Source organism: Plectropomus leopardus, chromosome 13 (genome assembly GCF_008729295.1).
Source record: "Plectropomus leopardus isolate mb chromosome 13, YSFRI_Pleo_2.0, whole genome shotgun sequence".
Lineage (NCBI taxonomy): Eukaryota > Metazoa > Chordata > Actinopteri > Perciformes > Serranidae > Plectropomus > Plectropomus leopardus.
The window spans coordinates 27,042,679-27,186,857 of record NC_056475.1 but is presented as its reverse complement, the minus strand read 5'-3'; the positions used below and the strand labels follow the sequence as shown (position 1 = coordinate 27,186,857).

The window sequence follows — 144,179 nt, the reverse complement described above, 5'->3', positions numbered from 1 at the left end:
TGAAAGATCCAGCTCCAGAAATATTAAATCAGTATGTGTAGGCAGATGTTTTAATTATGGAGGACAGCCACAAATAAATAAATGTGTAGGTCACTCTTAATAATCATTTTTAACCCCTAAATTAATTTAGTATTGATTTTGTTTCACATAGTTTAGTATGTCATTCCATCAATTATGTAGGGCTGTGCGTGACTTATAATTATACCAGTTAAGTCAGATTCGGCCGTTCAGAAGTTGACGATTCGTTTTGTTTTTTCATATAAAGTTTTACAATTTCAGCGGGGCTCAGCAGGGCATCCAGCGTGCCAGCGGTGCTAGCTCACAGTGCTAACAACAGATTACAAATGCGTAACAACTTTTTTAACTGACACTAAATATCAAACAAAAGCCAAAAAATGTGTTGTATCAAATTGCTGTGAGATGTAAAGTCACCACTTCTTAACAGGGAAGGATATGATAACGCTATCACTGGGCCTTACGGTGCAGAGTCTCTCTTCCTCTGTGCCGCTGCATCGCTTCCGCTGCAGCCTCTACCACAGGGTTGGGTCACAGTCAAAAGCGCTCACTTTGCAGCAAAGTCTGGGAACAAAACGTCCCCAGAAGCACACAGCACAGTACACTGACTACCAGAAAAAGGAAAAAAAACTGCTCGACTTGAAGCTATTTCAGTTTACTGAGGGTTCTCTGTCTGACAATTTAAATCTCCGACTTTCGGGGGGCAGCCCTTCAATCACATTTCATAGAAATAAAGAAAACTGTCACTTCTTTATAATATATTTTTTGCATCTGCATCATCCCAAAGCAATTCTGCACCTTTTTGAGCCCCAGCACACACCTGGAGTTAAATAACACATCACTGAAATGACACTATTAACCTCCTTTTGCCCAAGAACCCCTGGCACGAGTCATCCAGGACCCCTGATCGGCCTCTTATCTTTTCTTGGGACGCAAGTTTGACCAGCAATCCTGTCATGTCCAGTCCAACCTAGACAATAATCACTCTTCAGGGGATCAGTGGCATCTTGGCTGTGATATGAGGGCTAGCCACGATAGGACACAGGTGGATTGAAGAATGAGACCAGCATGCACACATACACACACTCGCACACAAACTCAATTGACCACAGATGGAGGAATTTTGATGTGGCCGGTTGCCCAGCGTGAGGTCTCCCTGTGTCTTCCTCTGTGCGGACTCTATGCCATATGGGCTATTGAGAAGGGTGAGATAAAATGGAATAAATGGCATTAGCATGATAATGAGGTTCTTTAGTAATGCTGTCTGATTTCTCCCGCCTTAGATCTCTCTGATGATGCACGTAGTGTCGTATATTTGTTCTTTTTGAACTCCTGTCAGGGATTTTCCTCTGCTTTCAGCGCTTGCCATATCAGTATCATACAGGGGACCACAGTTTTAGCCATTACTGCTTTAAGATCCTGAGTTCCCTTTGAAAATCTGGCTTGTGCGCAAAGCTTGAGGAACATTTTGGACAAAGAAAGATGTGGAGGAATACGTTGAGGCAGATCGTTGGCCCGATGGGGCTTGTTTGTCCCATGAATGCAAGCTTGGGCTCCTGCCCGGGTGCCAGGATTGCATGCTGATGCAGGGGTGTGGGTTTCCTCAGACAGATGTCATTGTGCCTTGTCAGAGTCGCTGCCTGTTAGAGCTATTGAGCAGGGTAGACCCTGCCAGGCTGCACCGGCACTGTGGCCGGACGCTGCTGGAACCACCACCACCCAAGCAGGGACAGGTCATGGGACTGGCAGTTTTGTGGAAGCTTCACTGGGGAATAAAAGTCCTTACAAGTGGTCCCCTGAGGCAAGTTGTCATGAGTAATAAGCTTATAATCCCGAACTCGTTCTTGCACACGCATTATGCTCTTGCTCACATCAGCTGCTGCTGTTTGTTACCCCCCCGATTGTTTGTAATTTTGTTTTGGAGCAAATAGGTCACTGGAAGAGCCTAACTGGAGCAGAATTAAACTCAGTAACCTGGATTAGGCTTTGACACCATGGACAATGGTTAACTATAGCCCTTTTACAAATGACTTTATGGGAGAATGCAGCAGAATCCAAAATGGAACTGATGATGTGTCAACACGTCACACTTTTGAATGTGTCTGGATTTCCTTTCGCCCAATTTGAATCCGCAAAAATGTGCTCTCGCTTGTGTGATTGCTAACAATGAGACTTCGTCCCAAACTTTGCCCGCACACATTGCTGCGTTTGTCAAATGACTGCAGACAGGCGGGACCTTTGAACAAGGGCCATGTGAGAGAAAGGACAGCTCAGACCATTAGCTGTAGCAAAGTATGTCATTGGTATCCTTCAGAGTGAAGTGAAATATTATAGTATAGAAGGGATTGCAGCCACATGTGAAATCTAGAACCAGAACAGAAGCTCCATTATTCCAATAAATCCACACCCCTTACATTCAATTTCATATTACCTTCTTTTACACATAAAAGCGATTTCTCTGTAGTTTCATCATTGTGTTCAGCTGACTGGAGGACTTTGTGATAATAGCATGTTTTTGTCAGAACCTGAAAATTATTTGGGCTGTAGTTCTTACACTTGGAATGTGTGTCATCAGTGGGTTTTGTATTTCGGTATTGGCTATGTTGTTGGAAAAATAGGAGACAGCACCAAAAATGTGAGAAATTGTTGTTTAACCCTTTGAAAGCTGAGCAAATTGGCTCGATTCCTTTCAAAAACATGGAAAGGAGACGATGAGATTAAGAAATGACCCCCAAATTTGCAAGAAATCAGTAAAAAAAAGATGAATAACCCAGAAGAAATGCTAAAAGAATTATCAGAATGCTGTAACATAATTTAAATAATTAATATAGTTTATGTTTCCCTTGTATTAAAAAAAAATAAATCTAAATCTACTAATTTCTTACAATTTGTGCAACATTTCTTACCAAGACGCTCATTGCCTTTTTCCCATGTTTTAGAAACTATACCAATTTGCTTGGGGCTCAAATGTTTTAACACTCGTGAAAAGCATCTGAAAGCAGCATAATAAAAGTGGTGTTGCCCTAGGTTTCAATTAAATAATTTTTAAAAAAAATTGTATTTAAATGCTGTTTAAATAATAACATTTAAAAAAGAAAGGAAAAAGTGTGATTTAGTAGGAGATTGCTGGTACATTTTCTACAGACACATTCCCAGTTCTCATTTTAATTGAGATCTTCACAAGCTACTCAGCTCTTATCCACATGTACATACAGTAATATGGATGAAACCCCAGATGAGTGTTCTGAATTATGCGCAGAAAGAAAAGTACACACATATAAGCACACATTAGGTTCCATAAATAGTGCTTTTAACACCATGCTGCCACAGAAAATGTCCGGTTTTAGCACTAAGCTTGTAAAATGAATGAGTTAGCCAGTATGCCTAAGCCAGTATCCCTAAGCTTTAGATGTGCTCATGTATTACTCTAACAAAAGTGGATGGCTCTCTGTACTTAGGCAAAAATTGGATAGCACGCTGCCTGCTCTTGCCACGCCAGTGAGTCTGGGCAGCAGCATGCTGAAGCAGCAGGTTTGGAGGTGGTAATGTGTGTGCAAACGCCGGCTTGAAAGTACAAGTTTATAAAGACACATGGAGAAAAATTTCTTAATTAGACTGGTATAGCTCGTAGCTATACGAGACGCCGCTTTTAGCTGAGTGTCCACTGGCAGGTCCATGGGACCCCGAGTTGGAACTTTAAGGATAATTATAGAGGCAGAAATAGAAAGCGGTGGTGTGTTGCTCTCAGTGGGGCTTACCCAGCCTCACCCCAGATGTGATTCGTAGAGCAGGTAGAGCGCTGCGCATTGAGGAGGGGACGCTGGCTGGGGGCCAGATCCACTTCAACCTTAGTTGGTCGGGCAGCTCAAGCCGGCATCAGAGAAAGGCCCCGGGGGTCATCTCTCCATCATAGTGTGATGGGGACCGAGAGCTGCTGAACCTCCCTCTAACTAGTGTTCTGCCCTTCAATGATGGATGGCACTTGAGGGACTGGAATTGTACTGTATGGGTCTGACATGCATTTCCTTATTTCCAGTGAGTTACAGAGGAACGGAGCCGCTCTCGCTTTAAGGCTTCTCTCACAGTCAGTTGAGGATATCTCACAATTCACTGCAGTTCAAGGCCCTCACAAACTCAATGAAGACGACAACCAGTGAAAACTGAAAATGCCCTCACTTCACTAAATGGAAAACAGCAGTAGGCTCTTTATTTTTTTTCTCCACAAATGGAAATCTCCTCCTGCCGAAAGGATCAATTCTTAATTTGCGGTTTTGTGTTAACACGGTATATCATGGAGTCAATATTCTACATGCCTCAAGCTAAATAGAAATTACTTGAATTTGTCTTGCTCACACTCATAGTCAGGCATGTTACAGTGTTATACATTTATTGTGACAGAGCTAACATTTCACTGCCATATTACCAGTGTTGTGCAAATGAAAATTAGTAATTAATAGCAGTTACTAGTTACTTTTTTGAAAGTTATTAAATTACCAACAAATTATTATTATTGCATATAAAAATTCTTACTTACTGGTAGCCCCCAATACAATGTTATCACATTATTTAGGTCTCAATACTATATTTTTTCAATTTTACATATTTTGCAATATGCTGAGTATTGTGATAACATATGTTGCAACATATTGTGATTTATTAAGCAAGAACTAAAGAAAAAAAGCTTTGTCAACATCTGTTTTTATCTAATAAGATTAGTCTGTTCATCTCAATTCCATTATATTTATTGCAGCAGCATTTATCCAGGGGACTGGAAAAGCAAATTATTTTATATTCCAGTACATTACCAAAAGTTTAATTCTTGTGCAAACATTAATAATTTATATAACACAATATCAGTACTTGGTGTCTGCATCAATACAATATTGCCATACAAAATATCACAGCACTGTGCTCTATTGATTTTTCCCCCCACCTCAACTTACTTATGTGTTTCTTTTACATATCTGTGTCAACTCTCTTATTAATGCACACATAGCTACTATATCATTTTAGAGTCACTATAACACAGTGCTGGACAAGACAACAGTTACATTTTTAGGGCATGAAAGTAAAAATAATCTTCCCAAATTTACCAGTTTTCGGATATTAGTCCATTTCTTAAATAGGAATGTGGTTTTCAATTTTGAGATTCACATATTTTATGTATTAGGGATGCACGATAACATCGGCACGTCATCGGTATCATCAGATATGGGATATGATATATAGCAACTGGCCAACATGCTGATTTCTGCGGATATTACAAACTGATTTTTTTAAATTTAAATTGACAAAGTGAACATGTTCCAAACATCAACCATAAGTTGGAGTATTTTCTTTACTTTGCACAATGAATGAATATTACATACAGTGAACAGCATTATACTTCTTCTCTATCTGCGGGTGCGCCATCATGATTAGAGTATGTATAATATGAAATTCATTGTACTACAAAAGAGACTTGATAATCAACAAAATTTGGTGGGGATAAAAATAGATATATCAATGCCGGTATCGGTTTTTGACCAATGAGTTGCTTCAGCATATTGGATATTGGCCCCAAAAAAATTTTTGCATCCCTATTATTTATTTATTTTCTTTGGAGAAATGACAAAATGGAAGTTGTAGATAAATATCAGTGTTTTTTATACAATGTAAATTATTTTAGAGCCCCCCCAGAGACGGCTGTCTAACCTGTTTAACACATGCATGTAATTTTTGTGTCATGTTCGCCGCCCCTTCTATGACTGTACGCATTATCACTATGTGTCACGCTTCTACGGTTTGTTTCCTGTTTTATTTTGTCACTCACTCCTTCCACTGTTGTCTTCCTGTCTTTGGCATCATCTGCCCCACCCTGATTTGTTTCACCTGTCCTACATTAGCCTTGCTGCTATCACCTGTCCGTCGTTAACTCCCTCCTTCCTGTGTGTATATAAAGTCTGTGTGTTATACCTGTTTCAGCGTCACATCATCTGTTTTGTTGCCTGCGTCCAGCATTCAGCCCTGTGTTCCCTACCCTTTTGTGTTCACTGATTTTTGGGGGGATTTACTTCTGCTTCCTGCCTGTTCATTGACTCCCTGTTGTACTCCCTGTTAAATTTTTGAACTCACCCTGCTGCCCCTCATCTGTTTTATCTGTGTTTGGGCCCTTCCCTTGCTACCTGCTCTCAAAACATGACACTGATGAAAATGAGTTCGGATTTGCTTTGTAGAAGCATGTTGTTTTGCCAGGTATTTCATAGGATTAAAATGACTGCTCTTTGATGTGCTTAAAGTTTTCCTGCACCACCACATAGACTAAAACGAACCACTATATATATATTTTTAGCTTGATTTTGAAGAGGGAAAAACAATGTCCATAGTTCCAGGACAGCAACCTCAGACTGCCTGAACTGCTGGCTGTTGTGTGCAGTGACAGTGTGATTCTGATTGATTGCTTGATTGATTGATTGATTGATTGATTCATCTCATGCAATGCACTGCTGTAAGGTCGGGTGAAGTTAGTGCATAACCCAGAAAAAAATCTAGGGCTGTGTTTGTCTGCTATGATCAAGACAAAAGTAACAAGAACTGAACTCATTTCACTCATAATTGCATTATTTCATCAGAAATGGTCTACCTAATGCCAAAGTAGCGGAGTTACAGTTACTTGATTACTTATAACACTGCCTGTTACACAAAACCATCACAATATTTTTTCCAACAGATGTTCTGGCTTTTAAATTTCCTTTTAAAACTCACTTTCTTGCCAGTGCTATCTCCAAAGAGCCCTTGTTCTCCAGCCAAAAGTAGTGTGGTTCTTACCAATTTTTTACATGATGATGTAGCTTCTGTCCTTTATTTTCAGCAGTGCGCTTGACTTCTTCGTAAAAGTGTGACAGATTTGTGCACGTTTGTGCACAGACGTGTAGATCCTCATTCACATCCTCCGGTCACCTCCAAAGGGCCGTTTTATTTTAAGTAATTATACAATTTTGTTCACTTTCCCTTTGGCTAACCTCTCAGATGACCATGTTGCAAGGTCTCAACACTTGTCACTCATCTTGATGAGCTGTCTACTTTGAAACAGTATCTAGCCCGGAGACGAGGTACCCATCAAACACGCAGCCACCACAGGCAGTGAAAAAACAGATGGCGAGTGCAGCCACTTTAATAAAAAAAAGCGACAGCGATGTTTACTCTTGTTGTGCATTTGCTGTATGTCTTTTTTCCCTTCTTCTTCTCTTCCTTCTTCCCTGCTTTATTGTTGTTATTGCTATGGCTCTGTGGCACTTGATAGCCCCAATATGGCTCACCACTAGTCACATTCACATGACATAAAGGCATAGTGGATGTGTCCAACATTATTAAAAAAAATCTTTGAAAAGCCTCCACATTTTAGCAAAACATGGAGATACAGCCTCGAATGCAGGGTCACAGACACACCCAGACTACTGCACTGTGTACATGACCCAATTTACCCATCAGTTCATTAAATTTTCATTTTATTATCCCATAATGTAGTGGATGTCCTGTCCATTTATGTTATTTTAATGTTGTAAAACATTTATATTGCTTTTTAATGTCCCTTTAATACACAAGACAGCACTAAAGTGCAGGTGTGGTCTTCATTCAATTAACCAAAAATTCAGCCTCGCAGATTTGCCCAAGTGTTCCTGCCTCTCTGCCACATTCACTCCCGTATCTGAGCGAATATTAGGTCAACTGTGTTCTTGCGTTGGATCATTGTTTTTGTTGGAGGGGTTCAGCAACATCAAAGGACATGATCATTGACCCATCTTCACCACGCTGAAGCTTGTAAAAGTCAATCAAACACAAGCCGCTGAAGGCAATGGATCAGTGAGGAACAACACTGGCGGGGGAGTCATGCTGGCCTTAAAAGCCGATATGATGACCCCCTGCTGCCTTCTGTGTTTTGGGTTTCTCTTTAAGTCCATATTTAAAGACAGACATTTCTAGCTTCCTTTAATAATTATATTTTCAGTGATGTTTCCATGTGATTTTTCTCCTCCCTTGCCTAAATCAAAGCCTTGTCAGCAAAGCTATTGTCGGCAGAGCAGCATTAGGAGACTGCTGCTTGTCTTCTCCTTTTTCCCTCTGCAGCACAAAAGGCAATTTTCATATTTCATCATGTTATAAATTTGAATTGTCCTGCTCCAAACACACAGCTGTATTGTTCATTGCAGGGCTTTCCGTCTGACTGCGTTAGTATTTTGACTTTCCCAGAGAATTGTCAGTCATGCAGCAACTCTCCATCTACAGTAAATGGTCAAATCAAGCTTTGCCTCTCCAGGGTTGTTATTTAGCTGCTGCATGGACTGCTTACATGATTCTAAAGATCGGATTTTGTGAGATTATGTCTGTGGTTTTCCATACTTGGCATTAAAATGTAACTGCGGTAATAATAAACACAGATTTAAATAATACAGTTATCCCTATATATCACATGTGCTTAAACATGCATTTTGCCTGGAATGCATCCACACTACATATTGCTCTGGTAGCAACCTGAGCCTGACCACTTGGTGTCTAGTTTAAGAATATGAACCAGGTATGATCGAATGATAAAAGTTGTCCTCAACAACCATGGCCATAGGCAAGGCCATGTAGCCCACAAGGCATGAAAAATGTTGAGAATGTCTCTCAAGCCCTATGCCAATTCCCCCCCTTGGCTGTACATGTAGTTTTGGAGTGCCCTTGACTGAGTAGTGACCCTTTAGAATGGTTTGAAATATCTTAACCGAGGGAATGCGACCCCTTTTGTTATATCAACAGGAGCAGTTGAAGTAGAATTAGTTAGCTAAACGTGATGAATAAATCCGTGAAACAGAAAGCCTAAAGTAACTACAACTGTTGACATAGCATTAGTTAGCTAAAAGTAATGGAAAACTAAAAAAAAACTAAAATAACTTTATTAGCTAGCAGTGATGAAAAAAACATGATTGGAACAGTTAACTGAATTGATAAGCTGTTGTTATAGCATTAGTTATCCAAAAGTAGTGGAAAATGATTGAAATAGTTAGCTAAATGTGATCAACAGTTGAAATAGCATTACTTGGTGAAAAAAAAACTAATAAGCACTGAAAATAGCATTAGTTTTTTATAAGTGATGAATAAACAGTTAAAATAGTTTGCTAAAAGTAGTTAATAAAGAGTTGAATTAGCATTAGTTAGCTACAGGTAATGGATAACTTTTTAAAATGTAGTCAAAAGTAAGTCACAAATGGCTGAAAGAGTTAGATAGCGAAAAGTAATGAATAAACATTGAAATAGAAAAATTAATTATTGAAAAATTATACAGTAACGATTTTTCTGAATGATCAAATTACATATTCTTCTGCTTCAGCAATAAACTAAAATATCACAAGAGATTTTAATATGCATGCATAATTATTTACAAAGATATACTTAATTTTATGGGCTTGTTTCCTCGTACTACATTTAGGCTGCTGGAGTTCACAAAGCATTTTGGAATTTCCTTCTACCACTCTGTCCAGTGTGCATTTGAAATCACTCCATTTGCGGGGGTCACCTGGAGGGCTGGATGACTGCTACCCCTTGTTCTCCCAAAAGAAATGGGACACCCTACCCCAAAAACAGAGTGGTATAGCCAAGGGGGAGAATTGGGATTGGGCCTGAAACTCAGTTCTTTTCACTTAATTTCTTCTTTCTTTTCTGAGTTCATGGTAACTTTCCCTTGTAGCCAAGTTTCACATTGCAGACCGTGGAAATCAAAGGCAGAATTAGAAGAGAGATAACATCTTGATCGAAAGGGGAAGGAAAACAACAAATGGATCATGGAAGACATCCGTTTTACATGTCAATAAGATCAATGAGTGAAAGATAGTGAGCATGAAAGTGGTGCACAGGATTAACTCCAGGGGAAAATCCTGTGAGGATAATAATTCCCTCTTTGATTATTAGAGCCGTAGATCACATATAAGAAAGACTTTGATTATCTTATTGGTTAAGGAAACGTCTCGATGAGTTGCACCCACGTTATTTGGTGTGATTTGAACACAGAATCCAGTCAACATATTGGGTGTACTGTATACTGGGGCGTTTTTCAACTCTCTGCTGGTCTAAATACAAAAGAAAAAAAAACATTTTCTACTTAAATCAAGAAAGTGAATTTGTAATGGGTTAAATAGAAATAGAGGCTCTTAGAGACAGGTTAGTGTGTGGGCGGCAAACAAAGCTAAAAGCACAACAGTACCATATTGCGACCCGTGTTGAAAAAGCCCATTACAGTTAAGTGTTTCTAGGAAATTTCGGTTCAAGGAAATAAACAGCTTGAAATGCAACAGACGATTTTACCAGCAAGAGCAAATGTTCCCTTCTCTGTCGTTGCAAAATGAAACATCTCCTACCTGCTAGTACGAGGCCATGGAGCACTGCCACCGTGGTAGAAAGGGCCACAGAGTGCAAATGTGAAAGCCTAAAGCAGGAAGAAAGCTTCAAAGGCAGGGACCAAGAAAGAGACATTCAGACATGAAGAAGAAAGAACGTTTGCGTGTGAGACAGGAATAGACAAGTGACTCTCCAAGTAAATGTCACACACTAATCAGAGAAGGGTTGGGGCGATAAAACACGCTGTCTAATTATCCTGACAATGGTTTTCATTAAATCATTAAATCAGTCATAAACTTCACAAAAACATATTTTTGGTATTTCTTTAATTTCTCAGTCTTCACTTCCAACCTCAGCACTGTCACCAATTATTAAGCCAAATAAAGTCTCGCATCGTTTTTTTTTTTTCATCAGCTGGTCTGCGCCAGCCTCCTGCTGCTCACCGACGCACACTCACATCAGAACTAAGCAAAGCAGAGTCAATCAAGTTGTTGGGCTGGAAATGTGTTCTTAACATTTTCTAACAAAGTTTGGCTAAGCTTCCTTGACCTGTGCAGAATTCGTAATGGAGTTACACTTTGTGGCACACAAAAAGTACAAAAACGGGGAGAAAAATCATCAGCCTATTGAGCGTCCAGTCACAACCCCACTCTGCAGGGATTTAGTCTACATTTCTTTGAGCTTCTAATTAAATTGCACAGAAAACTGAATGGGAAATGTGAGGTTTCCTGTTTCAGAACTAAGAGAAAAAAGGAGTAGAGTGGGCCTGAATGTAATTATCTATGCAGGTTATCACATAAATAAATCAACAAATCATTTATTTGACACATGAAATTATACAACGTATAAGTACAGTGAAATGTGATCCCATCAGCTCCTTTAACTGTTGTAATTTAGTTCTTTTGTGCGTCTTCTTAAATTGTTAGCTGCTGCTTTATAATTATACATGTGTCTAGATGGTTCTGGTAATCAACGGTCTCTGGTTGTGGAATAATAATCCACATATCCGACGATCGCTCCTTCCGAACACAAACAGAACCGCTTTTTACAGCCTCCTTTAAACACAGTATAACAGTGATTTGCAGCAGGAACAGGACAGCACCTCACATTCACACCAACACACCAGTACTTATTCACCCCAAAGCATATGCCCCCTATTCTTTTCTTCCTCTGCTCTGCCAGACTGGCAAATAGAAAAAGAATTACCTGATTGAATTACGCTGTCAAGGATTTAGCCAAATTTCTGTGAATCAAAGGATATCAAATATTCTGATATTCCAGTAGAAACTGATGCAGCACTATGGCTGTTCAATTTATTTTCTAACACAGGTAAAAAATTGCTAGCAAGTCGCTAGTTCAGCTGGTGCTCATTCTTTTTCATCTTTTCTTGATATTTACTGATATTTACATTTAAAAACGTCAACCAGGCTAGCGTGCAGAAGTAGCAGGAGTATAACAAACTGATGAGCTGATGTCCTGATCCTGATGAGTAGGTCGCAACTATATGCCACCACCATCCAAAGCCATCCACAAAAAGTCCCACCAAAACTTGAAACAAAAAAAAAAATCAACAAAAGACCATTAGCTGAGCCCAAATTTGGCCCAAATTTGGCAGAGATTACAGAATAGTAACTGGAAATGTCTGCATACACATCAAATAGGAAATATAGCATACACATTTATACTGTCTATGATTATAACATTTCATAGCCCTTTACAAAATCAATTTCCCAACAATATGTTACTGCTAAACTGTCTTTTCTCCTTTTTTTGATGTTACATGATGTTAGGATGTAACCTTACAAATGATAATTCAGTTTTCATAAGCAACACCAAATTATTAATACTGTCCACATATGTTATGTTCAATGTTAATTACATCATACTGAACACATGTCTTAAGTATGTCTCTATTTTACTAACTAACTAGCATCCCGACATGTGCTATGGCTCAGATTTAAATGAGCAGCATTAATAAAATACCTGTATTGGCCTAAAGAACAAATGCAAATTTCTAAATTTAGGCACTGATGTCGAACTAATGCCTTTCAAACTCGACACGCACATTCTCCTCTCCCTGAAGCCCTCTCTGCATGAATATGAGATTGAATACAGCGTATAGAGCACTGCTGTTTATTATCCAAGCTGACTGCACTAATAAAAGATTTAGGCAAAGCGATGTAGCCATCTCTCAAGGCAACGCTAACTCGAGTAACAGTAGGTCTACAGTCAAGATGTACTGTACTTGAGGTTTTGTAATGTCTTAATGCAAATAACCGGGGGAAATATCTCGGGATTTTCTCTGCGTTATTGGTTATAACCTTTCAGTCCCACTCGCTGACAGATTAAACAATATCAGTTTTGTTTTTTTCAAGGCCAATTGAAGAGTAGTCATGAAACTAGGAACTAGACTTATATGATAATCATGAACCTGAATCTCTTACAGTGGTGATAAATAATTTGTTGTGGGCCTTTTTTTGCATTGGCAGCTGCCGCAGATCAATATTGTGTTGTCAAGGTTCAGAATGCAATTTCCAGTCAGTAATTGGCCGGCAAGCCAAACATAGTGTTGTGGGCAGAGGCATGAAGCTGTTCTTCACACAAGCATTTTCACAAACACCTCTGTGCAACCAACAGAGAAACCATTATATTACTTAGAAAAACAACGACATCATCATTTAGAAGTGTTTCCTTCCCCCACGTCCCCCACCAATGTTTTGAATCTATTTTATCTGAAGATGCCTTGTGTGTGTCACAGTTTGACAAAGCCTTAGTATTGGTTGACATATCACACCGCATATCAACTTCTCAATTGGAGGAGCCGGTGCATAGCGTGATCTGTCAGCAGGTGCTAAGGCTTTGTCAAATGCAGTGATATAAAAGGCAGTCTTCAAATAAAGGAACTGTAAGACAAAATGGTGGATGGTGAGAGAGCTGACAGGAGGTGTACCATCACCCACTGAACCATCTACAGCGGCTTTTTCCTGACGTGCCTCTGGCCGACATGTCCACTCATCAGCCTTTGTCAGCGAGAGGCCCGCCTGCTCAGGAAGCCGAGAATTCACAGGAATGCGTAGAGGAGACATGTGCCTCAAACTTCAGTGCAAATGCTCACCCTGGCATTACTTCCTGTGGACTCGAGAATTAATTATCTAGATAAATCAAAACACGTACTAGTTCTTTTTTAGAGACCAAACAGAGACGGAATTATCATGTAAGTAACTTAATCATGTAAGAACAAAAAAGTGCAAATTTCAAAAAGCATATATGATATCTGTTAATTTAACATTGCCATTACTTTTATTGAAGAATGCATTATGACTCTTTTAGGACTCAAAAATCAAAGTTATGGACTTCTCCTGGGACTTGCCAGTCTTGACTTAAGACTTGAATTGAGTGCAAAGACTTGAGACTTACTCTGGGTTTCGCACACATTCATTTGTTTGTGGCGGCCCACCATGATCAAAACATCTGTTGCCATGAGTTGATTTTATTTTTTTAAAGCACAACTTATACAGTCAGTCTATTCCACCGTACTCTCGGACCCCATAGCATACTCTAGGCACAGACGGAGCAGCGTAAGTCAGGCACAGTGAAAGTGAATTTAATCATTAATTGTGCTCAGTCTAAAAGTTTGCATTCACTCGCTGCTCCTCTCATCCATCTCTCTGATCTGATCAAGTCAGCTCTGACTTTGACAGATCAATTATCCACCTTGCAACTCAAACTCCTCAAACTGCTGCTGAGGAAAAAAGAACTCATGACAAGTTCCACCTGCGATGCGATCATGGACCTGCAAAAACGTCCAAATTTAGAGAGGGGACACAGAATGATTAAACAGGGACACACACAAAATACAAAATTTAAAAATAAAATAATTAAAAAAAAAAAAAAAACAGGAAAATTGCCTCCATCCCACCAACCTCAGTTACCACTACTCATAGATTGTAGGATTCTAATTCTGGGGGAGACACTATTAATTATGATTTAAAAAACAATGACTCAGTCACACATCTGGTGTAAGGTGATGCACTAATGTGTTTTTATAGTAGTGTCAAAATAAACTTTTCCAACAATTCTGTCTACTAAAGAAGGTGATGTGTATGTGAGCTGTTGTACACCAAGCATGCTGTATTCATGAATTCACACCCATTATAACACCACAGTATTGTCACTAAACAGTTAACCACAGCCTTATCTCACATGTCACTTTCTGTATAGGTAAGGTGCCAAAGCCTTCAAGCCTACACATTCTAATTTTGCTCATGAGATGTGAAAGTGCATGTCTGGGGTTACAAGCTCTGCCGTTGTTCTTTTGTATTCCATTACAATGAGCAAGGAAAAATGTGCACGTCAACACTATGTTTGCGTGCTTGTAGCAAGTTTCCCTCTCTTAAAAATGCTCCCCTCTGGAGAGAGAGAGAGAGAAAAAAAGAGACTGTTTTCGGTAGCTTCTGCTTACTGTGAGAAACTGTTCTGAACACTTGAATAACAAGACTTGACATGTCGTAGCTAAAGAAATACAAAACCCCCGGTTTCTTGTTGTTTTTCCTCACGGAGTATGACAACCACAGAATGCATGCACACCCAGTTATTACACTGATAACCAGCACCAGACACTAATATCTGCTCAGATGTGGATATTTCTTCTTTTCTGCTTTTTGTTTCCCAGAACTTTTTAGTCATTTACCACATAAACTGTTTTGCAGGGACCACAAATACACCATTAATATCACTCACGCACTCCCAAATGATAGTAGCTGTTTCCCCCCCTCCCCGTTATCCCTCTATGAGCTGTGGGTCTCTCATATTTGTTCGCCATCGATCATAGCGGTGTGGCGCGCACGCTGGAAAGCAGCCGGTGGGGAGAGGCAGCATTTGCAATCAAACAGAGAGGAGCAGTGTGAAATCTCAGGAAGAGGCAGCTTCCCCCATGCCCGTGGGCAGGGGATCAGACGATGAGGAAGCCTGCCTCAGACACTCAACACCTCCCACTGGCACCCTGATGCAAGCAGCATGCAAACCCACCCCTCACATGTATCTGTCAGCCGGGGGGTTAAGCTCTGTGTGTACCCCCACTCTGTAACTGCACTGTGGAGTGCATGTTATGCTACTGCAGTGGAGGTGCTTTTAGAAGCTTTGCTAGGGTTCACTGTGAGTCGTCGGCGTGGTACTGAAGGTGTGAGAAGGTGGAAATTACTGTTTTTCTTTTTCGTTTTTTTTTTTTCTCCATCATATTGCTTTAAGCAAGCAGATGGGGACTGACCCAATATTAAAGCAGGGAGCTACAGGTGCAATCTATCTCCAAGTCTAGAGGAAAAGAATTCTGCTGTGCAGAGGGTAAGAAATGTCATTGAGTCATTGCTCTTCAAAACCAAATCACAAGCTCTCTAAATCCAGTCAGCCTGTTCCAGCCACTGGCATAATAGTGCTGTGCTTTGCCCATCTGTCCTCCATTGTCCACCTTGGCTGCCCATCCATGACATACAAGACTATAAACTGTAAAAGGTTTGTTCCAGACTGTGGGCAGATTTATTTCAGGTATAGGTACAGGAGAAAACAGGCATGAGTGGGTGAGAAAATACCAATTTTTTGCCACCGCGCACCCTTCACCCCCATGGTTGACTCATCACATCCACCAAATATTCAAACAATGATCGTTTCAGCCGAGCGCGGGGGTGTGTTTTGATTTGCGGAGCAGACGGTATTCTGCCGCACTGTAAGTGGGTACTACAGCTACAGATGGCTAATAGCCACAGCAAAAGGCGGACACAGAAGTATAATTATCGGTACTGAGTTTTTGTAGATAGATTTGGAGTGTGATGGAGAGGTCAGAGCAAGCAAATGTAAAAACTTGTTCTTTCACAAATGATACACCCTATCATAACACGCTGTGATGACCAATTTGTTATTTCATGGTGGGATTTTTTGTGTGAGCTGACATGTGTGACTGAGAATTATGTTCACTATAGAATGCTAATGACGGCACGCAACAACACGACAGGTTGCAGTTGAATATAGACCCCTCATTTGTTATTAACAACAGACAATATGTCAGAGGTACTTTATAAATAAAAGCATGTAAAATTTTGATGAAACACCAACAGACAAGGTAATGGCCCACTAAAATAGCTGGCATTAGAGCGTCTATGTTCTCTGTCGATGACGTGCGATATGTGCTTTGGCGCTGTTGGATGAAAATGGCAGATTTTGGCAAGCCATACGTCGTATTTAGCTGTCATCGCTGATTTTCTGGCCCTTGATGATGATGAGCAGGGCTCGGAATGTGCTTTAATTCCTGTCAGCGGTGCATGGCATCATTTTGCATTGCATGTTTTCTTTTAGCTGGCATTTCATTACATTAAGTCCAAATTATGTTTTCTAAAAACACAGTCGACCTAAAGTCAATTACCAACCTGACAGTCAGTGGCAGCCTGTGTTAACCTTCATGTCTTTTATGCGGTCTTTTGTGAGACTAAATGAGAAATTATACATTAAGCGGGCAAAAACGGGACATTTCGGCATTTGTCTCTGTGAGTTCTCTGTTCATGCTTTCATACTAAGCCCCTTCATGCACACATATGCCCACAATGTCTAATTCATAGAGGGAGAAACATGCCCGATTGTGGCGTGTGAAGTGTTTTAGAAAAACCTGTGTAAATGTACCTTTTTTCCCCTTTCTGCACACCGATTTCCAGAGCTACACAGAATTTTTACACAAGGGCGCTTGGTGTGGCATAAACCTCCTGGAAGCTGTGGAGAGGTTTTAATCAAGTGTGAAATCCTTTTGGAGTAGATGCCTACACGACTGTGCTTGTGCTCAGAAGCGTACTCCTTCAAAAACCCTTCTCCCCCAACTCTCTTCCCATGAACATCTTTTGTATCAAGAGTCCATTTCGCTGCAGTGATGCATACAGACAACGCTCTTAGCGGAGCCGAGAAAATGAAACTCCAATCATCATGCATGAGACAGCACACACAGGCGCTACTCTTTGCCGCCGTCGCCTCGTCTTTTTCTTAGAGCTCCGAATTCGGATTCTTCTTCCTTAATCAGGCATAAAAGCGTCGTTCATTGGTTTGAAAAGAATCATTGACACTGGCCTTGTAAACAGAGAGAAGAATTTGCCACTTAAGCATAATGATATAATTAAGCATGAATACTGCAGAATGTTGCTCAATTGTAAAGCGAATGTATTAAATAGCCTAAACATCTAGTAATTTAGGATTATTGAGACAATGAGATTAACAGCAACAAAAGACGGAGCTATGCATTCTTTAATAAACAATGAGACAATTGTATGTGGATTACCCATGAAGAACAGCTGTTCTAGACATAAATAATGAAATAAAATGAGAAACTAAACCTTCCAGTACTTTTTATGAAGAAGTTAAAATCTTTGAAACCTGAGCAAATTGGCTTGATTTCTTTTAAAAACATGGGAAGAGGGCAACAAACAATTTAACAAGAAATTACACAAAAATTAACAAGAAATTAGTAAAAAGGTAGAAGATGACGGCGGATAGCAATTTAAGAAGAAATGACACAAATTGGCAAAAGAAAGTATATGAAAATTACCTGAAAAAGAGTAAAAAATAAAATAAAAACAATACAATAAGAACAAAGGGGGAAAAAATAAGAATAAAAACAAACAAAAAAAGAAATGACTTTGAAAAAAGCTGCTTAAAAAATAATTACAATTCTTTAAAATATTTGTAAATATATAATTGATCATATTAAGTAATTATAAATGTATGTTTTTGGACATTTTTCATTTTTCTTAGCTTTTTCATTTCTTGCAATATGTGGAACACTTCTTGCCAAATGCTAATTTCCTTGTTTTTTCTTTCTTTTTTTTAATGTTTTAATACTTGTGAAGGCATCTGAATGCAGCATTAGGAAAGTGATGTCGATCCAGGTTTCAAGTGGTTAAAATTTAAAGTCATGCCTCGCCATCTCACATCTCTCTCTGGCTTTTGATTGATTGAAGCCTTGGTGGGCCAGATGCAGTTTTTCCAGCCTCAGAGGTCTGACATTTTGCGGGATAATTATCTCGCCACTGGTCATGAGTACAATGCTGATGGTACGTCTCATAGGCATACTGTCAAGGTGGCATTTGCTCTATTAGCTGTGAACTCTCACCGCTGCCTCTTATACGTCATCTCTTGTGGTTGCATCATTCGCATGCAGCAACATCTTCCTCCTGCTTGTGTGTGAAGCGGCGGAGCTCCCTCCGCTTTCTCCACGAATACATTTACTCTCTTTCACACAAACTGTCCTGTAGGCTGCCTAAACAAGACAGTGCATTCCAGTGATGGACGTGTTCTTTCAAGGCGTGGACAGCACTAAGGCATTACAGTAAATGCATTTATCACGGCAATCAAAAGTTTACACAAGGGTGACGTCGTGGACTCACTGATCTCAGTCGTCTGCTCCTCTCTTCGCAGACATTGATCCGGCTGTCCCAGTCTGAGTCTGAAGGGATAACAAAGATAAATTGAGTGGTATTTCCATTAAATCTGGGCTGTGTGTTTAGCTTGTCAACAGGTGGGCTGCTTAACAAGTCTATTAGCTGCCAGCTGCACATTTCGGGGTAAACAAATAACACAGATTCTTCTGCAGTGCAGTTTTTCACTTTCAGAAAGCGTGTCGCACTCTTGAGTGACGGCTGAACTTATTTTGGAGCTTTTTCACAGCTTGTACATTTAAATGAGGTCACTGGGTCATAGACCCATTTATTTAATTAGGAACAGTTGAATAAAAAATGGATGATAATCAAGGGCAGGAAACTCATTTCAGCACTGTCAATCAATAACTCATTCAACAATGGTTTACCCCTAAAGGGATCCAGCCTTTGTAACCAAACACTGTATGTCTGCAGAGTGTGTGTCGACTGTTTTGTCCATTCTTGCTGCCTCTTTTCTTTACGTTGACACATATGTGAAGCAGCATTCACAGCACATGGTAGAAATCAATAAATTGATGTATTAAACACGTTAACAGTACATTGATACATCACAAACACTGCTGACAGACTGCTGTTGGATACTTCTAAATGACATAGACGCAGCACGCCATCTCCTGAATGTATCACATCAGCTAGTGGACTACACACAGTAGCGCTCATTACACAGTGCATAGCAACAGCTACATAGCAACTGCTGCTGACTGCTTAGCAACAGCTGCAAAGACATCAAGGGGAGGGGGGTGGGTTTCATGGGGTATTTCAGATGACACCATTTCTGCTCACAAATGCCTCTTTACAACTTTTTTTTTTTTTGATGTTGTGATGTGTATCAGCATGAGGCCATTTCTGACAGAGCTGTTCTCCCCTCACAGATATCCGCTCCATCCCTGACGTGGCAATGACCGGAAACTGCACAACTGAGTGTAGCGAGCTGGGCCACTCAGATGCCTGCTGGATGCCCGGGCATCCCTCCCCCGTACGCAAGACCAGGAACCCCCCGAAACTCTCCACCTTCGTGCCTTACCAGGAGAGAGGGAGCCTGGGACGCCTTGCCAACGGGAGCGCCAGGCTGGGTGGTGAGGAGCACCGGCCGCGCCTTCCACCCTCCCGCAGTGCCTATTCCAACAGCGGTCACGACGCCAGTCAGGACTGCCCCTCGGAGGAGATGCCCCTGAGCGTTGCCTCCGAGTTCCCGCCCACCTCCCCATCTGCCCACACTCCAAAAAGAGAAATTTACCTGTGAGGAATATCATCTGATTGGTGCACAACGGAAGAAAAGTTACACCCACTTCAGAAGAAGAAACAGGCTGTCCACATGCTGAAGCCAATGCCCGTTTTGTAGGTAACAATAGGCTGTGACTCATCCGATCACTGGCATGAACACTTGTTTTCTGTCATATCCTCCTTAAATTATTAATTTATTAGCATATTTATTAAGAATTCCACAGAGTTAATTGACGCACTCACTCATTTATTTATACAAAATCCTGAAGGAGACAGTGATGAAAAGGAAAAACGCAGATGGCAATTGCTACTTTAGTAGTAACTAATTATTGTTGTAGTTAGCCAAGTCCCATTCTGTGAAGTGATCTCTTGAATTTGAAAGTTGTGATCAGTGCTCTTGTGCCATTATTAGATATAATTTCATAGAAAGCCAGTCCGGCCCTATCAGAAGGCATAACACTTTTGACTAACAATCAATCTTAATGTACAGTGATGTATATACATTTGAATGGCGTGTTCTACATATATTTTTGTCTGGCATAAGCTGAAAAAAAAGAAGAAGAAATTGCCTCAGAATTTTAGCATATTTAAGCTTTTCTTTGCTGCTGCTGTTTAAACTTGATTGAAACCATCTCCAGAAGTGGAGCTTGATATCGTGAAAGGCATTTATCCGCTCCACACAATCACATACACACACACACACACACACACACATATATACACACACCTTGGACCCCAAATCATAGTAGAATGGCCTTTACCTCTGCTCCCTGTAGAGCTGTGCCACTGGTGGAGAAAGCTGTGTGGCAACATTTAAACTGACATTATGTTCCACTGACTCTCAGCACTGTGACCTATCGTTCATCATGAAAACGGTTGACTTGGCCACAGCACCCCGCAGTCACAATGACCAGAGCACTCACCAGACACTTTCTGATTGGCTTTTTTTTTTCATTTGAGACCTCGTGACACACACTCCGCTGATGAAATCATAGCAGTGTATCAGTAAAGCTCCTCTCTGTCGTGACAATCAGATGGGCTCTCACAATCCTCTCCCCCTCATCATCCATAAGAACTTGTGCAGATCTAATGAATTCAGAGTTATTTACACGAAAGGGCACTCGAGCGCGGCTAACCACTGAAGAACTTGAGCACTCATGGAAGTTAATTTAAAGCTGACGTGCTACATGAGTGCTCTGTGTGGAGAGTACCATCTTTGCTTTATAAAGTTCTCACTAAGTACTTCTTCAGAGGTGAACTCAACACAGTGCATACATTTGCAGACAATGTAAAGTCTAATAACAGATAAGTTTTAGGAGTTATAGTCCATACTATGAGGAATGTCTGAATAAAAACTGGATTTAAAGGTGTACAATGCAGGATTGTTGGGTAGCGATTGTTTGTTACCTGCCAGTAAAAACAAAAGCCAAACCCAAATTCACTCTTGTTCGGCATTGTCCCATGCCATATCAGCACTTTTTAGCACTGCTAAGTTCCCCAGTTAGGTTCAGGGGATATGGAAAGTCAAAATAAACTAACCGGGAGAAAACAGGAAAAAGGAGCAGGAAGTATGTGTACAACTAAAAGTGAAAGCTTATTCACAAAAAGCAAAGAAATAGAGGCGTACAAAAAGTCTTAACTCACCCATTTACATTTTATTGAGGCCCAAAGTTACGCATATTTATGGGTGGGGCCGCTTTCAGTAAAAAGCTGTCTGATAGTCTCCACCTCACTCTGTGAGCCAGATCCACTACCTGCTCCTCTACGACTCCAACATTTTGTCCAAATATGGTCACTTCTGGCTCCAAAAAAATCCTCAAAAGTCCACAAACCAATGGGTGACATCTTTTCAGCTTCGTCATACAATCTAGTTTATTTACAAAAACAAAAAAATTGTCATACGAAAAGTACGCTAAAAAACTTAAAACTACTTTCTTTTAAGTTGTTTTCTTTTGTTTTTTAAAGAAGTAATTAATGTTATGTCAATTAATAACTAAAAAAAAAAAAGATTCAACAGCTTCCCTCCAGACGGGAGATAACAGACTCCAGTCGTAAATATCGTCAAACTGCAACCAACACACAGCACTTAAGCTGCCAAACAGGCCCACTGGCCCCGACTGTTCCTTTCTCCTGGCTTTTTAACCACCATGTCCTTGATGAGTGATTAGATGCTGGTGTACCCAAACAGCTCGTCATGGCGAGTAGGGGGGAGGGCGCAACCTATGGTGAGACACAAAGGAGAACTGTTGGAAACTGAAAAGAAGGGCACACCCACCCTTCACCTTTCTTCAACACAGAAAATAAGAAGGAAAAAGCATTGTCAGAGTGTCGAGTCTCTGCAGAAAAATACACCAACAAACAGCGAGAGAGGGTCAAAAGTGATGATTGAGAGGGATTACATGTGTTTCAGTGTATACATTGTTTTCTAGGAAAATCCTGCATAGTATATCTTTAATGACGGTGATTAATCCCTACAAACGCAGAATGCTGTCGAGCTTTGACATAGGATTAGATAGTAGGAGTCCGGCTTGATTTACCGCAACTCCTGTTAATTATGATTTTCCTTGTATTGAGGACAACATGCTTAATAAATTATAAGGCATTTTTTCCTCCTCTGGCTATTGAACAGAGACTAAAAAATAGGGCATGCCCGTGGGCTTCATTTATCTTTACAAAGATTTTTCGAGTGAATCTGAAGGATATGTCTGAAGGACACTGTGTATTAGTCAGTAATTGGACGTTAATGATGACAACACTAGGCTGCCTTACAACATCGTGGAGCTGGCTGCCGTCTTTGATTTAAGCATTGATTTGATTAGATTTGTAGATACCTTTCACCTCTGCGGAGTATTTCCATAGTGAGATTGTGGCTCTGAGTAAGGGTGGAAGAGCCTTGAATGGACATTTCCTAATTAGGGTGAGTAATGAGTCCTGAGCTAGGGCATGTGTGAGCACACCCCCAGGACAAGGCACCCACCAGATAATGCAAATCCACCCCGCGGAGCCACAATCAGTTAAAAGGGGTATTTTTATCAGCACTTACCTCATCAGGCTGCCATTGAAAGCCGCGTTTAGAATAATTAAACTGAAAACATATGGAAATTACTGGACATGGCCATGATTAAATAAGGTGGGCGATTATCCTGCCTTGGGGGGGAGAAAGCACATTATGCCGTTTTCAAAGCCATTTAGTGACTGAAATAAAAATTCAAACAACAGCCATGATACACTGTGATTAAACCCCCACAGCTCCCCCAAGCACCCCTCTCAGAGCCGTTGGATAGCCGCTCCGCGAACTCAAAGCAGCGATCGCTGACCTGGAATTAATGATAAGTGCGAAAGATAGCAACGAGTGATAAAACCCAATGTCACATAGCCTCAATCACAACTTTATCTGTTTAAACAGCTCGATTCAGATTCACAACATCCAGATTTATCTCCTAGGTTAAATCTTAACCCCGATTCCAGCCTAAGTACGCTTTATCGCTTTCGTGAATCTTCAGATTTGTCTCTTTGATTGCCGTGAAACAAACGGGGGGTAATTGTTGGCAGATAGCTCGGTTGTTTGCTCCAAACAGCATGGCAGGAGTTTGATTTAAGTCCTGTTGAAAAATAAAAAAAACAAGCCTGGGCCTATTTCTCCCTCCTTTCTTAATGAGTTGGGCTCTTTCACTCCAGCCGATAATGACCTCCTGCTACTCACCCCTGGAACAATATATCACCAGGTTTGACCTTTCTTTTGAACTCATGCTGAATGAACTGTGTTTACGTCTCTCTCGAACACAGACCCGTTTCCCCCCTTGATCAAAGCGAGAGGACGCTATGACACACCCAAAATACACTCAAAAGTATGTTGAATACTGTTTAATTTGTACTTAACATTGATTTAATGTTCACTTGAGTATCTTTTGCCTCTCTGTAGTGTGTATTGTATGGTGATCATTTCTGTGGACAGATGGACAAATTGCTGTACTGAAATTGGCAAGAGATTATTATTATTTTTTTCTTTATTTACTGATCAAAGACTCTTAGAAAAGTGGTTGTGTGGAAAAAAATAAAGAAATCTTTTGGTTGGTGTAGTGTACATAGATCTCCACAACCCCTGTGTCTGCCGTCAAAGCAGGCAAAGATTTTTAGCATGAATTCCAAAGATAATTGGTAGAAACTGTTTACTCTTTATTTCTTTCTTTCTTTCTTTTTTGACTTTCTGAAATGTCAGTGCTGGTTCATATTCAAAAGGCCCCCTTCTTCTCCCCCCCTGCAAAAACGAACTGAAATTAACTGAACATTTCATCTTTTTTTCCCACAGTTCATTTAGAGCAAAGACAATTGCCTTGAAAAAATGTCTTTGCAAGAGAGAATCTAGTTGTTATCCTAATTGTTGGTATATTTATATAGGATAAAATGCTTGTGATGCCATGTTTTTGTACAGTTTTATGTACATACAAGTGAAGCTTTCTAAAAGTTCTGAGAAAAGCCGATGGCATATAAAAATTGTAACATGTTTTTTTCTTGAGATGTGCACATCTTGCCTTGGTTGGATTGACCTTTGCTGAGTCAGTGTGAATGTGGCCGTTCTATGCCTGCACTGTAGTCATTCACCGGCTCCCACCTCCTGAGGACTTAATCAGTTTTTATGTTTATCGTGAACAGTGGATCGTCTTATCTTACCAGTTTGTTAAACTCCTGTGTTCTGCTTTGTTCCGTTTTTCGCATGTTGACAAATTCTCTTGTAATACTGTAAGTCCTCATGAACTTTGTAATAAAATCACTTCAGGGAAAAAATGAATGCTGTCAGTGTTGTCTTTGTTTTCTATTAGTATTCATCGCTTCTGAGTGTTAAACAAGGATTTGGCTGTTACATTTTTATAAGAGCTTTTCGCAGCCTTGGAGCTACATTGTGTTAAATGTGTCTCACTCTAGGACCCGGGCTCATTAAGAAAAACTAGTATTCTTGTCATGTGGGGACCAGCGCCTCATTTCGAAGTCAGGAAGCCCCAGAATGTTGAGAGGGAGGCATTCCAGTGGCTTGAAGTAGGAGAGTCCCAGGACCTGTGTTCACTACTTCAAATCAAAAACAATGTGCAAGAAGTACACAGACCCCCCCGTCATGCACTTAGCTTAATTCGGAACTTTTCTTTAAAGCATTGATGGGCTGCTACACATTTAGTGCAAGAGTGCTGTCTTGTGATGTTAATGTTGATACATCTATGTGCCTTTTCTCGAAGCGAGCAGAGTTTTTCTGCGGACAATGAGCTCCGCTTGAAAGCATTCACTGAAAGACGAACTCTTTCCATGTCTGATGTTCACGCTCTGTGCATTTCTACTGTGCTTGATCATTAGCATATAAGCTGTGAACTTAATTGACTTAATCATCGTTGCACGGATACCATATTATTTAATAATGTGTGAGCAGCAGTAATGTAACATGAGCGATTAAGCAATTTTAAGGCCTCGTTCACAAACAGCGCCCGAGACTTGAGTCACTCTTTGGTTATGCAGTCCTGCAGTATGGTTCCCTCTCACATGATCAGAGAGACTATAGCGCTGTATGCCACTTTTCCTTTTACTCCTCACTGCTCGCAGCATCCGCGCTCAAGGAATTTTAAGACAACATTCATTTTTTATTCACTCGGGGTATAAAAATGGCAAGAAAAACCTTGTCTTCTATAATAATTAAAATGGAATACAATGTTTCCCTAATATGTATCAGTCAAGGTCAACGCAGAGAGGTGGACAGTACTCTGAGGGACGACATCCCATGGTTACTTCCAAACTCCAGGGTGATAATGACAAGAGGTTGTGTTGAATGAGAGTGACAACAGCAAAAAGCTGAAAATGGTCTAAAGCAGGGATATTTAACTTGCTTTGCTTGGGGGCCACTTTTGCAAAATGACAAGAGGCCAGGGGCCAGTCACAGCTGTCCCATATATGTTTATAGGATTTTATGATGTGTCAAAGATTTTCTGACATTTCTCAGATTTTAGGATGTTTCTAGGTTTTTAGGATGTGTCTAGGACCTTAGGACATGTCTAGCATTTTGGACATTTCTAGGATTTGAGGATATTTCTAAGATTTTAGGATGTTTCAAGAATTCTGGGATGTTTCTCAGATTTTTGGACATTTTTTCTGATTTTTGGACATTTCTTAAAATTTTTTTGGGACATTTTTAGGACTTTAGGACATTTCTATGATTTTAGGACTTTAGGGGCTTAGCTAGGACCTCCGTCAGGGGCCATGGGGGATACTCCTGTGGTGCTTTTATTGATAAAAAAAAAGCTTTTGATGCTGTTTTATGCACTCTGGCACGCTATGCATATCAAGTACAAAATCAATTCAAAATGTGCAACTCTTTATTTTTATTAGTTTAATAGTTGGAGGGGCCACCCAGCACTCTATCCTCTTGGCCCGCAGGCCATGAGTTGAGTATCACTGGTCTTGAGCCATGCATGTGGCTATGTGAGGCTATAATTTCACTGTGAAGAACCAGTTCTATTTGAGATGAAAAACACATTTTTGATCTCAACTATTGGATCTGACACAGTAAAAGTAGTAATTGGCCTATAGTGGCATTCCCAAGGGGGGGGCATGGCCACCCTGATACAATTGCTGGCCCCCCACTGGCTTCCCCTGGCGAAAATAATTACAGGCCGACTTTACTGTCTGACAAGGCAAAGAACATGCAGCTTATCTGAAGAACAATTATTCGCCTAACACATCGATACACAAATACATAGCACATTGTAACAGAATTGTTGTGAAATGCAAAATGTTAACTGTACCAGTGTTACTCTATGCACATCAGACAATTAATAACATTAACTGTAAAATAAGAAACCAAAGTATATCAGTATGCAGCTTTCATCAAGAGCCTTCTGTTTGTTTTTTTTTTTCATTTATCTGCTAGTTTCACAGCCTCACACTGAGAGACAGAAACAGTCTGAACAGCATTGTTAAAATCTGCTTTAAGATCACAGTGACACAAAGAGACTTTACCACTTTTTGCAATCAATAATATCCTCCAGAAATAGACAATTATTTTAACTTCCACTGGAAACGTTCTTGCCAGTAAATTTTCTCTCTGCTGCCGTCAGGGAGTTGTTAAAATGTATCTGCTTGTAAGACTAACCGCCATTTGAAATCCTTAATTTCTAATACAATTTGTCTTTTAAATTCTCTGAAAATGTTTTTTTTTTTTTTTATTGGTTTTATTGTTATTTATTTTATTGGTAATCACACTTAACTTTATTCTATTTCTAGAGTCCTTTATTCCACTGAATTTCTTTGCATATTTTAAATTTCAATTATTCCTAATCTATTTATGTGTCTACATGTTATTATATGTGTACACAGCAAGCTATTCAAACAAACTGCCTCTGTTGGGATCAATAAAGTTGTCTGAATCTAAATCTGATTTCTTAACTCCCAAGTTGACACAGTTTTCAAACAACTTTCATACTTAAAACATTCAATTCCTGAAATTCTGTTGGCTTTTGGTTTTTGTGTGCTACCCCAAAATTTTCAGTGGCCCCATGTGGCCACCCCAATGAAAAATGAGTTTGGGCACCACTGCTGGGGATATTGTCATAATACAATTTGTCTGCATACAACAATTTGCATGAATAGAGCCCCACAAATGACGTTACATCCTTAAAAATTGTTAAGTAATTAAGTTAAAGTTACTGTGGTAAGGTTTAGGAAAAGAAGCATGGTAAGAACGTTTCTTAAAATGACTCAAAGTTCACTCAAAGTTCGCTCTGTTCTGAACACACGTCTCCTGGGGGAAGTCCTTGAAAAAGGTCCTGTGTTTTGTGACCCACTCACCACTCTAACCTGCCTCCTAACTGGACAGCTCTGGACCGCTTCCTTCTTTACTCCCATAGTAGGAGTAAAGAAGGAAGCGGTAACATCAGTAAGGTGATCACAGCCTTCAATGTTATGCACAATTTACTGGCTCATGATTAAATGGTAATTGGTGCATTAATTTTCCTGGGAAATATACAAATAGCGCATAAGGACAGAGGAATTTATCATGTTGTGGGCAGCAAAGTGTTAAAAGAAGCACATGGCAGTATGCGTTTATTTGTTTGATGAAAGCAGAAAAGTCATCATGTTAAGCAACTTGTGAGATTTAATGATATAATATCTAGTGTATGGTGGACAAAGATGTAAGGGAAAAATGAGTGAGTGGTGGAAAATAAATGCAATCTTTCTCTTTACTATTTTTCACATGCTGGCTGTAATTTCTGTAACAGTTTAAACATCATCCATTGGTCATAGATCAAAGTATTGGACACAGATACATTTTGACCTTATTGTGATGCTACATCAAAATTCAGGGGATTAACAAGGTCTACAGAGACTGTAAAAACCTTGTATGATAATCTATCCAATATTTGTTAAGACATTTTTCTATGAAAACACAAATGCCAACGTGCTGATGGTGCCAGAGAGGATGTCATGGGAAGGTCAAAGACTGGAGGATTTATCCTCTGGACACCATGAATACATGTAAGAAAATGTCATGCAACAGTTGTAAAGATATTTCAGTTATTTCCCACTAGCCAGACAAAATGTTGGCATTGTATATTTTTGCAAACATATGTTATGTTTGTATAATGCGTTAAAACTTCACATTTCAACAACCCTGTGCTTAACACGTCTTTAAGTTTGTGCACAAAACCTTGGTTGTGGTTAAGAAAAGATCACGTTTTTGTTTTAAATACCTACTTTTCATGGCACTATCACATCTGGAAAAACACTGACGGGACGCTAAAACATGACAGATTTTGTTGTGTGTTGGCTGGAAGTGCAATGATGTCTTGGTAAAATACAAATGCTTTTTGTGGCACTATTCCCTCTGGAAAGCAGTGATGCGTTGCTTAAGGCAGCGTGGGTATTCTGTTATAGTGTGGACTTTATTTTGGGGTTTTCTCTTTGTGTTTTCCTTGTTTCATGTTCTGTTTCCTGATTTATTTTGTAGTATCACTCCTCATGTGTCATGTCTGGTTTTACTTTCTGCTTGTGCATGTATTCCAGCCTTAGTGTTTCCCTGATTAATTTCACCTAGCCCTCACTAGTTGTACAGTCCTCACCAGTTTTCGCTTTCCTTTTTTTGATGCTGTCTTTACCCGAGTTCTTCCTTGTGATCCAGGTTGGTGTCAGTTTAAGTTTTGATTTGTGTTTCAATTGTACTTTGTGTTTTGGTGACCTGCTTGGTTTTGGACATTTTCATTGGATTTAATGCTTACTTTTGGTCCTTTTTGGCCCTTTTTGGTCTGCATTTGGGTCCTCATCTGAACTCATACTTGACACAAGCACATGGTGGGATGATGCTGCACATGGGTATGTTTTGGCAACAAAAGTACATGGCAACCGATGTCAACAAATACACATGCTAACATGGATGGTTAAAATTAGAGGCACCTAGTAAGGTGTAGAAAAAATCACATTCATACAGGAAGCAAACACCAAGCTCCTGCGTGCAAGTCCAGGGTTTGTGGGACCTGCCGGGCTTACAGGGACCCTTGCACTCCTTTATTATTATGTTGTTACTGGCAGTGTTTTAACCTGAGGCCGAGCTGCAGCGTGTCATTCACAACGGGTTCCATCTGGCCTCATTCTTAACTGACACTGCCAGTTGTGCAAAAGTGCTATCCAGATGTCCGGCAGTGTATAATAACTCCCTGACCAGTTCTGTCTGGCCATGTTCTCAGCTGAAAACGTCATGTGGACATGAAAGCTGGCTTTTTGCGTGGGGATCTTACGCCAAAAACAATGGTATTTGACAGCTTCGGAATGAGAAATGAAACTGCCAATCCTACAGCCAAACAGCTAGCGAGGCTTGAAAAAAAAAAAAAGAAAATCAACTGTGTTTGATATTCAGCACTAAGACCCCTGAAATCGCTTTGTCCTGCCCTGTTAAAGTGGACCAATATTATATTTACTTCAAAAATCAAACACATCTTATATGCACATCAAACCGCTGCACTAAAGCGCTGGCCAACAGAGCTGTTAACTGAGTTAACAATTTTAATCTCCAAGAAAAGATAAAGGCAACAAACCTGTCTTGTATAAGCCTGTTAATCTACACTCATTAAGCACATCGTCCTCCGTCATAGCTGCCAGTGGGCATTATGGCCAAGACTCCAGTCAATGTATGGCTTTGTTACATAAAGACTTCTGTGAAGTCAAAAATTGTATGCTTGCTTTTCACATATTATCTCAGCTAACAGCGGCAAAAAGTGACATTTGCTATAAAATGGTTACACAAAAATGTCTCATCAAATTTAATTGGATGTTGCAGGTGTTAAGGATCACTGTTTTTCCACATAAAATGAATATATCCCAAATACAATATGACATTCAGTTCAACATTAGATCCAGTCATGTATAAATGTGAGGATATAGGCCAGGAAAGCATAAACAACATATTCATTATATAGCAACGGAAACACTAATGGTGAACAGCTCAGAGGTCGCTCGGTCCAGAGTTTAAAATAGACCTTGACACACCCAGCGTACACACGAGAGGCAGGGTGCCGGCCACGATCTCCTCCACACAGGCCTGTGAAATGCCCTCGCCTCCAGCCCATCTGACAGCACGACAGACAATAGTGCTGCTGTGCATCGTAGTGCACCTGTTCGTTTCACATAACACGCTTGGCAAGCGCAGGGCATAATTGTGATGCATGTTTTTCTCCCTGTGAGATGGAGGATGAAAAGGATGGGTTCTGCCTCAGCATGGCATCGCTCCAGTCCAGTCTGATGAGTTTGTAACTTGGGCAAACCAAGAGAGCAAAGGTCTCTCACCCTCAGAATTGATGTCAAGGCAAACAGGAGACATGTAGTACACATGGCACCTCTAAAAACCAACACATATATCAGACATAATATAGCTAATGCATATTATATAACAGAATGACATGACGGATTTGCTGTGGAGTAGTCACTAAGCAGTTTTAGTGTAATGCCTTTGATTACAGCCAAAAAAATTGTGAAAGCAAAACCTCTCTGACAAAGTATATAGGTGCACCAACAAGTGCAAATGTAATAACAAAAATACAACACAAATATGTTATAACCTAAGTCTCACAATGCTCCATATACTGCCTCATGCTTTATCCAGCCCGTTATCAAGCTCATTCTGAACTTGATATGCACTCAGGTGGTTTCCATTGAGAACATGGCTGGACGGAACCAGGCGGGCTCGCCGCGAATGAAGGATGGCGTCAGGTAGAGAAGCTGGCGGTGACGACAGTTTTTAAATGAGTGCAAGTGTGTTTATAGGGCAGGTCGCTCAGTTCCATAAACAACTGACTTTCATGAAGGAGTCGGGTGTTCGCTTCTTGTGTGGATTTTTTTTTCAACACTAGTGCCAAAACCTAACTATCTGTGACTTTGTTGCCTAATCCCAACCATCATGACGGTCCACAAAGTGGCAAGATGTGACAAGTTGGAATTTATGTTGGATTTATCTGGTGAGCTGAACCTAACACATGGGAGCAAGATGCATCCTGGGGCACCCTCTGATTGAAAATAACCAGCTAATTTTAGACTATTTAGAAAAAAGAAATTCTGCTTGTTAAGCATTTCAGTTTAAGGGTCAGGGGTAAGGATGATATGCCATCAGCACTTTTTAAACACACAACTGGAAGCTTATGACAAATGCTGGCAATCTGCAGAACACTGAAATGAAAATGAAAATTTGGCATTATACATTTCTTCAAATCACAGATATGTTACACGTTAATATGTAGTGAATATATTGAATCTTCACATTTCAACAACACTGTGGATAGAATTTGCACACATCTACATTGGAAAGTTAGAGCAGTTGAACGAATCATTCTGAACCACTGTGATGTATCCAGGGTAGCCCTGACTCCTGAAGTTCCCGCATGCAGGTCACTTTCCACTGAGTGACACCCTGACCTATCACTGCCAAACTCAAACAAACAGTCTGGATATAAGAACTGATTAAAAACAAAGGAAAGGAACAGAGAGAAACTAAATACTGACTTAATTCCCAAATTAAATAAGAAAACAATGCAAAGTTGGGTGCTCCATCATGAAAAAAGCCCACAAATAATAACCAAAACCATGCAAATTTGATTGTGGACAAATTATGCAATGAGTGACAGCTTTACCGTGACCTCAATACCACAGCCTGGCTCTAACACATTACATTACGCCTACCCATCAGTGACTGTGGTAACATGATTTGAACTACCCTCCTGCCCCCTCCCTCCTCAAACACATGCAAATGACAGATTCTTTCCAGTGGTCTCCTGTGTGAACAGCCACCCATTCAAATTCATCTTATCGCTGCTCTGTCTCTTGCTGTCAATTGCTTATATGATAACTCGTGATGGCAAGACCTTTTAAACCTCACACACACACACACACACACACACACACACATACATGCACATGCACACACACACACACACTTAGACAACCTCGACACACACAAGCTTGCATAATCAGACACAAACACACATTACTCATGGCAAATACTCACCAGAACGCGTCATCCCAAAAACCCTCAATCAGTGCCCCACTTAAATTCCGAAGATGGAAATATGCAGGATTGGCTCCCATGCTTAAAGGAATAAAATATGTATATTTATTTTTTTCAAATATTGCTCTGATATATATATATATATATATATATATATATATATTTATATATATATATACCAAAACACAAAGTACAATATATATATATATATATATATATATATATATATATATTATATATATATATATATATATATATATATAATGCCTACTCCAAGAGACTTACACTTAAAGCCCTAAGGACCATAGATTATCACCATCAGGAGTCACTCTGGCAAATAAGTGTCCATAAGTTAACCATTAATGACCCAAATGGCAGATTTATTATCATAAACACATCAATCAACAACACAGATCTTGCCATTGAAAATAGATATGGTCCTAATATAGATGATCCTATTTTATTCACAACTTTAAATGATTTCACAAATTCTAAAATTGTCATTAGAGGTGATTTTAACCCAGTTTTTCTAACCCAACAATAGACCGATCAACAACAACTTGGATGAAACGGCAATCCACCGAGGCAAAAAAGCAGTAAATGGAGGAGTAAGGACTTGGTGACAGTTGGCGTATAAAAAATCCAGCAGTAAATGAATATTCATATTTTTTTCACGGCCACATCACTCATTCTCCAGCATTGACTCAGTTATACAGAACATAACTGAAACATCAATCCCTTCAATTGTAATAAGTGACCATGCCCCTATCTCCTTAGTTCTCCACAGTAAGCAATTTTACAAACAGCCTTCCAGATGGCGCTTTAATGTTTCACTCCTCAGAGATCCAGACTTTGACAGGTTCTCCAGGAGAGTGGGCATCCTTCATGGACACAAATGACTTTCTCCAACAGCTCACCAACATTACTTTGGAAACTGTGAAAAAGTAATAAAAGGGGGGAAAAAAACATCTCATACTCATCTTACAGATAGAAAAAAAGAACATAAAGAATATGAAAACCTGGAACTTGAAATCAGCCATTCAGAAAGTGCTTGTGCAAAAACTCCCACAGAGGAAAATAATAATAAACCGAGGAGATTTAAAAAAAAAAAAAAAATCAAAATTGACTGATATAACAAAAGAAATAAATTGAAAAAAAGAATTTTTACTTCAGCAAACTGACGCATACTTTGAAAAGAAAAATAACTCAGGGAAACATCTTGCAAGCAACTTCACAAAAGAAAGAAAACTATACCAACTACAAAAACTCATTGTAGATTCTGAGTTTTTGGCAAACCATATCATCACTATTGTTTGGCTGACCACAGAAATTAAGCAATCTGACTGAAACAATAGTGGCTTCCTTTGATGCAGAAAAAGCTTTTGAGCAATTTTTTGGGTAATTCCTTTTTGTAAATTTGCAAAATTGGGCTTTTTGAGCTATTAATCAGTTGGGAGAAAAAAACCCCAACTTATCCAAAGCCACAGTTACAACTAAGGATGCCTACTTTCTCATTTTGTCCCCATCTAACCCCTTTGCAGCAGCTGTCCATCAGAGCCAAAGCATAAAAAGGTATATAATCTATGGACGTAAACCTAAAACAAGTCTATACACAGATGACATCTTCACTCACACAACCCAACATTCTCACAAGGAGAATACATTTAACAAAAGGGGCAGCCTATTGCATGCAGAGGTTCAGCAGTTAGGTGTAAGATATTTTTTGCCTTTTTCAGATAGCGTGAAAAAGAGAGGGAGACTGAGCCAACAAACCCCTGAATTGTCACTTTTTATACTATGTCTGATCATATAACTATAATGTGGATGGATTTAAAAGGGCCTGTATGATGCTGCCTTCGTGTGCCCCTTAGAAATATTGTACTTCCCAGATGTGCGATCATAATTACGACATACACACATTTAAGAGCCCTAGTCAGAAAAACATAAACAACAAACATGGATGCTAGAAGTAAAAAGGTTTTTTTTTTTTTTTTTTGATGTTTTAGCAAGAACAAGTACCACAGAGCTCCTTTGTGCTTTTGTGGCAGAGCCAAGTACACAGGCTGCACATCAGACATGTGGTTGAGGTTCTAATTTGTTTATAAACTTAAATAATGGTGCCTTCATGTGCTACTCAAAAATATTGTATTGATGAGTAAGTAGAACATAAACAGCACTCCAAAGTTGTCATTATGAGTGGGAAATTGGGAAATTTCGATGATAGTCGAGTTGCCGAGTTGTGACGTTTGCATGACATTTCAGGGCAACAGAAATGGCAGAACGTACGGAAACTTTCAAAAACTGATCGTAAAAAATTAAAGATTTTGCTATTTTGTTCCTTGTAGCTATCATTTAAACAGTTACACATTTTAGTATATGCATATATTTGTTGTTGCAAGCAAGCAAACCTTTTAGTATAAAGCATTCCAGGCAAATATTGTCCCGAAAATAACACCTTGTTTTTTTTTAGCATTCATGTGCTCATAACTTGCAAATGCGGTATGTACAATATTTTCGGGGAGCACGTGAAGACAGCATGAGAAAGGGGGCGGGCCGAAGTAATTAAGAGAGGTGATTCAAACCAGGTGAGCCTCTGTGTTGAGGGCGTGATTTCTGCGTGTTTCGAGGAAGACCGACTACTCATATCTCCGTTTTGTTTCACGTTATTGTCCGCGTGTTTTAATGGCTACAAGCGAACTATCCATGGAGTGCTGAAGGGAAGGAGCGTCGGTTTACGGAGAGGGAACTGACCGAAGGACGACCGTCGGCTCCGTGCAGAGACAGCGAGTCAACCGGTAAGATAACGTCCCTAAACTAATTTAGCCTAGCAGCCAAACGGGCATTCAAGCCCTGGAAGCTCCAATAAGTGTTTATAGAGAGCAATAGTGTTACGTGTCCTTGGTTGTGTTTGCCATGACGTAATTTTTTCTACACTTTTTTTTCTTCATTCATTTACCCTGCCCCACACACCTTAAAAAAAAAATGACATGAGAAGTAGGCTAACTTCTATTTTGAGTAATTTATTAACCAGACACTTAACCTATGACATTAAGTTTCAAATCATACAGAATAATATCACAGTAAAACAGCAACAATGACAACAACAATAAAAAGAAAGGGAAGGTGATTATAATTTCTCTTAAGCTTACCTTAAAGAAAACTTTATGCTCGTGCAACCTTGAAGAGTGTGTTTTATTCTGTGGAGTAAAATTGTTGAATGAGTTGGATGAGGAGAACTCAAGCGGTGCAAGTATTATTCGTTTTAAGAAAATGCACAAAAGCATCATTTTACAGAGGTTTATTAATGAGGAAAGACTTTGAATACAGTCTGTCTGTGACACAGTATAGCATCCGCATTGTTGGTACAGCTTGAATTACGGTTCGTTAGCTGTACATTGTGAGTTTGAGTTTGTGCAGGCGCATACACGTATGTGCACATTATGTTTAATATATATGAATTTGCCTGCATGTGCATTTGTGTAAACTCTGGGAAATACCTATATATATGTACATGCATGTATATATGTGTATGTAGGCCTATATATGTATAATTGAGGTGTGTGTGTGTGTAAGAGAGTGTATGTTTGCATGTATGTATGTCTGTGTGTGTAAATATGTAAGTGTATGTATATATGTTAGAGATAAAGTTCACAAATGAATTAACTGAGTGGCTGAGAAAGGGTAGGAAATAATAACTTTGTTCTTCTTCCTTCTCCCTTTCAAATATGTAATTTGCAGTTTCTTGTTGCAAATTTGAAGCTATTCATTGAGTGTTTCTAAGGTTATTAACCAATTTGTTATTGCCATTATGTTTAATTTGAATCTTTTTCTGTTTGTTTTACATTTGCAAAGTATCTATCTATCTATCTATCTATCTATCTATCTGGGTTAATTTACCACATCTTTTGGTTATTTTGTATTGTGTGGTTGTTACGTATATATGTATATAGTTTCATTGTATGGGATGGGGATTCTGAAGATGAATTGAAGGTCTGAATTTAGAAAATATAACTTGAGAATATTGAATGAAACTTGAGAAAATGTGTAATCCCACATACTGTATATTAGGAAATTTGGGTCCTCTTAAATTTCTCAAATTAGACTTTCTGTCTCATCATCCACTCTAGTGATAGAAATTAGATTTTTAATTTTGATTTTTAATTTAATTTATTAGCACACAAGATTTGATAAAAAACAAAACAAAACAAAAAACAAGTCGATAATAACAAGCATAACAAGAATTGTGCAGGAGAGGTTAAGAGGTATGAAAGGGCTTATAGTTAAAACCTCCCCTCTAAAATTTATAATATATTCAAAATATAACAAGTAATTCTCACCTTACATGACAATATTACAAACAGGTAGTTATAATAATAATAAATGAAGCAGACACATACACATAACACATCAGCACAGCTAATAAATGTACTACAGCACAAGGATTTTTTTCATGTTAGACTTAAATGAGAATAATGATGGACAAGTATTAATGAAGACAGGGATGGTGTTCCAAAACAGAAAACAAAACAATTAAAAACCCATGAAGTTTCTGACACTGCATGCTGAACTGCAGCACAGTGACCAGTAGACTGGAGATGCTGTTCTATAATTTCTACTAACCCAGTGTACACAGTGTTGAACTAACAAAGGGTAAAGCCAAAAGTACTAGAGTATGCTGGTATATGCTGGACTGCTTACCCAAATTCTCAGCTGTTACAGTGCCCACGTTTTAGAGGCTTTTGGCAGCAGGGAGCTTTTTTGTTATAATTCCCAGATATTTTGTGATCTCTGTAACTCCGGTTAAATTGTTACTGAGGTATTACAGCATTTCTACTCTCCTGTGAATTTTAACTCGGGGTAAGGGGCTCTATTTTCTAATTTATTAGTCTATTAGACTTGCTCGGCATTTCACTTCACTGTTGTAGTGAAAGATGACATAACTGGCACCTTCAAGACCTATTTGCTGCTGGAAATTTCTCCTGTGGCAGGCACTGGGCTTCTCCGAATGGTCGTGTAGGCTGGCTTTCTATGTATCAATTATTAATGTGTCTATGTTCTGTTGGAGACCCTCTTACTTGAGGGATGTGCTGTCTCAGTATTATGGTTATTATCTGCTTTTTGACTCATGGAAGTGTTTTGCTATTCAGGGGAGTCACCTAGAATTGGGCGAGAGAGATCCGAGACCATGTGGTAATTGACAACGCAATAAAGATGAGGCCAGGAGAATGATAAATTGAAGATGTTAAATTGAATCAATAACTCCATACATATCTCATGAGCAGCCTGACTTATAATTCAGTTTTACAGATCAGATTTCTTTTACAGTGTAGTAGGTTGGCATCAGCTGGGGTAACATAAGAGCTTGTTTTAAACCTTCTAAAAAGTGTGAATTTCAAACTGCATTTCAGTACATCTCCTTATCTACTACCACATCAACCCTGTCTCCAGAAAAAAATGTTGGCAATGTACTTTTCTGCAAACCATGCATACATTAAATTTGTATGTTACTATGCTGTGGGTTTGTTGAAACTTTGTGTCTTTGTGCAACAACAAAAAAACCAAAAACACGTAGTAATGCTTAGGTAAAGATGTTTCGGCTTAAAATACCTTGTTTTGGTGCCACAATCCAAGCAGGAAAGTAAGCAATGTCTTGGTAATAAAATGCATATTGTGGCAGTAATCTTGGTGGATAATCAACAAGGGGTTGCTAAAAATACACTCACATTTAGAGGCTTAACACTGCTAGAAACACAGCAATGGGTTAGCTAAAACACCAACAGGCATTATTGTTTGTTAGTTTCTCACAGTGGTCTGCAGCATGACAAACCATCCACCATCCCTCTCCTTCACCTAAAGACAAAGTCAGGTCATGTACTATGTCAATTATAAAAAGGTTGTTATGATGTGTATGCAATGCATTTAAAGTATCCTTGGTTTGCAGAAATGAACAATTAGGGACAGGGATATACTATCCATTTTATCTTGCTAGGAAAACAAGTTTCTTAGCCATACATCCGTATGAATCAAGTTTCCTGCCAAAACTAAATTTTCTTTTTCTTGATGTTACATTTGAACACATCTTGAAGGTGTTTTAATGGACCTTTGCCCTAAAAGTAATTTTACTGAGCCGACCTTGAACACATCACAATGAAGCCTTATGCAGCCTAAAACATAACATCACATAACATCACATAAAAATTACTACAATATACAGTAAATTAAAAGGCATCCTATATAAACTAAGTATCAAGTTACATGTATAGCAGGTTAACACAAATTGCAGTCTCACCTCTTAGGTCCTTTCTGGATAATAAAAATAAGCAGCCAGTTCTTATGTTGAGTGGCAAAGCAGAATGAAGCTTTGCGTGTAGCACAGTGCAAAATGATGGTGTGGATGTCATGGTGGTTGATGAGTGAACAAAGAGTGCCATTCATCATTCTCTAAACTTCATCAAATGATATAGTTGCCTAACAATAACAATTATGAGCCATGAAGAAACTCCCAAGACACCTAACCTTAGCTGCAATGTTACTGTCAACAGAAACTGTGCTGAAACAGTAGTAATTGATGACTTTTATTTGGCTTAAAAATTACTCCAAAACTTAAAAAAAAAAAAGTTTCATTTAAAAACTATGGGGAAATATATTTTTCATCAATGACTACAAACTAAATGATAATGTGAAAGATTGACAAATGCACACGTCTTATTCAACGATCTGTATCAACTTTTGAATCTTTTATTTAGAGTTGACAGCCACTTGACCTATTCTAATGTCAATGAGGAGCATTTTGCAATCAATACCTGTAACTGCATCATATTGTCATATTGTCATTTTAGTTTTCAGCTGTACTTAACATTTTTTGGCTTCCTACCTGTAAAAGTGGCAGAACTAATCACTGCCGGTCCTTTGTTCCTCATGTCATGATTAAATTGTTACCCCTTGCATGCGAAGCACCAAAGACTTAAGTTTAGCTTTCAGGCTTAAAACCTTTTTTTTTTTTTTTCATAAAAATTAGCCAATGTATGTTTTTCCAAAGGTGATAAAGCCTGTTAAACCTAGGTAATAGACTGCTTCCCCATTGCTAGTAGACCAGAGCACGCACCTCTGCAGCAGATGAGTATACCTTTATGCTTATTTATTTATTTATTTATTTATTTTATATGTCATGTTTGACCTCATGGACAGGGCGTGTCCACTAGGGTGTCTTGTTTCCATGACGGCTGACTGGAGCCGGAGACCATAATTATCCATTACTACCGCAGCATTGTTTGACCCAGGAATAAATGTCAATTATAACCTTTATAACCTTTCCCATTTAATATAAAAAAACGGATGTTAGTGGTCGTTAGTGGGTTTTTTGTCCACTGGGAACGAGACTTTATGTAAGTTGTCCAACCCTTTGAAACCTGGAGTGACATCACTTCCCTGTGCTGCAGTAAAGTGTTCACACAAATATTTAACCATTTTAGCTAGTTGGTTCAATTTCTATCAAAAACATCGGAAAAAGGCGAAGACCAAACTGCAAGAAATTTACAGATTTGGAAAATTATTTTTTAAAAAGCTATGGAAAAATGTCCAAAAAGCTGTATTTATAATCATCATAATTACATGTTTTGAAATTATTTTTCAGAATGATGTTTTTTTAAGCATCTCTTACAGGTCATTTCCTTTTTTTCCCCAAATTTTTTGGTCATGTTTTTGAAGCAATTTCTTTAGATGTCAAAGGGTTATTGCCATAAACTAGGAGAGCAAAGACAAGGATAGGGACCTCAAGGGCATTTTTATATGGTTCCTGGCCTAGTCACGAGTGACATAGGATGTGCACCATTGTGCAGTAAGTAAGAAGAGTAATTAGAGTATAATAGCAAAGCTATGTTTCTATGATATGTTGCTTTATAAGTGCAAAATTTACATACTGTATGTTATGTGAGTCTATTGAGTGTATAGGTTGCTTGTTATGCTGTGACATATGTGTTCTCTTTGGTGATGCACTGAACGCTATAAATGTGTTGGCCTTGATATGCTGCCCATTGTACAGCTTATGTGGCATGGACTGTGAATACATACATACATGCATTTCATTTATTGCTTACTTTTGTTTCTCTTGTAACCCAGTTCTCTTAAGTTGGTCTGACTCATAGATTAACCCCTCGCAACCTGAGCAAATTGCCTTGATTTCTGTTATGAACATAAAATGATGGATGAGGAAACCAACCCTGAAAAAATAGCAAGAGATGAGTATAAGTGTCAATTGATTTTCCTGAAAATCTGCAAAAAAGGAAAGTATAAAAAAAATAACTTGATTGCTAAAATATCTAAATATATTTCTGTAATGTTTCAAATATGTAATCATGATAAATATATATGCAGTTCTATTTAAATTTTTCAATATTTTTAAAATGTTTTTAATTTTCTAGAATTTTCTCTCTCTCTCTCTCTTTCAGATCTTGTAGCATTTTCTAATTTCGTGCTATTTTTTGGGTTCTTTTCTTTCCAACACTTAATGCCTTTTTTTCAGTTTCAGAAAGAAATAAAACCAGTTTTCTCAGGTTTCAAAGGTATAAATGCTTGTAAAAGGTGTCTGAATGCTGGACAAGAAAACTGATGTCAATGCAAGTTTCGAAGGGTTAAAATCCTGTTCTTTTACCATGACCTTGTACCTTGTGTCTACTACCGAAAGGGAGTTTATATAATGTTCTGTCTACAGATTTATGGAATAAATTCATCAGCGATCAACTGAGAATAAGAGAGAAGTTGGCAACAAAATTAGACTAAAAGGTCATGTAACCCTATGAAACCTGAGCAATTTAGCATAATTTCTGTCAAAAGCATGGGAAAAGGGAGAGGAGAAACTTAACAAAATTTAGCAAGAAATTAGTTAAAAAAATAAGAGGATGACCTGAATAGAAGCAAAAAAACAAACAAAAAAAAAAACTATGTAAAAAGTGAAAAAAACCAACAAAAAAGGAAAAGTTCTCAAGAAAATGCCTAAAAATAAATACATTTTGTAACACATTTATGTAACATAATTAAAAAAAATATATAACCAAGAGAATTATAAATATAGTTTTCTCGATATTTTCCCCCAGTTTAAAAATAACATATCTATCCAAAAATTGCCCCCAGCTAATTTTTAGATCATTTCCTAATGTTTTTTTTTTTTTTTTGCAGTTTTCACAGCATCTCAAGCTAAGTTACTCATTATATGCTTTACATGTTTTTTCAATTAATTAATTAATTAGTTATTATTATTTTTTTTAATTTCTACGAATTTGCTCAGTTTTCAGAGGTTTGAGTGCTTGTGAAAGTTGTCACAATGCAGCACACATAAAGTGACGTTGATCGCGGTGTTAAAGGCTTAATCTATTGAAAACTAATATACAGTGCATGTTTTTAAATGACTAAAACTAAATAAAATCTGGTGTCAAATTTTAACACTGCATAAGTGTACCTTTTAAACACACTTGAGCTGTAGCAGAATTCTCACATAGCTTTATTTTGGAAAGCACTGGTGGACTGCTACATTCAGGTTAAAGAACTTGTTCAACCATGTCAAGATCAATATTTCCTTTTCCCAATACTGGCTATAGATCCCGGCTTGTCTAAACTTTTAGTGCCTCTCCCAGCTGATCGTGACAGTTCTGTGCGCACGCATAATCTCGGATCATGCAAGGTCATAATGTTCCCACAGTGAAGAAGCCTTCCCCGGAATCACTGGGGATTTGGAGACGCTCCCTTTAGCAAGTTTTTGCTTTATTTCATCCATTTCTGACCGTTAGGCTAATGCAACACATCGGCTACGCTCTGCCTCTCCTTCCCTTCTCCTGCTGGGCATAGCGTGTCCTACTTGGAACACATGACACACAGAGATGCAGACCATTGGCGAAAAAGAAAAAAGAGAGCAATTTCTTTTTAAATGATATTTGAAAAGAACCAAACCTGAACGAGACCTGAGGCTGGAGAGCACCAAAAAAAAAAAAACAAAAAACAGGAAAAAACCACCAAACTTGATACTCGCCATTGGGTCAGTTTGCAGAACTATGCTGTGGGGGTAATGATGATCCATTTTAAGCATCTGTGGGTTGAAATAGTGCAAATTGACACCCTCTGGATTCCAAACTAGTTGCATTAATGCTGATATATATCTGTAAGACAAGTAAAGAAATGACTAGCCTTTTTTTTCTCTCAAATCTTGAGATGGAAAGCTTTCCAAGCTGTCTCCCTGCAGAGCTACTTTTAAGAGAGTACAGCACTGTGTACTACACAAATCTTATCCCGGGAAAGTGCTCCTCTGGTGGATTGTAGATGCCTCACTCTACAGGTTTGCGTACATTTTTCAGCCCCTGCAACATTTTCACCAATATATCTATTACCGTATAGATGTTCATTATAGAGCTGCAAGAAGCACTGCAAGGAAACACTGCTCTCCTGTAGCCTTTTCCTCAAGATGAAACACTACTCGGCTACTGCTGCTGTTGCCGTGGAAACCTGGTCACTCTCACTCTTTTACCCACACTCTTCACCACTCGCTTCATTAAGTGCGTTGCTGCTGGCAATTAGAATAAAACCAGCGGCAGGGATGGCTGTCTGGAAATGCAGTCTCCAATTAAATACTTTCAAATCGCAATGTTTCTTCTAACTACATCTGCTCTCTATATAATAAACCATGCACCTGGGAGCTATGCTTCTAAAAGGCTGCACTATGGTTTGCTATACCGATGAGTGACTTCAAAAATCCATGTCTTTTAGGAGCGTGAATACAAATGTAACATGGATCAGACGCTGCCTTGTTACTCTGATGCGTTTTCAAGCTCGCTCTGCACTATAAAAACGGCAAAACAATGTTCCAGACAGTGTCATGGATATTTCACAGGAGGCGAAAAATGCCTCAGTGATCAATTTGAATCTGCATCCTTGTGTGTCTGCACGACTATTTCAAGAGCTCGAGAGAAAGAAACACAGCAGTATTTTTTTACTCAAGGCCATTTCTAGATAAATGATTGACATGAGAAATAGAAGCGGAACCAGTGATGGCTACAAGTCTTTAAGTCTGATCACACTCCGCAGTTTATATTGCTGCCCGGCATTTTTACTTTGATTAACTGACGATGTTATTACGGCATTAAAATTGATGAAGTAAATTTAAGTGAATCATCGGGACGTTTGCTTTAAGTGAATAAGTACTCTTGAGGAGTGCACTTGCTATGTTTCATGTGCAACATCATCATTAATTTAATCTTGCCCGTCAGTTGCTCTCACACATACTAAAAAGTGAGAAAAAAAAGGGAACACAGTATACGCGAGTCAGCCGGCGCTGAAGGCAGCTAGTGCAACCTCTCCCCACTCAGCTGAATCTGTGGAGCTTTGCATCACTCATTTAACACTCTATTACCTCCCACCTGAGCACACTCTCAGTCATTACTGAATTACCTACAAGCCATCCATTTGCATTGACAGACCTTTTGTAATCGAGCGACAAGCCCTCAGACAGAGGTGGGTCAAACGTGAATGCTGCTTTCAGACAGTTGTCACGCTGGAGTTTATACAGTCCCACAGCATTGGAACATCTGTCTTCAAGAAAATTAACCCTTTGAAACTTGATCAAATGGCTTGATTTCTTTGAAAAATGTAAGAAAGGCAATGAGCAACTTAACAAGAAGTAATCCAAAAATAAGCAACAAATTACTAAAAAGTTACAAGATAATTACCTGACAATTACCTCAAAAAAGTAAGAAAACAAAAGAAAAAGTTTTTTTTTTTTAAATAATACATTTTCTGTAACATGTTTTTAATATAGAATTTTATAATCATAAGCATTGGGCATTTTTCATTTTTTAAAAAAATATTTTTTTGATCTCTTTCTCCCGTTGTCTCTCTCATTTTTAACACAAATTTTCAGGGTGTTTTCTTGTCACCAATGTCTTTCAACTTGCCCATTTCCTTTTTGCTTGTTGGAGGACACTGCATGGCTTTAATTCTCACTTACTTTAATGCTCACGTTTTGAGCAACATATTTCTTCATCAGATTAGATTGACATTGTGAGTTGGCATCTTAAATACATTTCTGAACAGTCATCTGATCAAACACGTGAACAATATGTTATGATATCCATCCAGGTGTCAAAGGGTTAATTTACCACATCTTTTGGTTATTTTTTATTGTGTGACTGTGGCAAAAGATTATCTACATGAGTCCATCATTCAGAATACAGATTTCCTTCCCGCCAAATCTACCCTACAAATGTAAACCTTTTAACTGTCTGCAGAGTCCTCAATCATAGCTGTCATTCCCAGTTCCTCTATGACAATATCAGAAAATAAATTTCAGACTTAACATCTTCACTTGAGTAAATCTTTGTCTAAATAGAGCCAGTGGCTGAGAGTGCTTCAAAATTAATTCAAACAATGAGGCACACTGCCACGGAGATCGAGGGCTTGTTATGATGCGACAGCACCGAGCGAGATTGAATTTTAGTTTGTTGTAGTGATTAGTTTACAAGGAAAAAGACAGAGTGACTGTGAGGTGAAAGGACAGGAGGTTTGCTTTAATCAAGGATATCAATATAAAAACACATCTCCTCAGTACACAGTGGCTGTATTTAATTATGTCTACAGTAATTGTTCAGATAACCAGTCAAAAAATCTTCTTGTGCAGTTAGTCAGCTGTGAAACCCAGAGTGTGTTGCTTTTCAAAGAGTTCTGATGGGAATTAATCTTTGACTTTTGCTCTATGTTCCTTGATGGTGGTATGTAATATGTGGCTGCTCATCTGGAAGGAGTTCGTTCTTACAGAAAAATCTTATCACCACTAAAGACTATAAGAGAAAAGGGAAGCGCACAAGTACTTGATTAAGTTGCCCGCGGCACAGCCCATTTGCCCTCTTTGGCTGAGCAGCCCCTCTGGGGGGAAAAAAATAAGTTTTAATTAGCTGTGGTGAAAAAGAAGTTTCAGCAGTCCATAATTGTTAGAGTTGGACCAAATTGTAAAAACAAACAAACTAACAAACAATAAAGATAATTTTTGAAAGTGACACAAAGCAATGTCCTATAACACCAACGCAAACAATGCACAGTACAATAGTTAAAGATATAGTTTATTTGATATGGATATTAAATTAGCATTAGAAATGTACATTTATGCATAAGAACCTGGTGCCCTCTGTTTTAGTGTTTGTAGCAAAATGGTTATTTGCAACACTTGTACACAGGAGGCTTTTTTTAATTAAAATGAAGAAATAGTGTATTTCAAACTAAAGAATATGCATCCTTAGCACAAACACAGAAAAAACAACAACAACAACAAAAACAATAAATCCAAACACAAAGATACATCCACAAATAAACACATAAAATACATCCCCAAATCCATACACAGAAATACCGATGCATAATATTGCCTTAAATTATGCTATCACCTGAACCAAACTTAGCTAGTTAACTGGCTGACATATACACAGAAGGCCAGTGGTGTATGGAGGTATGCGCAGGTATGTGGGGTATACCCAACTCTTTTCTGGCCTTTTTTTAACTAACATTTCAGCCAAAAGGCCATAGGGGAGTATAACTACTTGCCCTCTGTAACCTACACAGCTACCTAGTAGTACACCCACCTCATCAACTACCACTCCACCACCTTCTTGATTATAAGTGGTATAAGAAATGTCTTTTGAAAATTATACAATATGCCTTTATCTTGGCACTTCATGCACTTCTGTGAAGAAAACTAAATTAAATTGGTCATTTTAAGGTTTATATAGAGCCAACAGAACAGTAGCCAAGTACCAGGGAGAAGACAACACTCATTTTTTTCAAAAAAAGAAGCCTATTATGTATGTATGGTTGTTCAAAATAAAATAAAGAATACAAAATGCAGACAGAGAATGGTATAAAATGTTCCAAAAACCTTAAGAAAAACATTATGGTGCAATATTAACAGGAAACAATCAACAAACAATTCGTCCAACTCATTTGTTTTTCACAAACTTCCTGCAGTTATTGTACTCAATATTTGGCTTAATTGTACAGTTCATCCATTTTAATCTGCACTGTTACTGTAATGCATTGAATAAATATCTAAAAAATGTCACTTAGTCAGGGGTCATTGGTATACCCAATGACAGAAAATGGGTTCCTTAAAGGAAAAGGTAGGAATCTACGACTGTAGGGGGCTATCCCCAAAAGCTCTGGTTCAGAGAGCTAGGACAAACTGATGATAAAATAAAATAATTCTAAGAGTGAAATATGAAATGTTAAGTTTTGTAAGTATTTTCCATGAAATCCTCTATGACACTTTTGCAATTATTCTATACTCTAGTATATATTTTTACATACAAAACTAGATACAGCTTCAGTCTAAGTCATGGGCTTCTCTAGCAATTATTGAGTTGCTCTTGGGTATGAAAGCACAATATTTACATAATTTGGCCGTTCTCTGAAGAATTTATTCAGGTGTGAATATTTGGCAGAGCTCTCTCCAAAATAAGTCCTGTATTTGCAAAACGCTTAATGCAGACAGATGGCATAAATGCAGAAATCAAGGCTATTTCCAATTAAACCAGTATACTTTGGACATAGAGACTTCATGCTAACTTACACTAACAGTGTGCAACTTTTTAAAAATCTGTTAAATCTTAAAAACGGGGTAATGTTGGGTGGGGGGTTGAGTTTAAGGTCAGAGAAACAGCCCCTGAAAATGTCTGCGCACATCCCTGTGAATGAAATTACCATGATGCTTATGCTCACTGATAACATGAAATCATCAGTTTCTTAGATGAAAACAAAAAGTGCAAATACACTCAGTGGTCACTTTATTAAAAACACCAGCAAAATCTAAAGCTCAGCCATAAATTCTGCTTTCATAAAAAAAAGAGGCATTAATTTAACGATACATTCATCATTGACATTGTAGGGTGCAGTGGTGTTGAACTGGGCATCATTTAATTGTGTTTCCAATGTTTTGCACGCTACATTTAAAAACATGAGGGGGGAGCGTATTGGAAGCACATTCAATATGGTGAAACACCACCACAAACTACAACCTCAGACGTAAACATATAGTTGAATGAAGTTTGAACAAAAAACTAACAATTACAACCTTTGTAGAGGTAGAATATGTGGTGCAGCTGTTGTGCTAGATTTTGATTGTATAGGCATACCTACTAAAGAGGCCAAGGAGTGTAAATATTAAGATTTATTTTTTATTTTTATAGAATTTAAGGTTTTGACATAAAAATGGCAACCTTTTCTAATAATTACTTTCACTTTACATTGCCTTTTTTTAATTTCAATATTTTTGTTTGTTCTAAATGTTTTTAAATATCTGTCCATCTATCCATCTATCAATCTAATAAAATGCAATCATGTGGTATTTGTGACAAGATGACAGCTGTCAATTTAATGGTGAAATCTGTAACATTAACGGAAACTATATCATGCTAGGATTATTATTACACCACAAGCTACAAATTCCAGTGACATGAAGTGGAAAGGGAAATTGAAACATCAACACTTTCAACACTGCATTCAGTGCATAATCAGCTGGATTGCTAACCAATGCTCCATTTTTTTCTATTAGCAGGTACCTGTAGTTCCATTATTCCCTCCAACCCTGCAATTTCCACATAAAGGAGAAAAAAGCGACACAGTAATAAATAAATAAAACAACTTTTATTTCCTTTGACATGAGCCAAGCCGTGTCCACAGGTACCAGCGAGCCCCCTGCACCTCTCCCTCATGCACCTGCTGGCTCTCAGGGTCAGGGCTGACGAGTTAATGCGGCTCAGGTGTTGTAATTGAAGATTGCCACCAGCTGGTTGTGGTGTAGCTTGGCAGGGCAGAGCAGAGCCGAGTTGGCTGTCGGGCTGAACAGGTGAGCGGCGCTTCAGTGCTGCTGGCCTCTGTTCACAACGAGCCCCTTGTTCGTGGAGAGGCACTTGTATCTCCAGGCACCGCGCGCGCATAATGGCTCTAACAGTGAAACAAAAAAGAAGGGAACGAGCGCTTCATTGAATATTAATTTGAGTCTGAAGATACTCTAAAATTAAAACCAACTAACCTCATTAGCATCATCTCGTTGAACATTTTGAAGTAGAAAGAGAATGGAGGCGCAATATCAAACACTGTTTCATTGTCCAAATACTTGCGAGGCTGACTGTAGCGCCAAATATTCACTTACTTTAATGTAAACCACCCACACACTCAAAGGCATGTGGGCCAGTACTGATCCGTATTAGATTAAATCAGCCACAAATTCTGCTCCAAACTCTGCTAGCCAGGGAGAGCTCGCTCAGTTCCTCTTTGTGCCTTAAAGGATACATTTAATACTTCCCATTTACATCTTTAAACCTGACAAACATGACATTTAAGCAGTAATCTAATAAGCCACTACTACAGGTCCAAATGGAATTAACACAGTTTGCGTTCGCCTAAGATGTATTCAGCATATACATAGATGTCTTCAGATGTCTTAGCAGTTTCTTCCTTCTCTCATTCTCATTTCCATTCACAGCTTAAGCCTTGCATTTGCAATATCTACCACTCTCTGCAATAACCAATAAAGGCTCTTGACTTTGGAGGTCATGACGGGATTTTCCTTTTTTTCATCAAGTGCCCACTTGAATTTCTGTTATACTGTTAGAACTCCATCCAAATCTGCCACAAACACACTTATAATGTTAGGAAATTCATAGTGTTTCATTAAGATCAGAGTCTTTCTCTTGAAGAAGCATTTCTCTGCTGGAAAGATGGTCTTTTCTATAAAATGAGGCTGTCTATGCAGTAGAAAGATGCAAACACCTTTTATAACGTAAAACGAGCATTTGAAGTGAGAAATAGTTAATAAAGTAACATAATCTTGGTTTATGTTTGATCAGTGCTGCTTAGTTGCTTTAGTTTGGGTATTTTTCAGTCTTAGCTTTCACTCTGAGGGAACTGATATAGATCACTTCCTTTTCGCAGACTCTCACTATTACAGCTAAACAGAACACTAAAATATGTTTCTTAAAACATTTTAGGTGAGAGATAGGCAAGACAGTAACAGAATCTTGGTTTAGATTTTGATCATTGCTGCTTAGTTTTACTGTTTATCTCATTTTTTTTCAGCTTCTGCTTTAACTATGCACCAAACTGTATGGTGCCCACTTCCTTTTCACAAACTCCCAGCCTTACAGCCAAACAGGGCACCAAAATATGTTTCTGAAAACATTTACGAGAGAAATAGTCAATATAGTAAGATTATCTTGGTGCACATTTGATGGGCACTGCTTGGTGTGACTGTGTGTTCTTAGTTGTTTCAGCCTCTGCTTTCACTGTGCAGGAAACAGTATGGCACCAGCCTCATGTTTACAGACTCTTGCTATTACAGCTGCTTTTACTATGCTCAGAACTGTATGTCGCCCACTTCCTGTTCACAAACTATTGCTTTTACTGCTAAATTCGGCACTAAAATGTATTTCTGAAATCATTTTTGCAGAGTAACAGTCTATATAGTAAAATTACCTTGGTATATATTTGATTGGCACTGCTTAGTTTTACTGTTTGATCTCAGTTTTTTCAGCCTCTGTTTTCACTATGCTGGAAACAGTATGGTGTCCACTTTTTGTTAAAAAAAACTTATTATTACAGCTAAACAGGGCACTAAAATATAATTTTGAAAACATTTTTTGTTAGAGAAATAGGCAGTGCACTGACAGAATCTCGATTTATATTAGATCAGCACTGCCTAGTCTGATTGGATTTTAGGCCAAGTTTGAGAATGAAAAAGAGGGGGAGAGCGTTGGCTTGTGTCTGCAGTGACGGGAAATACAAAAATGCCGAAAGGCAGTCTGTGGTTTGAACAATAACTTGAGAGCCAGCGGGCTGAGGGATATCTAGGCACTGGTTAGATGAGGGACAGTTTACCACAGTTCATTTACACATAGTATCCAAATTATTTTGTTACAAAGCTGGTTGAAAATCACCACAGTATCCCTTTAAGGTGTGCACTCACAATATCTACCACTCTCTGCATAACCAATTAAGGCTCTTGACTTTGGAGGTCATGACTGGATTTTGTTTTTCACTTGAATTTACGTTATACTGTTAGAATTCCAGCCAAATCTATTACAAACATATATAAAATGTTAGGAAATCAATTGTGTTTCATTATCAATGTTTCAATATCATTCCTGTAATGTGAATGAGTGAAAACTATCCAAAGAACAATATTAAGCACATCAGTATGCAACTGTACTAATCTGGACTAGGCAGGCACACAAAAGCACATACTGTACATGTTTTCACACAGATTTTCCCATTTTCTACATCTTTTTATTATTTTTAGCTGCTGGTGCCAGAGGGAAGCAGAACATGTGAGTAAAGTATCTCGCCCGTTTAAAAGCTGCGGGGAAAGAAGCTCAGATTCTGTGGGACAGTTAGTGTAACCGCCGGCGTTCCCTGCAGCTCTCGACAAATTTGAAATCGATCATTACATTTACACACTGTGGCACCTGGGTGGGGATGGGTGCAAGCCAACACCTTATGCCTCTCAAACGACTACAGTGGCACTGCACCATGAGGCGCAGCAGCACTCTGTAGCGAGACAAGTCAATAAACAGTTACTTGGGCCAGCGGGTTGTTTGTCAAGTGCAATTACAGGGAAAAAAAAAAACATTTTTGAGACTGATGTTACCCAGTTCGGGCCAGGTAGAGATTGGAATGAAAAGCAAACTTAAATGATTGGAGGATGGATTGGAAGAGGTGTGTGTGGCACTAAATACTCACAGTAGTACAAGCTGCTGTAAATAACCACAAAAAGGGCCAGAATAAGAGTCTCACAAAAGCACAGGGTAAACGAAGGCAGGGGCAGACAGGGGCCATGAAATATGCATGTTTGTCCTGAGGAAGAGGTTTAAAAAAAGATACAAACACAACAGCAGTAAAGATGGACAAAAGGGAAATAATTTCTAATTAACTATATAATATGGTATAGATTTGAAAGCATGATTGCTCATAGCTCAGGAGAAAAAACAGGACATAAATAGGTCACAGTATCGGAGCATGTTCATTCATTAGGATTCAAGAGTTACCGAGTAAAATAGCATGACACATCCAAAGTCATCTGTAAGAACAGAAGAAATCTCACAGCAAATGAAATGTTAAACAAGAGCTATGTGTAGAACACTGTAATGCCTGAGGGCATTACAGTCTGTTGTTGGAAGATAGTCTTGGCTTGTTATAATTTACAGGCCGTGAATTGTAATTAAATATTAAGTCTAATTAGCAGAATCTGTCTTGGTTAGTAACTCACAGCATCAGAGTAACCTTCAGTAACTTCAAATGTTTTAGTGTTGATCTAATGTAAGGATCTCTAAGTTAATGTTAAAATAAAAGTACAGTAGTTCTCTCAAGTTATAGCCTGTATCCTCATGCCTGGTGCATCGACTGCAACGTAATAGGGCTTCTAGGTATTTGACAGAGAAAGCTGTTTCAACATTTGGAGTGTTTCATTATATTTAACTAAAAAAAAGTAAGAAAGCTTGTTAGGGAGTTTTTCCGAGGAATATTAGCTTTCCTCCCATTAGTCCTTGTAATAGTTATTTAAGTGCAGAGTTCACAGCCCAATCATCTGACACTCAAAACTAATCACCTGTCTCATACAATCCCTCAACCTTTTATAGAGGGCCTCTAGGTGATAGAATAATTGGTTGTGGTTCACTTTCTTCCAGGAGGGAGATGTTGTACTATTTCTTCCTGTTTTATGTGTCTTCTCCTCTCTGAGGGTATTTAGTTTTAGGTGGCAATGGAGTCTTGTGCAAAATAGAAACACCCGGGGACATTTCTCAGGCAGCGAGTTGACTTTGCTGAATGGTGAGAGAGCCAACTGTCACTTCAGCAGATCCAAATAATTGATTGGCTCATTATCCTAACGTCGCATTATCTCTGTGTGAGACTTTACGTTGCTCAGTTGCGGCAACCCTTTATTGGGTTTTATTGCCAAATTAATTTGCGAGTGCAATCACATAACTAACACACTGCACTGTTTAAACACTCCTGATTTTGTTCATGATTCAATGATGAGTTTGAAAGTGCCAAATTTTAACATTATGTATAAATACGGGTTATTTTAGGCTGGATCAGTGGAAATTTCTCTAGGCAACATAAGCAGCCTCCAAGGGCAGACCCACCACCCACACACAATTCAAAAAGAAGCTAAAGTCTCAAACAGTAGTACACGATCTTTTATTGTTTGTAATTTATCATAGTTTGTTTGTTGGCTAAGTTGTTTACTTGTATTGATTTCTCATTAGCTCTTGTTCTTGTGAGATATAAATACAATAAATATAAAAGATTCTGGTCCAGGAGGCACACAGTCATCACATTTAGAATAGCCTTAAGACTAACATCTCTGATAAAGTATAAAGTTAGGGCAGGCTCAGGCTGGCCTTGGACCAGCCCCTACTAGGCTGATATAGGCCTAGTCTGCCAAGGGGCTTCATATGATGCACTGAGCTCCTCTCTCCTCCTCTCTCTCTCTCTATTTGCAACCATTCATGTCTCATTAATGCATGTTATTTTTTTGGCTTATTCTCTAAAGCACTTATGCTCCCTAATCTGGCAGGTACCCACAGATTGAGGTTGCAACTGGGTCAGAGTTGAAGTTGCATTTCTGCTGTTATCATGCCTGATACCTTCTATTACTGCTACTGTTATTAGTCATTCTACTATTATTTTTCACATATTATAATTAAGTTCTTTAATTTTACTAACACTTTGTAGTATATGTAACATATTGTATACTGTCGTCTACTCCTTTCATGACATATACTTTGTTTTTTCTGTTATTATTGTCATAGTTTTTTCATTATTGTTGTGGTTTTGCGTCTATCTATCTATCTATCTATCTATCTATCTATCTATCTATCTATCTGTGTCCCTGTCATCTATCTATATATATCTCTATATATATATATATGTTTATATATTTATTTATTTATTTTTCCGAGTTCTGGATAAGGGCTGGATAAAATATCCAGGATTCTCTGCATTTAACAAATTTGACCATTTTACCAAACACAGTCCAACAGTTATCGACAAGCACTATCTGTGCTGAGATGTGCTTTCACTGGGGATCAATATTAGATAGTAGCAAAGTGTACATCATCAATTTATTCAGAACATTTTAGATGCTATTTGCTTACTTACTGCAGTACATTTCTACCCTAAAGAGCAGTCCGTACTGAAACATATCGACTTTATTTCCAAATCATTATGCGCATCACTCTGATACATGTATTGTAAATATTCCCACTGTGCCCCACATCAAAACCTTTTATTGGGCTGTCACTTTCCCACACACACACATACCTCCTCTACAGAGAAATCACTAGTGGATTGTAATCCTCACAAACGGCTGACCCTCTCCCCTGAAGTGACAGAATGTAACCTTTAGGAGGAACTGGTCCATCTCCTTGGGGACAGTCAGTGTAGACACCATATTCACAGCCACCTAGTCTTTTAAGAGGCAGCCGAAAGGGCACCGGCTTGTCGAGGGGGGGATGGGCTGTGCACACAGCTCACGGATGTCAAACCCTTGGAGCTTTGCCTGTTCACCACTTGATAATTGGTCATCTATCTACTCTCCTGTGATCACTAGTTTAGTTCCAGCTCCGTGGGCCAGTCGTTTATTTCTGGACTCATTGCTGCTTGTTTGTTTCCAGTTGTGTAGTCAGCTGTTTACTTCTGGTCCTATGATCAGAAATTTATTTCTGGTGCTGCAGTCAGTGGTTTACGACTGGTTTCAAGGACATTGCAGTAGATGCGTGGTGGTGCAGCCATTTTCTGCCTGATTTTATTAATTGGTTTTAGACTACTTATTTAATGTGGTGGAAACATTGTGTTTTGGTCATATATCCTAAACACTGAGAGAGGGAGAGGAACAAAGAGAGAGACTGGAGAATGCAATATCTGAGGAAATTGCGGTGGGGCTGCATGGTTTGGCAAGCTGGAAGCTGGACGGTATTGCTTCATGTATAGCTGGGAGCCGGACAGCATTTCTTGATAAATGTCTGGGAGCCAAACTGCATTGCTGGCTTAACTTTTTATGAAGGAGCAGCTGAAGGAGTATAAAGAGTTGGAATAATGGGATGGGGACAAAGGGGGCAAATATAGTGTAGGATATGAAAGGTGCTGAAATGAGACTTATAGAAAGTGTAGGAGCACATATGAGCTTTGTTAAGAGAAGGAGGTGCGGGGACATTTAAGTACAATGGTCTCTAGAAATAAGTGAGATAACCACGACCTCTTAACACTGCATTAGGTGGTGGTGGTGGCACATGCTGTGTTGAAATAACATGTCGGGCAGTGGAATGGCAAGTAGAATCCTTTGTCATGGTGGACACACAAATTCCCTGGCCTGTGAAGACCATCCTGATGATGTCTGTATCAATAAATCCAATGTTAGCATTACCCTCTAACACACAAATACGTTGTTATGTTAGACATTAATAGTAGAAGTAAAAAATGCAATTTAATTACATTTATCATTTGTAGTATGTTATGTGTACCTTGACCTCTACACTGCAGAATACCAACTGGTAGTGTCCTTGTTGTTTGTCAGAAGTATTGTAAACACAAATCTGCATGGCCATGATCCCGAGCTTTGAAGCATCTTGTATCATCTCCTCTGTTAGCGCAATCAGTGTCAAAATAAGAATGACCTTTGGATTTGTGCTGGGAAACATCTTTAACAGAGGGAGTTGTTAAATAAAGCTTTCCCAAATTCAGGAAAAAGAAAACATCTTTCACTCTGAGAAACTCCAACACGTTCTTATCCCAAGTCATCACATATCCGCGCATTGTCAGTGGACTTTTGTGTCCATGTATTAAGCTCTGTGTATCCGCCTTCATCTGCTGTTGATGTTCCACGATGCTGCAACCTTCATCAGGATGTCAACAAAAGCACATGGTTAGGATTTGGCAACAAAAGCATGTGGTTATGTTAGGCAACAAAAGCATATAGCAACCAGTGTTTAGAAATCAACAAAATCACATGGTTACAATTAGGCTACAAAGGCATGGGTGGTGAGGTTTAGGGAGCAGAGGCACGTGATGAGATCGGGAAAAAAACAGACAAATAAAAAAACATGGTTTGGCTCTTCATTTATTTGAGAAGGGAACAGCTGGTTTCCTGGTGAAAGACTGGGTATTGTAGGACCAATGTACTGTCCCTCGCACCCACCCTGTTGGGACCTTAGGTGACCGGCAGCGTATCATAACACTGTGGAAAGTTCCCTCTGGCTGCGTTACAAAATCTTACATTGAAATCACTGGAAATGATTATTAAGAAATTATGCCTTTTGAATGAGCATGGGCTTGGAACTCTGTGATTGCCTATTCGTGTTATGTTCAATTGCTGTTGTTGACTTTATCTCTGCAATTACTTCACTTATTACTGTGTCTACACTACTAACACTTAACACTTTTTGTTTCAGGAGCCTGTACTACTGTTCTTCAAGTGGTGGCCTACTGTCCCTGAGTGGTGGCTTACATTGTCAACTATGATGTGGATCCCTGATTGGCCAAGATTGGATTTTGATTTCTGAATACAAGGCAGCATCAAGCACTGACAGCACTGAGTCCAGGCTGATACAGAGAGCAGGACAGAATGGTGAGTAGCCTAACCAGATTACAAATTTTCCTGGTTCAACAATGTCACACAGTGGATGGTGGTTAATGTTATGACCATGAAGATAGTATTACAACTCAGATAGTCTGCTGAGGGAGTAGGTTGGGATAGTGGATGGTAGGAATGAGCAAGTACATCATTACCTCTATCAGTACTTCCACCTGTCCAACCAAATTATCTGTCTGTATCTGGTTTAAACCAGTAGTAAGTGTGGCTTGAACCAGAAATGGATGGGACCTAACCAGAAGTTATCATTTCAAGCCTAAGTTGATCAGAAATTGTTACAATATGTTATTTATAAGAAAACTAATTACAGCCCAATCTTCTATAAAAACTGCCAAAAACACTGCCATGTTCTTTGTTTGGTGTGCTTGCTTGGCCTCCATGTACTGTCTCTTGACACAAAAAGTCAAAGCACCTGTCACTAAACATTATGATGTATGTGTGTGAATTCCTAGAATTAGGTCATTGTTCAAAGGTCTGTGACTTCCTTTGTCTGTCTGTTTATCATGACAGTTATGAATCCACCTACTGCAGTCACATAAAGATTAACATGAGACACAGGACTCAAACTCCAGCGAATCACTCAAAGGAAAAAGCAACAACACACTTTTTTTGCAATGAAGTTTATATAATTGTTACAGTTAAAGTGTTCAAAGGTAACCACTGTGTTATAAGGTAGCTGGTAAATGCCAAAGAGATCAGAGAAACTGTCTAATTAGCAAATCTCAATCAGCTGTGGGTCCCCACCTGCAATTAAAGGTTACCATGGTGATGGTAACAGCTGAGTGACTCCTGGGTTAGATAGTTGATTTAATGGAGATTAAGCTGAGAGGCAACACTCAAATTCTGGCTAATTAATCAAAGACCTTCATTCTTATCACCCGTTTTTATATTGTGAGTGGAGTTTGCTAAACATGTTGCTGTTCAATATCTGTTTTTGGTTTCAAACATGTGGGATATGGAGCAGGCAAAAAACCTGAAAATACTGGTCTCTATTAATGTTGGAATTCATGTGACAGTTGGATGGCAATCTTGTCACTTTGAGGCTTACCCTGCAAAATGTGTAAGTGTGTTTGCTTTGATAGTTGCATTGTTTAAAAGAGGGAGATTACTTTTTTCTTTGAGTGGAACCTGTGGGAGTAACACTGCTTTCACGTGCCCCCTTGGAAATATTGTATTTAAGAGTTATGTGCAAATTAACAGCCCTCCAAACTTGTAATTATGAGTTGCCGAGTTGTGGCACTTGCTTGACATTTCAGAGCAGTAGAAATGGCGGAAAACATGGAGACAGTGTCAACAATTGATCTTAAAAAGTGATATATTTGGTTATTTTGTTCCTAGTAGCTATCATTTACTTTTAGTAGTTGCACATTTTAGTCTTGCATCTATTAGCTGTAGCAGGCAAGCAAACGTTTAACCTATAAAACATGCCAGCTGAGTATACAAACATTGATAACGTTAATTTGATAACACAAGTTGCTAACTTGACATCACAAATACATAAACATGGCAGGCAAAGCCATTGTTTGGTCAATAGTAGGGTTAAATATACATTTTTGTTCACATGTAAAGTGTAATATGGTATTAATGTCAACTGCTTTCCATGTAGATTGACCTAGATTAGATATATACAAAAATAATGTTTAAAATATATGAAACATAATATAATACATGAAAATATAAATAAACTGGAAACAGCTATCAACCTCTTGTTTTAATGCTCACAGCATTATAATGCAACCCATCTTCTTTGAAGCTTCCATGTTGTTCCCACTTTATGACCTCAAAGCACAAGGACACAACAAAGTCGGAAGAACGACTTCCCAACGAGGAAAGAACGACCTTCTGACATCACATGAATGCAGCAAAGGAGGAAATTAAAGATGAGGGATGTCAAATGTTAACTATTAATTGGTTGAGTGCTGGGAACAATAATGACAGATGCTACTCTTTAGTTTACTGCTCATTTCAGCATTACTGTAGAAACATTGTATCCAGCCTCTGATTGCCTCCAGCTCACCCTGGTGAGTAATTTTGAGCTGTTAACCCCTTTAGCACAGTATTGTTAGCAATGTCAGCATGGCTAGTGGTGCTAACATAGTGTTGCTAAAAGGGTTTTTCCAGTCAAAATGAAGCTGTTAGGGGCAACTTGGGGTGACTCAGACAGGGCATAATCTTTCTGCGGCAATATATTTTGCCGCTGGAAAGGTGTTGCAAGCTGATCATGAAATAAGCAGTACTGCTAGTTAGCTAATGCTAGGTCCCACATGACCCCAGTGATCCTCAGTGCAGAGCAGCCAGAAAAGCAGTCCAGACCTGAGGTTTGGCAGTGAGCACTTTGGCGCATGATAACACCCGTGATTCTGTCAGCAATCAGAAAATAAAACAAAAAGTCAGGACATTCACGTTACAAACCATTAACATTTCACCACCTCTAAATGGATGCCACTTTGAAATGCAGTGCTCACTAAGTTAATGGAGTGCGGGACTAAAAGAAAAGTCCTAATGTATTTATGTCTGTTTTTTTCTTAAAAATCAACTGTTCAGTTACTGGTTAATGGTTGTCGGCTGATTTAAAACAAAATTACCAGAAACTGACATCTCTATTAAAGATAGATTTTTAAGAAGAGTTAAACATTTTTACTTCACTCTGTGCTGATCTTAACATTTTGTCCATGCACTTGATTAAAGGAAAAATCCCAAAAAACAGATATTTTAGTATGAATGTGAGATGCAAGCTCTAGCCATCTAGCAATGCCACCAACAATGTTTGTGCATTTTTCATTGCTTTAATGCCAACAAAGGTGCATGTCTGTGTCCTCCTTTAACAGCGTGAACCCTTTGAAGTACCTGCTCAGTTGAGACTGTGAAATGTAAATTGAAAAGTAGGATGCATAGAAAAGTTTTGTTGCAGTGAGCAAACTGTGTGTGTGTGAAATGAGGTTGAGTGGGAGACACCCTCATGCACAATATTGAATGGAGCCACGGGAGCAGAGTGGGATCATGGCAGGATGAGTCAGCTCTGTAAATGCAGGGAGAGAAGTAAGTAGTAGCATGCATATTGACTGGAGATGGGGTTGATGTCTCTGGTGAGAAAGATATGAGATCCATATGACAGCAGTACCTTGAGGCTCTTTGGGAAACTCTGCCAAGAATACAAACCGCTGGTTAATCAGTGATGGAGGGATCTCCTAATTGGCAGTCTCTTAGAAAATATATTTGGGTTGTTGCTCTTGTATTATATAAAGAAACTGATCAACTGGTGGTATATTGCTCCCTTTTAGTAGGCAAGTTTATTAAATTTCATGCTTTAAAATCACTGTGGGGAAAGAATTCAATGTTTCATTTACAGATAATGATTGGTTCAGCTTATAAGAATCCCAAAATGGTTTCTCATGGTGATAAGGACTATATTTATTCATGTTATAATCATTAACCAGTTCTATTGGACTCCTTCAAAACTATTTAGACTCAATTTGAGGAAGAATCCCAAGTGAGCGAGGCACTTTGGCTCATTCTCTTTCTGATAGTACTCTGATAAGGGCTTTAGTTACCAATTCAAGATTGGTTTGAGAGGACTGTAGGTGTAAAATATCCACACTCATCTTGTTTCTTTGTGTTAGGTAACCCAACCCCTCAGTACTTTACTTTTTTCACATGAGACAGTACTGGTCAGACAGCACTTATGGTCAGCTGGACATTAGTTTAAAGTGGCTAATATCAATGTCTTTATGAGAACAATAGATCTAATGACTGTGTAATATGAAAGGGCTCGCTCATGGTGATGAACCCGATGGAAATTATCATAAGGCTGCACCTCTGGAGCTTTTTTTTTTTTTTTTAACCATCTTGCAGCTGATTGTTTTGCTTTTCTTATCTGCAGCTTAACTGTTTTCCTTCACCCTCATTGCTTTTATAGCATCATTTTGGTCTAGAGTGGGCTGCTTTTTTCAGTCAAACGGCCCTGAAATCCTAATATGGGCTACCTATGTACCACTAAACAGGAGACACAGTTAGCGACTAGCCAGTGAAAACAGTGAAGCACAAGAGCAAAAAGACAGCAATTTTCTTCTGGAGATGGTGGAGACTGAAAACAGAGCAAAAAAGGAGTGTGGATGTTGCTGTTAAAAATCAGGGGGTTAAAAACATAAATATACATATATATATGTTTTTTAAGTTGATTTTCTCACTATCTGCTACTGTAATCAGCTTAAAAATTAATGCTTTGATAACTGGATTGGCATTGCTTTCCTTGTGCTGCTTTCAGATGCCTTTCACAAATATTTAAACTTTTGAACTTCGTGAAAATTGCTGCAATGTCTCTCAAAAACATGGAAAAAGGCAATGATCAACTTGGTAATAAATGTTTTGAAAATTGCAAGAAATTATTTTATTGAGCAAACTATTTTTAAAAAGGTTAAAATGTTAGGGAAAAAAAACAACTAAAAACTTTATTTTTAAAAAATATTTATTTCACAATTTTTCAGGCAATTTTCTGGATCTTTTACAAATTTCTTTCTAATTTTGGGGTCTTCTTTAGTTGCTCATTGCCCTCTTCCAATGTTTTTTAAAAAAAATCAAGCCAGTGTTTTTAGGTTTCAAATGGTTAATTATGTGTCAATGCTGTGAGCACAGCTTGTGGTAAAAACCTGGCAAACAAACAAAAAACATTTTTGCAGGTAAATCAACCCAACTTCCTTTTTACAAGTGCATTTCATCAGCTTTTAAAAACAGTAGCCTTTTAGGTAAGACTTTTTCCTCAGCTGGTATATAAACAGATATTCTAAGAAAAAGTGTGATTGTACCTTGAGTTTCAGCTAGTCTCCAGAAGAAAATGTCGGCATTGTCCTTTTTTGCGAACTCAAACACATTTCTGCATGTTTATATGTATCATATCAGTGTTTTTAAAGTGGCGTAGTATATGAGCAGACATTGTCATCGGGAGATGGAGGAGACTGTGGATAGTGTGACATCTTTGTGAGATGCCTGCCAAGCTGCAGACCATGGTACAAGCCCAATAAACAACCAAACCAGTTTTTTTTTTTTTTTTTTTTAGAGAGCCATTGCTGTTTTCCAGCTGCTTTTTAGGCACCAAACATTAGCCTTTTTTTTATCAACAGCGGATTTCTTTCCAGGGGCCTTTCAGCCTCTAGCTGTGGGTGTTTATTAGGACCCATAGCTGTTTTTCCAAAAGGAGGAGTGCCATGAAATGCAATTATTTACCAAGACATTGCTGCTGCAGGGATTTCCCAACAAAAATTAGGTATATTAACACGATCTCTACCTGATCACAACCAAATGTTTTTGTGCCTAAACCTAACCACACACTGACCACAGCGTGGTATAAAATTAATGTATCAGTTAATCCAAACATAAAAATTGTTGTGGTTGTACTTCTTTTTAAAGGCTCTTTCTTAATATAAAAGGTATATTTTCCCCCTTTTGTAATTTTGTTTTCTTTTCATATGTTTCTATAGGACATGCTTCAAACTTAAATTGTGGTTTTAATTATTATGTCACATTACGAATTATAAAATAAGTGTATATTATGTACATCTACCAATGGCAATTCTTAACTGGATAAAAGAAAAATAACTACAAAGAAATGGAGAAAAACAACCATAAAAGGATACAAAATGCCTGAAAAAGACACAAAATTACCATAAAAGAGACACTAAACCTCCAAAACACGCATCTCGAAATTAAAACGACAACAACAAAAAGAGGCTAAACCACAACCAGTCTGTGTGTCTTGCCCCTGTGTAGGAGAGGTGGTGGATCCTTTTGCATATTTGTGCCCAGGGGCCCATTTTCTCATAATCTCTCCATGCCAACATCACAAAAAGGTCATTGTTTTTATATATATTTTTTCCCTTACACATATCTACATACTGCACAATATGATTATAACCATGGAGACAACTTGATTACAGGAGAGGGGTGGTATTTTGATAGTGTCACGCTTCTGTGTCAGGTCATTTTTCCTTTCCTTTTTGTCCATTACCTGTTTTATTTTTATTTTGTTAATATCTGTCTAATATTATGTCAAGTCTCCACATCCTGTCAAGTTTACCTCCTGTGTGATTACCCACCCTGCTCTAATGTGTTTCACCTGCGTCTGAATTTCACACCTGTGTCTTGCTAAGTTACCCTCCCCTGGTGTATATAAGCTCTGTTTCCGTCCTTCTGTGACAATTTGTCTTTGTCTCTTATAGCAAGTGTTCCAACAGTATTTCCTGTTAGTTTTCTTGTGCCTGTTATTGGACTGCTTTTTGACTCTTCTTTTGTTCTAGGCCTTTTTGGATTTGTTTGCCTCACTGACTGAACTGTGTAACAGACCTGTTTTTGTGATGAACCCACTTAGAACCCAATTATTTCTACACACAATATTGAATTGGTGGAATTCTACTCAAAATGCACTCAAAAAAAAAGATTAGAATGCATATTAGGATACTAATATGCATATTTTTTCTGTCCATACCAATGGACAAAGAATCTTAACACAGAAATTGCCCAACAGTAAAAATTACAAAAAATGGTCTTAACAGACCAAGGACAGACAAAATTAAAAGTACAAATAAACAAGACAGAAAGAATTACAAAACAAAAAGAAAAAATTACAGCCCATACCAATAAGAGTAAATACAATGATAGACTGAAATGTGCCTCCTTTCCTCATGGCTGACCACGCAAGGATGTGGTTCTACTGCGGTCTACTTTGGATGATAGTGAAACACTGTGATTGGCTTCAAGACATCCCATCAAATAAGACTATGCATTTGGGTGGAGTCAGATGACAGTAATCATAGATCTAGACTTCCTACAAAAATTATGTCTATTGGAATGGATGGGGGACCTAACAGGTTAAAGTCCTTGATCATTACTTACCTGATTGCCTTTGGGTCGTGCATGTGGGTCTATTCCCTGTGAGCATGATAGTTTATTCAGCACTGTATGAGTCAAGAAAAATCTGACTTTAATGTTGTGTTGTTACAATGTGTAACATTTTTGACGTTTGAGTGTGGCTTTCTATTATTTTGCGAATTTGTCGTGATGAGGGATTAATGTTAGTTTTAAGATATTTGTGCATTTCCTAGGTTAAGCTAAAGAAACAGGACTAAACGACAGCCATTGTACTGCAACATTTAAAAGCAGTGGGCAGCATAATGTTCAATGCCAAATTGCATGCCTTTTATTGTCATTTCTCTTTAGTGTGCTCCCCCGCACATTTTGTTACAGCTGATGTCACAGAGAGCCGTGAAATTACCAAATGGGCGCAGGCAGGAAAATACCTGCCTGTGCCCAACAAGACTGTCACTTTACAAGGTCACTGAGCTTGATCTGCTCAGGTACAAAATTAGGGCTATGTGTATCATGAAAATTAAATTGACAGGAAATTCATTCGCTAATGAAACAGACAAAAGAACTAAATGCTTGTTATCGAAAATGTCATCTACAGTGTTTAAAAAATACATAGTCCATCTCTTGCTTTCTCTCGGCTATAATGAAGTCTCTCATTCAGTTGAGCGATCTCACTTTCAAAAGCGTTTTTTCAAACACACCTAATTAGACTTCACAACCTCTCACTGTCGATCTTGTCTAATTAAAAGTCTCTCATTCTTCCCCTCACCTTGTGTGTGTGTGTGTGCTACTCGTCAAATAAAGGTCTCACTCTATCCCTTTTCTTTCTGCTCCCAACTAAATAAACTCACTTCCTCTTCCATCCCCGGCATTCACATCTTTAGTAAATTAGAAAATCAGTAATTGAATATCAGTGTCTCTCTCCTTAGGCTTTAAGCATTCTATCTGCTCCATCAACACACCTCTCACCTCGCTTCCTAGCCAATAGGGTTTTCTTGCTTGTTTATTTCTTCCCTGCAACTCTCAGGCTGTTTTTTTCCCCCTTTTTTTTGGAATGGAGCCTATTCCTTCAGATGTGTAAGATCTCAACATCTCATCTGTTTCCTGTATCACTCCTGAAGGTTCTGGTTGCCTCTCAGGAGCCTCTCTTTTGTTGCCCTAGACATATGGGACGCAAATCTGTTCAATGAGGGAAGCTGAAGCATCACATTTTATCTCCTCCATAGTTTTTCCCTCTTGCACAGCCTGCACAACAACAGAGCGAATGTAAAAAGCATTTTTCTTCCAATAGATGTGAAATTCTGTAATTGTAAACATGTCTTGAAACGACGGGGCATTTGGGTTGTATATAATACTTACTCCTAAATGTTGTTCCAGTAAAGTCTGCACTCAATTTAGCTCTGCAGCTTTCTTCTTAGAATATGAAAAAACAGAACCAAATTACAATTTTTTATTTTTTATATGCTTCATTTTTCATATATATGTACCTTTAAACAGGTTATGGAAAAATATTCCACTGCAGAAGAACGTAACCATACAAATACATCCAGACCTTATGAAGGTTAATGGTTCTACTTTCGGTTTATTACAAAATGAGTAGATAGTCTTCCTCAAAGGGATAATTTGCAACATTTCAATGTGGGTAGTATGTGTAAATGAACTTCAGTAAACTTTTTTTTCCATCTTGCCACCATCCAGATCTCTCTGCTCATCTCCCAGCTCAAATCCACGGGCCTTAGGGCTGATGCTCAAAATACAGATTTTACTTCAATTTTTTTTTACGATCAAGAGAGCCTCCTGTCTCTCTGTCACTCAAACTCAGACCAAACTGCAACTCAAGCTGTATAAAAAGGTAGAGCCAGTCAAATATGAACCAAAATTCTGTTACTGCTTTGTCAATTTCTCACCTAAATTGTCTCCAGAAACATATTTTAGTGCACTGTTTAGTTGTAATATGAGAATTTGTGAACAGGAAGTGGGTGCCATACTGTTTCCGATATTGACAAAACTGATGCTGAAAACACTGGCATCCAACAGTAAAACGAAGCAGTGTTGATTAAATGTGACCTATGATTCTGTTACTGGATTGGCTGTTTCTCAACTAAAAAGGTTTTAGAATCATAAACCACCTCAAAATTTAACTGTTTTTCCAGATTGTTACCAGCTAGCTGCCATATCGTTTTTTGTGTCAAAACAGTTTTACATCAGTTTACATCATGTCCCCCACATGTGGGAGCATTTAGTGGTCCACTGTCGGACATTGCATTCTGGTAGTTGTAAGTTTTTACCTCTTGAGCAAAAGTAAGTGCCACAGCCATTTGCATGTGTTTTCGCTTAAATTGCATAAGTATTTGCATCTTTGTACTGCATAGACATCCTAGTTTTGTGAAATGAACATCTTTCCAGCAGTGAAATACTTAAAGATAAGAAAATATATATATCAAATAACGTGCACAACTTGCTCTTTTTGTAGTATTGTATTGTATATTTGTAGTTTAGTAGTAAGTATTTGAGGATGTGCTGCTACTTTGCCTTTGTCCAGACCTTGGAATCCACCCATTCCACTGAGTTGACTGATTTGTCTGCCATTGTGGCATGAAACAGCTATTTCTTGGTTAGAATTGACGATCCAATGAGTGTTTTAGAGGGACTAACTATTAGCCAGTCAGAGCGCATGGATGGGACTAATGCAGCTGTCAAGCATTGTCAAGCAGTGTGCCAGACTAATGAGGAGTAATAATAAAAATGCTGACAATTCTCTATCATCCAACATTGTAGTTTCTTTTTACTTTTCTCTCCTCCACTCTTAAAACCCACCAGAACTAGTGTGTTGGTATATCAGCTCATCAGTGTAGACTTGAAATGACATTAGATCCAGGCTGATATGTTGGTCTCTCGTGATTGGTTAGCAAAAATCAAACCTCCTTCCCTATGGAAATTGGTCAGAGTGGAGGCGATGTCAGACTGAAGATGGGAACGAAGTGTAATGAAGTGACAATTCTGTCAAACATGTTCCTATCCCAAGTCATCACATATTGCTTCTTTGTCAGTGGACTTTCACAACTACATATTACGCACAAGGTATCCTCATGCGTCTGCTGTTGACATTTTGTAATGCCGCAACTTACGCCAGGACAAGCACAAGGTTTAGGCAGCAAGGCATGTGGTTAGGTTTAGAAAAAAACATCATTGTTTGGCTCTCCATTTGTATGGGAGGCAAACAGTGGGGTCCCGGGTTAAAGTCTGGGGTTTGTTGGACCCATCCACCATCTGATATCACCAAGTTAAGTGTTGTCCCTGGATCCATAACTAACTCGTTCGCATTACAACAAGGTTCACATTACAACTAATCAAACCAAAAACCAACTTCGTGATTGTGGTATCATTGATAGTGTGCCATGCAAATAACCGCCATAAAGAAGAAACAAGATACAAACGCCCATTTCAAAGCTATTCAGGCAGCAACAGCACCCCGAGAGTTGTATTTAATGGGCAATAATTGTATAAATGTCGTTGGGTAGCGTTTCCAGCTGACGCATATTGTATTGCCATGACAGGTGCCATCCGGTCATGTTATGAACTGATGCCGCCTGTTCAAGTATCATATTGGCTGCAGCAGGTGCCGGCCATCCAACCAGAAAGGTATCATAACGCCAGAAAGATTCCATACAAACTGACGCGGCCCAACAGTGAATTTTGGAGTGAGAATGGGCTGTTTTGGCTGATATCATGCAAGCTGCTACTATAACTACAATCGAACTGCTGCAAAATTATATTTTCTGAAAGAATTCACATTATTTAGTATTCGGTTCATATGTCAGAGATAGTGTAGTCTTCCCCCTTTTTTTGAAGAAAGATTATTTGCATTGAAGTCATATCTTGAGTGCTTCTGTAAATGCATGCACACGCCTGACCAAGCCTCAAAACCAATATAAATTCTTCACCAAGGTTTTTACTTTTTGTTGTTTATTTGGGAGATGACATCAATCTCTTGAAGTTTGTACTTCATGCTCTGGGGGTGTAGGGGGCATGGTAGGGGGTGTCTGTGGCTAGAGGAGTCAGGATGTAATGTTAGGCTGCAGCACCTGCTCACGTCCTCTAGGCTGGCTGTTTATCTCCTGCTGAGCGGCGGCAGGTATCTCAGGAAAGTGATGCAGTCTATCTGGCTGCCAAGTGCAGAATTTAACTTCACATTTCCTCCCGAAGGATTTATTGAACACTGAGGACAGCTTGATTCTGTGCTGCCTAATGAGCCGGACTTAAGTTCCTGCTTATGTATCTGTGCTGCCTATCTCACCAAGGATAACTTAGTGCGATAGAACTTTCTTTAAAAACATTTGGAGTCTGTACGGTATGTCTGAAGACAAAACTCCCAGAAAAAGGCAATATGAGCCACAGCTCTGAAAGTTGAACAGTTGGGGACACCGCTTGCCAAATGCTGAATGGCAGCAGCTAATCAGTTTTGGGAAATCAGGACTCAGTTGGTTACAAAAAAACTCTGGAAATGCAGACCAGAATTTTGAAGTTGTGTGTGCTTGGCAGCAGTGCAATCCAATGACGATAACTCATTACACAGTATTTAAGGAAATCTTAAAACAGTGATGAAATGTGAGTTTAGTTAAAGAGATTTCACCACAATACCTGCTATTGTTTGCTGGGATTACAGCTTGCTGTTTGGATTCACTTGTCTTCTTATCCTGCCTGAAAGTTAGTGAAATGAGCAAAATGTCCTTAAATGCAAACACATGCTCTGTGCACTGCAAGAAAGATGTGTTTCTCTACACTGAGAAGACAGTGTAGAGGAGACACAACTGCAAAGTAGATACAGTATTTGTTGATCTGCTGTTGAAAAGGATTGATTGTCAGCATTGAGCTGTAAACACATTTATTATTATGGTATGCAACTTCTGCTCAAGATGATTTGATTTTAGTGTTTTTAGTGTATCTGATCCAAATTAATATTAATGCTATTCATTTCAAGCAAGTTTACACATTATTCCTCAGATGCGCAATTAGTTTGAACCAGTCGAAAAACATCTGATCAAGTTAAAAGAGTGAACCACAAAGAACTAACATCATCTTACTGAGTGCCAGTTGGAAAAAATAAAATAATACCTAGATAATTTTATTCATGCAAACCTAAGATAAGATAATATAATCCAATTAGTCCCACAATGAAGAAATTTGCATTGTTACAGCAGCAAAGGGATATCAAAGCAAGTTATTTACAAGATAAAATAATGCAAAAAGAACAACATAAATAGTCAAAAAAAAACCCAAAACAAGAAGCAAAACTCAGCAGTTAAAAAATATTTACACCAATTGCACATGGCAAATTATTAGACATTGTGATAAATTGCACATTATTTTAAGTCCATTTGGGGTGTGTGGTGTACTGGGAGCAGTGCTGCTTGTACTTGTAGTCTGACAGAAAGCTACCGTGGGTAAACAAAAAAATCAAATGCAGTATGCAAAATGTACTGGTCATAAATTACAGATGGTGATGCAACAACTTCCAATAAATTTATTTTAACAAATAGAAAGTAAAAATTTTAACAAAACAGTCAGGATTTATTGATAATTTAAAGTATTAGTACTATTAGTTTAAAAATGGCATAACATTTGCGCATTATGACTGGTTCAGGACTTAGACAGTTAGGACTTGGGATTTGTCAGTCTTGACTATAGACTGTATAAAAATGGATGTAGCTACTGTGACGTCAACCACTGGTTTGTGGACTGCCATTTTGTTGCCTTTGAGTTCCGCTTTTCGGCTGTTGCCTTCTTTTTTGAAGCCAGATGTGACCATATTTGGACAAGGTGGAGGAGCGAGGGGTGGATCTGACTGATATCCATTTTTTTTGTACTGGGCTGTAAATGTGTTTATCTGCTGTAAATTTGAACATTTTAACATGGGTTTCTGTGGGGATTTACTCTGTTTTGGAGCAAGCCTTGAATAGCCATTTGATAAATTCCAGTTTTTGGCACTTCTGCATTGGCTTCATTTTTCAGCCTTAGAGGGCGCTGCTTGGTGTTGATCTTGGACTTAAGTGCAAATAGCTGATACTTACTTGCGACTTGTTGCCACCTCTGGTCAAGAGTTATCAGATGTATCTGTGAGCCGCTAAGCTTCTTTATTGGTGCAGCAAACAGAATAAATCCAGCCTTTCTGTTTTGTATTGTATAAAACATACAAGGACACACCAACACAAGCTTGTAGTACCCTCCTTTCTCTCCTGGAATTCCAAGAGAAGTGCAAGGCACTTTTCATCCTGTTGTTTCACGTACTAACATACATGCACAGTATGCTGCAGTATGTACTGATGTGGGCTAGTTTGTGCTTTTTCACTGCCCTTTCAAAGGAGCACTTCTAAATTATAAGCAAAATATTTTATATATTATAATACGAAATATTTTTTTTTATTTTACTGTTTTCCTTTTGGTACGCTGTATGGCAATTTGCATTTAAAAAAAAAAAAACTTGTCAAAACTAACTACTGTTGCTATTTACCTTTGGAGATATCTATTGCTCCTTATTATTTTCTTATTTAAATCCTTTCAAGATAGAAAAAAAAAATTATGACCTGCTTACAGATATTTTTCTGCAGAGGTCACATGCATTTGCGATCGTATCTCAAACCAGCGCAAACACTGAATCTAGTTGTCAGACCATAAATCACATCTTGTTATATGCATGCCACATGTGACAGGAGATTATTATCAAGAGCAATAGCAGGTGTGGAGGACAGCCAATATTGCAAATGTTAAAACTGTTATTGCCTGACAGGCTGTTATATTACATTACCTGTGATGGAGGGCTAGAAAATGAGCGCAAGGATGCTCGATCTGATGTCCGGCTCTTCTTTTGTTGCCATAATTAGCGATTTAGAAAGTTCACAATTGTTTAACAGTGTAGTGAATTGAAAAATTGATTTTTAAAAATGTCAATTTTAGGAGCTGCCAATATGACAGATTTCACTTTCATAACGAGACGTTCTTTCACACATGGCTAAACCTGTATTTTCCCCCCTTCCGAGATGGAGGCCATTTTTGCTCTCTTTGGCCATCACAGTAACAGTCAAGAAGATTTGACAAGCATGGCAGGTTTCTCCCTCTCAGCCCAGAAATGGAGAAAGCTGCAACTTCTGAAGCCAATTACTTAAGTTTGGCCTGTTTTCTTTTCATTCTCTCCTTACAAGAAAGGATTGAATGAAAACTTCTCCTATCATATGGTAATAATGTACAATGGCCTGCATGTTTTTGTGTGCCAGCTCATCTGCACATCATTTATTCTCTTTATTTTGTGGTGCATTCCAATCTCTATTTGTATGTATGAAAAAAAAGGTACTTACAGATCCTTTTTGCAGAATCGCTGGTTTCTGTGCAGCTGAAGTGTGCCAACGGGGAACATTTACTCAGAGATTCTTTGCAGTGTTTAGATAAGACTTTGGATGCTGGTGACAAATCAAATGCATGTCTGTGGGAGTGTGAGAGGACAGCAATACAGCCAATCATGCAAAGCTGTGCTGCCTCTCTGCCAAAATGAGATTCATATCAGGAGTGAATAGCTGCTTGCTAAAAAGGCAGCACTGAATAGTACAAAAATATCCACCAAAATGTTAAGGAACATATATTCACGCCAAATAACTGTGATTACAATAAAATAGAGGAAATGGCTAAAAAGACGCTCTATTTATCAGGGGGAAAGAGACACCTATTCCTGCATTGCTTCATTTAACACAGTTAAAATTCTGCGCAAGGCTTACATTTTTATGTGTAGTAAATAACCCATTGATAATACATTTTAATTATATATTTAAGAAACACTAAAGCTAATACAAATATGCTGCACAGCAGAGCAACATTTTCTGTTTTTCTTTATTTATTTCACATTTTTACATGTATTTTGAAGAACAAAATATGTTCCGAGGTTCATAATACAATGTTCTTCCTCAAGGTTTGTGACTGTGTCAGAGGGCTAAAGTTAAAATGGCCCTTTTCCATTCTTGCGTGTTGGCGTGTTGTTGAAGTAGCCAGAGGGGATTCAGTGAAAGAACGGAGGAGGCAGAGCAGGTTGCATATCATCTGTCTGTGTCTTGCAGCATTGTAACAAACAGCCTCTCATGGTTCTGTGAGAGTAGTTAAGAAAATTATAGCTGTGCCTCAAACAAATTACTAATGTCAAAGTGCTCCTGAGATAAAATTGTATTCTAAAGGTGGAAAATTGTTCTGATCAGCGCAAAGTACATGATGATCATAAGAGCAGAAATGTTAGAAGAAAATTGTTTTTTTCTCAAGATGGCTGAGTGGCAAATAATTTGTCAACTTTTGCATTTTCAGATAATATATTTTAAAATGTATGTATATATTTTGATATTACTTCTTTGAATATGAAATGTGACTTAACATGGTGTGTGAATTCTGCTGGCACACATTTGAAAATCACAGGGTTATGACTGCAGCTTTGATGCTGTTATAGATAGTACTGCTGTTTTACTGGATAACGGTGCTTTTGCCTTCAACTTTCAAAACATCTATATATAAAAATCTACAAAAGGAGGTAGTAACAGGTCTCAATGGGACTGACCTCACTGCAAAAAAAAAAAAAAAAAAAACAGAAAGAAAAATACAACACAGATGCTCAAAGAGAATAAAAAAATCAATAGCTCATACAAAAGAAAAATAAAAAGAACAAAATCACAACCTAAACTACATGTCCGGTGTGTTGCAATATTTGCAACCATTATTATTTCACTTAAATTTTCATGCCTTTGATGCTGCTGGGTAACCATGTATTTCTTTACATTTTCTCGCTTTTGTTCTTTTTAATCTTCCTTTTGTCTTTGCACAAGTGTGTCTTCACCTCAGACACTAATTGTAAGTAACAAGTTGGCTGTTTTTGTCTTGAAACAAGTGAGCTGATGTGCATCAGCCTTCACAGCCAACAGAACATACTTATGTTTTGGCTCTCTACACTCACACTTGACAAGTTCTTAAATAATTGAGTGCCGTTGACGTATATATACGTTGACGTATATATACGTCAACGTGTGTTTTCGGCGGCTGGCACAAGGGGACGCTCTCACGCCCCCTGTGTGTAATTTTGAGATCTGAGCGATCTGTACGGAGGTGATTTGGCATAAAATTCCCCCAAAAAACGGAGGGTCAAGTGGCCAGTTTTGCCAAGAAACTCTAATGGATTCCATTCCAACCCATTTAACAACAGTAACATTCAAATCACTGTTTTGCTTGATAGGCTCCCTTTCACAAAAATGTATTTTTCTCAGCTTTCTAGAAAAAAAATTGGTCTTTTTGATGAAACTAGCTTCTATTCAACTTCAGATAAATCAGGAATGGAGCAAGGTGCAAACAAACGTTTTTTTCCATGACGAAAAAGACAGTTTCTTCTTTCAGTTGAGCTATTCTGTGTTTTCAGAGTTTTTGTACAAAATATTCTGTGGGTCTTGAAAGATGACTCAAAATGGCCAGAAAAGCTGGCACAAGCCACTTTCCATTACATAATAGTGCAGGCACTCAATGAGTTAATGACCAACTTTACATGTGAGGTTAGGTTTTTTCATCTGTACCACCAGTGCATCTATAATATCTACCAATTTGATTGTCAACTTTTATATTCAAGATTTTTTGTGGTCTTCTCTTATAATATTTTTTTATACCTAAGTACATACAGATTATATAAGCCAGGACAATTTCTTAACTTGTTTGGCTGCTGCTAACAAATTAATGTGCAAAAAGACAGAATTAACAGGATGCAGAGCGGAACACATTTGTTGGCTTGATGTGATGTTGTTGTGACAAAACCACCAAGGTGATGTGATATACTTTAACACCTCAGAGCATACACGAAACCCAACCATTCTACAACAGGACACAGGTGTAGTGTTTCATGGGGGACAGCAAAAGGTCAGTCCGTAGGGACTTGGCGTGGGAATTTAAGTCTCTGTACTTGTTGAGTATGGAGTGTGGACTGTCAGCTAGATAGGTGACACTTTGCCTCCTGGGTACTGCTGAGGGGCCCCTCAGCAAGGCATTGAGCATGCATATATATATATATTTATATATAGCTAAAAAAGTTTAACAGCACCGAAAGGTGTTATTCCGTACACCATGTGTTTGCTATGATTATGTTCTCGACTCACTATGGAGGAGCAACTCATCTACAAATCACTTTGCCCAGTGAGGCATGCTACTCCTACAACCCCTGACAAAAATTATGGAATCACCAGTTTTGGGGGATGTCCATTCAGTTGTTTAATTTTGTAGAAAAAAAGCAGATCACAGACATGCCACAAAACTAAAGTCATTTAAAATGGCAACTTTCTGGATTTAAGAAACACTAAAAAAAATTAAGATAAAAAAATGTGGGAGTCAGTAACAATTGCTTTTTTAGATCAAGCTGACGGAAAAAAATATGGAATCACTCAATTCTGAGGAAAAAAATATGGATTTATGAAAAAACAACAAACAAAAAAAACACTACAACCACAGCACTATTACTTTGTTGCACCACCTCTGGCATTATAACAGCTTGCAGTCTCTGAGGCATGGACTTAATGAGTGACAAACAGTACTCTTCATCAATGTGGCTCCAACTTTCTCTGATTGCTGTTGCCAGATCAGCTTTGCAGGTCGGGGCCTTGTCATGGACCATTTTCTTCAATTTCCGCCACAGATTTACAGTTGGATTGAGATCTGGACTATTTGCAGGCCATGACATTGATCTTATGTGTCTTTCTTCAAAGGAAGATTTCACAGTTTTTGCTCTATGGCAAGATGCATTATAATCTTGAAAATGCAGCCCCATATCATCAATGACTGTGGAAATTTGCATGTTTTCTTCAGGATGTCGTCTTCATAAATCTCATTGGAACGGCACCAAACAAAAGTTCCAGCATCATCACCGTGCCCAATGCAGATTCACAATTCATCACTGAATATGACTTTCAACCAGTCATCCACAGTCCACATTGTAACCTTGTTTTTTTGTGATTAGGTGTTAATGATGGCTTTCGTTTAGCTTTTCTGTATGTAAATCCCATTTCCTTTAGGCAGTTTCTAACAGTTTGGTCACAGAGTTTGACTCCAGTTTCCGCCCATTTGTTCCTCATTTGTTTTGCTGTGCATTTTCTGTTAAGACATATTGCTTGAAGTTTTCTGTCTTGGCGCTTTGATGTCTTTTCTACAAAATTCAACAACCTGAATGAACATCCTCCAAGACTGGTGATTCCATAATTTTTGCCAGGGGTTGTAATCGCCCACATGATAACATTGGTTTGAATTTGACAAAAAAATAACTAATCTTATGATGTCCTATATGCCATATTTTATCTATTTAATATCAGTTCTGAATTTGGCCCTTATCCTAAAGTAAAGTCCCCATAAAATCCAAGTAACAAAACATTAACTACTATAATTGCTGACTCCATATCTGCAGGCAAGTGACTGCAGTGAGACAGATTCAAGTGTCCATGGAAAAAAGTACATGAAAAAGTCCAGCTGTATAGAAGTTTGATGAATCATCAAACTAAGACCATGATGTGTGTTCTATCATAAAGATGTCTGCAAAACTTTGCTCATATTGACTGATGGGTGACACTAATGAAGTTACAGTCTGGTCTCTTTTCAATCAGACTGTCACACAACTTGTCACTTTATTTTCTGATTCTCCCCACTGGCCTGTCAAAAGATATGATCAAGTAGCAAAGTTCTCCAAGGGTGATCATTAAATTTCTCTTACTTATAAGCAATCCCATGGTAATGTTCTCTCAAAACTTAACACTGCTCAAGACATAAATCAAAATACAGTATACAGAAAATGAAAAAAAGCTCAGTTTAGGTAAAGCCTTTGTTCTCTGAAGATCAGAGAACAAGATCAATTATGTATTTATTTTTTAAAATCACAACCTGCCAGTCCTGCTGTCCACTAAACTTATAGGGGAAATTCATACATTTTACAGTCCGTATATAAGTCTTAAAAAGTTACTGAAGACCTGAGAGGCAAGGTCAAAACTTTTTTTAGGCCAAAACCTAAATTTTATCTGCTACATACAAGATAATATCTCCTACCAATGATGTTATCTCCTAGATAGAAGATATTATCTCCTATGAGATAAAGTTTTAGGCTTAATAAGACTGTTTTGAGAGTGAGAAAGCCATGCAGAATTAAGTGCTTAGTGTGCGATACAAAGGGCACTGAAAGTTTAGCCAAATGCAGCATAAACAAAAGGTGTTGGAACAACAGCTAAGCAAAGCTAAGCTTTTGTAGTAGAGTACTACATCACCTGGGGAAAAAAGCCATATAAAGCTGTGTGAAGTCTGATGAATTGCCTCGAATAATGTCACTTGAGTCCAGTTTAAAATGAGAAAAAAAGTGAGGGTGTGGAGTTTGAAATGAGAATGCTTGCCAGTCCTATGGACCCTGTCCCTTATCCCAATCCTGGACTGAACTGGTGGAGATGTATTGAGTTGCATTGTGGGTAAAGAGGGTGCCAGGGTTTTACTAGGAAGAAGGATGCAGAAGTGAGGACTCCAGTTACATGACTCCAGCCATGCTCGTGTCACAAATTTGATCACTTAATACTCAACATGACAAAATCTAAAAAGACTTGGAACCTCGACTTGAACTTTAACGCCAATGGACCACCAATGGTTCACTTAGACCTGAGCCTTTTGACTTGAACATAAAATGTACATAAAAAAGAAAAGAAAAAAAGTTTCCCGAATCAACTGATGTTAACGCTATTCATTCCCACCAAGTTCACACCAAGTTTCCTAGATCCACTTTGTTTAAACCAATTTGACAGGATCCAATCAAGTTGCAGGAGAGAACCACAAAGAAGTAACATTGCATAACTGAATACACATTGGAAAAAATGATACCAAAGAAAGTTTCGTTCACTTGCATAATTTAGACAGCAAAAAACAAATTGCAGTATTGAATTTGTACATGTGGAAATTGCAGAGGAAAACATGAAAAATGATTTGTTTGATATTTGAAGCACAAAGAATGATAACTCAAGATAACTCAAGGCTAATATTGATTTCAATGCCCAATGTTTAATTAACATTAACTTAACCCTTTGAAACCTGACCAGATTGGTTTGATTTCTTTGAAAAACATGATGAGAAGACAATGAGCAATCTGACAAGACATGGCCCAGAAATTGGCAATACTTTGTAAAAAGAAGAATAAACTAATAAGGAAATTACCTGAACAACAGCAAAAAAAGAAAAGTAAAAAAAAAACCAACCAAGCCAACACAATTTTAACTATAACAATCTAATAACTAGTACAGTTTTGTGTACAGTTTTCTGAAAATTGATATATAATAATATTCTTATGTCTATATAGCACAATATCACTATTTTGAGACTTGAAACTCAAAGTAGGACGTAGGACTTCTCTTGTGAATTTCCTGTCTTGACTTGGATCTTTACTTAGGGCTTGACTGCAAGATTTGAGATTTACTTGGTTTACTTGCAAAATAATAACTTGCTCCCACCTATGGAGGCATGCATTGGCAAAAAGTAGAGGATCTGTGGCATACTGATCCTTTCTTTTCTAACTGCGCACTGTTGAATCAGTTGAGTACTCTTAAGTGTATGTGGCAAACACATACAATTTACACTATCAGCAACCTGCTTTAATCAGTAAGCAAATAAATGAATCAAGAATGACCTAAATATTGATTCAAATTGTGTGCTTTTAGTTAGGCACTTTTACTATGAGATCACATTTAATATTTTGATCTAATTGCTGTTTTGAAATAATTGTTGGTGAATTTGACTGTGCTAAATTGGTCCAGTCGACTGACATTCTCTCTCCCAGGCTTGTTTGATGACTCATACATGGTGTTTGTTCACCTGCTGTTGGTATGAAAAATGCATTCTGTTCATTTTTTTAATGCTTGATGTGTGCTTGTTGTTTTTAATTGTCTTCTTGTGGCTATATGCATGTTTTATTTCTGGCTACTTTGAGTGCTGAGACACTGTCCTCCTGAATATTCAATAGATTTCTGTCAAGCTCATAGTGGATCGGTATGACAGACCACAAATTACTTTCAAACCGCTACATACGGAGTATCAACTTAATGTATAAAATAGCTTGTGAAAAATAAATGTGTGTGTGTATATACACTGTACTGTATATTTCACACACAGTGTGCATTTTCAATCTCAGCTTGTTTGTGACATTTCCAAATGGGCCAGTTATTTTGTTATAGACTGGCAGCCAGTAACCATTCTGACACAGTCACTAACCTTTTGTCGAACATGTACACCCAAATCATGTTTTTGACCTTTCCATCATTTCAGACATTCTGACAGTCGGAGCAGCATACTGTCAATATTTAGTTTAATTTGGGTATCTTTCTCTGCAAATTAAGCTACACAAAGCCTCTCTCTAGCTGCACTCTATTATCCTATCTGTATCAATTCAATGAAACTGTCTGCTTTTCTGTGGTGATTTTCGACTATCTTTGTGTTTGATACTACTCATTGTGCAGCTGCCCTTCCAGTTTGATTGCGTCGACAAGGCTGTGATCACTCGTTTGAAAACAAAAGCAGTGAAAATGTGAAAAGCTGTTACTGGAATAATACATTGTAGTGAGACAGCAAACACCTTTGAAAAAACAGATACCTCTCCTCGTCTGTCAGGTGGGCCTGCGAGATGATTGTTGAACCTCATCACGGAGAGCATTTGTTTACACAAATAAATGCTTCCAAACATACTGTGGCGCACAGGCAGCCTCAAGGCAGAGTAGTGGCATTGTGTCTGAGATGAAAGGGGCAAACTCTTTTGCCTCGAGAGATTCAAACTTGGCCCTCAGTGGGCTGTTCCACTGTAATTAATTCAGCTATATGTGTCAGTATTTTGGAAAAACTCTCCGCATCAACTGGAAATGGATTTGTAAAACTTTGAAAACTCTGTTTATGTGAATCAAGGTTCGTAAACCCTCGTCCTAAATTTGTACTTTCGCTGTTGTAGTTTGGCTCTCCCAGTGAATGCAGTTTTGTTCGAATTGCCTTTTACTGCAGCATGCATATTCATGAATGTCTGGTTTGTGTCCTTCCAGTTTCACATTCAGGCATTCGGGGCACTGAAATCCTCCGTTACATCACACAGAGAAGACAAGTCACCTCAGTTTTCATCCTCAAGCTGCACAACAACATTTCTTTCGCTACCCATGAAAGTAGTAATTTCCTCACACATCTCACAGAATCTGGGTTCTGCTTGTCATAGCAAATATGCCTTCTCCATGCTCTCCCTTCTCATGTGGCTTTCCAATTATCAATCTTCAGCAATAAATATCTTTTTTTTTTACCTTTTTTGAAAGACCTGTGTATAGGGTTGAGGGGGGTGTATTGGCAGATATGGAATAATATAATATGTGTGTTTTCTTTAGTGTATAATCACCTGGAAATAAGAACTGTTGTTTTTGTTACCTCAGAACAAGCTGTTTATCTCCATAGGGAGCAGGTCCTCATTTATTTATCATTTATTTTTATAATTTGTCTCATAGTAAAAACATCCAGAACAATTAATGCTGAACGAATTCTAACCAGGAGAAAATTGAGTTGGTTGCATTCTGCAATCCTCCGTTAGACACCACCAAAATCCTCCTTTAGTTTATAAATTTCACAAGATTTATCGCTAGATTTTTTCTTGATAATCTGCTACAAAGGATATGAATGCCTGTTTGGGTACACAGGGCCCTATTTCAGAAAGTGGAATTAGTGAAAACCTGAGTATGTTGAGCCTGAAATGAGGGAAACTGAGTTTTCTGTTTCACAAAGTCAGCTCAGCATCACCTTGAGTCAGTTACTACGGCAACATGCTCCATAAAGCAAACATGCTCACTGGCAAGTTTGCTTCTTCTTAGCCTGAGACTGATCACCTTCCAACCGAGGAGCAGGGAGGACAGACTCGACGGATCCTTTTGTCAATGAAATTGTGGACGTTGAGGCTCAAAATAATTAAAGGCTGTTGCGTCAGGAGAGGGTGATTAGACCTGTTCAAATGTCCGATCATTCCCGCTGGAGTATCTATATGAAAGATAGCGTCACTTTACAGTCTTTCATTCATCTGAGCGATCTTCTACGCCCACGTACATCAAATCGTACACATCGTGGATTTACTCTTTTATCAGAGGAAGCAGCAAATTATATTACAATATATGAACGTTATTAATAGATAAAATAGTTTCTACATTTTTGTGTATATTATATATTGTATACACAACACAGTTAGCATTATTCATTAAAATAATTTCATAAAATCACTATGGTCACTGGTAAAATGATGTTCAGAATCAGGGTTTTTTGTTTGTTTTTCATTTCACTGACTATTTGAAGACATTTATTGAACATTCACATTTAAGCCATGATTTAACTGGCTTTGCAAAAGTGACATTGTCATCTAAAATGTGCAAATAAAGCTGTTAATTATGTTAGAAAAATACATGGACAGTTTTCAATTTAGAGTGTTAAACTGGTACGTCTTACATCAGTTTCAAACTCCCCACTCCCTGTAACAAGCACAGTTTCTGATCCTCTACACCACCGTCTCTATACAGTAACAGTGATGTCTTTGTCATAATTTATTCTTCGTACCTGTATGTGAGTATGTGAATAAGGCTACAGTGAAAAGCGTTACTTCTTTATTTGACAGGGACAGCATCTCCCTCACGATGTCCTGAAGCTGCTTGTTGGCAGCTGACAGCATGTAGATCTCTTAATCACATATTAACAAACATTCAGTGAAATCATGCTTTTGTGTAATAACATTGAGGAAATGTCTTTAGTCAATAAATCTCTTTCTACCTGCAACCCAATGAATCGGCTAAATGATGAAACAGATGTGTGATTAGTGACGAGTTGTTATGATCGTATTTTGAAGGTTGAAAAGATGGTGAAAAGAGGTCTATAATCATACTGAGTTAATATAGTTCAAGACTCTTGAATATTCATGCTTAATATCAGCCAGTTTTCAACTAGAAAGTCGAGGCTGGGTTCTGGGAAAAGACACACATGTTGACTTGCTATCATTTTGAGTGAATGAGTGGACTTTATAAAATGTCTAAACTTCATAGTATTTAAAGCTTTGCGCTCTGCAATCTTGTCCCATGCTTTCTCACACTGTTTAGCTGCATCTGGCGTGTAAGAATGATTTATTTTTTATTTTTTTAAGATATGCTCACGTTCCACATACTTGGTCATTAAAATCTGTAATTCAGTTGCGGTGAAATAAGTAGCTCTGCTTTTCACTCCACCTCTGGCTGTGTGAATCAGGTTATCTGCGCTCCACTGATGATGGCTTTCTGTGCTCACTGTGAACATGCCTCTTTCAGGCTTTACATACTCACAGTTGACTGATCAGCTGTTCTGGAACCGAAAACTCAGAGTTTCTCTGCTCAGGCTCAGTCCACTCAGAGGTCAGTATTACGCTCGAGTTTATTGAGCCTGCTTTCTGAAAAAGGGCCCAGGTGTCAAAGAGAAAAAAACACTTTACATTACTACAGACAACCAGGCTCAATCCCCAGTCATGCTATCTGACTTGACCATGCCAACACAACAGTCATGTTCACTGGTGGGAAAACAAGCATGTATCTCATCTTTGTTGGTCCAAACGGACTACTTCCTGTTGGTGATGAGCAAGTGCAATCTGGGGGGGATCATATTAACTCTCTCGATGTTATTGCTGTTCACTGCTAGTCAACACAATGTGTATTAGAGGATATGTGGCCGTCTACACCATTTCCAGGCCGACGGCAGAGTGAGCAGAGATGAGCACTGCTGGGAATCGGCCATACCAAACTGGGCAACAAAGAAGGGGGGAGAAGGGGGAGTGAAAATTAATTAAATGTGTTGGACAGTGTGACAGCTCTGTCTGTTCTGTGTGCAGTTATGTTCTATGTGCGACGCGAGTATTCCAAAAAGATAGGCCAGAATGAGCGGACAACACAGGCTCATGCCCCGTGCGTGCCAAATCAAAATTTGCAATGGCCTGGATTCCACCTGTGCCTCCAGTATAACATGCTTTGAATAATGGTGAGTCAAGAATGAAAGTGATTAGAATTATGCTACCTAACTAATCCAATTTGAATGTTCAGGTGATAATAATACACTTAAAAAGACCAGAAATCCCAGTTTGTGCGCCGACTTTGAGCTTGAAATTTTATGAATTGAATCACTAACTTATATTGGACTTCAGTTAAAAAGATCAGGCTGTCAGTATGTTAATGCCCCAGTCTGATGTGAGTGAGATGCTGAGGTAATCTAATGCAAATGTGTATGTCTTGTTGGCAGGCGAGCAGCCTCCTCTAATAGCCCTGCAGTGTTGATTTTGGCACAGCGGCAGTACAAACATGTTGCTGCAGAAGAGGCTACTTCCACTGTAATGTATTTACTGTCTAATTTGTGTCTCAGTGAGAGACCATATATCCTGTTTAGGGAGTGACACCTCTCCTCCTCCACTTTATGGAGCGGTGCAGGCATTTGATGGGGACTTGAACATGCTGTGCTGATGGATGAGCTTGTCAAGGCAGCCCCATGATGCTCCACTCCCCACAGAATGCACAGGGCTGGAGAAACTCAATCATATGGAGAGGCATCACTCGGAACATAGTTAATAACTCGTTCATAACACCTGAAAATAATCTTCTTAACGGTATATACTTCACTTGTGGAGATCCGTTTACAGTTTGCGGCAGGTTGGGGTGTCAGCTTTTATGCTAAAGTTTTGACATTCTGCAAAAAAATGCTAATTTATTGTGTTGTGACAACTCACTTTTTTGCCGTTGATAAACACGCCTAAGGTTGAGGCAGTACATGTGTCAACAAGCTGCTTTTTTAACAAAATCAAGCTGTTTGTTGCTCACACTGTTCTTTGCCTTCACTAGTCTGCCTGCTGCTGCCGGTGTACAATGTTGAACACTGTGCCTCTGTCAGAAACTCAGCTCGAGACTGAGAGTTTGATTCCCTGAGGCAGAAGTTCTGAATCGCTGACAGGTGTTTCAAAGTGTTCAATTTGTGGATGTTCTAAAACAAATTCTTGAAACATTGTGCTTTAATACGTCTCTTTGAGTGACTTTCGGCACTATTTTTGTGCCTCTATTTTTGCTCTCTATTTTTTTTTTCTTATGTGAACAATTCCAATCAACAGCATTCCTGAGTGAAGCTCCGAGCTATTCTAAGGGGCTGAATAATTGCCAACAAGTAGTTTTTCCAAATTAGAACTACAAACTATTACTGTGTTCTTGTGTTACTTGTATTGGCACTGGTTATATGTGAATAAATGTTACTGTAGGGGATGAAAGGCATCATGCTACAGTATAACAGAGGGCTGATGTTAATGTTACCTGCATGAGCAGTCAACCTGAGGCAAGCTGGCAACAAAAGGGCTGAATACTGGCCTGGAATTCCCCTCAATTAAATGCAGCAGCTCAAGCAATAAGGTGTTTTATAAACAAAGGCTAAGATTCATGTAATGTAGTTGAAAATGAAGATGGATGGCATACAAGCCAAATGCATGCTTTTTGGGGGCTGCACTAAAAGTTACCGTATTTAACTTCCCACTGACCGACAGTTAATTTAACCCTTTGAAACAGACAAAGACATGGCCCAAAAATTGGTTAAGAATTAGTTAAAAGGCAAAAGAAAATGACCTGAAAATAAGCAGAATAAGAAATAATTAAAAAAAAACAAAAACAAAACAACAACCCACAAACAAACAAGAAAATGACCTCCCAAAACAATTGCACCAAAGTGTTTTATCCTGGCTCAAAATGCTGCATGCTCCTCAGGAAACGCTCAGCTTGGAGCGCTTTGGAAGCACGGCGTTTTCTCAGCTGAGATGCTTAGGTTGTATCTGGTTGCTTTGATACGGATGATCTGCAGAAGTAAATTTGTCGGCACAGGGTGGAGTACTTGCTTTGTTTGAGGAGAATGCTGAAGCAATCAGGAAGTGAGAGCAGACCCGCCAGACTGTGTTGATTCCTAAGAGGAAACTTAGAGTATGTTGTGACAGTTTGTCTGACATTACTCCTCTACTGTAAATGAACAGCTGAAGTGAAGATGACGTGTGCAGCCTTTTTTACTTAAAGTTGAAAATTTTTGAACTCTCAGTTCTATAAAAAAAAAAAACAAAACAAAACTGTTCTCCTCCTCTTCCTGTTCTCAGAAAAAAAATGCTTTGGTGGCATGTGGAAGGTGGGGGTTGATTGGTCCAACAAACACAGGATTTTGACTCCTAAGATTGGTGTTTGTATCCCAGGTGAAACTATTAGTTAATGCTGAATTATTATTATTTTTTTAATGTGAGTTTTTAGCCACGCGAGTCAACTGAGGTGACTCACGTCAATCATCAACTCTTCTAAACCTAACCAAGTAGTTTTTTTGCCCATATCTAATTTCCACCCCTTTGCGTCAAGATAAAATGCAAATGCTTCTGGCCAAACATCAAAATATGACAAGAGGGGATGAGATCATGTTGCAAAAGTGCAATGCCCACCCTACAGTTTCCCCTTTCTAAAACTGATAGCTGTGTAAGCACTGCTGCCATTGTTAGTGCTGTTAGCACGGTTAGCTGCTAGCTCAGTCATGTCCATGTTGAGAGCTGTGTGCAGACAATCCTGGCTCAGACTCTGAATCATAGATATGCTCTTAATGTTGCATAAAGCTCCTTTTAAAATCTGAGAATTCAGTTTTAAATTACATTAAATGGTACAACAAATTAAAAATAAAACAGTTTTCTTTCCAAACAAGTTTTTTGTCACACTTCTAGTTAATGTCAGGTAAGATTAATAATATCAATTCATGCCAATTCATTTGGCTGAATCTAAATTGTTACAAATCATTGTTTTCATACAGATTCATAGATCATAATATCTAAAAACAAATTACTGTGATATTCTGTCATGTTCACTGTTCATGTTTTTCTGTCTAGTCCCTGTTTTTTTTTTTTTTTTTTTTTTAATGGGTTCTCATAGTGCTGCTTTTACTTCCTGAGTTTTTCTGCCTTTGTTGATTGCCTCCTGTTTGACCTGTGTCTTCTTTTACTCACCCTTGTGTAGTTAGTAATCAGCACTTGTCTATTTAAAGTCCAGTGTCTGCCCCCATTCAGCTGCCTGATTGTCATTGTGGCCATAGTGTGTTCATGCTCTCCAGCCTTTTCCTCGTGTTTGATTATCTGGTTTTTGACTCTGCCTGGATTTATGGATTGTGTTTCTTGCATGATTTCCCTGAATGGGTTTTTCTGCATTGCTGACTGCCTTCATGTGTATGGCCACTGATCACCTAAGGAAAAATTTGGATCTTAAGAGCTGTTCTTTGGTGCTTTTCTCTTCAATTGAGTTCCAGTTCACAGATAAGTTGTCGAAACACAGCCTTGCTGATTTGTAAATGTTGATTAGTTACTATGAAACAGTTTCAATGGCCTGAGAATACAGTCAACATGACTGACAGCATGTTTCTTCTCTTTACTTTATTCCACTAAATATAGCTTTTTCTTACCATTCTCAATAGACTTCAGGAAAAAGATGCATAATATTGTAATTTCAAGGCTAAACAACTGTGTGTGAGCACAAAAGCAGGATATGCAGTTTCAGTGTTGTATTACAGCAGGTTATGGGTATCAGTCACTGTAAAATGTTGCACACATGCAAAAACCTATTGCATATTAACATAATTTGCCATACAAAGAAGTCAGCAGGCAGTCTTGTTGTAAAGGTGTGGGTTTTGGTCTGACACCGGATACTTCCTGTAACATCGCCATATAGCAGCTTTTGCGTTGGTATTCACAGCCATTACACACAGTCATTTGAGCTGTAGCTGTAGCTGTAGCCTTACTGATCGATGACACACAATCTCTAATTTCAAATGCACTACTCCCCACATTCACTGTACAGCTCAAGTGTCAATATGTTAACCTACATCTGTCAGCATAAAACTAGAAATACCACCACATGGTTCTACACCTGCATGCACCAGTTAACTCATTGAGTGCCAGCCCTATTATATAATGGAAAGTGGCTTGTGCCAGCTTTTCTGGCCATTTTGTAGTCATCTTTCAAGACCCACCGAATATTTTGTACAAGTTTCAAGACTCTGAAAACACTAAATAGCTAATAGTTTACATTCATGTCTGTGAAAACATTGATCTTGACATACATCTTTCCCCTGGTAGCATACAAGATCTATACAATTAGCACACTTTCAAGTTGGGCACCCAAGATTAGTGTCAACAGTCTTAGTATCTGACCAAATGTCTCCCCTGCTGTCCCTGGACCATGACATTGAGTAATGGCCAGAAGAGGGTTTTTTGCAGAACATCATGATGTCACAGTTGACCTTCAACCTTTTGGATATAAAATGTCAGAACTTTTTCATCATATCCTATACGACATTTGTTTGAAATTTGAACGTATAAATTCCAGAGTTATAGCCAAAACCATGTTTTGAGGTCACCATGACGTTAAACCACTAAAATCTAATCAGTTTATCCTGTCGTCCACTCCAATGCTCGTACCAAATTTGAAAGAAAGGTGTTCTTGAGATATTGCGTTTACAAGAATGTGACAGATTAGGTCACAATGACCTTGACCCTTGACTTATGACCACCAAAATCTATTCAGTTTATCAAGGAGTCTAAGTGAACATTTGTGCCAAATTTGAGGAAATTCCCTTAAGGTGTTGAGATGTCACTTTCACAAGGACGAGACAGACAAAGTGTCAGTGACCTTGACCTTTGACTACCAAAATGTAATTAGTTTATCCTTGAGCCCAAGTGAATGTTTGTGCCAAATTTGAAGAAATTTGCTCAATGTGTTCCTGAGATATCTTGGTCTTGTTTGACCTATGACCACCAAAGTGTATTTAGTTCATCCTTGAGTCAAAGTGGACATTTATGCTAAATTTGAAAGAATTTCCTCAAGGCGTGCTCTTGAGATATTGGTTCACAAGACTGGGCCGTATGGACAGGAAACCCGAAAACATAATACCTCTGAGGCAATAAAACATGCACGTAAAAAGGAGATCTCAAGAAATGCAAACTAATATTCATATATGAAACCTTTGTTGGAACCCAACAGGTAATAGTTCTAAAAATATTAATCCTCCAGATAAAATGTCATCCAGAAAAGTGGCACATGCATGTACACGGGTAGACCCTGATGTCTGCTAAAGCTCTGACAGCTGACAGGTAAATTGCAAAATATTACGTGCTTCTGTCAAAGAGCTTATGCCCAGCTCCACTCTCCACTCCTAGTGAACTCAAGTGTGGTTTCCTTAGTATACACAAAAGGTCTTTAAGACATGCAGTAGAGGCGGTGACAGCATGTATCACATTTGCTTTTCATATTAAGGAACATTTAGGAATGAGGAGGAATTATACACGCTGTGATTGCTGAAGTTGTCGGAGAGAGACTCACTTATGCACACTCACTCCAAAAAAATTAATTTAACCCTTTGATCAAACAAAATTTCCAATTTGGTTCAAAATGTTATGAATTAGATACAGATGGAGTTGAATTTCTCAACATTTTAAAAACCACATATTAATTTTGGACAGCATTGTGCAAAGAGATGCACATGCAAGAACACATTTCTGCCAGACAACAGTGTTGTCACTGGAAAAACATCTTGTTTCCTTTCAGCAGAGCTCTTACAGATGCATCACTCAACTGCTATTTGAAAGGCTAGGATTACTTTCAGGACAAGCGTGGTTTATTGCAGTAATACATGTTCGAAAAAACATTTAGATTGTGTGACAAACACAAGTCTTGCATCCATCAGCTCCACAGTGGTACCCCCCTCTCCTACTTGTATGGGTTGTCCCAAAAATAAATACACAGTATTTCTGCGGCTGTGTGACCCTGAAAGTATGTCTGGGAGATTTTATGACACTCACTAAAAGATTTGCCAGTTTTGCTGACTGCATGTCTTGCACTGTCAGTGGTGCATAACCGATTTCCTCATTCAAAACCGCTAATATATACTGTCTCTACACACACTCCTCTCGCACTGTGTAAGGAAAACAAGCTCTGGAAACGAGTGTTTTGTAGCAGGAATGACACTGGGACAAACATGCTGGTGTTGAATCAGTTTGGGCTTCATCGCAGAAATACAGGCATAGTTTCTGAGTGATTTATGTCTCCTGACATGGCCACGGATGTGTCTTTTTTTCCACTGTGGTGTTATGCTTTTGCTCCTCAAGAAGCTAAATAATATAGAATACAGTTGTCACACAAACGAGAACTCTTTTTTAGAGATAGAATCTTTGCTGGATCATATTTTCAAGATGCGCAGTTCATTCCTGGTTGCTTTTGGTATTATACTGATAATTGGTTGGCCTTTGACTTTGTGCTTTTGCCCTTACTATTACTGATGGACAACAACTGCAGCTGCCACAATTTGAGGTGAAATGTGAAATATGTTCTATCTTGTTTTTCCTTTTCCGTGGGTAAACAAGCATAACAGTAATCAAGGCAGCCAGATAAGTAGTTACCTCAAAATTACTAAAACAGAAAATAGTCCTGATATTTAAAATGATGAAAATATCACTGGTGTTTTGGTTTTACTCACATTTTGAGCCACATGTGTGTATAGGCACATATAAAAGACACTCTTAAAATCAAACCATTAATGCTTATTGAGTAAACCCTTTGAAACATGAGCAAATTGGTTAGATTTCTTTCCAAAACATGGAAAGAAGGCGATAAGCAACATAACAACACATGAATAAAAAAATAGCAGGGAATTAGTAAAAAAAATGAAAAGAAAATTATCTAAAAATAACCAAAATAAAAATAAAAAAACAACAAATTAACATAAGTGCAGAAAAAATAAAACAAATGAATGTATTTTTTTCCTGTAACATAATTTTAGATATATTATTACTGTATAGTGATTATAAATACGTTTTCTGGATATTGCTTCTAGTTTTTCATAATTTTCTTTTAAATCTCCCTCCTTTTTAAAAAAACAAATCCCAGGTCATTTTCATCTTCACCTTTTACTATTTTTTTTTTTGACTTTTTTTTCCCAAGTTGGTCATTGTCTGTATTCCCCATGTTTTGACAAAAATCCAAACAATTTGCTCAAATTTTAATATTTATATTGAATATTGAATAATATAATTTGAAATAGCTTGAAAGAGGTACCTGAACGCAGCACAAGAAAACTGATGTCAAACCAGGTTTTTAATAGTTTAGCACATGTTTGAAAACTCACTTGCATCACCATTAGCATGAATTTTATTATTACTTTATAGTGTAATTGCTATTACAGCTTGCTTACATGCTATGCAGGCTTATTGTATCCACAGTCAAATTCGCCTCTCAGCGGCTGATGTTTTTAAAGCAGTGAGGGCGGTTATAAAGTGGAGTGACTCCCTGTCAAAGGAGTCCCTCATCTCCTGAAAAAGCGAACTGTGGGTGAACTTTAAAGGACTGAAGCACTCTGTAGAGGAGTTACAAGAATATTTAGCTGCTGTGTATCCAGAGCCACAGTGGAGCTGTGTGCACCTGCTACAAACTCTGTCATTAGTGAAATAAACCTATTCTTTACCTTTCTTTCAATATTATGCCCCCAAAAAACGATTCAACCTAGCTCATGATTGATTGACAACCGGATAAATAGTATTTAAATTGTTTATGCCTGTATTGGTGCACAGGATAACATAAAACAAAATAAAGAAACCCTGGGGGCTTGTAAAAGGACACTGACATTGAAGACAACTGTATGTGTTTGCCACCCATTTTCATATATAACTATTTTTTAAATATCTAAAAGAAAGAAAAGACCAAGATTTCCAATCAAGAAATAATAAGGACAAAAGGACCAAGGACTTTATCTTAACTCAAGAAATCATTAAAGACTGACTCAGACAAAAGGACTGACTCAAAGTGAAGCAGAAGAGCTTTGCATATAATTTGACCTCCGCACCCATCTAAAATTCACCAAGGTTACCTCTATAGAACTGAGTAAATGGAAGATCAACAGATCTGGAGTGATAACAATTAATCTGAAACCTAGTTACAAAGACACTGTGAAAGGAGATGGGAAGCAAATTGTTAATAAATTGAAAGACTATCTGAAGTTTAATGATGTCAAATATGTTAAATAACTCCAGGGTTTCATTGGGGCGTCTGGTGGATAAAGCAGGCGCCCCATGAGTGAAGGCAGTGTCCTTGCTGCAGTGGCCGCAGGTTCGATTCTCGCTTGTGGCCCTTTGCTGTGTGTCTTCCCCTCTGTCTCTCTCCCCCTTCATGCTATTGATCTGTCCTGTCCAATAAAGGCAAAAATGCCAAAAAAATAATCTTAAGAAAAAACAAAAAACAAAAAAAAAAACTCTTGGGTTTGAAATAATGGGACAGTATGAGCATTCAAGCTCTAGTTAATGACTTTTGTAAAATGACAATTTAACATGTTTTTTTTTTTTTTTAAATATAAAAACATGGAGAAGGTATTGGTATTATATGTACCTGTCCATACAATACAGCCCGAGGATATGAAAGGATAAATACATTATTTTTTCTTTTTTTTTTTACTTTGGTGGGCACTAAGAGATGTTTTTCTTCAATAAGGCTAAGGATCAATGAAACACAAGGAAGGATGGCACAACAGGGCTTTATTTGAAAATCACGTATGCATTTTTTTGAACATTAAAGGATAGTTTATTGCATTTGAACCAGTTATCATCCTAGCTAGAGCATCATTCATACTAGTTATCAACCTATTGGTATCATCAGCATTTAAAGTGAAGAGCACTTATTTTGATAGCAAATTATTGATGTATATAAGAAATAAAAGAATGCCTAGTGTGGAACCTTGTGGAAAATCACATCGCACATTACTTTATGATGAGTTAGTTCCATTGCAAATGACACATTAGGTGTTTTAAAAGCATGGGAACTTTTCTGAGAACCCCTCCTTTTTGTTGTTTCCACATGATGAGAACAAATAATTACCGTTCTTAGAACTCCGTTTTGAGGGACTTTTTTAATCTGTTTTTTCAGAGTAGGTACTTTCCTAGCACAGGAGAATGAGCAAAGAACACAGTCAATGTTGCAACTGCTATTTTTGAAAAATGGCTAGCTGTGAAAACACAAAGCAAAAACAATAGCTTGTGACGAAAAAAAAAGTCAGAAAATTCAATAGCGAAATAAGACGGAAATACAGTGCATTTCTAACTTGTCAAAGTGTCATTGCGTTATTAATGGGCAACTTTTAGTTTGTGACTTTAACTTTCCAATCGTTCCTGCAAATGCAAACAGAAAAACAAAAACCCTGAGGACATGTAGTTTTCAGGGCAACTCCCCAATGGGCAGTCCCTTTCAGAGTCGCAAGGGAATGCTGATAGTTTTCTGTTAAGCAAGTAGCTTTCAAACCAATGAATGTTCAGTACCTATTACACCATGGGCTTAAAGTGTACTTTGCCAAACCAATAAATACTACAATTGTGAATTTTTTGTTGTCTAAAGCTGTAACTTTTCTGTCAGCGAGTTGGACCAGTGCCGTTGATTTTCACAAATCCATACTGATAGTAATATATGAACTTTTTAAGCATTTAAGTATTTGATTGATGTGTTATACACATTTTTTCTACTTGAAAGAAACATGGCAATAAAGAGATGGTCTTGAAAATATGGATGGTTTGTCAGCTTTGAATAATGTGAATAACCTTGGCCCATTTCAATTGGTCTGGTATAACATCAGTATTGTTGAATACATGCCAGCAATCAGTTTAAACTTTGACAGGTAAAAAGTAGTTAAAGGCCAAAATAATGTGTGGTAGACAAAAATGAAGGCATCATATATAAGCTGACTTATTTGAAAGAACAGAGCGCTTTTTGGATTTGGGTGACTCTTTCAACAGGGCAGCCAAGCAACACTGGAAGGACCTCAAAATGTGAAAGCCCTCGAGCAACAACACAGAGAGAAAAACATAGTGGAATAAGCTCAGACATCTGTTCCGCATCCAACTGAAATGAACACAAGTCAATTTGCAAATTAAGAAAATTGGACAATTCTAACCATAACAAAAAATGATTTTTGGAGCACTACTTAGTTTTAATACATTACAAATCCAACCAATGCTCTACCAAGTTTTCCTTGTGTTGAATTCCAATTTTTGCTCTGAGGCAAACTTTCTATAGCGTGGCATTTGTATGCTTGGATGAAGATGTCAGGATGACATAGTGCGTCAGTTTGGAAATCTGACCGCATGATTCATGAAAGCACATCAGTCAGTCAAACGACAGACCGCGCAGGCTACAGTTAAGGCTAAGGATTACCTGCAGGCACAGAATCTAACACAAAAACAGAACTGCCATGATATAAGGATGCTCTTTTGGCTGAAGATAAGGATAGTGTAAAAAGAGTTCTAGGCAGCTCAGATAAAGGATAAGTGACCTTTACCAAAAGGTTTGGAGACAAAATGCTTTTTATTTACATTTTATTTTCATGTTGTGGAGACATAAAGAAAAAAATAGGTTAGCTTGGTTTTAGATTGCCATTGTGAACAAGAGCAGGGTAGGAAAATAGCAGGTGAAATGTTCATAACGGTTAATAAGAAAAAATAGAAATTAAATATGCAGTTGATGAAAATAGTTTTTTTCAAGTGTGAATTGTATATTTCTACAGACAACAAATTTGTTACATATGAACATTCTTATGTAGTAGATACATTGAAACTGTACATTTCAACAGCATTTTGGTTAACATGTAGTTAAGCTAAGAATCAAAAACCACTTGAAATGATCATGCTTGAGCCTAAAATACCTATTTTTCATGGCACTGTCCCTGCTGAAGGTTGTAAAAAAAAACCAAAAAAAAAAAAAAAAACCCATTTGGGGGCTCAAAAGCTGCTACCCCCCCCCCCAAAAAAAAAAAAATTACACCCATGTTTGGTGCCTAAAAAGCTGATGGAAATATAGCAGTGATTCGCTAAAAAACAACTAATTTTGTTATTTGTTTGTCTCGAACAGTGGTCTGCAACTTGGAAGGCATCTCGGCCACGTGTCATGCCAACTACTGACCTCCAGATGACACAGTCAGCTCTCCTTAGAAACATAACATTTATGAACCTTGCAAAATCAATATTCAAAGCTTGCAGAAACTGCTCTTTTTTGACATCCATTCATTTCTATGTACCTGTACTCTTATGAATGCATATATGTAAGAGGTAAACCTTACCTATACAGTAGTTGGCATTATGTCCATTTTTACATTTTGTCTTCAGCATCAGATGTGCACTCAAAAAAAAGATTTATTTAAAAACACCTGCATTGATGTTTTTTTCTGGAAAGGAGACGTGGATCAAACATATGGATGCTCAAGTATTGATCTGCACATCTCAGCCCTCAACACATATCACATATCCATCAGAGAGATAACACAGTGTAAGAACAAACATATTGATAGTCATATTCACAACTGAGTGCATTTTCCAGTGCCCAGTTCAATAGAGAAGTATTCTGGTTATGATCAAGTTTAGTTGGCACACAGCATAGTAACTGTGATGATGATAAATCAAATTGGAACGCAATTAATCAGAAATTTGGGTCCTGTTCTGATCATTTGTATAGTGATATGTTTAACCAGGTTTTTATGCTATTTGTATTGTTTTAACATAAATGCCATATTAACAATATATAATAAACAACAGCAAAGACTCAAAACCAGCATACTCATGCATATGTATACACAGTCTTCGCGAAAAACTCTGCTGCTTAACATAAACAGATACAGTATATCAATAAACACAGTGATTAGGCAGAGAAAGAGAAAATCAGTATGTCATACATCAAGAACTTTACAAACTGGTCACACATTTCTGTTGACCCTTTGACAATACTGATATGCCCACCAGTTTCTTTCCATGTCATTAGCAGCAGAATTTGCTATCATCATCCTTCATTGTTCCTCTCAATTATGTCCTCAATCAAGGCGTAATTTCATGTGCTTCGCTTCACTTTGCATACCACCATTTGTGAAAAGTAAAAATTATTTCAGTCCATTCCTTCCGCCGCTGAGCACAGAATAACAGGATCAGGAAACAACCAAGCCCAACTCGTCAGTGATTCAATGTCTCCATTAAAGGATCATGATCTGTTCTATGATTCATGATGGCCATGCAGGAGAGTCATGTAATTGGAGTATATGAAAAGCGATGGCTCTTTCAACAGGATTTCAGCTCTGTTATCAGACTAGTTACCGTTCCAGTGTCACTTCTTCTTTCCCTTTCTACTTGCACATCATATGCACTTCAAAGTCATATGCCAGCAGTGCACTGCAGTAATGAATGCCCCACATTCCTGCTGCTTAAATTTGATGATGTCCTATTGAAGTCTTTTCTTTTTCCACAAGTTTTGCTTCATGTTCTAATTCCATCTGCTTTCTGATAATTCAAGATTATTATGATATTGTAATTCCAGCATTAAGGTTGTGTTGCAGTTACTCATGTTACTGCTAATTTGTGTGATTGTTTTCTTCAGTGGTTTGTTAACATGAAGACAAAAATATACGAAATGATTAAAATAATGCTAGTACTGCAACACTGTGATAATTGTTTACTGAGAAAGAAATAAGAGCAGAGGAGGTAGCCTTAATATGAGGGAAAATAATGATGGTAGAACTTCTGACAGCAAAATATAGATTTCATGTTTGTTTTGTGAAATACTGAGCGCTTTCTATCTTTTCACATAAGACTGCGCATAGTCACTTTCTAGTCAGTATCAATCCTTACTTTTGATGTCCAGGTCTTTTGGTGTTTTTTTTGTTTGTTATTTTTTCCTTTTTTTCTGTCATTCAACACAGTTTGAGTTATTTTCATAATTTTAATATCGATTTGAAGTAAAACTATCTTAAAACATATATATCCTCCTGCAGATTTGTCAATATACGATGTATCTATTGATACAAATATGTGCTCTTAACCCAGCAGTGAGTACATGCAATTTAGCCTTAAATAAAGAAAAGCTGGAAATATTTGTTATTTTTCTGACTACCAGAAAAGTTAAGTTAAAGACCAAAACCATCCAGCGTATTCCTCTGTGCCATCGAACTCAATTCAGTTTAAAGCTGATTAATACACAGACATTTTTTATAGGAGTGGCCAGATGAGGCCACTGAAAATCGGGTAGCACACAAAACCAAAAGCCACAACTGAATTTCAGGAATTTGATAAAATGCTGTTCAAATGTGTTGAGGGTTAAGGTATTGCATACTGATGTACTTTTGTTTCTTGTTATTCAGTTAATGTTACCAATTACCTGATTAGCATAGACTTATAGTGTTTCAGTTAACATTTGAGTTCCACAACAATCTTGTTTTAATGTGTTATGTATCTTTACATGTTAGGTGGTTTATTGTTCTTCAGATAGGCACAAGGTAGATGTATTAGTCATTTTTTAAACAAAGCTTAAAAGAAATGAAATTAAAATTTCTCCTTGATCCTGCTACATTTCTGGAGTTGAAGAAAGAATCGATTAAAATCAACAGCTACTATGAAAATTCCATCCGGTTGCATGGACATGTTGCTGCGGTTCAATTTTTCGAATTTACATTGGAGTCTTGTGTCCTGTCGGCTCTGAACAAGGTCCGCCCATCCAGTGCAATAGCTTGATCCGAGATGTTAGGGGTTAACCATGTCTCGTGAAAATGTGTGCAGGGCAGTCTCTTAGGCTGACCTTTTCTTTAAAAAAGGCAAATTATACAGCTTTAATTTGAAGAAATGCATTGTAAGAAACAAAATGTATACTGAGAGCAAGCTTCCTCAAGTTCAAGAAAGACTGAACTCATTTCTATACAGATATTAAGGGAGCCCTTTGAAAACAACCATGCCAGTTGGTGCTTGTGTTGTGCTGTGCTGACATGATTGGTACCAATGGATGCCTTAGGTTCTCTTAAAGACAGTAATGTTGTCCTCCAACTATTTTTGTCTGGAGGGACCAGTTGGGCCTAGCAAGCACCACTGAACATGCCAATGACCCACACTGTGCACTTGGGGACATGTTCCTGCATAAGAGACAACATGGGCACTGTGGTTTTTGTGCACTAAATGTGTATAAATCCACAGATAAAAATACTCCCCAAATAATGTAATATTCTCTCCAGTTTGAGTGATATTTGATAAAAACTAGAGTGCTCAGCTGTTTATGGAAATTTTTCTTTTTTTATTTCACTGTCTATATCTGTGGGGACGTATGGGTTTGGGACTGGGAGCAACAGACAGTGTAGGGAGTTAGGAAGTAGATGGACAAACACATCATTGTTTTTGGTCTTTTAATGGGGTTTGTTGACATTAAATGTATAGACAAATGCCAGCCTTATCATTTAATGTCTCCCTCCGTTCAAAAATGTGTTTTGCTTTTTGTCTCACTTGTGTTTGAGCTTTACTGTGAATGTGTTGAGTTTGGCACTGGGAGACTATTTTTTTAAATTCAGCTGTTGAAGAGGAAGTGCTCCAGTGCTCACCTTTAATGTGAGGTGACACGTTCGCATACAAGATGATTCTGTGACAAACAAGTGGTTTGGAAGCAAATCAACCCGCCATGCAACTTGTAGAAGTGTGATGTGTAACTGCTTCTGTGCACAAACAAGAAGCGTAAACTTGTCGGCAGGATCTTGCATCCAGGAAATCTTTTGAAATGATTAAAATAAACACTCTTTGAATACTATTAAAATCTAAGTAAAAGTAGTAAATATATATTCCAAACTATAAATAGGTAGCAATTAAAGTTCATACATTTCACAGAGATACAGTGTGCTATTCCTAGAGCTGGAACCTTATCCATTTAAATGAAACATTACAAAATGTGATGATACCCATATAACCAATTTGGAGGAGTGTTTAAAAATACAGCAGGCAGAAGAGTCAGCAGCTGCACTTGCAAAAAAGCAAAAAACTTGTTAAAACTGACTCGTTTATTATACTTGTTATGTTCAGACAAAAAAGTAAGAATCAGTAATGGAACAGGACATTGAGACAGAAACAGAGAGTGCAGTGACACAGATGGTTATTGGTGAAGACATATGAGAATTGAACAGAATAATGATAATGCCACATACCAGCCCACTGCCAAAATACTGAAAACAAGTGAGGGGAATTTCAGACAGTGCATGCTCTCAACCACAGATGTTACCTTGAGAAAATTAAGCTGCCAACGGATCATACTGCTGGACCATTAATATATTATTTTGGCTATCAAGGCCTGGAGGAGAGATCTTAGTGATTTTAAGAGAGGGCCTAGAGTCAAGTTGCTAAAATGTGATAAGAAACAAAGGCTAAAGTCATTCTGCGTGGAGGACAAAAAACATAATGACAGCTGTGGATAAATGCACTAGTTCCTTGAACACTGTGACCTTTGTTGCTTGGGAGTTAATTGAAAGAGACAAAAAGAGAAACTAATAAATATAAATCAGCTGACAGAGATTTAACAGTGCTGTCCCACAGCTCCACTTGCTTGCAAAAAAATCCTTTAGTCTCTTAAAGCTAACTTTTGTTCATTTCTCTAGTCTGTTAAACTTTGTATAATTGTTCTGTGTATCTCGATATCTGAGCCTCCTCATGAATTAGCATATACTCTTTAGTTAAAACATGTAGAGAGCAGCTGTTCTCATAGCTGCTCCTTTAGCAATAAACAGATTATAACCTAATTTTATGTCCCTGTCATTTCCATTCAGGCACAGCCTGCAATCCTGGCAGTGGATCTATAATAGGGCTAAGAGTCATTTTGGTAAGATCAAGGGTGAGATCAGCCGGTGATCAGTGGTTCCCTTTAGCGCTTCACCCAAGCCATCTGATTGCCACTTAAATGTGAAGGGCTCATGGGTACTCTTTATTCTGGTACCAGTGCAAAAAAAGCTTTACTGACTTTTTCATCTCACATACAGCTTTCATATTTAGCAGTGCATGATGAGCTGCTGATGCACATGAATTCATTCCAGATTTGCTGGGTAAATTGGCATGTGAGTCCCACTGTGGAGAGCATTACAGGAGACCATGTGCCAGTTCTATATTGTGCAATACAAAGCAACGCATGCTATTTTGCAGACTCTCTTGCCTCATGCTGTGTTCAGACGCTGCTTTCAGCCTCTGCAGCAGTCTGTGATGAGGCACGTCCATGCAATTTTTTTTTCCACCAAAGGGCAGCTCCCAAGGTGCTAAGGTTGGCAGATCGGGTCAGCAAGCCACAGCTCAAGTAAGTAACCCCTGTCACCTTAGGATGGAATTAATGTGATGAAAGGTTGACAGCACACAGGTTTAGAGTTACTTAATGTCCAATCTTTTGCTTACTGACAAGAGATCTGTCATTGAGCCTTACTCCCCAAGTGGCTGCAAACCCTTGTTCATAAAATTAGGCCTATATGCAACAGAGAAACATAATGCCGGATTACAATTTTTAATCACTGACAAATTGTTCACAACAAATTGCAGTAAAATGCTTTTAGCAACTAAGGCACAATGTTTTATGGTTATGTTGAGGCACCCACAGCTCTTGAAAAGGCCAGGCAAAGATTGTGGTTAAATACTGAAGTCAGAGGTGACTTTCCTAACCCCAAACACATGTAGGAGTCAGGATGCAAACCCCTGTCTCCGGCACAGAAGTCGTGTTTTGTACGCCCACATCTCCGACCTCCTTCCCACACTCTGAGCGTGGTACACAAGCCTCACACCTTCCTTCACCCGGAAAAAAAAAACAAAAAACAAAAACATCACCACTTAACATAATCCAGGCGATTATGCTTCCCTTAAAACATACAGTATGGCCAAAAAAAGAGTAATTTCTAAGATAAGATTAGCCTTTATTGATCCCTGAAGGGGGTAATTCAGGTGTAAGGAGACAAGGTTGCATACAGAGCAGCCAATTGAAGGATTCATTAGGCTAAGGTGGACCTTTAAGGTGCTAAATCGATTGAAATGGCAGGAGTTTAAACAAGTTGAGTTTTATTTAATGTGGCTGTGGTCTCCACCCAGACATTTGCTGTAAACACTTTCTAAAAACTGAGGGAAAATGTTAAATCAGTTAAGAATGTGTTTATTTTTTAACTGATTAATTTGTCAACTAAATCAATCGTTATTAGTATTATTAGTATCAAGTATTAATATTATATCAACTGTTATGTGTATGCAATATCATATATATATTTATATATCCCTCTTAGAATTATTTATAGACTATATTTTCCTCATAGTATTATTTACTCAGTCCATCTTCTCTTTTCTTTCTCAGCTGAAGACACTCATGCACCTAAACACATATGCATGGATTGCTTTAATAACATAACCAGTTTGCATATCAACAACAGTAAGAATACCACAATTTTCTGACTCCATCTACTTACATGTATGCTTTGCCCATCAATATCCTGTTTTTGTTATTGTTTTTGTACTGCCCTTTTGAGCTCATTAATAGTTTTTTTTTTACCCTAACCCTAAACTTCATCCACCAATTTATAAGTGAGAAAATCACTTATTATATAATTTATTATTTATAATAAGTGCTGGCACAATATCAGATTTTCACCATAATCGTGGCCAAAAGAGTTCATTGATAACAATATCATAACAATATATACAGAAAATTTGAAATGGTAGTCTGTAACCATAATTGTAAAAAAAAAAAAGCATTAAAAAAGGGCAATTACTAATTAATGGACAGTGAAAAGGCAACCAGATGGTGTTGGGGGAGGAAGACAAAGTGTGAACAGAAAAAAAAAAGATTTATAGGTGCTGGATTATTTACATGGTATTATCTAATCTGTATAATTAACACAGTATTAATACTAAATGTCGAGTTTATCATCAGTAGTGATATATTGCAGAAGCTCTGTATGTGCAATCATACAAGGTACAACACAGTGAAATGCTCCTTCATCTTATGCATGGCAACTTAGTCCCTTTTTGCCTCTTTCTACACTGTAGGCTGCTGCTTTATAAGTGTCTGTTTGCAGAGTGGCTGCAGTGTGTGTTAATGGCATCCCAGGTGGTTCTGGTAATCCATTGCTTTTTGGTTGGGGAATGATTAAGTTGCTTCTTTTGTTTTAGAAATTCAGTCCAACACTGACTCAGTGAAATCATTGAAGTCATCTATGATGTCGACAGCAGTGTCCAGGAGCATGCTCCGACTGCGTCATGTAATGCAGACTGAAGTGCAGCATCTGATTGGTCTGACCATTTCAGATCGGTCTGACCATTTCAGATCTCTCACATCTTTGGGATCATTGTTTGTTCACATATTTTGACCTCAGCAAGATGGCCCAACACGTTCTTGTCCCAACTCTTCACATATTGCCACTTTGTCAGTGGACTTCCATGTCAACATATTACGTTCCCTCTGCATCTACTATTTACACTTCAGGATGTCGCTACCGTGATGTCAACAAATGCACATGGTGGGACGATGCTGCGCTTGGTCATGCTCATGGTCACATCATGCTCCTTATATAACGTTTTTATCTGCAGAATTTCAACCTGACTACTACTGCATTTCATGAACATGCAACAGGTTCCGTCCAGCCATTTTCACAAGTGATGCTGCCCTTGTGCTTATCATCTTCCTGCTCCATACTGCAAACTTTGAGAGCCTTTTTTTTCTCAGAATGATGGCTCAGTGACAGTTATGATGTAATCTGACGTATCTAGCTTAATATCTGGAAGACATGCACAGAAACAAGATTAGATTCAGCTTTTTCAAACAGCATATAAAACTTGAAATGTTTTTCAAGGTCAATTTAACTGAATATGATAGAGCAAGCCACAAAGTTTTTTTCATGAAGTCAATAGCTGGATAATTTCCTATGTGTCAAGATGAAATCATATGATGATTTTATGCCAAAAAAAAAAAAATTCTACACAAAAAAAAGTGGTTTAGATAATCTGGTAGAATTATTGGCCTGATAAGAACCTGTCTGGTTAACTGAACGAAAAGTCACCGGCCCCATCAGACTTTGTTGTAGCAATGTAGCCATGTTCATGCAGTTTAAAGGATACTTTGATGAGTACAGTGTTATCAAGGCCTAAACTAATGATGGCCAAAACCAAGAAAATAACATCCAAATAAAGTGACGTTATTCTTCAAAACCAAACAAAGCTGATAACAATGTAAATAAGACTGTAACAAAGTATATATTGTGGTGTCACTTTTTAATTTTGCCTGTGAATTGGCAGCCTTGTTAATAATATCTAATGCAACTGATCCATAATAATGAAAAATCTTCCATTTGCAATGAGCTGCTATTTTGTTGGCAAAATTCAGTTACAGTTATTGCCCCAGTTCTCCCCAGAATTTCAAGTAAAAAATATTATGCACTCACAAAGGATTAATAAGTTCTGGTTATTAATATCATCATCATTGACCTCATTAGCATTTGATCATGACTGTGTCCTTCAGAAATCAAAACTCGGCACAATGAAAGGCTCAAAGTGTGCAGAGTTTCTTCTCCCCGACTTCAAACTTTTAAATATCTCAACCATATTAAAATGTAAAGATCTGATAAAAAATGCTCACTGTGTGTTTTAGTCACTTAGACCTCATGAAATATTTCCCAGAGTGCAATGAAGCGACCAAATGAGGCGAGTGAATGACTTCTTCCAGGCCTGGCCACAGCTCTCACATTAGACAGCCCATCAACAGGCACATTTGCACAGGGGGGAAAACACTGATGATGTGATTAGGCTGGAGGTGAATCTCAAGGCCTCACACAGCAGTTTACATCTTGGCGTCCAATGACCATAGAAAATGCATTATAGTGTCCAGTTTACTATTACACTATATTAGTTTTTAACACAAACAGACCGGCGGCAAGTTATTATTTAATTAAATGAAGAAGCTGGAAATGATATCTTCATGCCAACATTAGAAACTCAGATATATTTGCAACACGATACATAAACCTTGAAAGTAGAAAGAAGGCCACATGGCAAATCTTTTAATCCTTCACAATCTGGGCTGCGATGTAAACCAGGGACAAGAGGATGAATAAGCTGTGTCCATCCATCTGGGTTCAAAAGCCAGTACAGCTGTACACGCTAAATCCGCAACTTGTGCTTTATATTAGGAGAGTGGAATGAGAGAATTATGAGGAGGAATAGAGAAAACTACTTTATTTTTATGAACTTGGAAAAAGAAAAAAAGATCTTGTCTTTCAGTATTGCTAGAGGAGGTACCGTAACATAGTTTTTATTGAGCTGTTTGAGCTATTCAGCAGTCCCACTCCAGGTCAGATTAGAGAATGTTGGCGAGTATGTCCTCATTTACAATTGAACAGCATGTGTTTTTCTGTGAACTCCCCTGCCCTCTGTTAGTCTCAGTCAAATGTAGCCATGCCTGGTTTCATGTGATTCCCAAATATATTTCAAATACTTCTGACAGAATCTATATGATATATGATTAGTACACTTCATTCAATCTCAAGTCATAAGACACTTACAACAAAATACAGTAATTATAGCAAACATTAGGGAGACAGTAGAAACATACCAAAATTAATATTATCCCACGAAAATAAATAAATAAATAAAATCTCTCAAAAACATGGCAAGAAGGCAACAAAAGAAGAAATTACCCAAAAATTTGTAATAAATTTGTAAAAAGTACAAGAAAATTACCTGAAAATTTATTTGAGAAAATAATTTTAAAAAGGCAAAGAAATGTTACAGAATTATATAATCATTTTTCCTTTTTGCAATTATGATTTTTTTTTTCAATTATACGTTTTGTGAAGTTATGAAAATGTTACTTTTGTGAATTGTTATCACCTGATAATGGTATTCTTAATTACTGTCAGGATATTACCTAGCTAACATACATTCTGTGCATTAGCAAGCAAACAGTCATTTTTGAGCATATTCCTCACACTAGCTTTGCAAAAATGTTAGGAACCATTAAATGTTCCTTTCAGCTATAGATGTAAAAATTATTACTTTAATTTTAACATTAAAAACACTTCACTCTAGACATGACATGCATGACAAAGCAATGTTAATGTCGTTTTGCTGTGGGACTGTTATTGTTATTTTTATTTATTTATTTATTTTTTTTTTAAATAATTGCATTACAACTGTGAATGGAAATAATTGTTTTTGATAAAATTGACTAATTTCAGAGTGCCAAGATAGTAGCAGCCATATCCGGAATATTTTGTCTCCAGTTTTGCACAGTAGGGGTAAACAGACACGTCGTCCATATTTATGTACAGTCTATGATTTGATTCTCAAATCTGAGGTTTTGCTGCTTTTCTCTTTTTGATATGATTGTCACTCTAGGCTCTGGCAACCTGTAAAGGTCATTTAATTAATGAAATAAAAATAATAATAAGTCCCTGTCTTAAAACGACCATCGTGGCATTTAACATTACAAAATTACCGACATTGTCATGCAAATGTTATCCCATTCTAATATGTTCGTGTGTTCATCTATGGCGATGATGCTCCCCTCATGAGCATGTAATTACCAATCACCAGACTTGGCTTGCTAATTCTAATGAAGGATCTCAGCACAATTGTACAATCACGAGGTCAAAAGTTGCATCTGTGATTAAAAATATCTTGCAAAACAAAGTGCTTGAAGACATCAGTAAGTTGTTATACAATATTGTGTACTAATTGGGTGGTAAAAGTGATCTAGGGCGTCCTTAACGCAACTATAACTCCTATCTCTGCTAAAATGGATCTTTTATTTTATGTTGCAGGCATCATTTCCATGTGCAAAATGCAGGTAACTTTCCTATTGTCTCAGAATGCATGGTGCACAGCAAAAGCTGTCGACAGCACTTTCATACAATAATAGCTGCGAGGAAGAGAAGAAATGGATGTGAGGTGCCACACATGCCTTTGTCCATTGTACTCACTTTTCACTCCCCCACAGGCCCTCAGCAGCCTCTGCCATGTGGCACAGAGAACGCTGGCTGGAAACAGAAACTAACTGAAGGAGAGCACTTTGATGAGAGTCCAAATATTCCTAGAGAGGGATCACTTCTTGAACATTGTTTTCCAAACATCTCTTTTCAGTCCAAATGTAATGGATGATGCTGCATATCGAGTTGTGTGAAAATGTGTGACGTAAAAGTATGTATCAGTATGAGGAAATCTGTGTTCGGCCGTGCACGGCGTAGCAGTGGTCAGCTTTAAGGAGCAAGCTAAGAAAGGGTGCTGTTTCAGCAGCAGCAAATCTGGTCAGTAAGCTGATGGAGGAGTGATCTCACCTCAGTTATCCACCATAGCTGAAACGCCCCTGAGCGGGGCATTAAACAAGGCATGGAGAGAGTGCAGCAGTAGATCTGCTCTGAGGCCAACAAGACAAGGCGGTGGTGTTTGTACTCGGTAGCTCCCAGCTGTGAGTGTGGGTACACATAGCCTATAACTTCCCCCATAGCTATCACTGTGAATAGGGATGTATTTTTAGTAAAGATGCCTTGTTAAATCAGGAATAAGAATTCTAGTTTATTGAACGCTGCCTCTGCAGTGACAGTGGAGTCCTACAGTGTGTTAGAGGTGGATGCTTCTCTGCACTCCAGGCAGTATATTATATTTTTTTCTGTGTATGTAAGGCACAAGCACAACTTTAGTCAGCAGTCTTGTAAATTTGGCATAATAGAGAGTGTCACCATCCCAACATCTTGTGCTCAGCAGGATGTAAGTTGGCTCCCTGGTGCTGGTCTTGTTTAGTTTCTATGTTGGCGTGCACTATAATGAATGATATGCTTGTAGTTTTTTCTTATGAGCTGGAATAAATGGCAAACATATATTTGCGCAGTGAAAATACTTGTACTGAGACTGTGTGGGAGGAGGAGACGGAGGGAGGAAGGGGAGAAGGGGTAATTGTTTGAGAGCCTGTTATATCATCACTGAGTAATAATTGCTGTAATTAGTGAGAATGTACATCCATCTCCTTCAGATCGGCTCATGGAGAAAGGGATAAATTTGACAATAGGGCAAACAGATTGTTTTGTTGCAAAGATTACTTAGAGTTTAAAATCATATCAGATGTGGGGCAAATCTCCTCTGTATTCAAGCAGTCAGTGATAAGAGTCTCTGGCGATCCATAATGTTTGTCTGCAGTAATTAACTCGAGGTGAAGATTATGGGAGATTTCTTCTCTAGTGTGTACACATTATGCAGAATTCATATTCTGACCTGAGCCCAAAACAATGAGCCTCATTTATAGCTTCTGCTCCAGCTGATAGAGAATGGGTCTGACAGCGATCAAAACTGCACACTAATCTACCAGGCTGGCGTTTGTCATTGATATGTATTTATGGCAACCGCACCGTGCATTTCAATGCACTTTTACATTATAGACACAAGAACAAAAGGAGAGATTTGCAGTGTTACTGCAAGAAGCAGGTTGACGGAAGAAGTCCATTATATTAACTGCCAATATTGAGGAATTCATACTATGTCTGGGTGTCTTGGCTGTCGCTTTTTCAAACAGAGATGTGTCTGTATGTTGGCTCAGCTGGAGAATTGTCTTTGCTTTGTCTTAATATGGTTTGACTTAAGCCCTTGCTATTTTTGGCTGTCCTAGACAAAAGATGACCATCATGAAAGAAACGTGGCGATATCTTTGGCCGTGGCTCTAAAACGATGGTCCTACGTCGCACAGTAAGAGAGGTTCAAGGATAGTCATAAAAATCTGACACTGTCAGAAATTTGGGACGACAATCTCACTGCGTGACTGCTGTTAGGACCTACATCTTCTGCCCAACCAATAGGAATGCAACATGAAATGACACACTGGTTAGCGTGACACTGCTAAATGTTAGTAGATGCTTGTAAACAATTGATATTAATCTGAAAAGTTGATATTTTTCCCCCAGCCACAATCATGTCCACATTCTCCTCTTCCTCCTCTTTTGAATTTTTTGAGGCACATAAATGCCACTATAGGGAGGACTCAGTTTGTTTGTTTACATTTTGCTCTTACCACTACAGCGGTGTAGATGGATGACGCACACTGGCAAGGTTTTGTTTTTGCATATTGACATCAGTGGGCTTTGGTCACAGCCTGCGATTTAGTAGGTGATGGCATAAAGTCTGAATACATCAAACTTGATGTCATACCCAAGTTTATTAAGATCCATGTCTCACAGTGTAGCTGCATAAAACGTATAAGACTGCAAAAATGTCACAGTCGTCAGGAGGCTTTAGTAATAATTCTATGAAAGTAGGTGAAAAACATCCATAAATTTCAAGTACAGACAAAAGTAAGTAACAATATATAATTGAAAATGGTGTTATAGTTTAATTAGAATAATATATATCCTGTAACGTAGTTTTGTCCAACTTAATAGATCTTAAAAGTATTTTAATAATTCTAATGGATTCTTTAAGTATATTTTCACATGTGCTCAAAACTGTAGTTGGTAACTTTTATAAAAATAACTTTTGTTCCATTTGCTGAAACTATCGATAAACTGACACAGAAAAATAGGAGACAGATGATCTGTGAAAAAAAGTCATATTCTTCACCCTCTAGAATTTCCTCCAATGGCCTTACGACACCCGACCAAAAACTACCAGCCAGAGCCAAGGAGTCTCTCTAATGCAACCGTTCAGGCATGTTAATCACTGCTCGTGTGCTGCCGTCAAACTGTCAGCAGTGCTTATCACATTTGAATCAAATTTTTTTGACTGCATTGCCTATTTTGCATTTTAAATGTTTTCAGGAATATATTTCAGTGCACTGTTTAGCTGTAACATGAGTGTTTTCGAGCCAGTGGATGGTGCTTAGTGATTTTCATTTAATTTCATTTTCATTTACTTTATTTATACAAGAAAGGAATTTAAAGTAACATTAAGTGTGATATACTTAAAACTGACCTGACTCTGTTAAAAACTGGTTTTCAGCAGGCTCCAGCAGCACCAAATCTCATTACAATGAAAAATAAAACCAGAAACATCAATAGAAACATAAACAGTTGGACATTGCAGAGAACTGGACCTAAGTGGACTGTGCAAGATGGTGTATGAGATTTGAATCTGTGGTTGTGTGTTTGTCTTCAGTTGAATGTTTTCAACGTGGCGGCTGGGTCAGAAGAATTCTCAAATTGCAGCTGAAGAGCGCAATTAAAATGTTTCTGAGAACATTTGAGATACGAAATTGGCAATACAGTAACAGAATCTTGATTCAGATTTGATCAGCGCTGCCTAGTGTGACAGCAGTTCACGAGCTGTGATTGACATGATTGACAGCTGCGTTAGACTCTTCAGCTCTGATTGGTTGTTTTTGGTGAAACAAAGTAGTTTGTAGAGGACATGTGACATGCTTTTGTTTATATTATCTTCGTCATATACTTCTGTGTGTATGTAATGACAGTTTCAGCAAATATGACAAAAAACATATTTTCCTAAAAGTTAATAACTGTAGCTTTAATTAAATCTACACACAGTGAGTTGGTGCCTCTGTGGGGGACTGGGGGCCAAAAAAAAAGCATGAGAGCCAAAGGTCATGCATGACCTTTTGCTGAACAGTTGATTAACCAATTCACAGAAACAATTAAGGTTAAAGCTACTGATCTATGGTTTTGCTCTGTTAAGCATTGATCTAAAATCCTATTAAAAGAAATCTTTACATATTATCAATCTCAGTGTAAAACATCATGTCATGGCTTTGTATATATGATTAACTCAAGATGTTTTTCAATTGAATAGATGAGCTTTTATTGCATATGCTAATTATAATTACATTATTACTTGCATTTTTTGTAATCCATTTTGAAGCCATAAATAAACCAGATTTCTGACTGGGGTTTTGGAAAAACCAACAGCTCAATCACAATTTAAACTTGCTTAAACCTTAAAGTTAACAGTCAAGAATCAATGCAATAATACTGTCAGGGTAAACCGCCATCAATAGGGGTCTCTGAAAGGGTTAACTATAGCGCTGATTGTATCCTCGCCATCTGTCGAAGGCAGTCTCTTTAAATGGCTTCCTTTCTTATTGTCCCCGTGTGTTCAGGGTTTTGGGTTTTGAGTCGTCCCTGTTTTCTTTGAGAGCATCAGCTGTGTGGGTAACTGTTGCTGATGTGCGCCTGTAAACCCAGAGGACACATTGTATGCGGTACACAAATAATCTTGACTCGTCATAAAGCTTCTGATGTTAATGGTGCTGGGCTGTGAGGGATGCACACAATGCAGAAATACATGGTGCTGTTGGCCGTGCATGAATGGCACTTGGATTCAAATGCGGAGAGCCAAGTCTTTTTATGATTACACATTAGCAGCTTCAAGAACAATTGTAAGCTGTATGTGCCACTTTCCAGTTAATCCATTATACATCCATCACCCATCTTACAGAAGCCACCTCTTTTTGCTCCCTGAGCACTGCCCAAGCCAGGGAAAGGGTTTGACTGTAGAAGCTCCTGCTATTAACAGAATTAACTCCAGCCAGGAGCACAGCTCAGGGAGAACACACCAATTCCATTATCTCAGCTGGACGGCAGCCATTCTCTCTCTGCCACTCTGCAGCCAAAGTGCTTCAAGCATGGAGCCCACCAAACCCATTGTACAGTGACACAACATGCACCAACTCTCAAATGCACTCTATCAAAGCCTTTCTGCTTGAAATATTCATCTAGCTGCAAAACCACATTTGAATCTTTTGAAAAAAATAAAAAGGTAGAAATATTTAATTCGTTTTCCCTTTTACTGAGTGAGTTAAGTGAACTACAGTGAACCCGGGAATATTTGGTACACTTCAGTTTACATAAATACCCTTTCCCAGGACATTCTTAAAACACATTTTTTTCCCCTCAGCTGTCTTTACTGTTGAATAAATATGAAGAGGAGCATAACAGACAGCAGTCTGGAAAATGGTTATTTAAAGCAGGAAATACTGTGGTAAATAATTGATAGTGATTTACATTATGGCTTATTAATAATGCAATGCTGGGATAATGAAGTGGTAATCAGAGGTTATAATAATAATAATAATAATAATAATGATAATGATGATCACCTTGTGAGCATAGCGCATGCTGCCGATCTTGTTACTCTCAAAGTGTGAACAAAATAAACTTAAAAAAGCAAACAATATAAGAGATTATGAGGTGCACTCACAAATGCACCTCATAATCATTATGCGTACAAAAACAAACTATGCACATAGTGAATAATGTTGGATATTGTGAATATACTAACGCTTTGTTTTTAGAGTTAGAGCATTAAAATTTAAAAAAAAATCTTGTGGAATTTAAGCATGCACAAATAACATGTAACATGAGAAATAATCTAATAACTGGCAATAAACAAAAAATGTTCTTTGTGAGAGAAGTGGATCATAACTTAAGAGAACCATTTTGAAGCAATGTTGTGCTCTCACCACCTCTAAAGTGTGTGTATTTGTAGGGTGATTTGGGGGATTGGACTAGAGGAAGAAATAAAACTAAGTTAACACATCGGACAGTTAAAAAACAAAAATTAATGCTAATGGTTTCTTTTTATTTCCTTTTCTTATCACATTATCACATTCTGGATCGGGTAGATATGAAGAGCATGATCAGAGTGGTTTAACCCTTGAACACCTGGATCTATCAGTTTTCTTGTACTGCATTCAGATGCCTTTCACTAGTATTTCAAACTCTGAAACCTGAAAAAAATAGTTCAATTTCTTTCAAAAACAAACACTAAAAAACATAAAGAGCAACTTGGCAAGAAATGTCCAGCAAATTGTGAAAAAAGAAAAGAAAATCAAAAACAGGTAGAAAGACAATTTTCCAAAAATTTATTGGTTGGGATTATTAGATATGATCAAAAAATGGAGGGAAAAGTCCACACAACTAGATGTATAATTCTCTCATTTATTACAAAAGAAAAAAAAAGATAATAATAATAATGAACTTTATTTATAGAGCAAATAGCACAAAGACACAAGATTTGATAATTAAAAGACAGGCGGAGATAAGCAAGATATAAAAGTCAAAGCAAAAAGCACAGAGACCAATAAGAACAGTAAAAATAAAGGATTTCATTAATTTAAAGCCAGACTAAATAAATAGGTTTTCAGCTGTCGTTTGAAAATATTCACAGAGCTTACTTCTCTAATAGCTTTTGGAAGGGTATTCCATAATTCAGTTCATATTCACAAATTTCTTGTTAATTTTAAGGCTATTTCTTGTTAAGTTGCTCAGTGCTTTCCTCCCATGTTTTGTAAGAAATCAAGCCAGTTTGCTCCAGTTTTAAAGGGTTAAGTGGGTATGGGTGCTGCGGCATTCGGTTGGTTATGAGATTGATTGTGTACTGATAGATTAGAATAGGACTGGCCAAGTATTTTGCCTCTTCTAACTCTATTTTGAACATTAAATGTTAATAAACGTTGCTTAGTGAAAGTCTATTGTGCATGTTGCCCTGGTTTAGTTTTTTTTTTCTTAACACATGAATAGTATTTTTCTTTTCTTTTTTTTTCTTTAGTGAAATAGAATATTCAGTCCAATCACTGATATTACCAACAAGGAAAATTCTGAGGTATTTTCTTTCACTTATGTCACCCATATATGAAAATGACAGTGGAAAAGCAGTGCACTCACAGAAACTTGACTTTTCACTTGAACCCGTAGGGGGGCAGGCTTTGTTTGTGCTTCACAGTCAATTTGTCATTTACACAGTCACAATGCAGAGGGAAGACACAGACACTGGAGAGTGTAATTATTTTGATGACTACTTAAGACAAATTGAGCTGTGTGTAGCATAAGGTAATTCCTAATGAAGATGTCTATAATTGGCTGTGTTCATTGTCTTCCAGGTAGCTTATTTGAGATGGTTAAATTTAATTGTACAAAGCAGTTATAACCAAGACTGAGGAAATCTTTTAAAAAGCTCAAATCTGACTAACTGATCTGACCAGGGGAAGTGAAAGCTGCTAACTCAAGCTGCCAGCTCATTCATTTTGATTCAAGAGTGAAAATATCTGGTCAGCTGTTTATAGAGGCAGCGGCAAGTGGTTCCTCTATTCAAAAAAACAAGAATTAATAGAATGATTGGATTTTGCTTTCACACTGCAGGTGTTTGTAAAGGGATGTTATGCATTCCCACGTTCATCAGAACTGTGAAAGGGGGCTGTGAAAGCTTATAAAGTGTTTCAAGTCGCGAAAACAACATCATTAGTTGTGTATGGTGCAATGGGCGCATCCCACCTGGGTTAATCCTGGGTTATTTAATGTTGTTTTTAGAACAGTTGAAGTGTCAAACAGCAAATACATCCTTGCTCCAGGCATGTATCCAAGTGTAAATTACATGCACAGTAAAACTATACTATATACCATATGCTAATAGTTGCAGATGCAGCCCACTCGCCAGAGTAAAATGTTGGCATTGTACATTTCTGCACACCAAACATAATTTGCATTTGTTGTTTTATTTGAATAATGTCGTTCAGATTACCTGTATATGATCTGAGTTTCTCATCAGTAGTAGGAGGTGAATGGCGTTGCACCTAGGCGAGACAGCTGCCAAGCCACAGACAGCAGAAGACCACTTTTCGAAACTAACACAAGCAAGTGTTTTTAAAGCTGAGTTTGGGACATTTCCAGCCATGCTTGTAGTGACTTGAGCGGGTATTTTTTAATGAGAGTTTGAAACTTTTCCAAACCTGTGTGAAGCAAAATAAGGAGGCATATTTTTGCAAGGTTTTGTGACATTCCCAGCTGTGTTTAGAGACAAAAGCAGGTATTTGTTAATGAGAGGTTGGAACCATTTCAACTGTTTGTAGCAACAAAAGCGAGCATTTTCTATTGAGTGGTACAAACATTTCTTTGTGGCAACAATAGAAGTTATTTTAAATGAGATTACCAGCCATGTTTGTAATGACAGGAAGGTTCTTTTGACAAGGTTAGGGTCATTTCTAGCCATGTACTTTGGAGTTTGGAGCATTTCAAACCATGTCTGTGGCGACATAGGCGGGTAATTTCTAATGATAGGTCAGGATATTTCCAGGTGTGTTTGTAGCAACAAAGAAAGATATTTTTAATGAAAGTCTGAGACATTTACAGCAATGTTTATAGCAACAAAAGAAGGTTTGTTTGTTTTTTCCCTTTTTTTGTTGTTGTTTTTTTTTTAACCAAGAGTTAGGAAGATTTGGGTTCCCAGAGCCTTAAGGTTATTGCAGTTCTTATGGTTGACATTTTATGTTCTATATATGCCATATCTTAGTTATAGCAGTTTTCCAGGTTATTTAACAGCTTATGATGAACAAGAAAGAAACATATGTGTCTGTTAATTGCATTTTTTATTCCAGTGAAGTTTGGATAAAAGACAACATTTTGTGATAATGTCAGTAAATTGCTGGGTTTTCTGCAGTATGCTGATGAATGTAAGCATGCACTCAGAGCCAAGGACAGTTCTCAGAATGCAAAGTACAGCTGTGTGCAAAAACAGCCATTTGTTGTGATTTACCGAAGACTGTATATGCACTTATCTTTTGTAGCTGATTTTTTGCCATCTGATCATAAAATGTTTATGTCATGAAGCAGCTCCTGGAGATGCCGTCTAAACATGACAATATCTTGTTACATGCCTCCTGCTGAATTTATTGAGTGTGTTTTATCATTTCTCTCTCATTGTGCATTCGGCACTTTATGAATATCCTTGAATTGAAATGTCACATTTAAAAGTGAAGCAGAATTGTCATGTTGAGAGCAGATAATAAGAAAGTTTATGGACACTGCTGCAGTGTTTCACCTGTGTTTGTGGTTGCTAATGGAACCCTCGCCCACCTTTGAAGATTCGGTATTTGTCAGCCTACTTTTGCACTACTTATACAAACCACATTGTGTCCTTGTAAGCATGCAACAGACCATTAGCATACTTTAATAAGTAATTTTTCTGTTCAATTTTAATGTTGAATTCATAAGAAATAAAGACTTGTTTGCCTTTCCTCCTGGCTGCTGGTAAAACAGTGGTAGTAAGAATGAGAGAGCCTGCAGGCAAGGGAGGGAGGAAAGAGGGAAGACCAGGTGAGGAATAGGCTATAATAAAGCATTATCACACAGAACATGTCATTAGTATTTGAGGATTGTTTTACACATATTTGCCTCTTGGCTATACAGGCTTTGCAAGGAATGTTTGCCTTTCCCAGCATGGCCTCCTGTTACCATTAACCATTTGCGAGAAAAAAAATCCTCTCAGTGTGCAGCGGTAAAGCAGGAGAAAAGCCCGTTGTTACTGTTGCACTGTGACTTGTTTACAATATCCAGTAATAAGGCACAAATTTATTACCATTTGTTTGACACATAGCAACTGTTCTTTCCAACACAGTGGGGAAAATAAGTATTCTGGAGCATTCTGTGAGAAGGAAAAAATCCCTTCCTTCTAAGCACGAAAACAGAACAAATTTATGTCTTAGTGTTTTTCAATGCAGGCATCAAAGAGAGAAGCAGACACAACGTGAGCCAGGCGATGAGAGGAGAGAAGAGCGAAAAACTGCACATTGTGTGAACTGCATTGTTATTTCATACGGCACACTCCCGTGACATTTTCGGCAACATACATGGGTAATTCATAGCAAGCACAGGATCAAAACAATAAAATAAATTGTCGGGGAATCATATTGAGGTTGTCAATACAGGCGTCCCCAAGGGAGGAAGAGGAAGATACAGAGAGAGAGAAAAAAAAAAAAAAAAAACAGAAAGCATTACAGAGAAAGTGACCAGGTAGCTCATATTATCAAACAGGGCATGCCATTGGTGTTTAAACATTTTTTCCTGCAACTTCATCCCCCAGGCAATCTATTCTGAGTGACAGAGAATGTTGTTAGTGATGCAGTCTCATGACAAAATGCATCACTTTCAAATAATTCGTATCTGGGAAAACTAGAAGTATATTTGATAAGAAATACTTTGTAGTGGTTCAAAAGTCTGCACATTGCAGCTCCCCCTGAAATTCCTGCAAATCAATAAAACTGGGTGGTAGGCGCACTCTTTAGTTATAATGATAACCTGCTTTATCATGATTTAAACAGTCTGAGTTTAAGAATTTGAATCCTTGTCTGCCTGTAACACTGAGTTTGATACATAGATTTGGGGAGAAACTGCACAGATTTAAAAAAAAAAAACCAACAAAAAAAAAACTTGTATATTTCGCTGGCCAAGTGTGGAAATGAGGTACTCAGTATACTTTTGCTTTAATTTAACAATGGCTGTCCGGAGAATTGAACAGAAGTCTTGCCGAATGTACTCCCTTTACTTTGTGTATTGATTGATGATGGTGATGAAAGTTGCTTGCTCTTTGAAACCCCAGTGACTGGAATTAGAGTGGGAAGATGATTCTTTTAATTTTTGCAAGCTGTCCAACTGTAGTGAATACACTCAGGACCGGTTCATTTGATTCATGATTAATTCTTGTGAATGTGGCTGATCAACCACATTTTGTGGAGAGCAGCCAGCCAGAATTGAAGTCGTTCCCAAAGGTAGGCAGAAAATAATTGTGTTTGTCCGGAACACTCTTTTTGTGTTAGCAAACTTGTCGGCATACTTAAGTCTGTATGGGAGTCGGCTAGGGTAGAACCACCAGACCGGACATTGATCTATTTGCAGTTTCAGCTCAGTTGAGCTGAGCCATCCAAATTGATATATTATTCAAGGAATCAGTGATGTAATGCTTGGAGTTGGAATAAAATGCCAGTCATATATGAAATGGATACCTCATGTACCTGGTGTAAGTTTCAGAAGTGAAGTTCATTCATATATTTGAGTCAAAGGTCCAGGGTGTAGGATTTAGGTGGATGTATTTGTAGAAATAGAATAAAATATAATGAGAATGTTTTCTTCAGTGTTCACTCACCTGGAAGTAAGAATTGCGTTTCCGCCACCTTAGAATGAGTTGTTTATAGCTACATAGTGAATGTGTCCTTGACTATAGATTGTCCCAAACCACTATGTTTCTACAGCAGCCCAGAATGGACAAAAAGAAAACTGTCTCTAGATAGGAAAATTTACATTTTTGCACCGCCTACCACAGTGAGTAGTGTCAGAAGCATTTTTTTAAACACAAAACTGTTATATTCAGTATTTTAACAGTTTAAATCACAGAGTCAGTTTGTTTTGGAGAGGAAGAGACCTCTGGTGATAATTCAGCTCTTGTTTAAAACCTCCTTAACCATGCACAGCAAAGAAACTGTAATCAGTAGATTTTCAGCTGAGAAATTTTCCCAAAAAATAAAAAATAAAAATGTAGTCGTGTGAACAAAAAGCCAAACCAAAGCAAAAGTTTAACGTTTCATGCATGAACCGTTACTGTGTAAACAGCCCCTCAAACCCTAAATATTATACACTGGTCCATCAATGGGGGTAGAAGTAACACAGCAATTTGTGTACCAAAATGTTTGAGTTTCTGAGTTGTTCCAATTTAAGAGAATGGTCACGTGAAATTCAGATTATTTCAACAACACATCTATGCACAGTAGGGCCGCGTGGCTTTTGATTGGTTAGTTCAGTAACATGAGAGTCAGAAACAAGGGAGTGTTGTTGTCGTGAAGCTAATTAAGTGTGGAGAACAGCACAATGCTGCTTGAAGGTGCAGTATGTAAGATTTAAGGTAATATATTGGCAGAAATTTAATATAAAGTAAATAGTTGCTAGAAACTAAGAATTGTTGAGGTTTCATTACCTTAGAATGAAGCATTCGTATCTACATATGGAGTGGGTCCTCTTCCATGGAGTTTTCCATGTTGTTTCTATAGTACCCCAGCATGGACAAACCGAACACTGGCTCTATTAAATGCAATTTTCATCAGGCATGTTTACATTGAACATCCTTATCTGATTAGAATAGGTGCAAAAGCCCCAAAAGATTAAACATGATCCATATGAACACCTCAGTCAGCTTAAACAGGCCCCAATGAAGTCAATTTTCAATAATTTGCAGAGGGTTGGTTTAAACCTTTTCATATACCAAAATAAATAAATAAATAAATAAAATCTGTATCATGCAAACAATGAAGCTGATTCATCTCTGGCTGCGTTCTTTCCGGGCATGCTTGGTCCTCACTGAAAAGGCCTTCTTGGGCTCACCTTCTTCTTCTCTTCATAACCACCAGTAGAAGTATCTTGGTATCGTGCTGTTGCTTGAATAAGAGCATCAGAACAACAGCAAATACTGTGCTGAGCATACGATAAATATCCATTTTATCTGTTGGTTTGACTTCAGCTTCCAGGGGGCCAGAAAAGTGGCTTGAGCGGCCCTGTAACCATAGTAACTCACTCACTCTTGCCTGGGTGTGCAAGAGGAGAGGGAGACAGTGCTCTGCTGCTGTCAGAAGTTATCTGCTATTTATTTTTCATTCCAGAAAATGCACTTGTGGCGTGAGAGTGTGTGAAAAGTGTCAGTTGCGTGTGTCTCATCGTCAGTGTGAGAGATGGCAGCCCTTTCAAGTTACTATATTCATAATTTTTGCATACGTCACACAACTACTCTGTTTACACGTGTCAGCGCCTGAAAATACAAGATGGTATTAGAAGACATCCCATGTAAATAGTTTACCTGAAATCTTTAATCAGATGGATTTTAGTCAGATTGAGAAAAAGTGTGCACATAAATGTAGCTATTTTCAAGTTGGCCACGGTATTTCTCCTACATGCTCGACACACAATATGCAAACTCACCACTAGATGTCACTTAATCCTGCACACCGGACCTTTAAGAAAGTTACCGATCTCCATCCTGCTGTTTCTTCTCATTAGGAATAATGGCACTTTTATCACCACAATCAAGATGGATATACACTAGAATCAAAGCCAACAAATATAAATTATAAGATTAAATACATAAAAAAAGTGTAAGAAGAAAATATAGTTGTTATATGCTGGAAATTGTTGATGTAACGTCTTAAGAAATATACTCTGAGGCAAAAATTATACTCAGTCACTCAGACACTATTTTTGTGATTTTGATGAATGCCGAAAGGATGATGATTTTTGGCACTGTGTTCTGGCAATGATATACACTTATGTGCCTGGCAGGGACATAAAAATTCAAGGTCAAGATTTCAAACCTTGCAAAACTCAGAAGTGAAGTTCCACTGGTTTCACTTCAGTGAAAACTAGGAAAAATGCAGCACTGAATTACATGTTTCTCTATTTTATTTTCAGTCTCCTGTGTACATGGATATCTAATCTCATTCTACTATGTTTGTGTAACACACATTCTTACACATGTTGACACATTCCTACACACATTTGTACCCCAGCCCTACTTGAACATAAGCCATACTCCTACATGCCTCCTGTTAACATATTCATATTTTATGCTCTCTGTTAATTCCATGTCTTAATCCGCTACAATGCGCTGCATCCGCTGCATGTCATGTTTGTACTGTAGATAGCTTCTGTGAATCAGCATTGACTTCCATGCTGTTTTTAAAGGCCATTTTACATTGAAAAGAAAGATCATAGAGTGCATTCTACATAAAATATACCCATCTTATGATATCCCAAGTGATGCCTCTGTCTATAATGTGCAAGACAATCCCAGTCCCATTATAACTTTGATGAAAATTAAGATGCATCAGGAGACAGGTAAAGTTTAAACAATTTCTTTATTAACAAAAAAATAAAAAATGCATAAAAGAAGAAGCAAATTAAGATGCAAAGGTGGAAAGCCTTTAGTTTAAAGTCACATTCAGTATTTGTTAATAATGCTTTGTATTTCAAAGTATAATCAAAGTAAGGAGTCCTTTAGTAAATTGTGTAGATATCAACAAAATTAGCTATCAAAACAGCTTTTAGTTGCTCATGAAGAATTTCAGATCATATGAGTTGTCTGCACATGGTTCTCAACATGGAGGTACCTGAACCATTAGCCAGCTGCTAATGGCGCTTACTTCGTAAAATTGCTATAATATGGCAACAGTGCTGACAGAGCTAACAGTGTTAACCATGAGAAACCAAAGGGTGGGCACTATGCTAAGGCACCTTTATGATATCAGTGGTATTCACGTGAGCGCAGTACAAAGTGGTGCTGATGAGCCAGCCAGAGGGATACACACTAGGCCTTTAACAGTACATGATTGATCCGAATTGATATGTTGATTCAGTGATCAAGGATATAATATTATCATGCAAAATCAAAATGTTGATACACATTTTCGTCTTTAAGATACACCTTTATTTTGAAATCCCAATAGCACATCTGTGTTACCATTTTTTCCCAAGCACAACTTCCTAAACATTTAAACAGAGCTAGCACCTAAAGCCAGGCAGACAATGGCAAGCAGCTAAAAAAAAGCCAATCAGGATATTTAATGATATTGTCTCATTTTGATCACAGCCCCCTAAACTGAACTGATTTGATATCATATTGTGACAAACTTTGTGATATCAGTAAATATTGCATTGTTTTCCAAAGAATCAGTATGATATTGTATCATAATAAAACTTTTGATTCACACTCCTAATACAAACATGCACATACATGCAACCACTGCAAAACTGACTTACCACAACAAACCACAGAGAAGCTTATATTTATCCAACAATCTACAACAACAATTAACAATCCAATATTCTCATCCCAAGTCATCACATATTGCCACTTTGCTGTGGACTCCTGCGTCTACATATTCCGCTCAAGGTATCAGTCTGCGTATTACGTTCCTGGATGCCGCTACTGTGATGTCAACACCTGCAAATGGTGGCATAGCTCTGCACATGGCTATGTTCATGCAACAAAAACACATGGCAGCCAAAAACAGGATGTTAACAAATGCACATGCTGGCACCAGTGGTTAGTATTAGGCAACAAGGGCATGGATGGTTAGGTTTAGGGCATGGGTGGTTAGGTTTAGTCTAAGGAGGCACATGGTTAGGTGTAGAAAAAAACCTTCACATTCAGACAGAAAGTGAGCACTGGACTTCCACATGAAAGTCTGGGATTTGATGGACCCATCCACCGCCCCTCCAGCCCACCCTATACGTACTCCTTGTAGTACATTGTTACCAGCAACATTTCAACCTGACGTCTTCCTGTGGTGTATCACATGGACGCAACAGGTTCCCTCCGACCAAGTTTTCAAGTGATGCCGTCCATCAGCATGTCATGCTGCTGTGGCAGGTGCCATCCGGCCATCCGCCGGCATATAATAACACCGCAAACAGTTTTGTGCAGCTGAGGTTGTCCAGCCCTATATAATGGTGACATTTTGCCATTTTGGCCACATTTTGCGCCAAAGCAATGCCAAAGCAGCACTATTTGATGACTTAGGAATGAGAAGGTTGCATGAGTTAATTCTCTGCTCAGATTGGCCATGCTCCACTATATTTTTACATAGCAAACAGTGGGGTGCTGCTATAATAATTCTCTAAATGTCACAAACAAAACCTGTAAGTAGTAACAAAGACCAACCCATTATAAAGGAAACAGTGCACACTATTAACAGGCAGATCCTCTACACTCCTCAATTAAACCTCCTATTTGCTAATAGTGCTGTAGTAGTTGGACACACTGTGTAATATCCCATTCAGACAAGTATTCACTAATGCGGTAGCTCAGCCATAATAACCACATTTTCTACGTGCTACTCAGGACTGCTGCTGCACACACCCTTAACATACAATATTAGGATATTATTACTCCTTATATATTCATATTCATTCTCTTTTCAGCATAGCACTAATTCCATTTAAATTAGTTTAAAAATGATTCTTCGTGTTGAAAATGAGATTGGGGGCATCCTGGTGAAAGAAAGGTTGGGGCTCATGCTATGTATCTACCCTCATTTCCTGTCTCTCTCTATACCATAAAACTGTCCAATAAAAAGGCAGAAAGCAAGACTGACTAGCTCAGGTTATAATATGAAATAAATGTTAAAGGCGATAGCTGCAGCCCTTTATATATTGCCTTGCATATCATAAATTAAGAATGTGCACACTATTGTGATAGACTTGAGCATTCAAAACACTGCGTCAGGGTTGTTGTGGTCTGAGAGTGTGCCGCACTATACCAAGGGAGCATTTCATCAGACTCATTAGTAATTAAATGTGCCTTATATGCCATCCAAGCAAGTCATGTGGTAGATCATATTACACTCCAGCAAGTGCAAGTTTAAATGGTGCAAATAAGTGTTACCCTAATTTCCATAATTTTTACAGATTGCCTAGTCTTTGTATTTAGTATTTAAGTGTTATTCCCTCTTGGCATATATATGTATATATATATATATATATATATATATATAAGGGCACATTTTTGTTCCTCTTAATCTCTGCCAGAGATTGGAAGCTGCCGTGCACGTTTTTTAAGGTGTATCTTCAGTGTATACAAGCTTTATAAATGAGCCCTCAGAGATCTGCGTCTATGATCTGTGATGTCACATTGATGTACAGCCCGAAGCTGTTCTTCTACTTCAATGGATGGGAAACTGACTGGGTGGATTTTTAAACCATTATTTATCCACTGAAACCTGGATAAGCACACATGCTTCTGTTCGGCGCCATTGTACTTGATTCCCACAGCTGTCTAGTACAACCATAGCTTGACGCTATTGATCAGTTAACCTCTGCACTTTATCGCTTTGGTGTTTTGATGGGACAATTTGTGTTTCAGATGTTAGCTAATGGATTGACCCGCTGCTAAATGTCAAAACCTCAGAACCTGATATCACTGTCAGATTGATTGGCAGGCCTTTTAATGCCAAAGCTTGACTACAACTGCATCTAAATTATTAATGCCTAATGGTAGGCAGTGATAGCTTTGAGGAATTGTTTGAATTAGTAATATTGTTGCAGAAAACAGAGTTTATATACCAGCATGTGAAAATACACAGAATACCACAAACAAAAATAACTGATTGTGGTCTTTTTGTGTCTTTTTTTGTCATGCAATTTGATAATATACCTAGTGCCATTTTAAAAGAGGTGTAGACTCGAGTCACAAGACTTGGAATCAGACTTGAGTCACACATTAATGAGTCTAGGCTCAGCTTGACAAAATCCCAAAAGACTAGCAACTTGACTTGGACTTTCGGTGACTTCTGATTTCATTTGAACTTGAGCTTTTTCACTTGAAAATGCCTGATACCTTCCCCGAAGCCCAAAGACTAGAAAGTATGTCATCTAAAAAGTGTGCCACGAATCAATACAATTCCCTTAATTTCCCTATTCAACCAACATTAGCTAATGCTATTCATTCCCAGCGAGTCGACAATCAATTCCCTAGATGATCCACTTTGTTTGAATCAATTCAACAGCATCCAATCAAATTGTAGGAAAGAACCATGAAGAACTAATTTTACATTAGTAAGCACCAGTTGGAAAAAAAAAATGAAAAAAATACATTTGTTTGCAGTATGCAAAACGTCAAAAATTACAGAGGGGAGACGCAACATCTCCCAACTTCATTCAATATTTGTTGCACAAATAATAGAAAGTCTCGGCAAAGCAGCAAAAGGCACTTACTTTTATTTGTGCAACTTCAAATTATTGCAAGCTAATGCTTAGCTAATGTTATTACTTTAATAAATAGCTTTACATTTGATGAAAAGCACATCATGACCTGGTTTGGGACTCCAAACTCAAAGTTCAGGACCTGGGACTTTTCAGTCTTGACCTTGGACTTGAAACTGGACTCAGGATTTGACTTGGGTCCTGAGTGCAGAGACTTGAGACATACTTGGCACTTGGAAAACAATTACTTAGTTCCACCTCTGCATTGTACAGTGTGGATAAAGGCATTATAACTGAGAGAAAACATTTTTCATATATTTTTTTCTGCAGATTTTGGGGATTCAAACTAACAATTTCACAGTGACTTGTCTGCTTTTCCAACTGTAGTCCATTAATGCAGAATTTTTTACACTGTTCTTATGAGCTCCCCTTCAGTATTATCTTTGTGAAATCTGTTCAAACCAGTAAGCCTTCCCTTAAACATCAAACCCTGTTCTGCTTATGTCACCGTTTCCTTTTCTGTCCTTTTCCAAATCAATTATGCATCAACGTAGCATCACAGATTTGGGGCTAAAACAAACTCTTTACTGTCTCTTTTTTTGTCTACACAGAAGGAGACAGAGGTGACTGTTCACTAATGCTGAATAAACTGTCCAAGGGCAAAGGGACTGAATCTCAAAAAATTCACAGGTGCTCACCTGGAACATCCAAATTTATTCAAATTCACCAGCACGGAGCTAGATTGAGAATGTTTAATAGGCTACTGGAATCCAAAAAGGCTGTGCTGATTTACCTATAAAAGCTTCCAAATTATATATATCTGGAAAGAAAGGGGGAATTATGCAAGTTAAATGTCACAGAACGATTTCTGCTCTTATGTGGACCAAAAGGTTAAAGGCTTTTCATCCATGAGGAAAAATGCTCTCCCCATGCATTTATTTATACGCTGGCTGTTATGGCTTTTTCAAGTGTCCCTACAGGGCTGTCTGCACTTCCAGCACCTCTCCACTCTGACGCACTTCCCCTGGTGGGGCTTGACTGCACTGGCGAGCATGTAAAGCTCGTCTCAGAGCACTCTTCCCTCTGCCTGGGGAATGACACCCTCAGAAAACACCTACATGAAAATGCAATTAAAAGCTTCTTTCTCTGAATAGTACAGGCTGTTTTAGGGGGACAGTGGCAGGAAATGTAGTGTGAGAGCAGCATAGCGCAGGACGGACGGAGGGTGAGGGACTGAGGTTGGTTTGAGTATGCCATCTGCATTCTCCATCTAAGCCACTCATCTTACATCCATCATTTCGGCACTCAGTCTTAATTTAACTGGTTTTATCTGATGAAACACACTCATACCGCACACACCCTGCCTATTTATAGCACGACTAAACACAGCCGATATTCTGCAACATCTGCCCATCTAATATGTAGCAGGCTTTTTTCATCACATTGGGATGGAGGCATTTCTATACATAGATATTCCATAGAGAGGCTGACTAGTACAGTGCATGGCAGCTTAACAATACATTTTTTAAAATATATTAGAGCTTACAGTTTCTAATCTGTAGTTCTGAGTCAGTATTCAAAGTCATCTAAAAGGTGTAGAGATTGTTTTCCATGAGTAAGTCCTACCTTTGAAAACACTGTGAGTGCAAAGTGGTGAGGGAAAGCCGAGTGTGTGAGCCAAATATTTAATTGCACAAATGTTTCTGTTAAGGATTAGTCTGTCTCTTAAGAATTCTTGGAAGGACGTTCCAACCATGCGCGTTTCAACCTGAGCTGTAGTTATGGATTTCAAACAGTGTCTATCTCTTTCCCAAGAGCTCCTGGCTATGATATAGCATACGTTTCCAGTGCATCTCCATCCATCCAGATTTTAAGCTAAAGGCCTTTGTACGCCAAGTCCGTACTTTTCGTATGGGTTTTTTTCATCAAGTCCTCCAAACAATACCACCACGCAAGTTGTATGTTCATACCTCTGAGTCTGACCCCGGGGAGTGTTTCCTGAATTAGTGCTTCAAATGGTGGGGTAGCTCATATGACTGTTAACAGTGACAGTTTTTAAAAACGTGGGTATTGTTATGTGTTGCAATTACAACAAACCTCCTTGGATAGGTTTAAAAAAGTTATGGATTGGCTTATGACAGTCTTGTTTGGAAAAAAAAAAATCTGTCATCCTATTAAAATTGTTGCATACAAAAACCTTGCACATAGAGTCTGATGCATTTTATTGTTCTATTCATGTGAAAATTTGCAATACTTGACAAAATGAAAAAACACATGTCCTCCCTTGCTTCTCTCCTCAGAAGTTAAGTCCCAGGCTGTCACATCTCCTCTTGATTCACCATCTGCCAGCATCCTGGGTAGTCATTGTGGAAGATTTAAAAAAGGACATTGCTTGCATATACACTGACTTCCTTTATCTTGCTGGCCCCCTGTCCACTTCTGCCCTCTCTCTTGTTGCTGATGTATGTGTCCCCCAGGTCATTTTTTTCAACAACTCTCTAAAGGGTTTTGCACAATGTAAAACGGCATGGAAAACTGAACCTGTATTGAAAACTTATGAAAGTTTTGGAGTCCGTGTGTGAGCCTGATGTTAGACCTAGAATATTCAGCACCTAGGCCAAGCTGAGAACACAGCCAGACAGAACCATTCGTGGTGTTATTATACACTGCTGTCACAGCATTCTGATGCGTGGCACTTGAGAATGTCGTCGGACAGAACTTGTTGCGTCTGCGTGATATGCCACAAAACAGCGTCAGGTTGAAACGCTGCCAGTAACAATGTGATATAAGGAGCACGACTGTGCCTATAGGGATGTAGACACAGAGTAGACACAGAGGTCCACTGCAAAGTGGCAATATGTGATGACGAGGGCTGGGGCGATGTGTCAACATTATTGTCGTAATCGATGACGTGATGTTGATTCACGTAACGTGCGTCAACACATTGCACCGTTACACACAGTGCACGTCATGAGAGCATGAGCAGCGCCGAGCTGTTTTTTTTTTTGTTTCGGGGCTCATGTTATCAAGTTAGAGCATGCGCACTGCCCACCAGTGCAGCACTTATCAGGTGCGTCTGAGCTGCGTGTCAGCTGCAGCACATCTAGAGAAACTGTGGCTCGCTGTTTTTTTACGCCTGATGCTCACGTTTGTTGACTCGGTACCACTTTATACTGCAGTTTAAAGTCTCTCTCTGTCACAGAGATGAGGAAATACAAAGATGTTTGTTTTACCTCAGCTTCCTTGCTTCCCTTTCAAAACAAAAGCTATATGACTATGTCTCTGTGGAAAGAATGCCATCAGTTGCTGATACAATGCATTTTATTTTGAAACATTTACAGGATGGGGTTGTCAGGTTTGCAGAAGCTTGTACAATTTCATGAATGAGTGGAATATGTGCTTATAAATGCTTAAGGCCCAGTTAAGGCTGGACTATTTTGACGCAGAAAGAATGTACTAGTTATAATTATTTCTGTTAGAGAAATGTTATAGTGTTTTTCAAATTGCACTAATTTTAAGATGTTTTGTTGGACTGCTAGATTTCAGGTTTGTTACTGTAACAAAGAGTAACTGATTTGTTACTCCTCCTAAAAGTAACTTGAATTTTTACATTGTTTTAATTATTTGCTGTTGGATTGCTAAATGTAGATTGCAATACATTCCTTTTACTTGAGTAGAACAAGCTCTTGCAATAATTTTATTTTGGAGATTCTTTATATCAGACTGTAAAACACAGATTACCTGTTAAGACTGGGCTATTTTTTGTTGGGGAATGATGCCCTGCAGTATATGACAAGTTTTAAATGTTATTTTTGGTAAATTCGTTGTTATATTAATCGAGTATTAAAAAAAATAATAGATAAAAAAAAATAAAGAAAACGACAGATTAATTGATTAATCAAAAAAATAATAGATTGATTAATCGATGAAAAATAATCGTTAGGTGTAGCCTTAGTGATGACTTGGGATAAGAACATGTTGAACAATTTGGGATAAAAAATATATACTTTTGGTGTATACAGGCCTTAACTAGTCAAAGGACCTCATAGCTATTTCCCTGTAGCATTTATAATTTAAAACAGTGATTAAGTTGCTTCCCACTGTTATGTCCACTGTGGCTTTCTCTCATGTGTTTGCATGTGACTGTTCAGGCCTTTGCATAAAGAGCATAATCTGGCAAAAAACAAAGGCTTATTTAGTGACAAGGGACCAAGCAGAACATTCCTCGCCTTGCATTCCTTGTAATTGGGTGAGGAGATGTGTAATACAGTTTGGCATATGGAATACCCCCAGATACACTATTGCATTTGGTGGCGATACGCTGTCATGTCCTCTGAAGAGTCTTGGCACAAAATGGTTTGAGCCACGTTTGGCATTAAATGGAACACATAGAGACAATGTACTCTAGCCAGCAGTGTCTGGCTCAGATATTTAGATCAGAGTTGATATGAGCATGATTTTTTTATGTTTGTTGTGTCCAGCAGATGTTAAAAAGATATACATATCTTCACATGCCTTAAATCTGGCCTTTAAGCTTTAGATTTAAACAGTGAGGTAGTGCTGTGAAGACGAAACTTGTTGCTTAGAGGGCTTCTAATTTTAGGTGGCAAATGACTTTGAGGTTCAAGGCACACGTAAGGTGCTGTACCAGCATTTTAACAAGAGTGTTGAGACTGGTTAAGAAAACACAGCGCTCATGTAGTAGCAGCTAGGTCATTTATCAAGTGTTATCTGCTGTGTTGGAGAAAAGAGCTGCGATTCTCATGTTCCTATCTGTGTTATGTGAAATCTGTGTTTCTGTCATGTTGTCGCTTGTTGAATCAAAACAAAAAAGGGACTAATTTAGTTCCAACATGCCTTCAGTTTGCTTGGTGATAGACTATTTGTACCGCTGGAAGGCTATCGAAGAAAGTAATTATCATGAAGCAACATGGCATTTAGTTGTTTATAGACTGCAGTGTGGGATGCCGTGAAAAGTTATAATTATTTGAAGATGATCATTACCGAAATATATCCCTCTTCTGACTGCGGACTTTCTATGAAGGCACCAGAAGTTGTGTGGGTGCGTGATTGTATATCTCAATAGGCACTTCATGCATTCAGTGTCATTGTATAATGCAGACATTCATTGCAGCCATTAGTAGCCATGTTACACAACAAAAAATGCCTCTCTGTTTTTCACTTCAGTACATTTACATTGTTAACCAGACCCGTGTGGTTGTTGTTCAACACTGTGCTGCTGAAGCTTGAGTGTTGTTATTAAATGTTTATGTCTGGGCTGCTTTTTTTGTTTCTTTATTTTCTTTCATGTGACTTTAAGTGCACATACAATACAGACAATTTAATTTAGTCTTATTTGCAGGGTTTTGAAGGAAGGCGTGGTATAAACTTCAAACCCTATTATGCTTTGAAAACAGTGTCAAATAAAATGACAAAGCTGTTTATACACAATGAGGACTAAAATCAGAAGTATGGTGGAGAACTTCATGGTGAATACAGAATTTTTATTACGCCACTGTGTTGCCGTTTGCTTCATTTCCCATATTTGGCTTTAAGGACACACAGAGTGCAGGCATAAATATTATTTTTCAGTGCTTCTCTTCTTCAGCACAATAAAAATCGCTGTGTCTTTGGCCCCATGTTTACTCTCTTGATGCAGCAGGCATTCCTCTGCACAGTGTGCTCTAACCCTAAGTTCAAACTGCCTGCACTGAAAAAATTACCATGGGCTTCTTCTCCACTCTAATTGCTTAAGATGCTAATTGGACTGTGGAAACAGCCTCCCGAGTTTCATTGGGGATTTCCACAATCTGAATTCAAAAATAAATGGAGAAGCAAAAAGGTTTTCCAATTGCCACAAGACATCTGGATGGCCTTGCCCTGAAAGCATATTCATAAATAATACACAAAGTGTGGTGGAAGGTGGCGTTTTTGACTGAGAGGTCTGGCCGCATTACCCTGGCTAAATATGAAAAGAAGATGTAAACTTGGCACGCAGCAATATGACATTTGAATTAAGAGCATGCAGCCTTCATTAAATTTAAAGTATAGAAGCCAGACGTTCCTCCGTGCAGAGTCCTGTCACTAAATGTAAAAGACTGAATGTCCTTTGCATGATAAAACAAAATTACAAACATCACGTTCTTAATATCTGTGACCATGCATCTCTCACTGCACATTTCTTAAACCAAAACGCTTTTTAAATGTATTTCTGAAAAATAAAAAATATTGATTGGCCAACACATGGGCATCTTTTTAAGGTCCTGTGTGTGTGTGTGTATCATTTAGCACCCAGCTAAAGCTTCTCCAGATTAGCATTCCTTCAGCGTTCAAGTTTTTAACAGGAGCTGAATAATCCTCCAAGGTCATTTCCTCTTAAAAACAAATGCACCTGGTGAGTTAACCCTTTTAAAAAATGGACCTCCCACATACATCTGCAGAAGGTTGTTGTTTGCATGATTCTGTTTAGAGTTACCATGATGATCATGATGACCATGACAGCAAGAGCATTTATCCTTTTTGCATCAGAAAGTTAAGACTTCTGTCTTCCCCGTCAGTATGTCATGACCTTATATTGGCTTACTCTACCTGCAGTGGAAATGTGGTATTTTGCCTGAATTACATGCTGTATTTTCCCTCGGAATTTCCCCATAATGGCCCCAGGAGATCGTTGTTTGCATAATCCTGTATATATGTCAATCTAAAATAAAAAAACATAATAGCTAGAAATGTATTCTCTTTTCCGCTGAAAGGAGAGACACCTTCGCCTTTGTTTTACTACAATGTATGCTCTTAATAATGTCATTCTGCTTTGTTACCCGCTGTGCAAAAACATGCAATGGTGCCAGAGGAATGGATTATGGTTCCGTCACACAGCCTTTGCAATCTCCTCACAAAAATGAAAATATCTCAGATGTTTATGTTTCTGCATTTAAAAATCCTGGTAAAGATAAGTTTTGTGTTTTTATTTTGTACAATCTAAATTTTAAAAAAAAAATTAAAAAAAAACAACATATCAGATCTTAACATAATAACATACATAACATCTTAACGTGTAGTCTTTTAGCTCAGGTTGTACAGATTTTAGGGATATAAATCATTTCAAGATACTCCAAGAAATGACATCACAAAAGGCAAAACTACCACTGTAGGTACTGGTGGATCATTTCTGTTGCATTTCTTTTGCAGAGTTTAAAGGGTTAATGGCATCTAGTGGTGAGGATTGCAGATTGCAACCACTTAAAACTTCTCCTGGTTAGAATTCCTTCAGTGTTCATTGTTCAGGAGGGTTTTAACGGGAGCCAAATTATCAGCAGAGGGTCTCTTCCTCTCCAAAACAAATGGACCAGGTGATTAAAGCCACTAAAAACACTGAATCCAGCAGTGCCACATGAAATATTCAGTGTTTTTCTTGATGCTCCTCGTTGCTGAGGGGTTGCTAACTATAATGGCATTTGCCAAAAAATGAATGGCCTAGAACCAGTGTTTGGTTTGTCCGTAGAACAAACAAAAATACAATTTAAAAAATTTTTTTTTAGGTTATTATCACTTTAGAACACGCATTAATTACGTTCCAATTCTTCCAATATATCCCCCTAAATCCTACACACTGGACCTTTAATATTTTTAATTTAAACGCACTAGAATAAGATAATGCACTTAATTTTCTTGGCAAATGATTAGCATAAAACACTGAAATAATAAACAAATCAACACAAAGATATTTTTCCTCCTGCAGCTAATCCAATGCCTTTTGAAATTGTGAAGAATGAGCAAAGGAGGACAGGATGGAAGAGCGGCGAAGTGTTGCATTTTATATGCGGCGAGCGTTGTAGCATCTGACACAAAGGTCATGTAGTGTTGCGCTGCCATCGTTACGTTTGGAAAAGAGTGGCAATCTGAAAGCGATGGCTGCCTCAGAACGACGGCGTTACAGAGAGGCAGGGCGGCTAATGGAGACAAGCTCTTTCCATTACAACACCATCTGTTCTACTGAACAGTACTGCTGGCAGCTGCACACATGTTGGAGCAAGACCTAGAAAGCAGACAGAAAGGTCCGAGTCCCTGCGCTCTGAAAGACCCGACAGCGCCAGTTATTTCATAACAAAGATCTAATTAGTGAAACTGATCAGTGGAAGTGCTTTGAATCCAGTGCTTGATGTGTTTTCTCACACGCGGTGTGTTGATAGTGTTACATTTAATTGACTAAGGTGAGGTAACAAAAGCAAACATGAATCATACAGCAGTGTCAATATCTGTAAGGATGTGATAAAACAATCTAAATGGGTGATTTTTTTAAACATATATTGCAAATATTAAAAGTGTCTTCCGTACAGTGCTATTTTATCACTGCTGTACTATAAAACACATGAAAGCAATAAAACGTGGCTGTTGATTTGGTCAGAGGGATTCACCGTGAAGCCATCCTTCTACATGAAACATTTATTCCTCCTAATTCTCCTTGCAGAACCTTTGAGTGGTAATAACATGTTTCTTTCCGCTTGGCCGTGCCAGACGAGCGACAGGAAGACTGTAGGCCATAATTATCCTGTTTGTTCAGAGGCCCAGTGCTTTTTATTATTTAAATCTCCTAGGGCTGTGAAAGTGCTGAGAGGCAATTCTTTCTCCCATTTTTCGCCATGCTGTGTTAGTCAGTGTTAATGCCGCTCTGTAATTTTTTGATGTTCTGTTTGCTCAGTGTTCATCAAGAATGTGAAAGATGCCTTAACCAAGAAAAAGAAGTGGCATGACAGTGTAAACAAATAACTCGAACAAATTGCTTTATACAGACATAAGTACTCATGATAAAAAACATCAAATGCCCGTAGTGTTATGAGGCGTCAAGTTTTGCAGTGGATGCACATTGACATGATTCCCTTTAACAGTGCAAATGCAACTAGATTACAGGAACGGTGATATTTTTCTGTTGTCCTCCAGACAGTCATCAGTCTATATAAATGCAACATTTATGAATTCTTACCTATTATGCAAATGTGTAGATCTAAGCATGTGAAAATATAAACACTTGACATATTGGCAAAATGTTTTACAACAATAGCCAAACTTCTCATTATATATTATTTCCTTAATTACTGAAATAAGCTGGAAACCTTCACACAGAATGAAAACACTTTTAATGACTAATTATACTGTGCATGGTGACAAAGCAGCCCAATTGGCAGAATGAATGTTGGCATATGTTTCTGCAAACCTCGATTGTGTTAAATTTGTACATTTCGTACATATGATGTGATTAGATGCATCTGAGCTGAGTTTCTCGTCAGGAGGAGGAGGAGGAGGAGGAGGAGGAGGGGATGGTGCATGGTGTGATGCGGCAAGATAGCTGGCAAGCAGCAGACAGCAGCAGACCACTGTTTGAGACCAACAAAAGCGAGTGTATATTGATGAGAGTTTGGGACATGCCCAGCTGTGTTTTTAGCTGTCAAAGCGGGACTTTTTTGGGAACATTTCCAGCTATAATTATAGTGACCAATCCAGGTATTTTAAGCCAAAACATGATGTTTTCCTAACCCTAACTAATTGTTTTTTATGCCTAAACCTAACCACACATTAACCACAACACTGTCACAACATAAAATTGAAACACAAAAAAGTAAAGTTTTAAATATCTCTTACATATGAAATGTATCACTGTAACATATCCATGGTTTGCAGAAACTTACTATGCCAACTGGTGACTGTGTTGGAATCATTTGAACAGGGCTTTTGGCATTTTCAGCACATTATAATAGATTTCTGTCTGCACAAGTACCGTAACATATACGAGGGATAAAACTGAGTTGTTTCAATTAGTCACCATCAACAAATTACTTTCACCACAAACTGCCATGGTAACAGCTATTTACAGTCCAACAAACCCTCCAAATTAAATAAGAAAATTATCTTATTTGTCTGTTCTTCCCCGCACACTGAGGTGCGTTCTGACATCTCTATCATCAGAAAAATATAAACAGATGAAGAATAGATAAAAAAAAAAAAACCCAACAACAATAAAAACCAGACAGTTTTATGACTGTACTATGATTAAGGTTTGACTAAACACAACGTAAAGTTCAGGACAAAGTCATGGTTTGGGTTACTTTCACATAAACATGTTATTTTTGTGATTCTATTGGTCTTTCATCTCTAAAGATCAAGAGTGCAACCAAAAGGAATCCAATTAGTTGTAATGTAATAGAAACTATACACTATTGGCATTTTTAGTAGAATATGTTACAATAGTTTTCTATGTGTAAAAGTATTGTATTATAAAACAGGAATCACACTGAAAGAGTTGCTTCAATTAGTTACCATCAAAACATTACTTTCTCCACAAATTGCCATGGTAACAGATATTTTCTGGCACCAAATTAAAGGACCAACAGGCCCGCTAAATTAAAAGAGAAAATACTTTATTTGTCCATGCTTCTGGGCTCATTGAAGTGCCATCCGATCTGACATCTCCATCATCAGAACAACAGCAAATAATAAAAACAGATGTAAAAGAAGGACAAATGAAAAAAAAAAAATAACCAGCTTTATGACTTACTTGCCCATGGTTGACGTTTGGCTAAGCACAACTTAGTTAAGTTTTGGGCAAAGTCATGGTTTTGGCGAAAATAAGTACTTTGTTAAGGCTAGGGTAGCTTCATTGTGATTACAATAATATGATTAAAGAACAATCTGGGTAGTCAGTTGTCTTAATTTTGAATGTAAAATGTTTTTGGACTTGGTCTAGAGGGCTTTGTTACTTACTTGTAAACATATGTTGGTTTTTGTGCATTTGCTGAAATGAATGATTCTGCTTTTTAATCTTTAAAGGTCAGGGGTACATCCAAAGGGAATGCAATTAATTGTAATATTATAAAAACGCTAACTTTTGGTATTTTTTGTTTTCTCATTTAGCCTGTTTCGATACATCAGTTTATATTCCTGCTAACATACTATATAGATAGTTAAACGGCAAGTCATCCTTCTAGTGTGAATTTTATCGATTTAGAATTATTTTTCAAGGCATAGATGGATTGTATCAATAATAAGAATTTACACCTTGTATTTAGCATGCCAACTGTGATATTGGATGTATTTTTTGCTCTTATAATGGTAAATAATTGTAAACATTACTCTAGTGCATTGCCCCATTCTCTGATGTTGTTGGCATTTGTATTGCGTCAGCACTCGGCAGCGTCACTTCAGACAATAGTTGATCATGGCAGGGAAGTGCCAGGTCAATGGAGAGTGAGAGATTTTTAGTCCGTGTTTGCGGTCAAAGGTTTGGACACATTTTTGGCTTTTGTAAAAATGGAGACGTTCTTGATAAAACACTTGCTTTTTGCGAAATATGCAGATGCGAGATCAAATACTATGGCAGTTTGCCATTCAATTATTAACTTATTATAATGATAGATCTGTGATTCCCTTGCAAAAACACGGTTGAATGCTGACCTCTATTATCCAGTATCCTGGTATTTATTTCGCACACATTGAATAGAGGCATTGCACTGAATGTTTGTGTAGTTCAGTAGTTCAGTGTATCATGCTTCACCAGTGATTTACCTCCACAACTTCTGCATAGAAATAGCCATTTTCTTGTCCTTTTTCTTTCAGCAAAAAAAGTTACTATATTGATCTCTAGTCATTGAACCATATATCGTATGGCTCTCAATGAACCCATATCATTGTAACATGTGTTGTATCATTGTTACAATGTATCGTTAACCCCTACTGGTTAGTCAGACAGAAGTAACTTTAGCCCTATAGAGCAGTGCTGGATAGTGATGGTGAATGGAGCTGCACTTGTGCAGCGCCTTTCCAGTCCTTGGACCACTCTAAGTACTTTTACACTGAATGTCTTATTCACCCGTTCACACACACAATTTCACACTGGTAGCCAAGGCTGTTGTACAAGGTGCCACCTGCTACTCTGTGCCCATTCTCACACTCTCACACACCAGTGGAACAGCCACAAGCAGCAGTTTTGGGTTCAGCATCTTGCCTAAGGATGCTTTGACATGCAGACGAGAAGAATAAGGGATCAAACCATTGATCTTCCAATTAGTGGATGACTGGTTCTACCTCCTGAGACACAGTTGCCCAAGTGTACTAGCAATTAAGTATATGTACTCAAGTGAAATTTTGGGTACTTGTACTTGGGTATTTCCATTTAATGAGAGGAGATGAGATAGCAGTTATGTATTCACACAGTGTGGAAATTCACTTATTAAAGTGGCTCAGTGCAACATTAAACATAGAATATAAAATATATTAGAAAAAAAGAATATAAAATGCAAAAAAATAAAATGGCAAAGGGAAATATACATGAGGAAACTTACCAGCTATCAACAAATATACAATATTGCACAATATATAGTATTGCACATGATGATCTTCATCCTTGAGGTAGATCAAAATGGGGAGTGCAGATGATTAACAGTTGTGATTTGTGAATGGCATGCTACTATATACCTCTACTTCACTACATTTCAGAGAGAAATGAACTTTCTACTTGACAGTTGTAGTGACTAGTTGATTTTTTGATTAAGATTTAAAAAATACATAAGCATGTAAAACACAAAACATTTTTAAGGATTAAAACAGTGGTTTATAAATCTTTTTGACTTGTGACCCCTTACAAAAGCAATGTCTAATTGGGGCCTCTGGTCACAGGTTGTAGATATCAATGTGCTGTTTGCAATTCCACCAAAGACTCCTTTTTTCAGATGGATGTATTTAAATAACTGTCAGAGGCTCAAAGAGCTAAAATCATCCAAGATAAGTGAACTAAGTGTACTAAAAAAATACCAATTTGTGTAGCAGGAGTTTTTCTCTTTTCTCTTGCATTAATCATTGCACAACCCCCTCAGATTTGTCTCGTGGCCTTTTTGAGGGACCCAGACCTTTGTTTTGGAACCACAGGTCTAAAAGAATGTGAATGTATATGAACTCTTTGAAACCTGGAGCAGCATCACTTTTCTTGTGCTGCTTTCAGAAGCTTTTCACAGATATTTAAACCTTTAAACCAGAAGTTAATTGGTGTGATTTCTTTCAAAAACGTGTTAAAGGGCAATGAGCAACTTGGCAAGAAATTCGTAGATTTAGAAAATTATTTTTTAAGAGCTAGGGAAACATGTTCATGGAAAACAGGCAAAAAACATTTTTTAGATTATCATAGCTACGTATTTAAAATCAGGTTTTTATTCATGTTTTTTTTTTGGCACCTTTTGCCATGTCTTGTTTGGCTTGTTTGTTGTTTTTCTTTCTTTCTTTTTATCTTATTTCTAAAAAACTAATTTTCAGGTAATTATCTTGTGCTTATTACTCATTCCTTGCTATTTTTTTTGTAAATTCTTCTTTTGTTGCTCATTGCATTCTTTCCATCTTTTTTTTTTTTTTAAGAAATCAAGCCAATCTGAGTTTCATAGGGTTCCAGCTACAGCAGTAAAATGCTACAATCTATTAGTTTGTCCACGTTCTGCCTCTGTCCATCAGCACACACCATACTGACACTATTAATAATACCATGAATCTCTTCTCCTTTTTTAAATTTCCAATCTCATTATAAAAATATTTACTACACACCATTAAAATATTTCCTTTCTACGTGTCAAAACCCCCCACAGGCTTTCAATGAAAATTAATTCGGAGCTGATAGTGGCCAGTCGCTCTCAGCACACAAGCTCATACAACACAATTGTACACGAGACAATTGGAAGAGAAAGAAGCCGGAGTCTGGGAGAGCAGAGATATTCGAGTGAATCTGAAGAAGCTTCTGTTTTGCTTCTGCTGTCTGGAATGAGACCCCAGCAGGGCACTACTGTATCCTCTGTTAACTCAAGTGTGTAGCAGTGAGGGAGTGGGCCATAAAAGGTGCTTTGGTTAATCTCTTGCTGTCATTTTTAGTCGTGTGTGTCTTCCTATCACTGGGAGTGCAGTTTTAGTCGTCTCCAGGTGACACTTTGCTTAAGTTTCTCGACAAACTGATTTCAGTACTTGTTTGACCGTGAAGGGAATTTATGCTTTGTCGCCCCCCATTAAGGGCTACTCTACTGTCTGCAGGTGTGTTTATATCAAGGTCCGACCAATAATGGGCTTTTATGACACATTAGTCATTTATTGTTGCTGGCGTTCCTCCATAAACATAATAATAAAACCGCAGGCTATATCTTTTCTTTTTTTCCATGTATATAGCAAAGGAAACACAGTATGGAGACAGTATGGACAGATTTTTTTTTAAAATAGTTTTTTTTTTATTTTATTAAAGCCAGTTAGATATTAAGATTTTGAAACATCTATGTTCAGCTAAATAAATAAATAAATAGATAGATAAATACTTGTCTTTTGGGATTTGGTATTTTTGTATTTGGTAAAAAAAACAAACATTTTTAATAAATTGAGGCTAAAAATCCTGCTTGTACTGACTGTACACCACTACCAGGTGTGCTCACACGTAAAATAATGGTGTGAAAATCTGAATCTAATGTCTGGACTTACAATCAAGGTCTAATTTCAATAAACAGGGACATTTGGCAGGGGGGTCTAGTTTACTGAGCACAAAGGTGTGAATGAGCCCACAAAAATTGCTTATGATAATAATAATAATAATGACAATAATAATAATAATAATAATAATTGCACACACACACCAACTGGACTTATACAAAAAGTGCCTCCAATCTCTATGTGTATATATATATTTATTATTTTTTTTTTTTTCTAGACCGTTTTTGTTGGCACATTGTAATTTTATTTCGTTACTGTTTTTGCACCTTGTTTTTTTTTTATCATACTTGGCACCTTGCGTTTTTGAATATTTTTATATTTGTAATATTTTTTTTACTACTGTGTTGTTCTTCCGCTGCTTATACTGTACCTCATAGCTGCTGAAACATTCTGAATTTCCCCACTGTGGGACTAATAAAGGATTATCTTATCTTATCTTGAAATAAATACACAAATTAAATTGGGTTTCTACAAATAGTTATGGCTGAATAACTATTTGCTGAGACATAGCCTTTTGCAGGTTTTCCAGTGGCACCCACGTTAACTCTTCTGCTACTCTAATGGTTAAGTTGTCTTCCAATTTATCCTCATAGAACAGTTCTCATGATATCCTACGAATTAGCCCCCCCTATATGACTTTTGGTCCTGGAACATGCGTTCCTGTGGAATAGTTCATCGTTTTGTGATCTATCCACCACCCCAACCTGCCTTCTTACAAGACGGTTTGGGATCACAGCCTTCCAGAATACATGCTTTATGCATGAATTACTGGCTAATGATTCCATGGGATTCATACAAATGTTGGTGCATTACTTTTCAGAGGAACACAAACAGTTTATGAGAACAGCCTGCCCCTTTGGTGCTGTTTTTGTTTTGACTCAGCCCAAAGTGCTGTCCTGTTTTTACGAAGCTTCTGATTAGCCATGCCTTTTCAAAAGAGGAAATCAGGTTTCCAAAAGACAGAAAGGAGAAACTTTGAGGGTAAACAACTCCGCAGTCAGTAGAAAGGTGAGCAGCTGTTCGATTTAGCTAGAACAGACAGAAACGTCAGCCAGCTTATTGCCCGTTGACAGTTATCCAAGTCTGAGAAAATTTCAACTTAAAAACAAAGGAAATGCACAAGCAAAGGGAAGTTTTTGAAATTAGTTTGTTAGATGAGTGGTCAGCGTGTAGTTTTAATGTGGGTCCTTGGTAAATCAGCCAGAAGAGGAAAAATATGAACCTCAATTTCAGAAACAATGGCAGGGAGTGGAGCGACATGTACTTCTGACAAATTCGAGTCAGATGCATTAAACTCAACTAAAACTGTGTGTGCATACTAAGATAGAAACATGCATATGCATTATTTCTGACAGATGTATAAGTAAGGATAGGAAATGTTCATTTTTACCATTATTAAGACTCCTTAACAAGCCAAATCTTTATTGATGCCACTAACGATACTTTTCTATTATTTGGAGGAAAGATGAGGTACATTTTTAGCAGAACTGATTTTGCTTTTATTGCTTAAGTAACTGTTTAAGAACAGAACAAAATCTAGCCTCAATAAACATGGCTGACGTAACAGGGCCCCTTCATGACAACATAAAGATAACAACAGAAAAAAATATTAGCAGCACTCAATAAAAACACTTTTTTCCCATCTCTACTCTTTATGTTATAGTGCTTGGCAAACAAATTTCTCCCAAACAACTGTATTATTATTATTATTCAGGTTTCTCACCAAAAACTACATTTTATGTTTCTTGATGTTATATTTGAAGACATCACGACGAGGCTTTGTTAACCTTTGCCTGATAGGTATTTTACTGAGCCGACCTTGAACACATCACAATAAAACCTTACGCAATCTGGTTTATTTAGCTAACTAGCTCTTATCCTGCTGATTTTTAACTCTGATTTCAACATTGGATTACCACTTTTTACTGACGAACACAAAGTTTGGGTTTGCTTGGATTTAAATGGCGTGACTCGACTCGAGATGTAATGTTACATTACAGGACCGTCGGGACTCGACAGCAGTATCAATAAGCTCAAATGAGATTGAATTTGGGGTTTTTAAAAAAAGCCGAACTGGGTCCTCAGTAGAGCTTGGTTTTGATCCCCAATCCTATTCATAAGGCGGCAGTGTGCTTTGTGGAGCTTGGCACACATTCAACAGCCTTGTTTCCACACCCACAGTTTGCCATAAATGTATAGAAACCTTCTTTTATAAAACCTGTTTGCATCACTTATTAGAACTGTTAAAGTACTTGAATCATCATTTATAATACTAGTAACTGTATGAATGTATGACTCATCCATTGCCATGATTTAAGTACTTTCAGGGGCCTTAGAGTCCTTCACTGTCTACATTCAGCCATGATAGGACACCCCAGGTTGTCTCAAGGATAAGATACTGTATAAGATGAAGACCATGTAGATGTTTAGACTGCAGCGTTAGACACAGCTGCATGGCATGTGAATTACACTATCAGGGTGAATCACTGTTCAGTTTTTGGTGTCTCTTTGTACATGTGCGTGCTGTGCCAAGAGCGTCTCGGATCCAATTTTTGTTGTCATTTAACTCATATATTCATATAAGCTTAACTGTGGATCATTGGGTTCATTCGATGAGTCATCAAAATGTAGATTGACCAAAAGCACAATTTTTTTTTTCACGTCAATTTGTCAATGAGAAATACACGTGTGTGTGTGTGTGTGTGTGTGTGTGTGTGTGTGTGTGTGTGTGTGTGTGTGTGTCTGTGCGTGTGTGCGTGTGTGTGTGTGTGTGTGTGTCTGTGCGTGTGTGCGTGTGTGTGTGTGTGTGTGTGTCTGTGCGTGTGTGCGTGTGTGTGTGTGTGTCGCATTGAATAGATTTTCCAGCAGTGCCAGAGCAGCTTTGATTATGCATGGCTGTGGCTATTAATAGCGTTCCACTACTACTTACTCATCAAATGTACCTGCAAAAATCATCTCTGTATAATCACAATCATCATTATTTTTATGTATCAGAAGGATGATTTATAATTCATTCATAGCGCTCATGTTGACATTGCAAAGGTTTCAACAATTCAAGAATATATCATTAACAAAGAAAATATGGCTCAAGTGTAAAGATGGTGAATGGTGAGATTCATCATTCATAAATAATTTATAATTTAGTTAAGAAATGAACCTTATATTGACATTTAACAGAATTATGTGTAGCCTGCAAAAACAATACAGTCAGAAAAATTGGCTAATAGCTGAAAAATATTTTAACTGTCTCAACTTTTATTCAGCCTAGCCCATGTTTATTAGATTGGGAATGCCCGTTCTACTCTTGCTCTATTTCTATGGTTTGACATTTACATTGCATAATTTCCCCCATGGAACAGTCTGCTACTTGCAGTATTTATATCTGGAGTGGTTCTAATCATGTGGAAATTACATCCATCAAGCAAAACATTAATAATATACACATCATATAGACTAGACTGCGCAACTTAACATTAATTTGCCAAAGATGGCGATACTTTGATCCAACATTAATCCTGTATCATGCCTCTAGTAGGGTGTGTTCTTGCACCGGAGAAAGAGACCAAATTAGTGGCAGAAAGCACAATGCAGAGGATGATGGAGGTGATGGGAGCTTTGAAGGTGGTGGAGATGAAGTGGAGGAAGAAGGAGTAGAAAGCAGGGCTAGACTGCAAATTAACCTCAAAATGACATATGCCACGTATGGCTATACTTTAATCCAGACATTATTATTTCTGTCACAACCACATAGGGTCATGTTATTCAGGAACTGTTTAATGTCTGGGTCTTCAACAGGGGGGCCTTGACCCTGAAGGGTCCTCAGTTACTGCAGTGGGGCTACCAGATTATTCTTGAATAATTTAATTATTTATTTATTTCAAAAATTAAACTATGTCTGAACACATTAACATGCATCAAACATACTTTTAGCAAAGGCACATTGGCCTTTTCATAAAAAATACAATAATTTACTATATACACCATTAATGAGGTTATAATTAGGCTATAGCCTCAGAGATGCCTATATCCAGGCCACAGAATTCTGTGCTACGCCCCTGTCAACAAAGTGAGCCTTCCTGTCTTCCTGACCTTTTTCTCCACCTGCTCTATGAAGCAGTCTCCAAAATGATACCAGGCCTGATATTTACAACCCTTAAAAGCCATTTGACAGCCCCACCATAAATTAATAAGACGTGTTTATCAGCAGTACCCGGCTACACTCATATTTTTAAAGAAACAATCCTCAATACAGTAATCTTGCATACACATATCAGAGACTGTGCTTTGATGATTATCGCTAAAATAGTACAAGCTTAAATAGTTAACGAAAAGCAGGTTTTGGCAACTGTTCTTTATTTGCACATTGCCATCCAGGCAAATATGGTACACTTCAATTAAGCAAATTGTGGCAGTGAAAATTTCAAATAACAATGAATCCATCATGACACAAAAGATAAAGGTCGATATCATTTTGTTATCGAGATAACAGCAGGAGCATTTGTCTCTACTCCAGAGACACTAGCTTACAGTATGACATTAAAGTATAAGACCTAGGGGTAGCACTGTCCTTTGGTAAATGCTGAGCCGACATCTCTTCCTCTCTAATGCTGAGTGTTTACAGTAGGCTGGGTAACAGAGTTTGGGATTTATAGGCGGTTGTGATATGAACGAGCACAAAGACATGAAAATGTCACAGTTTGTCAAATGGCTCGTGACCTGGAAAAAAAAAGAGCACTGTTTACAAAGCAGCGTGAGGCTGTGCAGTGTTCGCTGGAACATGCGTGACCACCACTAATGATTACTTGAACTTGCTTAAACATATCTTGAAAGCGCACATGTACAAAGTAAACATTGGCCTATCTTGTCTATCTACTTTGAAGCTGTTATAATTAAGAATGTTGAAAGATTTGCTTGGTGGACTCAGATAGAATAACCACATACCGTCTGTACATAGACCTGCCTTTAGAACCTCTATAACCCCAGTGACCAAAAATAAGATGCATAATTCTGCATGAAAACAGGAACATTTAATTAGCTGTATCATGGCTATGTGTACCAGCAATCACAAGTACTGCTTCACATGCAAATCATTACCTCCATGTAGAATACTTTGATTAGGTGAGTGTAGACAGTCATTGTTCATTTAACAGTTTGCAGCATCAACATATCAGATTAAAACTGAACTGGAATACACAGCTTTCTATTATGTTTTATTAATGTTTGTTGTTGTCAACGGCATATTATGCCAGAGTTTAGCCTCTTAAATGAATAAGAGGCTACGCACAAAAAAGTAAATAAATAAAAAAAAAAAAAAAAGCTATATTATGACAGGTATTTAAAATATAAAAATTACACACACGAAGGTTTATATTTAGGAGCTGCTCACTGGCAGAGGACTTGATTATAGAAAACAAGTGTCGCATACTCTGGCTCTTCATGCATTTATTTTATTTCGATGATGACGTTTTGGCCCTTTGGCCCTCTTCAAGATGAACAATCTCTGACAGGCAACCACACAAAGGCATCCAAAATATGAATGAATTAATAAATGTTTTTAATCTTGCAATGTTATTCTAAAGTCCTTTGAGAACATTAGCATGGGACCCCCCCACGCAGATCCCCCCCCCCATGTTGACTCCATTTCCATGGTCTTGGTAAATTGTCAATAAGAAGCATAGCTAGTATTTCAACATTGTTGGGGGCCCATCAATTGGGTGGTCTGAGGGTCCTCTTCTAGGAAATTTTGAGCATCAAAAACTTCCTGCCTTCTGGTGAACTTTTATGCACAATTTGGATTTTCTGTGTAAAGGAAATACAAAATCCAGAAGATAAGTGATGATTCAAAATATTATATTAGATTTTAATAGAATATAATTCAGTAAGGCTCTCGGACATTCTAATTTTCATGTAGATCAAGTTTTCTTATTTGATGTCATCTCTGCTCAGTAAACATACATGTAGGCGGAGTTTACTTTATCATCCTCCTTTGTGTCTCTTGTGTTTTGTTTGGGGAAATAACCTCATTAATTGTGCATGTGGTACCTATTCACATCAATGATAAATTAATTCATTTTAATTTATTCATAAACCCTTTCCATCACTTTCTGCACATTCCAAACATGTCCTACATATCTGTGTTCTCTGAGGAGTTGAGAATAAAGTTAAAATAATTTTGGGAAAAAGTTAGAGGCCAGTAACATGAAAAAAAGTTTAAGAATAAAGTCATTATGTGCTGCTCTTCATTGAAGGTGAAATACCAAATCTGAGTGAAAACATTGTGATTAGCATTAAATGAGATTGTCCTGTATTGAAAAATAATGTGGACCGTTCCTTACTCAGTCAATACGGGACGCAATTTGTCCTGTATTTTTATGCACACAAATGTTTAAATGAGGATAATACAAACCAGCTCACTAAGATCTTGATAGGAATAATTCTGTCCTCCCAAAATATTGGATAGGGCCATACGCTCTCATCCCATGTGGTAATATATTGCTGCTTTGCAGTGGACTTCTTTGTCTACATATTATGCTCTAGGTATCCTTTTTCATCGACTGTTGATTTTCCGGGATGCTGCTACCCTGAAGTCATCACATGGTGGGATGTCGCTGCACACAGTTTGTTTAGGCAAAAAAAAGCACATGGCAACCAATGCCGGGACGTGCAGGCATAGGTGGTTAGGATTGGGCAAAAGAGGCACATGGACAGGTATAGAAAAATAACCTATCTTACTCAGACAGGGAGCAAATATTGGACTCCTGCATGAAAGTCCAGGGTTTGTTATACCTACCCACCCTTTTGGGACCTTTGTGCTCATTATATTATGCTGTTACCCGCAGTGTTTCAACCTGACCACGTCCAGGGGCGTGTCACGCTGACGCAACAGGTTCCATCAGGCTGTGTTGTCAACTGATACCGACTGTCCGCATATCATGCTGGTGCAGCAAATGTTTTTCACCCATTTGGCAGTGTGTAGTAACACTGGGCATGGTTCTGTTTGGCCGCGTTCTCAGCATACAGCAGTGTATCATGTGGATTCAAAAGGTGGCTTTTGGCATTTGCATCTTATGCTGAAAGCAATGCAAAAGTGGCAGCATGTGAGGACTTTGGAAAGAGAACAGGCTAGATAGGGACATGTCCATACATCCCATTGCTGCTTATAGGTTTTGAGGTATGTTTTTTAATCTAATTGGAAGCCTGTCTTTGTGCACAGGTGGTGGTATTTAACTATTATCTACTATATATGAAGGGCCTTTCCAATCCTCTATTTTTCTGATTGTGAACACGTGTTTTCTTTTTTTTTTTTTTTTTTTACTGCTCCTTGACAAAGACCTTGTGGTCACTTCACTACTCTTGGACCAGAGTTGGTGGAATTTGTTTTTACAACAGCATGTTAATTAGGTTCAGCTCAAGTGTCAGCAAGATCGCACCAAGCCAGACACCTTTACAACAGAACAGCAAATTCAACACAATTCACAAACAAAAACTCAAAGCTGCCTGTTCAATAAATCATTGCATGTAGGTGCAGATGTATATTTCTGGAATAACTAATTATAAGAAGTTCAGAGTCCTCACTGCAAGAATGGGAGAATCTGTTTTTGAACACATCAAATATAGAGAAATTTCTGCATCAAGACCAAGAGTGTGTGAGCCGCCTTTTTCTTTCCATCGCTCACAACAGAGAACAGAATGTACACAGGGAACAATTACAAGAAAATAACATTTCATGAATCTTAATTTTGGCACAGTGCTGTAAAAAGCCATTATCAAGAAAACTTCCATTTAACTGATAACTTCAAGTTGGTGTCATCAGTGTTCTGCTGCATTTCTTAATTTGCTTGTTGTGATCCAATATGGTAAATGAATCTTGCTGAGTGGGCTGTGGGACTTAATGGGAGCCAGCTGTGCATATCTTCAGTTTTAATAGCTGATTGTTTAGATGATGGTTTGCTTACTTTGAAGCGTGTCATTATGATTATTAGTAGTATTAGTATTCTTTAATTGTTTTGTATTAAATTTTAAAAAATCATCTAGGATAAAGAATTGCTTTATCTTAGATTCTGAATGATATGCAGGGATTGCAAGTTGGCATTAAAACCTCAGGGAAAAGGACTTCAATTATAGCATTTGGGGGCGTTGTGGGGGGTAAAGTGGGATTGATTACCCAGGGCCCCACCAGGCAACACACTGCCATTCCAACTTGTCATGTCTTCATATGATGCGCTAGGTATCTTCCCATGGAGTTTATGCCTGTTAAATGCATCAAGTGTCTTTTCAAAATACACCTCAACACACAGTTTCTGCTTGTAAGATGCATTTTTTTTAGTTTTTTTTTTTTGTTAAAACGTCTGTAAAACACCTCCTATTTACATTTATTTCCTTGTGTAACAAAAGCATGTTGTTAGGCTTTAGAGGTCTTAAAAGTCTGGAATGATAAGATGACAACAGGTTTTGTTTGCAATTTCTTTTATTTGTAAGTAATCGTTTGATTTATTTTAATTAAAATTGGCTGAGTTACGGTTGTAAATTGTAAGCACTTTTTTTAATCGATCATTGGTTACTATCAATTCATCAATTTTTTTATGTTAAAAAAAGCAAAAAAAAAACTTTGCTTATACCAATGCTCATAGAAAGATATTGCATATTTCCTGACAGCATGAAACATATAACCTATAACTTATGAAACATATAAAGATATACAGGTGTACACATATTAAAAACATATTTAATATAACTGAATAACGCTAAGGTATGCCCACTCCATTCTCCAGTATTGATGCCACACTCTTCTTCCAGACAGTTAGATGGCCTTGCTAACGCTAACCAAACATGCATTAAGAATACCCCATTCTACTGATAGCAAGAATGTCATAGGAGGATGTTGTTTATTTATCAGAATCATCCCTATTTGATCAGTTAAATTTTGCAAGTTCGTCAAAATCTTAACAGCTGATTAATTGCTTGTTGAATAGTCATCATTATCCCTATGCTGAATAATTCAGTTGAAAGACTGAAAACAATACGCAGAAGTTCTCTTAGGCCCCACTTACCCCTCAAAAGCACAAAATGGTTTAGCTGCCCCGCTCTAGGATTCATCTGTAAATGCAGTTAGAGCCAAGGGAGTGACTGTTTATGCTGCTGGAGCATTTTATTTTTTATGATTTTAAAAAAGAAAAGA

General features: G+C 38.0%; 1 protein-coding gene and 1 long non-coding RNA gene across 2 annotated transcripts in view; both read left to right on the top strand.

The window, feature by feature from the left end:
* Positions 1 to 21,234, top strand: part of pcdh1a (protocadherin 1a) — a 106,085-nt gene extending 84,851 nt beyond the window's left edge. The window contains exon 4 of the mRNA XM_042499273.1: positions 19,706 to 21,234. Within this exon, the coding sequence (XP_042355207.1) occupies positions 19,706 to 20,076 (371 nt within the window). The 3' untranslated portion in view covers positions 20,077 to 21,234. The remainder of the gene's footprint in view (positions 1 to 19,705) is intronic.
* Positions 21,235 to 35,201: 13,967 nt separating this feature from the next.
* Positions 35,202 to 92,255, top strand: LOC121952102. The gene is made up of 3 exons (XR_006106425.1): positions 35,202 to 35,375; positions 56,052 to 56,227; positions 92,116 to 92,255. It is a non-coding gene; the product is annotated as an uncharacterized LOC121952102 (long non-coding RNA).
* The last annotated feature ends 51,924 nt before the right edge of the window (positions 92,256 to 144,179 follow it).